Here is a 141800-nt window from a genome sequence, read left to right as displayed (position 1 = left end):
CCAAAGAAGGACACGAAGGTGGCATGGGGGTCTCCGTGGAAGGTGTAGTGGAAAGTGTTCCCTGAGCCACCTGAAGAGCCACCTCCAGTTTTGAGACCTGGAAGAGAAGGGGGAAGATGAGACATTAACACTCCCTGTGGGCGGGTGCCATGCTGGGACCATACTTTCCACACAGGAGCATGGTCTCTGCTGGCTCCAGGCAGCCCTTCCAGCAGTTCCTGGGGGGTGCAGGTCACCCCCCTCCAGCCCAGCCACCTGCAGAGACTGTGGGCCAGGAAGGCACCACCCCAACCCATGACACACAGTCCTGCCCCTACACCCAGCAAGCTCAAAAACCATTCAGGATTTGTCCCCACTACCCCAACTGAGCACTTGCTTGGTTCTCTCCACCCAGTTCATGGCCTTTTCATTTAAAACATTTCCTGACCAGCCCATCTCCATTTTTTCCCATGGGCAGGCTCCCTTCTGCCCAAATAGCTCTGTCTTTTGGGCTGCACCAATGCCTGCAGTCCAGGAGCATCACGTTGTATTGGGTCTGGCTGAGATGGAGTTAATACTCCCCATAGCAGCCCTCATAGAGCTGTGCTCTGCATCAGTAGCTAGAAAGGTGTTGATAACACACCAGTGTTTTGGCTACTGCTGAGCAGTGCTGGCACAGCATCAAGGCTGTCTCCCCAACATTTTTGCCCCCCCTCAATGGCAGGCTGGGGCTGGGCAAGATCTTGGGAGGGGACATAACCAGGACAGCTGACCTAAACTAACCAAACAGATATTCCATACCATATGACGTCAGCTCAGATATAAAAAGCTAATTAAAGGGAGACAGAGGGCGGGGGCATTTTTGTCTTCCGGAGCAACCACCACGCGTACTGAAGCCCTGCTTCCCAGGAAGTGGCCAGACATCGCCTGCTCATGGGAAGTAGAGAATAATACCATTTGTTTTTCTTTGCTTTCGCACGCGACCTTTGCTTTCACTTTATTAAACTGTCCTTATCTTGACCCATGAGCCTTTTGTTATATTTTCTCCCCCCTGTCCAGCTGAGGAGGGGGAGTGATAGAGCGGCTTTGGTGGGCACCTGGCACACAGCCAGGGTCAACCCACTACAGTCCTTTTTGGCGCCCAACATGGGGCACGACAACGGCAGTTTTGCATTAAGCGTGCCTTAGCTAGTTATTAAGTGGCAAGCTCCTGTGCAGGTCACGGAGCTTGTTGGCTGCTTGCTTATCTCTACCTTGCTGAGTTTGGGAACATGGTAATGCAAATAATGGCTGTGTGCTTTGCCTTGGTACTGATGGCTTTTTTGTGCTGCGGGAGCTATCTTGTGAGAATGAAGGAACTCGGGAACATGCTAATACAAATAATATCTATGATGTGCTTTGTCCTGGCACTGATGGCTTTGCTGTATTGTGGGAGCTATCTTGTGGAGGAGATGAGGGAACACATCTCCCTCTCCCTACCGGGCACTGATGTGAATGGTTTTATTATGCAGGCTCCCGAGGTCCTTGTTCACCCTTATGTGAGTTGTTCAATACTAATAATTAATACTGGTGGTATATTATGGGTATTGTGGAATCTGGTCTTATCCTGGTATAAGAGAAGACAAGTTTCAGGTGAGGCAATACTGAAATGTGCCCTCAAGCGACCGGTCCCTGGGTGGCAGGGTATATGGAAGGATTTGGGCAGATTCCTAGGACGGTTATCACCTCCCATAATCTGGGACTTTACACCCGAACAGGCAAGTAACCCTGGCAAACTGACGCGCCACCTGATAGAGGGGTGCCTTGCCTATCCCAATGAAAACCAGCAGCTTCTCGCACTGTACTGGGGCCTGGCCTATGCCTACCGAGCCATAGTTCAACACTCTCAGAGGACCACGGTTGAGGCAGGGACCCAGACTGCATCTGAGGACACCATGCTTGAGATAGGAACCCAAACAACAACAACTACATTAATTGCCCCAGTAGTGAAAAAGAAACAGTGGACAAGGAGATCAACAGGTCCATACCATCGATTAGTGAGGGAAGAAGAAGAAGAGGAAAGGCTTAATCTAGAACCTGGCCCTTCAATAAAGAAATTGGAGGAAGGAGTGAGGGAACTTAAACAGGAAGCGGAAACTACCTGGTCCCTGACGTCCTCAGAACTTCGGGACTTGCGGAAAGACTACAGCCGCCAGCCAGGTGAGCGGATTGCTGCCTGGCTGCTCCGATGCTGGGATAACGGGGCCAACAGTCAGCAACTGGAAGGCAAGGAAGCCCAACAGCTGGGATCCCTCGCTAGAAACCGGGGAATTGAAAGAGGAATTGGAAAAGAGGCAGCAATTTGCAGTCTCTGGAGCCGGCTCCTCTCAAGTGTGAGGGCAAGATATCCATTCAAGGAAGATCTTGTGAATTCCTCAGAAAAGTGGACTACCGCAGATGAAGGCATCCAGTACCTGAGAGAGTTAGCAGTGGTGGAAGTCATCTACAGTGATCTAGATGATGAGGAGGTCTCCAAAGATCCAGAGGATGTCCTGTGCACACGGGCCATGTGGAGAAAGGTGATTCAAGGTGCCCCAGCGTCGTATTCTAACAGCTTGGCAGCAATGTATTGCCCAGATATGGAAACACCAACTGTGGAGAAAGTGTCGTCTTGGCTCCAAAACTTTGAAGAAAATCTCTGTGTCTCCTCATCCCTACAAGACAGTGCCTTGGCTGTTAGGGATGCTCCAAGAAATCAATCCTCTCCTGCCCCGGTCAGAGGGAAAGGGAGCCCAAGGCGTATGCCACATGGTACACTCTGGTTCTTCCTGCATGACCAAGGGGAGGACATGAGGAAGTAGGATGGTGAACAACCTTTAAGCTGGAAGCCCATGTGCGTGAACTGAGAGGGAAGACAGCTGTTAAGAAGGGGTCACCCAAGAAGAAGGCTGTCAGTGTCATTGCTGTAGAGGCCCAAGAAAGCAATCAGCGATCCTCCAGGCATAGAAGAACTGAAACCACCTCCCTTGATTCTGGTGAGGGGACTTCTGGTCTGGCACCACAAGGGTCAGACAGTGAATACTCTGATGAGGAACAGCAATAGAGGGTCCCTGCCTTCGGCCAGGAGGAGGAAAGGGATGACGAGATATACTGGACTGTGATGGCCTGGCACATCAGACCCACAGAAGTATAAGGCTTTGGTAGACACTGGTGCACAGTGTACGCTGGTGCCATCAGGGTACAGGGGCACAGAACCCATCTGGATCTCTGGAGTGACAGGGGGATGCCAAGAATTGACTGTATTGGAGGCTGAGGTGAGCTTGACAGGGGACAAGTGGGAAAAGCACCCCATTGTGACCGGCCCAGAGGCCCCTTGTATCCTTGGCATAGACTACCTCAAGAGAGGGTACTTCAAGGACCCAAAGGGGTACCGATGGGCTTTTGGTGTAGCCACTGTAAACGCAGAGAAGATCAAACAGCTATCTACCCTGCCTGGCCTCTCGGAAGATCCCTTCATTGTGGGATTGCTGCGAGTTGAAGAACAGCAGGTGCCAATCGCTACCAGGACGGTGCACTGGCGGCAATATCGGACAAACCGAGACTCCCTGGCTCCCATCCATGAGCTGATTCATCAACTAGAGAGCCAAGGAGTCATCAGCAAGACTCATTCACCTTTTAATAGTCCCATATGGCCAGTGCAAAAGTCTGATGGAGGGTGGAGGTTAACAGTAGGTTATCGCGGCCTGAACGAAGTGACACCGCCACCGAGTGCTGCTGTACCAGACATGTTAGAGCTCCAATATGAACTGGCATCAAAGGCAGCCACGTGGTATGCTACAATTGATATTGCCAATGCGTTTTTCTCCATTCCTTTGGCAGCAGAGTGCAGGCTACAGTTTGCTTTCACGTGGAGAGGTGTTCAATACACCTGGAATCGACTGCCCCAGGGGTGGAAGCACAGCCCTACCATTTGTCACGGACTAATCCAAACGGCACTGGAACAAGGCGATGCCCCTGAACATTTACAATACATAGATGACATCATCGTGTGGGGCAATGAGGCAGAAGAAGTGTTTGAGAAGGGAAAAAGAATAATTCAGATTCTTCTGAAAGCTGGTTTCGCCATAAAGAAAAGCAAGGTCAAGGAACCTGCACAGGAGATTCAGTTCTTGGGAATAAAATGGCAGGATGGACGCCGTCATGTCCCTATGGATGTGGTTAACAAGATAGCAACTATGTCTCCACCAGCTAACAAGAAAGAAACATAAGCTTTCCTAGGCCTTGTGGGGTTCTGGAGAATGCATATTCCAGGTTATAGTCAGCTTGTGAGCCCTCTCTATCGAGTAACCCGGAAAAAGAACTATTTTGAATGGGGCCCTGAACAACAACAAGCCTTTGAGCATATCAGACAGGAAATAGCTCGTGCAGTAGCTCTTGGGCCTGTCCGGACAGGACCAGATGTACAAAATGTACTCTACACTGCAGCTGGGGAGCATGGTCTCACCTGGAGCCTCTGGCAGAAAACACCAGGAGAAACCCGAGGTCGACCATTAGGGTTTTGGAGCCGGGGGCACCGAGGATCGGAAGCCCACTACACCCCGACTGAAAAAGAAATACTAGCAGCATACGAGGGGGTTCGAGCCGCTTCCGAAGTTGTCGGTATAGAAGCGTATCTCCTCTTGGCACCACAATTGCCTGTGCTACACTGGACATTCAAAGGAAACATCCCCTCTACACATCATGCAACCAGCGCTACATGGAGTAAGTGGATAGCATTGATCACGCAACAGGCTCGACTGGGGAAATCCAACCGCCCAGGAATTCTGGAAGAGATCATGGACTGGCCAGAAGGCAGAGATTTTGGAGCAACGCCTGAGGAGGTGGCTCGTGCCCAAGAGGCACCACCATATAATGAGTTATCAGAAGACGAAAGGCGTTATGCTTTGTTTACTGATGGATCCTGTCGTGTGGTAGGGAACCATCGAAAGTGGAAAGCTGCTGTGTGGAGTCCCACACGACAAGTCGTTGAGGCCACTGAAGGAGAAGGCGAGTCAAGTCAGTTTGCAGAAGTGAAAGCCATCCAACTAGCCCTAGACATTGCTGAACGAGAAAAGTGGCCGGTACTCTACCTCTATACCGACTCCTGGATGGTGGCTAATGCCCTATGGGGGTGGCTACAGCAGTGGAAGAAGACCAATTGGCAACGCAGGGGTAAACCCATCTGGGCAGCAGCATTGTGGCAGGACATTGCTGCCCGTGTAGAACACGTGACTCTAAAGGTACGTCATGTAGATGCTCACATGCCCAAAAGCCGTGCCACTGAAGAACATCGAAATAATGAACAGGTAGACAAGGCTGCCAAAATAGAAGTAGCTCAGGTGGACCTGGACTGGGAGTGTAAGGGTGAGCTATTTGTAGCTCGATGGGCCCATGAGACATCGGGACATCTAGGGAGAGATGCAACCTATAGGTGGGTGTCGTGGTTTAACCCCAGCCAGCAACTAAGCACCATGCAGCCGCTCACTCACTCCCCCCCACCCAGTGGGATGGGGGAGTAAATCGGGAAAAAGAAGCAAAACCCATGGGTTGAGATAAGAACAGTTTAATAGAACAGAAAAGAAGAAACGAATAATGATAATGATGACACTAATAAAATGACAACAGCAATAATGAAAGGATTGGAATGTACAAATGATGCGCAGTGCAATTGCTCACCACCCGCCGACCGGCACCCAGCTAGTCCCCGAGCGGCGATTCCCCGCCCCCACTTCCCAGTTCCTATACTAGATGGGACGTCATATGGTATGGAATACCCTGTTGGCCAGTTTGGGTCAGGTGCCCTGGCTGTGTCCTGTGCTAACTTCTTGTGCCCCTCCAGCTTTCTCACTGGCTGGGCATGAGAAGCTGAAAAATCCTTGACATTAGTCTAAACACTACTAGCAGCAACTGAAAACATGAGTGTTATCAACATTCTTCACATACTGAACTCAAAACATAGCACCGTACCAGCTACTAGGAAGACAGTTAACTCTATCCCAGCTGAAACTAGGACAGTGGGCTTGTGATCAAGGGGTGGACCTGACCATGGAGGCCATCACACAGTTCACTCAGGAGTGTGAAACATGTGCTGCAATCAAACGAGCCACCAGAGTAAAGTCTCCCTGGAACAGGGGGCGCTGGCTGGGTTTTCGATATGGCGAGGCCTGGCAAATTGACTACATTGGACCACTGCCACGAACACGCCAAGGCAAGCGCTACATACTCACGATGGTGGAAGCAACTACTGGTTGGCTAGAAACATACCCTGTAAACCATGTGTATTGGTTTTGTGTGGCAAGGTTTTGGTAGCGGGGGGGGGTGTTACAGGGGTGGCTTCTGTAAGAAGTTGCTGGAAGCTTCCCCTATGTTCGAGAGAGAGAGAGCCAATACCAGCCGGCTCTAAGACGGACCCGCCGCCGGCCAAGGCCGAGCCAATCAGCGATAGTGGTAACGCCTCTGTGATAACATTTTTAAGAAGGAAAAAGTTGGGACAGGCGACACACGGCAGCCGGAGAGAGGACTGAGAACATGTAAGAGAAACAACCCTGCGGACACCAAGGTCAGTGAAGAAGGAGGGGGAGGAGATGCTCCAGGTGCCGGAGCAGAGATTCCCCTGCAGCCCATGGTGAAGACCATGGTGAGGCAGGCTGTCCCCCTGCAGCCCATGGAGGTCCACGGTGGAGCAGATATCCACCTGCAGCCTGTGGAGGACCCCACGCCGGAGCAGGTGGGTTCCCGAAGGAGGCTGTGACCCCGTGGGAAGCCCGCGCTGGAGCAGGCTCCTGGCAGGACCTGCGGATCTGTGGAGAGAGGAGCCCACATTGGAGCAGGTTTTCTGGCAGGACTTGTGACCCCGTGGGAGACCCATGCTGGAGCAGTGTGCTCCTGAAGGACTGCACACTGTGGAAAGGACCCATGCTGGAGCAGTTTGTGAAGAACTGCAGCCCGTGGGAAGGGCCCACGTTGGAGAAGTTTGTGGAGGACTGTCTCCCGTGGGAGGGACCCCACGCTGGAGCAGGGAAGAGTGTGATGAGTCCTCCCCCTGAGGAGGATGAAGCGGCAGAAAACAACGTGTGATGAACTGACCGTAAACCCCATTCCCTGTCCCCCTGTGCCGCTGGGGGGGTTGGTAGAGAATCCGGGAGTGAAGTTGTGCCCGGGAAGAAGGGAGGGGTGGAGGGAAGGTGTTCTGAGATCTGGTTTTATTTCTCATTACCCTACTCTGGTTGATTTGTAATAAATTGAGTTAATTTTCCCCAAGCTGAGTCTGTTTTGCCCGTGACGGTAATTGGTGAGTGATCTCTCCTGTCCTTATCTCGACCCACAAGCTCTTTGTTATATTTTCTCTCCCCTGTCCAGCTGAGGAGGGGGAGTGATAGAACGGCTTTGGTGGGCACCTGGCAACCAGCCAGGGTCAACCCATCACACCATGCCACTGCCCAAAACACCATCTTAGGCCTCGAAAGGCAAATTCTATGGCAACACGGTACCCCAGAAAGAATTGAATCAGACAATGGGACTCATTTCCGAAATAACCTCATAAGCTCCTGGGCAAAGAAACATGGCATTGAGTGGGTGTACCACATCCCCTATCACCCGCAAGCATCTGGAAAAATTGAGAGATATAATGGACTGTTGAAGACTATGTTGAGAGCGCTAGGCAATGGGACATGGAAGCATTGGGATACAAATTTAGCAGAAGCCACTTGGCTAGTTAACACCAGAGGATCTGCTAACCGTCCTGGTCCTGCCCAAACAAAACCCCTACATACTGTGGGAGGAGATAAGGTCCCCGTAGTGCACATGGGGAAGGCAGTGTGGATTTCTCCTCCCATGGGAAAAGGCAAACCCATTCGTGGGATCGTCTTTGCTCAGGGACCTGGGTGTGCTTGGTGGGTAATGCGGAAGGATGGGGAGACCCAGTGTGTGCCTCAAGGATATTTAACCTTGGGGGAAAAGTAATCTCTGATGTGAGTTGTATGTTGTAGGAAGTAATGTAGCAGGAATGACCTGAACTGCAGAGGAGTGAACTTCGCAAGGAACCAGACAAGTGCATCGGTGACCCAAACCAAGCCGGTGTTGGTGCCCAACAATTGAACATACTGCTTCTCCTGTCCTGACCACTCATCTTGATGGATGGGGCCCAAGTCATAACCTGTGTGTGAACATCTGGAGGAGTGGAAGAAGCCCACGGAATATCTATCTCTTAAAGGACAGGGGATAGTAATTAATAAGAATGTATAAATCTGTATGTTGGGTATAAAAGTGGTTTAAGTATGTAGTTTCAGTTGTAAGTGTTGGTAAGAAGGGCTTTCAGTAATGAGAATTAAATACAGTGGCATGGTTAGAAGATATATGTGTATTAAATTATGTGGGACCTGAGCATGACGCAAATGGTATGGAATAAGGGGTGGAGATTGTATTGGGTCTGGATGAGATGGAGTTAATACTCCCCATAGCAGCCCTCATAGAGCTGTGCTCTGCATCAGTAGCTAGAAAGGTGTTGATAACACACCAGTGTTTTGGCTACTGCTGAGCAGTGCTGGCACAGCATCAAGGCCGTCTCCCCAACATTTTTGCCCCCCTCTCAATGGCAGGCTGGGGCAGGGCAAGATCTTGGGAGGGGACATAACCAGGACAGCTGACCTAAACTAACCAAACAGATATTCCATACCGTATGACGTCAGCTCAGATATAAAAGCTAAGTAAAGGGAGACGGAAGGGAGAGGCATTTTTGTCTTCCGGAGCAACCACCACGCGTACTGAAGCCCTGCTTCCCAGGAAGTGGCCAGACATCGCCTGCTCATGGGAAGTAGAGAATAATATCATTTGTTTTTCTTTGCTTTCGCGCGGGACCTTTGCTTTCACTTTATTAAACTGTCCTTATCTCGACCCACAAGCTCTTTGTTATATTTTCTCTCCCCTGTCCAGCTGAGGAGGGGGAGTGATAGAGCGGCTTTGGTGGGCACCTGGCACACAGCCAGGGTCAACCCACCACACACGTCCAGCACATGAGAAAAGGCTTTGAGCTCAGCGAGCGACCATGACTCTTGGTGGTAGAGCAGGTGGAAGTCAGCAGACCTCCAGGTCGGCACACAGTGGAAGGGATACAGCTCTGTGTTTACAGACTGTTATACAGTCAGGTAAGTTCAAGGTTTGGATCTTTTGGCAACCGTTCCTGTGGGAAACTCCCCCGACAGACCTTGGGCAGGGCCTTACATCACTGCAACCCCCCCCCCCCCCCCAAAGTCCCAAGCAGCCAAGGCACATGACAAGTGGCCTCCAAAGAGGTCACACATGCTCTGCAAGGCTATTTTTGACTAGGAGGGCCCAGGAAGGGTTAAGCCAAGCCTAGCTCAAGGACTATTTTCAGGGCACGCCAGTGACAGTGAAGAGCTATTTCTGATGGGCTGTCCCTCGTGCCAGCCCTCTGCAGCAGGAGATAGGAGGGGGACAAGCACAGAATGGGCAAGTTCGGGGATCTTTTCTGATCGATGAAGTTTCTATCCTGGGGTGGGGGACCTTTCACTTCACCTCACCCACCTCAGCATGTGGGACCCAGGAGCCCCTCAAAATGCTGATCCCCAGGCCATATTGCTCCAAAAAAAGGCATCTGACGGGAAATGAAAGGTGTGTGGGGCCATGGACTATGACTGGTCTGGAAGTCACCACCTGGGAGGTGGACAGCAGTCCCTGTCCCATGATGGGCCCGGCCAGCTCAGTGGCATCTCCGTCCCCCCTCTCTCCAGCCACAAAACCTTTTCACTTCTTTCATCCCATTTCTGCCCCGGCTTTCTGCATGTGACCAGCACCAGTTCCCCAAAACACTGATGGGGTTTGGTTTTGCTGGTACTCCCCATCCCACTGCGAGGAGGGGGCTGCTCTTCCTTCCCTCCTTAACTCACTCCTATTTTAGCTGCCTTTGTTGATGGGGATTTCGCCAAATCCCCAGCGAGCCCCCATCCCTAACAGACTGTACAGCCAGGAGGTTTCACCTTTAATCCCATGATGCCAGCCCAAGCAGGGCCCGATTTCAGCAGCACCTCCAGGGAAAGGCTGGTTTCCCGCTTGAGAAAACCTCTTCTCATTTTACACTGCAGCAAATCACATAGCTCAGGTGCATCCATCATAGCCCTGACATAACTAACGGGTGGAGAATTAACCCACCACTAGTTAATTCTGCTGGTGGCTCATTAGGGGATGCACCTGCCTGCTAGCCCCATGAGAAGGGCTGCATCTTCCACCCAGCAGCCTGTTCCTGCCAGACCTCCTGCTCTTTTAAGCACCCAAGCCCTGGGCTGATTAATGCAGATGATATTTGGCACTCTCCTCAAATGGGGTTGCGCTCTTCCATCTTCGACTAATAAGGCCACTTGCGGTGGAGTGGCTCTCCTCCTCCATGCCAACCCTCAGACAACAGCAGCCACTTGATTTCAAAACAAGGACCTATTACTTAAATTGGGAAAAGCTTTGAATCTTGTAGGTCAGCCTGTACCAGGGAGGACAGCGGGACCAGCACCCAAATGCAGGGGGAAATGCAAACAAAAGCAATACTTCTCCACTGGGAAATTTAGGTTAATTAAAAGGTTGCTAATGAATTACCCCAGGTATGACCCAGAAGGTGAGCTCCTTCCACTTCCATCATCTCAGCTGGCTGCCGGGCTTTGGGGCAGAGGGCAGGGAGAGCCCGGCCATCCTGGGAAGCAGGGTGGCAGGTTGGAAAAATGGAGCAGCCCGGGGAAAAGTGGATTGAGAAGCGATTTCTGACATCGGCAGAGCCTTTGCTCTCCCCAATTCTGTGGCTATCAGCCCCATTTTGGGGGAAGGCATGAATCACAAGGACAACTCCAGCCGTGCTGAGGGTGTGAAAGCACTCCCTCACCTATAAAAGCCTATTTGGACCAAGCACCCCTGCCTTCAAGCAGCAGCACTCATCCCCTTACCTTCCTCCCCATACTGGTCATAAACAGCTCGTTTCTTGGGGTCACTCAGGACGTCGTAAGCCTCCGCGATCTCCTTGAACTTCTTCTCAGCATTGGGGTCTTTATTCTTATCAGGGTGATACTTCAGGGCCATTTTCCGGTAGGCTTTCTTGATTTCATCCTCATTGGCACCGGACTGGATGCCCAAAATCTTGTAATAGTCTTTCCCCATGATGGCAATGCTGCTGGGAGCCAAATACTTATTCCTGAAAGCAGAAAGACAGCTCTTTGTAAGGTGAATATTGCACTCAGGCAGATGGGGATCAGACTGGCATGCACTTATCACGGAGCTGCCGCTCCCTGTATCCCACCAGCATCAGAGCCGGCTCAAGTCCACGCTTTCCGCCAGAGGTCAGCGCCCTGGTGCCAGGACGTGCCCCGGCTCTGGCTTTACCTCCCGGAGCCCCACAGTGGGGACAGGGAGAGGGAGAGCCTGAGCTGGGGCATGGCATTATTATATAGACCACGCCACCGCTAATGTCAGGCGAGGACCACGACCCTGTCCCATCCTGTCCACCCTGCTGAGCCGTGCCTAAACGTAGCCGCCAGCCCGTCCCCCCCAGCTCTTCCCCATCCAGGGACCTGGGACTCGAGGTGGGGTGATGACAGCAGGTTTTTGGAGGCTGAAAGCAGCAGCAGGGACCGTGCTGCCACCTTCACCTTATAGGAACTTCAAACATTTTGTTCCTGAAAGCAATTGGCATTCAGCTGGAGATAAGCACCTCCGGCGTGTCAGAGCCATAATTTGTATTTAGCGAAGAGAGAACAAAGCCGAAGCCATTAGACAGAAACATCTTGTGATGGTGGGAGGCATTTTTTTTGTTTGGTTGTTTTTTTTAAAAAAACCCCAACATTTTCTAGTCTGACTTGCACTCCCTGAGAGCCTTCAACTACATCTTGCAGTAAGCCAGAAATATGAAATGGGAGAAGAGGCAGTGAAGCACCGTAGCCTGGCATGAGGCTCAGAGGTTGGCACAAGCGACTGGCTCCCAGGGCTTGTTCTGTCCATCACACAGGGGCAAAGGCCAGGGCCATGCCTATACTAAGGCAGGGAAAATCCCGTGGCTGTAACCCAAGGAAGGAAAAGGGCAGGTGATTAATTCATCCCCCAGGCACGCTGCTGGAGCAGCAAACACCAGCGAGGTTGCAGAAACCCAGAGAGCAGCTAGAGGAGACGGGAGAGTAGCTCCTCCAAGCAGAGGCTGAGCAAGCTCCACACTCCTCCAACAACGTTTCCCACTGCTTCTTGCCCTTTGGTTTTCTGATGGCAAATCCCCATCCCTCTCAAACCTGGCCTGCCATGCCCTGCCTCATGCAGCGCAGCTCGGTGCTTGCTCCTGGCCCTGCTCTTCTCCAGGTGTTGCCCCCAGCAGACCCGCTGCTCTTTGTTAAGTCCTCATGCTCACGTCCTGCTCCTTGCTATGGTCCAGGTTTCATCCTCTCACCCCATCCTTGCTCCAAACACCCCTGGGCAGCCCCAGCTGGTCAAGCCCCTCCAGCAGATGGATTTCTACATCAGGTGTGAGCCTTGGCCCTTTCTTTCACCATCATACAAGTTACCAGATGTTCCTCCCCCCGTCCTTACTCTATCCATAAGCTCCTGGTGGAGATCACAGAGGGACCCCCCCCAACCACAGCAGCTCAGATGAGGGTGGCTGGGCACCCCTGGGGGTGCACATCCACAGTGCTGCACTGAGCCCCTGGCATCCATCCCAAGCATCCAAGGCTTGCCTTGGGTCATACCTTCAGCAATAACCCCTCCAGAGCTGGGTAGCTGCTACAGGGGCTTGGAAATTGGCCCCCTCGATCCAAACCACCAACTTTTGCTCTTTTTTGCCCCGGCTGCAGAGTGGGTACTTTGCTGTAGGTGGGGAGGAGGGCTAAGGCACCCAACACAGAAGGGCTGATGGGCACAGGGACCTCTGAAGGACACAGCAAGGGGAGATGGGGGCACCCACAGACATGAGGCAGCCTGGAGGGGGCACATAAGAGACAGGAGCAGGTCCCTGGGGGCATAAAGAGCATCTGACAGCGTCTCCCGTGGCAGCTCCTGAATGCCAGCATGTTTCCATACCAGCTTCCCAGCAGGAGCCCGCCAGCTCCTGTGCACAGAGCCACCATCGCCACCCAGCCCACACAGGCACTAGGGGATGCTCTACCCCCTGCCCGCCTCCCCATCTGCCCTCCCCATGGGGCTGGGGGGGCTGCAAGAGACCCTGGGGTGAGTGACTGGGGGGGGGCTCTGAGAGGTAACCTGCCGATCCCCCTGCCAAAGGTCACCCCAGCACCTCCCTACCCCGCAGTAGCCTCTGGTATGGGGCAGGGACTCCCCGCAACCAGGACCAGGATTTGGCCCCTGTCTGGATGATGCCAACCCTCCTGCAGCAAGGGCAAGCGAGGCAGCGCTGAAGACAACCCCGTTGCACCCTGACTCAAGAGACACAGAGGTCACAAACCTTCAAATTTTCCCCCCAGGATCACAACGCCCAGCTCCAACCCTGCACAGCCCAATCTGATGGCACCACTGGGACCACCCTGCCCATCCAAAATGCCATGGCGCTTCCCACAAAAGTATGTCCTGCCCCAGCAAAATGCTGTTGCCCCCCTCAAGATCTCCAGTCTTGACCGTCAAGGGGTCTTTGGCTGGGGCGGGGATGCCTGCTGGGGGATGCTCTCCCAGACGGGGAGCCCTTTGTCCAGCTGGGCTCAGGGAAGGGGGAATTTCTCTGCTGAAATGCAGCCCCGTGCCGCAGTTTACCGTGCTGGTGAGGACCAGACGCCCGTGGGTGACCCGGTGGGTTAAGGCACACTCCGGAGGTGACGCTCACGTGTGGTGGTAAAACACGACTCTGTCCCAGAAGAGCCTCCTTCCATCCCTCCCACCTCCTGGGGATCAGCTGCCTTGCTACCACTACCACTCCTCTCCCCCTTCTGCTCAGTCATCCTCTCCTGCCTTCCCATTTAACCCCTTCGGGAGCGGCGGGGAAGGTGTCGCAGGGTGGGTTTCAGGCAGGCGATTTCTGCATTCACCCTCCCAACCGGGATGCCTTAGGACAAGCTGCAGCCACCCAGCTGTGGAGAAAACCACAAGCATCCCCCAGCCAGGGCCAGCCCTGCCAAGATAGCCCAGCCTCCATCCTCTTGCAACCACAAGAATTAAATAAAAAATGAAATCTTTCTTCTGGCCCCACACATGACATCAGTCTGTGCAACCTCTGGATGAGCATGCCAACTGAATAGCGATCATTTGACATAATCCCTCCGCTCAGCAGTCATGTAAGGGAACAAACCCATGCAGGCAGCAGCACTGGGGAGATTTTTTTCCATCTCAGGGTGCAAGGTCACCGTGGGATGCCACACGCTGGAGATGGGCAGCACCGACCAGCACCTCGGGCCATTGCACGTCACTCCTTGGTAATGAGGGCGCAAGGGCGAGAAGCGGAAACCCACTTACCGAAACTTTATGAACACATTCAGAGTTCAAGCCGTCATTTTTAAAGCCTCTAGTTTTATTTTAAACATCACGGTTGTCCGGAGGCGCCAGCAGGTGCTGTGTGCCTGGCCAGGAGGCACTGAAAGGTGGCAGGGGGACAGAGGAGAGGAAGGTGCCGGCTCATTCCGAGGATACCATCGCTGCCGCCGCCAAGCGATGCTCTTGTGGGGAGCCTCCCCTGCTGGCTCCTCCAGCACACTGAAAAGGCAACTCCTCGCCAGCCCAGTGGCTGCAGCTGGCTCCAACCTCCACTCCCAGGACAGCTCCAAAACGGCTTCGGCTGCGGGAAAGCAGGCATCAATGCAGTGTGGGGAGCTGCCATCCTTTGTGCGCTTCCCAGCGGTGCTCAGCCCTCCCCTCCCGCCATGCGCGGGGGGACCCTTCAGTGGAATTTTCCTTCTAATTGGTTTCTTGTCGCTTTCTGGGGTGGCGAGGTACAGCGGGCTCACTAAACCACCGGATTAAGACATTTCTGCCGTCAGCTCCGGCATCCTCCCTGCTGCAGCAAGGCGCCTAGCCCCCAGCTGCCCCGTTACCATCACATCCCCTGCGCAGCCCCCACTGCTGCCAAGTAGCAAGAGTGAGGAACGCCTGGGGTCCCCAGAAATTACTTGCTCACGCCCAGGGTTGGTTGTGCACCTGCAAGGTGAATCGGGGAGGAAGAAAAGTAGGGTGGTAGTGATGTACCAGGCAGAAAAAGTCATGTTAACCAATTTGCACCTCCCTGGCTTTCCCCTTCGGATGTGCGGGGGTCCCTGTGTCCCCCTCCCCAGGTGCCAGCACCTATCCCCCAGAAGAAGGGGTCTGACTGCCACTCTCCCACCCAGCGACTGGAGTTGCCCACCAGCTGCAGGCTCCTAGCTCTCCCCCCGCCACAGCGGGACACCAGGGTGGTGCCTTCTCCCTGCCCAGCAGCACAAAACCTACTTCTGAGAAGTCACCTTTAGGCACACCAAGGAAATCCAGTGCCACCGCGTCCCCCCACGTCCATCACCATAACTCGAGGGCTGCAGAGATCATCCTCTCTGGATGCCCACCACTGAAACAGTACATCACCAGGTGGCTCTTACATCCCACCCTCGGCAAGCAAAATGCCAGGCAGGCGACAGCCCCCAACCCACTGTGTCCCCAGGAGTTGGGGTCTAGTGGCTCGCTGAGTGCCAAGCATCGGGGTCGGCAAGCCGGGGTGGGTGCGTACCTCTCGGTGCGGCTCCACAAAAGCAGGATGGCCGGCATGGCAGCGTGTCCCGGATTTGGTCAGGGAGTCGGAGGGGATCTCTGCCCGTTGGGGCAGGCAGAGCCACCCGTGCCTGTGCCGGCTGGCAGCCACAGGGAACCAGGCAGCAATGTCATGACTACCCACAATGAATCATCCCCTCCCCGGGCCCCCACACGCACCACTTGCCTCCGCCTCCCCCTCCCCACCGACAGCCCCACTGGGGTGCCGACACCTGCGTGGGACGGGGTTAACTCTCCCCTCGCTGCCTCTGCCAGCATGGCCCCCTGCTGCCAGCCTGCCTGGGGATGGAGTCAAGCCCCACTCAATGTCTCCCCATATAGGGTCCCCCACTTCCAGCCCCACTGGGGTGCTTACACTAGTGTGGGGATGGGGTCAAGCCCCCCCATACCCCCCCCGGTACCCCATTTAGGGGCTCAGTGAGAAGCTGTCACCTTCGTGGGGGAGGGGTTCACACACACACCCGCTGTGTCCCGGTTCCAGCCCCACTGGAGTGCTGGCACCTCGATTGGGGACAGGGGTTAACCCCCTCCTTGCTGGCCCCTCCGACCCCATTACTGTTACCTGGGGGTATTACCATTTCCTCACCACCCAGTTCAGCCCCACTGGGATACACTGGTGCCCCCAACGGGGGGAGTGTGTGTTCAACCCCTTCCTGGCCACACCACACAGCTCCAACAGGGCATATTACTCCCTCCAAAGCAGGAGGGGAGAGAGGGGTTAACCCTCACCTCACCACCCTCTCCAGCCCCATAGGGATGTACTACAGCCCCATGGAGGGGGAGGTTTAACCCCTTCCTCCCAGCCCCACTTGGATGCAGTTACTGTTATGGGGCAGGGGGATTAACTCCTTCCTCCCACCCCCTTCATTCCCACGGGGACATGCTGTCACTAGGTAAGGCAGAGTAGTTAACCCTGCCTCCCAGCCCCACCAGGAAACCCTGTCACCCCACGGGGACAGAGGCGCCAACCCCTTTTTCCCTTGCCTTCAGCCCCATAGGGACACCCTGTCACCCTATGGGAGCAACGGGGCTAGCCTCCATTCCCCACCCACAAAAGGGCAGAGGGGCTAACCTCCCCTTCTCAGCCCTACAGCAAAACCCTGTCACCCCATGGGCAGACACCCCCCCAGCCCCATAGGGACACCCCATCACTCCATAAGGCAGAGGTTTAACCCCCACATCGGACATCCTGTTACCCCATGGGTGCAGAGGGGCTAACCTCCCTTCTCAGTCCCATAGGGACACCCTATCACCCCACAGGGCATAGGGACTGACCCTCCCAGCCCCATAGCGACACCCTGTCACCCCATAGGGCAGAGGGACCGATCCCCCCAGCCCCACTGGGACACGCTATCACCGCAGGGGGCGGAGGGGCCGAGCCCCCGTCCCCACCGAGACGCTAGTGCCGACGACAGACTGCGTAGTAGCGGTGCGGGGCAGTGCAGTGGGGTAGAGCCACCTCCAGCACTCACCGCACGCTCGCCGAGCTGAGCCGCCCCCACCCCCAGGGCGCCACGTCAGAGGAGTCCCGCCCCATGGGGCCAGGAGGGTAACCGCAGTCGCGCCACGCTCATTTATTCGCTCCACCCCCCTATCGCTACCGCCCATTGGGAAGTTGGCAACAGATGGAGTCCAGCTATCTCAAAGGGGGAAAAGGATTCTCACTCATGAGTTGGCGGGGCTCATAAAGAGGGCTTTAAACTGGGTTTGAAGGGGGAAGGGGATAAACTTAGGCTTACCAGAGATGAGCCTGGGGGTGGCGTGCCAATGTTGAGGGTGGAATCGCTAGCCCAGCTCAAGTGCATCTATGCCAATGCACGCAGCATGGGCAAGAAACAGGAGGAGCTGGAAGCCATTGTGCAGCAGGATAGCTATGACTTAGTCGCCATCACAGAAACATGGTGGGATGACTCACATGACTGGAGTGCTGCGATGGATGGCTATAAGCTCTTCAGAAGGGATAGGCAAGGAAGGAGAGGTGGTGGGGTGGCTCTCTATGTTAGGGTGTGTTTTGACTGTACAGAGCTCCACGATTATGATGACAAGGTGGAGTGCTTATGGATAAGGATGAGAGGGAAGGCCAACAAGGCAGATATCGTGCTGGGAGTCTGTTATAGACCACCCAACCAGGTTGAAGAGGCAGATGAAATATTCTATAAGCAGCTGGCAGTAGTCTCACAATTGTGTGCCCTTGTTCTCATGGGAGACCTCAATTTTCCAGATGTCTGCTGGAAATACAACACAGCAGAGAGTAAGCAGTCTAGGAGGTTCCTGGAGTGTGTGGAAGATAACTTCCTGACACAGCTGGTAGGTGAGCCTACCAGGGGACGAGCCTCGCTAGACCTATTGTTTGCAAACAGAGAAGGACTGGTGGGAGATGTGGTGGTCAGAGGCCATCTCGGGCTTAGCGACCATGAAATGATAGAATTTTCAATTCTTGGTGAGGTAAGGAAGGGGGTCAGCAAAACCACCACTATGGACTTCCAGAGGGCAAACTTTGGCCTGTTCAGGACACTGGTTGAGGGAGTCCCTTGGGAGACAGTCCTGAAGGGCAAGGGGGTCCAGGAAGGCTGGACATTCTTCAAGAAGGAAATCTTAAAGGCTCAGGACCAGGCTATTCCCATGCGCCGCAAGACGAACCGCCGGGGAAGACAACTGGCCTGGCTGAACAGGGAGCTTTTGCTAGGACTCAAGAAAAAAAGGAGAGTTTACCATCTTTGGAAGAAAGGGCAGGCAACTCAGGAAGAGTACAGGGATCTTGTTAGGTCATGCAGAGAGGAAATTAGAAAGGCAAAAGCTCAGCTAGAACTCAATCTGGCCACTATTGTAAGAGACAACAAAAATGTTTTTACAAATATGTTAACAATAAAAAGAGAGCCAAGGAGAATATCTATCCTTTATTGGATGCAGAGGGGAACATTGCCACCAGAGATGAGGAAAAGGCTGAGGTACTTAATGCCTTCTTTGCCTCAGTCTTTAATAGGGAGACCAGTTATCCTCAGGGTACTCTGCCCCCTGAGCTGGAAGACAGGGATGGAGAGCAGAATATACCCCCCTTAATCCAGGAGGAAATAGTTAATGACCTGCTACACCGCCTGGACACTCACAAGTCTATGGGACCAGATGGGATCCATCCGAGAGTACTGAGGGAGCTGGTGGAGGTGCTTGCCAAGCCACTCTCCATCATTTATCAGCAATCCTGGTCAACAGGGGAGGTCCCAGAGGACTGGAGGCTTGCCAATGTGACTCCCATTTACAAGAAGGGTCGGAGGGAGGATCCGGGGAACTACAGGCCTGTCAGCCTGACCTCGGTACCGGGGAAGATTATGGAGCAGTTTATCTTGAGTGCGCTCACATGGCATGTGCAGGACAACCAGGGGATCAGGCCCAGCTGATACCGAAAAAGCTGGTCGAAGAAACTCTCTAAGACTCAATTTTGGAGTTTTAGAAAGCAGGCATTCTTTATTGCAGCGCTGGATGCACGGGGGATCGCTCCACCTATTGTGCATGCCGTCAGGCCTAATTGTGCAGGTTAAGTACATGTTCTACATACATATTCACTAGATTTCTGAGAAATGTTATACATATTCATTAGTTTTCTGGGAAACGATTAGCATATGCAAATGTCCTTTACGCAGATGCATTGAAGGTCTCTGGTGGTCTTCAGGAGTCCTCTGGTGGTCTTCCATAGTCTTCCTCACTTGTCTGCTACTTGACCCTCCTTAGGTGATTCTGCACAGTGTGGTCCTTTACATGTTTTGGTACATCTTATCTTAAAGAATGCTCGTTAGTCCCTAAAAATGCTTGTTAGTGTTCTTATTATCTAAGTTTTCCTTAGTGATGTAAAACCATATGGCTAGTTTAAGCTAAATTATCTACAAGGATGGGAACAAAGGCAGGAGTTCTTATCTTTTCTGGCCCTATCTATCAAGCAAGGCCTCTGCTTGTGCCTTCTCAGCAAGATCGTAAATTCATCAAACATTTAATTAAGCTTTGTGATTGCTCATGGCTCCCTCTTGCTCATTCTCATTTTCTTGATCTTTCAACTTTTACTATATCACAGCCAGCATGAGTTCATGAAAGGCAGGTCCTGCTTGACCAACCTGATCTCCTTCTATGACCAGGTGACCCACCTAGTGGATGAGGGGAAGACTGGATGTTGTCTACCTGGACTTCAGCAAGGCCTTTGACACTGTCTCTCATGGCATACTGTGAGAGACTGAAAGAGTTAATGTCTCAAACATTGTGGTGGGGCAAGTTCTGCTTAAAGACAAACCCTGCACAGCAAGGAGCCAAGGTGAAAAGCCCATCAGCTCAGACATCAGCAACAGGAGGGGGAGGGCTTGCTGGAGGGTGCGCAGCTCCCTGTTCTGATAAGCTGTTCTGATACAAAGATCAAACAATGGCCATGTCTGCAGGGAAGGAGAAGTTACTCCACAAACGACCCCCAAGCCCAAAGGCTCACAAACTATTCATTAACCTGACGAGTTCAGGTGCCTGCCCGAAGGAGGGACAAGGATGATAAAAGGACAAAAACTGAAGTCCCAGATGCGCAAGCCCACCGGGACTGGACCCCTCAGCTGACTGGACCCCTTGGCTGGCTGAACCAACGCTGGGCCCAGGACCGGTGAAATCTTTCTTTCTTCCTTTCTCTCTCTCTGTCTTCTCTCTTTCCTTTTCCACAATCCCTACACCTCATCCGTTTCAAGATATAAACCGTTGACCAAGTCTGAGACTAAGAGTAGATCCAGCTGCCCCTAGACCCTTCTCTGAGGAGGAGTCTGGAAAGCAAGGGGGTCTGCTCTGAACCTCGTGACTCAACGGGAGGGATCTCCTTATTCCCTGAATTGATGTATATGGTTACACAGTTTACAGAAGTAGTCTTATGCCAATTCCTGTTGTGAGAAACCCTGCCACCTACTACCACGCCTCCCCAGTTCAGTTTGCTTCTGTCATGAATAAAATCTTTAACTGGTCATTTGGTGTCATTTCACCTTAATTTAGCCTGAGGGAATTTCGAATTAAACATGACTCCCTGGTCTGTCCAGTCTGGGTCGTGACACATACTCCTTGAGAAGCTGGAGGCTCATGGCTTAGACAAGTGTACTCTTCGCTGGGTAAAAAACTGGCTGGCTGGATGAGCCCAGAGGGTTGTGGTGAATGGAGTTAAATCCAGTTGGCGGCCGGTCACAAGTGGTGTTCCCCAGGGCTCAGTATTGGGGCCACTTCTTTTTAATATCTTTATTAATGATCTGGATGAGGGGATGTCACGATCCAATGTCAGGGAAGGTTTCGATATGATCCCAAGAGCGAGATTAAGACACAAATGAGGTCAAATGCCATATACCCAAAAGAGCTTTTATTATCAAAAGTAGAAAATAGTAGTGATAGGATAGAATGGAAGAAAAGGCAGAAATCAAGCAAGCAGTCGGGATAGAGTTGCAAGGATAGTCACCACCATGGATCCAGCAGCGTCCCGTTGGTCCTCAGTCTTCAATTCTTTGGTGATGGGTGCACACCACGGCTTGGCTCCATGGTTTTTTATAGGGCATATTTCGATGATGTATGCACATACGTATTGTTCATGCACTGTTCACACGCTGCAGGTTTCATCTATCACACGACCTTCGCGTGATCAACACCAGAAACCAGTATCTTATCTCAAAGACTACAGTTTCCATGAGAATGGTAGCCTCCACATTCTTGCATGCTTGTCGGCTTCAGCCCGTTTCCTCTCCTGGATGCCTCAGTGGCCTGTTAATCGTCCTTATGGATGGAGGAATGTCCTGCTTAGGCCATCTCAGAGACAAAGGGCTCGAGATAAGCAGTTCACAATTCTTGAGATGAATGGCTTGAGATGACAGTCCAGTCTCTCACACCTAACAATCTTTGAGACAAACAGCTCGAGATAACAATTCAGTCTCTCACAGGGGATCGAGTGCACCCTCAGGAAGTTTGGGGATGACACCAAGTTGGGAGGGAGGGTTGATCTGCTCGAGGGTAGGAAGGCTCTACAGAGGGATCTGGACAGGCTGGATCGATGGGCCGAGGCCAATTGAGGTTCAATATGAGGTTCAGCAAGGCCAAGTGCCGGGTCCTGCACTTGGGTCACAGCAATCCCATGCAGCGCTACAGGCTTGGGGAAGAGTGGCTGGAAAGCTGCCTGGCAGAAAAAGACCTGGGGGTGCTGGTTGACAGCCGGCTGAATATGAGCCAGCAGTGAGCCCAGTTGGCCAAGAAGGCCAACGGCATCCTGGCCTGTATCAGAAATAGTGTGGCCAGCAGGACTAGGGAAGTGATTGTTCCCCTGTACTCAGCACTGGTGAGGCCGCACCTCGAGTACTGTGTTCAGTTTTGGGCCCCCACTACAGGAAAGACATTGAGGTGCTGGAGCATGTCCAGAGAAGGGCAACAAAGCTGGTGAGGGGCCTGGAGCACAAGTCTTATGAGGAGTGGCTGAGGGAACTGGGGTTGTTTAGTCTGGAGAAAAGGAGGCTGAGGGGAGACCTTCTCACTCTCTACAACTACCTGAAAGGAGGTTGTAGTGAGGTGGGTGCTGGTCTCTTCTGTCAGGTGGCTGGAGATAGCACAAGAGGAAATGGCCTCAAGTTGCAGCAGGGGAGGTTTAGACTGGATATTAGGAAAAATTTCTTTACTGAAAGGGTTGTCAGGCATTGGAACAGGCTGCCCAGGGACGTGGTTGAGTCACCATCCCTGGAGGTATTAAAAAAAGCGCATAGACAAGGCACTTCAGGACATGGTTTAGTGGGCATGGTTGACAGTTGGACTCGATGATCTTAAAGGTCTTTTCCAACCTAAATGATTCTATGATTCTATGATTCTAAGTTCAAGCCGGTACTGCCCCCTCAGGGTGCTCTCATTGGTTGGGCGCCTGCCCCACTGCACCGAGCTGGCTGTTTATAGTGGCGGGATCACCCAGGGAATCTTCAGGAAGGTTGTGATGTCACTGGGGTGTCGTGCGTCAAGCTCTTCCCCCTCGCGTTCAGGCATTGGGCTAGGACCATGGCCACGGGTGGGCATGCGGCTGCTTCTGCGTGGGGTGGGGGCTTTGTAGGCTCCAGAGGGTTAGGGTGGGCTTGGGGGCACGATGTCCTCCTCCTCCTGCATGGGACAGGGCACGAGGCCTGTGAGAGTATCTCTGTGGGGCTCATGTGGGGCCTGGGGCTGTATGAGGGCCAGGAGCCCCCAGTCCTGGGGCAGCTCTGGGGCTGGGGAGAGTCCTATGCAGAGCCTGGTAGCCTGATGTTGCTCCCTGGTGTGGTGCTGGCTATTCTGGGGGCACCTGGCTGCAGGCAGGACTTGGGTGATGCTGAAGCATGTTTCTTGCAGTTTTGGGGCTGGGAAGCACTTGGCAGGCTTCTGGCCTGTCCCAGGGTAGAAAAATCAGAAGAGAAGCTGGGAGCAGCTGTGCTAGAGGGTGAAGCCCTCCAGGGAGGTAGGGAGGCACTTGAGCTGTCTCCTCCCCTGGTGCAAGGTGTGCTCCTGCAACCTGGCTGTGCTGGTAAGGTTGGAGGACAGTGTGGACTTCCTGAAAGCCCTGCCTCTGCTAAGGCAGTGTCCTGCTTCACATGGGGCTGGCTGGGATGTAGGAAGAGTGACCCCTGTGGAGTCACTGTGTGGGGCAGTCTGAGGGTGTCTGATAGGGTGAGTGTCTGGTCCCCAGGGACAGTGCCATACCCGGATCAAACACCTGATGTGCTGAGGCTCATGGTCTTTCTGCAGCAGAGGCTTCTCTGTCTTGGTGTTGGCTGAGGCACTTTAGGCCTCGAATGGTGCAAGGACTTGCCTTGGGGTATCCTTTTTCATCAAGAAAAAGCTGTTGGTCCCCCTGAAGCCTGGGTCCTTGTGGTGGGTTAACCCTGGCTGGTTGCCAGGTGCCCGCCAAAGCCACTCTATCACTCCCCCCCTCAGCTGGACAGGGGAGAGAAAATATAACAAAAGGCTCGTGGGTTGAGATAAGGACAGGAGAGAGATCATTCACCAATTACCATCACAGGCAAAACAGACTTGACTTGGGGAAAAATTAATTTAATTTATTACAAATCAAATCAGAGTAGGATAATGAGAAATAAAAACTAAATCTTAAAACACCTTCCCTCTACCCCTCCCTTCTTCATGGGCTTAACTTTACTCCCAATTTCTCTACCTCCTCCCCCCAGTGGCACAGGGGGATGGGGAGTTGGGGTTGCAGTCAGTTCATCACACATTGTTTCTGCTGCTCTGTCTTCCTCAGGGGGAAGACTCCGCACACTCTCCAGCATGGGGCCCTTCCCATGGGAGACAGTTCTCCACGAACTTCTCCAACATGAGTCCTTCCCGTGGTCTGCAGTTCTTCATGAGCTGCTCCAGCATAGGTCCCTTCCATGGGATGCAGTCCTTCAGGAGCACACTGCTCCAGCGTGGGTCCCCTGTGGGGTCACAAGTCCTGCCAGCAAACCTGCTCCAGCATGGGCTCCTGTCTCCATGGGTCCGCAGGTCCTGCCAGGATCCTGCTCCAGCGTGGGCTTCCCAAAGGTCACAGCCTCCTTCAGGTGCATCCACCTGCTCTGGTGTGGGGTCCTCCACGGGGCTGAAGGTGGATATCTGCTCCACCGTGGACCTCCATGGGCTGCAGGGGGACAGCCTGCCTCACCATGGTCTTCACCATGGGCTGCAGGGGAATCTCTGCTCCAGCACCTGGAGCACCTCCTCCCTCTCCATCTTCACTGACCTTGGTGTCTGCAGAGGTGGTTCTCTCACATATTTTCACTCCTCTGTCTGGCTAAAATTGCTGTCCCACAGTAACTTTTTCCCCTTCTTAAATATGTTATCACAGAAGTGCTACCACTGTCACTGATTGGCTTGGCCTTGGCCAGCGGTGGGGTCTGTCTTGGAGCCAGCTGGCATTGGCTCTGTTGGACATAGTGGAAGCTTCTAGCAGCTTCTCACAGAAGCCACCCCTGTAGCCCCCCCAGCTACCAAAACTTTGCCATGTAAACCCAATACAGTCCTGTGTGCTGCTTAGGGGCTGTGTTTAAAACCGCTCCTGATCTGTTTGCCTTGGTGTGACCCAGCTCTGCAGTAGTAGTGCCTGCAGCTGTGACCAGCTAGCAGGGAAGCTGCATAGCCGAGATGATAAACACATTCCCAGCATTGTTCCTCTGTAAAGCCCTGTCACGTATCCCCTTCTGAGGGGGAAGTGTGTTTGGGCTTTTGCCATGTAAGTTGCCCCCTTGATCTCTGTGGTGTCCTGGCCAGGGTTAGACCTGGAGTGAGGTGGCTCCTGGCCAGTGGAGCTGTCTGGACCCAGTGTCCTTGCTCTTGTCCTAGGAAACCTGCCCATCTTGAGAAACAAAACTGTCTCTTGCCCCATCAAGGTACAGTGTTGATGCAGAGCAATGATCCCTCTTGGGACAACATCCTGCCTGCAGACCTGTCCTGAAGTCCAAGGGGGGGGAAGCAGCTGGTCCTGTGGATGCTGCAGCTCATGGGTGAAGCTGAGAGGTGATGTGAATGTTTGAGGCTGTTAAATATCACATTTTTCATGATTAGAGGGTGGTTTTGTAACCTCTGTACGCTTCCCCTTATGGAGAAGGTGTTTGAATGAGGCATTTTGGAGTAATTTCTGGGTTTACAGCTTGTCCTTCCCCTGTAGTTTGGTCACAGTGTTGATCTGCCTGTCCTTTCCTGGGCTGGGGTCTTAACCAAAACTGCTCCTCCTTCACAGCTCGTCTGCCAGCACATCTGGCATCCTTTTAAAGACATGCTGGGAAAGTGCAGGGAGGGGTGGCAGGAATAAAGGTACAAAGCAGTTTCCATACAAGGAACAATTACATAAACTGGCTCTCTTCTGTGTGGGGGAAGAGATGACTGAGGGAGGCATGATGGGGAATAATAAAATCATGTGTGGCTGGGGGAGCAGGGGATGATTGCTCGAGCTCCCTTCCTGTAAAGGGTATGTGGGGCGTCATGTGTGGGAAGAGGCAGTGGCACCTCAGGGTGTGAGTTCATTTCTTGAAGCAGTTTGGGATTAACCTGTGGAAATGGTGGCCTTGCGTGGGGGTATGGTGGGAAGATGTGAAAAATTTGTCTGGGATCAAAAGGCAATTAAGCAAATTTCTGAAAAAAAAAAAATCCACCGAGGGTTGGTGAGCCCAGTGATGGTGCTTCTGGTGTGGGAAATCCCCAGGCTACAGGAGCGAGGAGCATGTTGTAGGCTGGAGCTTCAGCTCTTCCCGAGGCCTTGGCCATGGGTCTCTGTCCCAGAGAGGATGGGGAGGTTGGGGACTGCAGCCTGGAGCAGTGGGGCTGCTTTTCTGTTAAAGCATCATTACTTGGTGTTTGAAGGTCAGAGCAGTGGATGAGGCCACTGAGCTCTGCAACTTCCTACCCAAGTGCCGGCTGTGAAGCACGTTCCTAGTGGGTACCATACCGCTGCAAAGGAGACCTTTCCCCAGTTGCTGCTGCCACCGCCTCTGAGCTGGATCTCCCCATGGTTGAGCAGATGGGGCAGGAGTGAGGGCATGATCCTGTGTGCAGGAGAGCACTGGCTCCTCGCTGCGGTGCTCCCCCCATCCTGCTCAGACTGCCCCGCTCAGCGTGGCACAGGGAAGTCTCCAGCAACTGTCACTGGGTATGCTCAGGAGATGCATCTGAGGATGCTGGGCTTGGCAGCAGCGAGGTTTGTACTCTGTTCTCCATGACAAGAGCAGTGTCCATGCATTTGGTGCTCTCTCTCCTTCCTGCCTGTTCCCATCCTTGAAGATGCTGCCTGCCTTTTCCAGCACCCTGAGCTGCAGGATGAGGAAAGGACTGCAAGAAAAAAAATCCGTGCCCAGGGTTTTCTGTTGGATTAATGCCCTGTTCTCTGCCTGCTGCTGTCCTGGCTGTGATCTGAGTTGATGAATCTCTGAGGAGATGCTGATGGGGGTCACCTTCCAGGTCAGGGTTTTAGCTCCTGCTGTCTGTGCAGGCAAGCTCTGTCCTGAGGGCACGGGGACCTTGTTCCTCAGGGCTCATCCAGCCGCTGGCGTGTCCCCTGAGGAAACCACACAACCAGAGTGGCTCTCACCAATTCCCAGTTATCCTGACTTTGTTGGTAGCCCCAGCATGCAGCAGGCTTGGGCCTGCCCAGCTCTGAGCATGGGATAATCCAGATGGGAGGGGTCCCTAGGAGGTCTCTAGTCCTCATGCTCAAAGCAGGGTCAGCCACGAGGTCAGAGCAGGCTGCTTGGTGCTTTATCCAGGCTGGCCTTGAAAACCTCCAAGGACAGTGACAACACTGGAAGAGCTTGTTCCAGCAGCATTTCCCATGTCCTCATGGTGCTGTGTCTCACTAGAGCCTGCCTGGCCTCCTGAGGGCATATGGGAGGAAGGGGATGGAAGGTGCTATTAGTGCTAATGATGGCGGTTGATTTTTTCCTCCCCTGTTGGGGCTGAGGATGCTGGCTGCTGCTCCTCCCTGCTAGTGTGCTGCTGGCAGCAGCTGAGCTGGCTGCTCTGCACCTGCAGGGGTGGCATAATGAGCTGTGTCCTTGTCTCAACCTGCTGCTTCCTCTCCTGTCAGTGTCTGTGCTGCCAGCTGGGTTATTTTTTCTTTTTTTTCTTCCTGTGTCTATTCTTGTGTGGTTCCCAGTTGGTGCTAGCATGTGGCCCTCACTGGAGACCTCCTCCTGGGCAGACCTTTGCAAACCCCCTTGGATGAGCGCACTGGGGCTCTCCTGCTGCCCACATCGGGCATGCGGGGGAGAAGCAAGCAGATCTGCATGGCAGTGGTGTGTGGGAGGACTCGGTCCCCTCCTGCGCTCAGACTCTGCTGGAGAAGCCAAAACCTGAGGGCAAGAGTGAGGGGGGAGGAAAGGGCAGTGTAGGGGATGCAGCAGTGCTTTTTGGGGGAAGCCTATCGTGGGAGCAGTCTCTGCAAACCCCCTGTCCAAGCAGGTGAAAGAGGAAAGGTGGTGTCCCTGACCTGGCTTGCAGATGCTGGAGCACAGCGAGTTGTCCCAGGTTGCCTTGGGAATCAAGTGGCAGGCATGGGACTTGAATCCAGAGTGGCTGGACTCTGGCTGAGATGCTCCCCAGTGAGACAGGGTGATGGTAGCTGAGAGCCGGCAGCGACCTCATGTGTCCCCCTGGAAGGGAGGCCAGCTGTGCTGGGGAGCTCGAATAGCATAGGTTGCCCCTGAGGACCCATCTGCATGTGGAGGACATGCGCTGAAGTTTGGCTTGGCTCTGTTTTAGCTTCCAGCCTTTGCTCTCCTTTCCTCAGCAAAGGAGTCCTGTAGTGCTTGATAGTTTCTCCTAAGGATGGCGCTCTCCAAGTTACATTTTAACCAAGTTATTTCTAGTTTGTGTTTGGGTGCCAAGTGCATTGAGCTCTTCTAGTCTCTCCAGCTATCCTGTCACTTGGGGAATTTTGGCCTTGAAACACATCCTGAGACCCTGCTTTTCAGGGCAGGGGGCATCCCTGGGGTGTTCCCAGCAGGGATGCTGGCCCTGAGGGTTACAGCTGGAGGTGGATAGTGTCCGGGCTGGAGACAAACCCTGCTGCATCTATTGGGAATGTGTCCATTTGATGCTTTTCCTTTTGCAGATCTGCCTAGCATCTAATCCTTAATTTGCTAAATGAGCTGACGATGGCAAGATCTGATAAGTTCATCAGGACACAAAGTGGTACCCAGTTGACTGATGTAGGAAGCTTAACATCTCTGTGATGCTACCAAATCTGTAACCTCTTAAAAAAAAAAAAAAAAAGACCCAGGGGTTGTCTGGCAAGGAGAGTTTTCTGAAAGAACAGGTTGGCTTGCCTTTATTCTGATCTTGCCTCTTCTTCATTGCATCCCAAACCACCTTCCCTGTGACTACCCTGGCCCGATGGCAGGTGGTGCTGAGAGGGATGCAGGCAATGTTATGCTGGGGACAAAAGACTCCACTGGTGCTGCAGTGGTGCCAGGTTGCTTTTATCTCTGCCCATAGCCCATAACTACTAATTCCTCCGATTTTGCTGCTTCCTGAGCATCCTGTCTCCTTGGTCCAGGGGTATCATGGATGGTGGGTGGGTAAAGCCATAAAGATCCCCTGTACAGAAGGAGAAGAGAAGGGAGGGAGATTTCTAAGCACCCCCTCTGGAGCACTGGAGGATGCTGAGATGCCCCAGTCATCTCTTTGCGAGCTGGGATGATGCTTAGGGCTTGGCCAGGAGAACATGCTGTCACGACCTGGGCTGGACAGACGAGGGAGGGGTTGTGGTGAATTTGGAATTCCTTCGGGCTAAATTAAGGTGAAATGACACCAAACAATCAGTTAAACATTTTATTCATGACAGAAGCAAACTGAACTTGGAAGGTGTTAACAATAGGTGGCAGGGTTTCTCTCAACAGGAATTGGCATGAAACTACCTCAGTAAACCATGTAACCCGTGGTAACCATATACATCAATTCAGGGAAGAAGGAGAGCCCTCCCGTTGAGTCACGAGGTTCAGAGCAGACCCCCTTGCTTTCCAGACTCCTTCTCAGAGAAGAACCTAGGGGCGGCTGGATCCACTCCTAGTCCCAGACTTGGTCAATGGCTTTATGTCTAAAGGCATGAGGTGTAGGGATTATGGAAAAGAGGAGGGAGGGAGGAAGAGAGAGAGAAAAAGAAAAGAGAAAGATGTTACCAGTCCTGGGTCCAGCGTTGGTCCAGTCAGCTGAGGGGTCCAGTTCCGGTGGGCTTGCGCACCTGGGGCTTCAGTTTGTGTCCTTTTATCATCTCCTTGCCCCTGCTCATTAGGCTAATTAGGTGTCATGCCTGGTTTGTGCTTTCAGAACCTTCGGGAAATGGGTCGGTGGGCTTGGGGGTCGTTTGGGGAGTAACTTCCCCTTCCCTGCAGACATGACTGTTGTGCACCCTCCGGCATGTCCTCCCTGACCTGTTGCTGATGTCCTGTGCTGATGGGTGCTCAGCGGCTGCTTTTCACCTTGGTTCCTTGTTGGGCAGGGTTTGTTGTTATGCAGGGTTCGTCGTTAAGCAGAACTTGCCCCACCACAATGTTTGAGACATTAACTCTTTCAGTCTCTCACACCACCCCGTGGCTCAAACATTGTCTATATAATCTTCGTGGATTCTCCATAGTCTTCTCCAGGGCTGGTGGTTTAGATGTAAAGAAAGGGGGGAGAGAGAGAGAGATAACATATACAAAGCTTCAAATGGTACAAAACTTCACTTAGCAGACAGAAGAGAGGGAAGAGATGGCACAGGTAATCATACAGTGAGCAATTGCAAGGCCAAGCATTAAGAACAAAAATCCACATAACAACATGAGTCCAATGCTAACAAGCCATTTTCCCCACCCCGTGAGTCCCAAGGATGTTAGGAGAGAAGTCAGCAACCATCCTCCGTTAAGCCAGTCTCTTGGTTGCATCGCTTGAAAAAATTCTCCAGTCTTGTCTGTAACTTCTCTCATCTTCTTTCACGCTTCTAAGAAGGTAGTTCCATTGTGTATGGTGAGACAGCATTCTCCATCGGTGAGATTTAACATCCCATATACTCCATGTTCTTTTAACAACAACATCACAAGATTCAAGGTTTCCTTCTCAGGGAAGAAGATAAATCTTTGAATCGTCAGTGGGAGGTTTTTTTTAGAGCCACGAAAGGTCCACCTGATGCCTTGAACAAAGGCATGAGAAGGAAAAACTTCACTGTATTGCTGTAGTGACGAACTTTTGCTTGCTTGAATAACTTCGAAATTTTGGTAGGTACTAATTAGATAAGAAAAACCTTGAGCTTTGTCAATAGTATGCGCTAAAGGTGCCAACAAACAGGAGGCCTTGGGCCTGATGTGCGTCAACAGACAAGAAGCCTTGATGATAAGCTTTGAGTTCTGCTGAGTTTTTGTAATTAAAACTTGCCAAGGCCAGCTAACTAGGAAAAAGAGATGAACCACACTGCACATGACCAAAGGGTGGACACTATGTAAATGTTAATATGAATATGCATATGACTAGAACAATATAAATTTTGCTTGCTGTAGATAATGGTGTGCATGATAGGTGGAGCGATCCCCCGTGCACCCAGCGCTGCAATAAAGAATGCCTGCTTTCTAAAACTCCAAATTTGAGTCTTAGAGAATTTCTTTGACAGGCTTTTCTGGTAACAATTTGGCGACCCAGATGGGACACTGCCTTTGAACATCGACAGCTCCGTGGGATATCTGGACCTCCAGCCGGCACCGAGGATTTCTCGGGGAGAACCTCTGATCCTGTATTGGCTTTGTGTGGCAAGGTTTTGGTAGCGGGGGGGGGTTACAGGGGTGGCTTCTGTAAGAAGCTGCTGGAAGCTTCCCCTGTGTTCGAGAGAGAGCCAATACCAGCCAGCTCTACGATGGACCTGCCGCCGGCCAAGGCTGAGCCAATCAGCGATAGTGGTAACGCCTCTGTGATAACATTTTTAAGAAGGAAAAAAAGTTGGGACAGACGGAAAATGGCAGCCGGAGAGAGGAGTGAGAACATGTAAGAGAAACAACCCTGCGGACACCAAGGTCAGTGAAGAAGGAGGGGGAGGAGGTGCTCCAGGTGCCGGAGCAGAGATTCCCCTGCAGCCCGTGGTGAAGACCATGGTGAGGCAGGCTGTCCCCCTGCAGCCCATGGAGGTCCACGGTGGAGCAGATATCCACCTGCAGCCCGTGGAGGACCCCACGCCGGAGCAGGTGGGTTCCCGAAGGAGGCTGTGACCCTGTGGGAAGCCCACGCTGGAGCAGGCTCCTGGCAGGACCTGCGGATCTGTGGAGAGAGGAGCCCACATTGGAGCAGGTTTTCTGGCAGGACTTGTGACCCCGTGGGGGACCCACGCTGGAGCAGTGTGCTCCTGAAGGACTGCACACTGTGGAAAGGGACCCATGCTGGAGCAGTTCGTGAAGAACTGCAGCCCGTGGGAAGGACCCACGTTGGAGAAGTTCGTGGAGGACTGTCTCCTGTGGGTGGGACTCCACGCTGGAGCAGGGGAAGAGTGTGCGGAGTCCTCCCCCTGAGGAGGATGAAGCGGCAGAAAACAACGTGTGATGAACTCACCGTAAACCCCATTCCCCATCCCCCTGCGCCGCTGGGGGGGTTGGTAGAGAATCCGGGAGTGAAGTTGTGCCCGGGAAGAAGGGAGGGGTGGAGGGAAGGTGTTCTGAGATCTGGTTTTATTTCTCATTACCCTACTCTGGTTGATTTGTAATAAATTGAGTTAATTTTCCCCAAGCTGAGTCTGTTTTGCCCATGACGGTAATTGGTGAGTGATCTCTCCTGTCCTTATCTCGACCCACAAGCTCTTTGTTATATTTTCTCTCCCCTGTCCAGCTGAGGAGGGGGAGTGATAGAACGGTGTGGCAGTACATCCCGCCCCCCACCATCCTGCCAGCAGGAAACGAAACTTCTCCAGGAAGGGAGAAGGGGAAGGAAACCCTGGAGGCTGCAGGTTGAAATTTGAACTGGCCAATCGAGATGCGCCAGGTACACCGAGGTGACCCTCCTAGCCAATAGAATTAAATGACCACAGGTCAGATTCGACAGGGGTATAAACGGGGTCCCGCCGGAGGACACGTTGGCAGTCCTCCTCAGAGCAGCGGGTCTGCAGTCGGGGACTCCCCCTCGGGCTGGGGCACCGCCCGAGGTAACTCCTCGAGGGAGAGAGCCCTCAGCTTTTAGGTGAGTGATACGCGCGTTTTGAGCCATCACTTTAAATCTTGGGGATTCTTAAGTCGGCCGTGTAGTATTAATTCTCTTTACATCATTGAGCCTGTGGTTTTATAAGATGTTACTGGACTTCTAACTAACTTTTTCTGAAGAATAAATCTGAGTTTTAACACCTGTTGGATTTGGTTAGTCGTGCATCCGTAACAAACGGCTTTGGTGGGCACCTGGCATCCAGCCAGGGTCAACCCACCACAGATCCCCAGACCTGAAGATTTCTAGGCAAGTCCCCTGGAAAGGTGAGAAGGCATTCTTTCTTTTCCCTTGTGGTTAGAGTGATAGCATATGTCCATACATTCTGTATGGTATGTCTAAATATTTTGATGGTTTTAGTATTTTGTAGCAGCTGTGAAAACTGGTTTGCTGCTAGGTGACTGTAAAAGTGAGATTTGGTAAATAATTATTAGAAATCTTATACTAACACTATGATTGAAACAATAGACAAAAGTATAGCCAAGCAATTAACTAGTAGAGGTAGCTCTTCATAAGTTTTGCAGCTCTTGGCTCTTATGACTAGATGTTCCTGTACGCTAGATGAGACCAATGTTGAAACTGACCACGTGTGATTGAAACTGCGTTAAGCTTCAAGATCAAAGAACAAGGACAAGAATAAAGACTTCAAGGACAGCCAACAAGAACTTCAAATGGGTCTGTGGTTGTAAAAGCAGCCCTTCGACTCAAATGGATCCTTCATTGCGCATGATCGGATGTAGGCAGTACTATGATAATCAGTTATAATCATTTTTATGTATATGTATACTAATCTGATTAATATGCAATTAGTTATTCTATATAACCTGTTTGCGCTACAGCTGTGGTATGCACGCTAGGTGGAACTATCCTCCATGCATCCAGCGCTGCAATAAAGAATGCCTGCTTTCTAAAACTCCAAAACAAATCTTAGAGAGTTTCTTCGTCTGGCTTTTCAGTATCAAGAGTCCCCAAGTGTCGGGGGTTAGAGTCCCCTGACTGTCTGGGGTTAGAGTCCCTGGACTGTCTGCCTCGTCAGCGGACTAAAGGCGCCTGTGGGGGTTAGAGTCCCCTGACTATTGGGGTTAGAGTCCCCAACTCTAGAGTCCCTACTGGAGTTAGAATCCCCAACTTAAGCTTGCTTGGGGTTAGAGTCCCTGACTCAAGCCTATGGGGTTAGAGTCCCTGGTCGGTAATTGTGGGGTTAGAGTCCCCCAACCAGTAATACTGTTGTGGTTGTGAATGATATAATTGTGCCTGGTTATTGGAATTTGGTTATTGGAAATACGGATTTGTTTTGTTTGCTTGGATCATTTAATTGTTCTGTTACTCATGTTTAATATGGGTAGGGATCGTCTAAAGGAGTTATTATGAAAAAGTCACCTTTGGGATGTATTTTGGGACATTAGAAGCAGATTGCCGGACCCCCGGGTGGGGTCCCGACAAGGGAAAATTTGATTAAGTATTGTAATCAATGCTGGCCACTGTATAAATTGGATGATGGGGAAAGTGGCCTATGAATGGTATGTTAAATTATAACAGCTTATTACAATTAATGTTATTCTTGAGGAGAGAAGGAAAGTGGGATGAAGTGTTGTATGCGGATATGTTCTTTACTTTGAGGAGACATCCGGAGTGGCAAAAGGAATGCGGTATAAATCTTTTACCTAGTGATCCCCTCGTTGTAGCTTTGGAAAAGGAGAAGGGTGAGTGTTAAATTTCCCTAAGCAGAACTAGCACAACAGGCTAGTTAAAAAAAAAAAGAAAAAAAAAGAAAAAAAAAGATCAAAACTGGGACTAAAACAATGTAGGAGACTGAGCTGTTTGTCTGACAGGGCTCTGAAATTTAATAGAAGCCATTAGGGCATGTGGAGAACTAGGGGTAAATAGGACTAAAAGTGCAAGAATGCAGGCAGAGACCTGATGAGCGTCCCAGTGATTTTGGGGGACTCAGACAAGCTCTGCTAACAAAATTTTAATGATGCACTCACAATTAGTGTCCTTGTGGGTCAAACGGCCCCTGATTTAGAGAAATAATTTGAGTGTTGCTGTGTTTGTATATGATGAGCACAAAGAAAAGCAGAAAACTGAGCAGAAAAAAAAAAAGAAAAAAAGGAGCAAAGCAACAAGAGGCTGATTTATGGGCAGCCCCTTTTGCAAGGAATTTACAAGTGAGATAAGGATTAGGAATGTTAAAAGAAAAAGGAATCAAGTGTGTTTGTGGCTGTGCTGAGAGAAGCGTTTGAAGTAAGCAGTGGGAGAGGACTGATAGGGACCAGAGGAACCTCTCCCCCAGCGGAACCTCTAGTTAAAGCAAAGCTGGGAGATGAGGAAATAGAATTTTTAGTTGACACTGGGGCTATATATTCAGTCTTAAATACACTAGAAGGAAATTTAAAAAACAGAAGCATAAATGTCATTGGTACGACAGGGACTCATGAGACCTGGCCATTTTTCAAATCCCTGAAATTTACACTTGGAAAACAATGGGTTACTCACCAGTTTTTCTATTTTCCAAATTCTCCAAAAACTTTATTCGGTAGAGATTTACTTGAAAAGGTAGAAACCGAAATCAGATTCAAGGATGGGGAAGTTGAAATTTTAATCCCAGAATCTAAATATGTCGAAGCCATAGCCTTGTTGTTACAGGATACAAATCCCAAAAGGGACAAGATACCTCGAGAAACAGAAGATGCAGTGATTCCCATCGTTTGGGCAGGAGAAGTTCCAGGAAGGTCTAAGAGAGCGGAACCAGTAAGAATTGATCTAAAACCAGGATCGTTACCAGTAAGAATTAAACAATACCCTTTAAAATTAGAAGCGAGAACTGGCTTGGTACCAACAGTTCAAAAATTCTTGAAATAAAAGTTGCTAATAGAATGTGAGCCAAAATACAATACACCTATCTTACCAGTAAAGAAAGCTAATGGAAAAGATTACTGTTTAGTCCAGAATCTTAGAGCAATAAATCAGATAGTACAAGATATACATCCAGTAGTTGCAAACCCGTATACATTACTAACTACCCTCACCAGTGAACAAAGCTGGTTTATGGTTTTAGATCTGAAAGATGCCTTTTTCTGCATCCCTTTGGACTCTAAAAGTCAGGAGCTTTTTGCTTTTGAGTGGGAAAATCCTGAAACAGGGCAAAAGACACAATATACTTGGACAGTTCTACCACAAGGCTTCAAGAATAGCCCAACTATTTTTGGAAATCAGCTGGCGAAGGAATTAGAGATTTGGAGGAAAGAAAATGGACAGGGAACTGTATTACAATATGTAAATGACATCTTAATTGCAACAGAAACTCAGGAAATTACTGTGTATGTACCACATATGGTAGCCACGGTTTTAGAACAAAAAGGGGGGCATTGGTTGTCCCCCAGCCGTATGCTGAAATACCAAATAGTACTACTGGAACAAGATGACATCGATCTCAAGACCACTTCAATTGTAAATCCTGCAGTATTCCTCTCCACTGATCGAGTGGAGAGTTCACCAGAACATGATTGCTTACAAACAGTAGAGGAAATATATGCTAGCAGTCTGGATCTTAAAGACATTCCATTGGAAAATCCAGACTGGGGGTTATATACTGACAACAGTAGTTTTGTTCGTGATGGGAAGAGACTGTCAGGATACGTTGTGACAACCTTAGATGGCATAGTAGAGGCACGAGCCTTATCTTCCAAAACATCAGCCCAAAAAGCAGAACTAATAGCCTTAACTCGAGCACTGGAACTGAGTGAAGGGGAAAAGGTTAATATTTGGACAGATTCTAAGTATGCTTTTGGAGTTGTACATGCCCATGGAGCCATCTGGAAAGAGAGAGGACTACTATCAGCGCAAGGAACTGAAATCAAACATGCTGCACAAATACAAGAACTATTAGAGAGTATTCAAAAACCGACGGTGGTAGCAATAATGTATTGCAAAGCCCACCAAACAGGAAACCCCCCCCCCCCCAGAAATAGGTAATCAATTGGCAGATAAAGCTGCCAAAGAGGCTGCAGAAACAGGCATCATGGCATTATTACCAGAAAAAGAAATAACTTTACCAGAAACACCACCTAAATATGATAGTAAAGATGTTAAATTAATAAAAGCCTTACAGGCACAGGAACAAACAGATGGGTGGGCTGTTACACCCACAGGACAAATAGTGATCCCACCCTCACTAATGAGAGAAATTGCTAAACGAGAACATAATAAAGTACATTGGGGAACTGAAAATTTAGTAAAACATCTTCAAAAGATAGTTATAAGGCGAACAATGACAGAAATTATCTGATCCATCATGGGAAATTGTGAATGTTGTTGTAAAAACAACCCAAGTATTAGCAATAAATTGATTTTTGGGGGTACAAAAGGAGGAAATTCCCCAGGAGACTACTGGCAAATTGATTTTACAGAACTACCTAGAAAAGGGGGATATAGATACATCCTTGTTCTAGTTGATACTTTTACTGGATGGCCAGAAGCTTTTCCCTGTCACACCAATAAAGCTAGAGAAGTAACTAAAATCTTGTTAAAAGAACTTATCCCGAGGTTCGGTGTTCCCTTAGGAATGTCCTCAGACAGAGGACCACATTTTGTTGCTGAAGTTAGAAAACAATTGAGTAAAAACTTAGCCATAACATGGGATCTCCATACTCCTTATAGGCCACAGTCAAGTGAAAAAGTAGAAATTAAATTGCACTTAAATTGCAAATTGGAAAAAATATGTCAGGAAACATCAATAACTTGGATACAAGTGCTACCTTTAGCGCTGTTAAGAATTAGAATACAACCTCGTGGTAAAAACAGTTTGAGACCTTACGAGTTACTTTATGGAAGGCCTTACCAGGCCCCACATATACCAGGAACAATTCACATTAAAGGGCAAACGGACTTGAATAATTACTTAATGTCCTTGGGAAAGACTTTACAGGAATTGCAGAAGTACGTGACAACAAGCAGGCCCTTGGAACTGGATACACCAGCCCATCCATTTCAGCCTGGAGACTGGGTCTACATCAAGTCGTGGAATTCGGAGCCGCTGACTGAAAAGTGGAAGGGACCATTCCAGGTACTCCTGACTACTTATACAGCTGTCAAGGTCCGAGGGAAAGGTCCGTGGATTCATTACTCCAGGATTAAGAGGGCTCCAACCTCATGGACAGTTGAACAAGAGTCTCCCCTTAAGCTGAAATTGAAAAAGTTATGACTGATTTTTATGTTTTGTTTGTAACAATTATGGTAGCAATGAGTCAAGTGTGCCAGATATCATCTTGGGATCAGAACTTCCACTTAAACTTAACACAGAATATAACTCGAATACCCTGCAAAAGTGATTGTTGGATTTGTACCCAAATGCCAGCCTCTGGACAAAGCCGAGTCCTACCCTTGATAGGAGTGCCACTGCCAATAAATGTATCATTATTTAACAATCCACAAAATGGTAAGGGACATCCAGACAATGCATGGTGGCCAAGCCTCTCTGGAAAAAGACAAGAAGGAAAGTTACAAGTTACCATGATAAAAGATAATCTAAATTCCACTGTATGCTTATATGGGCCAGGTAATGACTCTCTAAGCTCCTACACCCTTAAGTCTGGGGATGATGGGTGTGATAATTACATTGCTAGACGAAATGACAAAATTTTTGCAGGATGTTTCCCAGGATGTAACAGGACCAGATCATATTGGAGGCCCACACTAAGTCATATAGACACATCAAATCACTTTGGCCTCCAAGTCCCGGAAGAAAGTGGTTGGTATTGGTTATGCGGAATACATGCTTGAAAAGTACTACCTCCCAATTGGCAAGGAGCATGCACATTAGGAGCTGTAGTCCTCAATATAACAATAATTGACAAATTGCATGAACAGAGTGGATGTGTGAAAACTCTTCTCAAACGAACCAGGAGGGTTCATAATCCCCTTATAGATCATTCCACAGGATTCCATAGTTTTGCCAGATGGTTTATCCCTTGGCTTGGAGTTAGCGAATTGGAATAGGCAACAGTAAATACATCAGCTATAATAGAGGACATTGAAAACAGAACTACTGATTCCATACAGGCATTACAAATTGAAATATCTAGTTTGTCTCATGTAGTGATGCAAAATCAAATGGCTCTTGACTTACTACTGGCTTCACAGGGAGGTGTTTGTACAATTGTTAATACGAGCTGCTGTACATATGTAGATCAAAGTGGCAGAATTTCTACTGATCTAGCAGAGATTTGGAAACAAACAAAAATCTTACAGCAGGTTACGAAGGACAATACGTCCTGGGGATTTGAGGAGTTATGGCACAAACTTACCTCATGGCTAACTAATTGAACTTGGTTGAAAAATCTATTCGTTATTGCAATAATTGTGATCTGTGTATGCATCTTAGCCTGTATAATGATTCAATGCTGTGGCTGTTGTAGTCACGAAAATTAAGTTTGGGTATTGAGGCTTTGGATTTGTAGGTCCAAAGTCTCAATAAAAGGGGGGAGTTGATGCCTTGAATAAAGGCATGAGAAGGAAAAACTTCACTGTATTGCTGTAGTGACGAACTTTTGCTTGCTTGAATAACTTCGAAATTTTGGTAGGTACTAATTAGATAAGAAAAACCTTGAGCTTTGTCAATGGTATGCGCTAAAGGCGCCAACAAACAGGAGGCCTTGGGCCTGATGTGCGTCAACAGACAAGAAGTCTTGGGCCTTGATGATAAGCTTCGAGTTCTGCTGAGTTTTTGTAATTAAAACTTGCCAAGGCCAGCTAACTAGGAAAAAGAGATGAACCACACTGCACATGACCAAAGGGTGGACACTATGTAAATGTTAATATGAATATGCATATGACTAGAACAATATAAATTTTGCTTGCTGTAGATAATGGTGTGCATGATAGGTGGAGTGATCCCCTGTGCACCCAGCGCTGCAATAAAGAATGCCTGCTTTCTAAAACTCCAAATTTGAGTCTTAGAGAATTTCTTTGACTGGCTTTTTCAGTAACACCCTGGAAGCATTGTTCCAGGAGCAATTTGGTTTACCAGCTTTTTTTTCCCACAAGATTAGTGATATTTAGATTAATGAGGCCAAATTGAATTCCTTTGCACAAACACCTTGATTGGTGTCTGTGGTGGGTTAACCCTGGCTGGATGCCAGGTGCCCACCAAAGCCGTTCTATCACTCCCCCCACTCAGCTGGACAGGGGAGAAAAAATATAACAAAGGGCTCGTGGGTCGAGATAAGGACAGGGAGAGATCACTCAACCCATTACCGTCACGGGCAAAACAGACTCAGCTTGGGGAAAATTAACTTAATTTTTTGCAAATCAACCAGAGTAGGGTAATGAGAAATAAAACCAAATCTTAAAACACCTTCCCTCCACCCCTCCCTTCTTCCCAGGTACTTCACTCCCGGATTCTCTACCTACCCACCCCCAGCGGCGCAGGGGGATGGGGAATGGGGGTTACGGCCAGTTCATCACACGTTGTCTCTGCCGCTTCATCCTCCTCAGGGGCAGGACTCATCACACTCTTCCCCTGCTCCAGTGTGGGGTCCCTCCCACGGGAGACAGTCCTCCACGACCTTATCCAAAGTGGGTCCTTCCCATGGGCTGCAGTTCTTTACGAACTGCTCCAGCATGGGTCCCTTCCACAGCATGCAGTCCTTCAGGAGCACACTGCTCCAGCATGGGTCCCCCACAGGGTCACAAGTCCTGCCAGAAAACCTGCTCCGTGGGCTCCTCTCTCCACAGATCCGCAGGTCCTGCCAGGAGCCTGCTCCAGCGCGGGCTTCCCAGGGGTCACATCCTCCTTTGGGCACCCACCTGCTCCGGCGTGGGGTCCTCCATGGGGCTGCAGGTGGATATCTGCTCCACTGTGGACCTCCCTGGTCTGCAGGGGGACAGCCTGCCTCACCATGGTCTTCACCACGGGCTGCAGGGGAATCTCTACTCCGGCACCTGGAGCACCTCCTCCCCCTCCTTCTTCACTGACCTTGGTGTCTGCAGGGTTGTTTCTTTCACATGTTCTCACTCCTCTCTCCAGCTGCCATTTCTGTGCCCGCTGCAACATTTTTTTCCTTCTTAAAAATGTTATCACAGAGGCGCTACCACTATCACTGATTGGCTCAGCGTTGGCTGGCGGCAGGTCTGTCTTGGAGCCAGCTGGCATTGGCTCTGTTGGACACAGGGGAAGCTTCTAGCAGCTTCTCACAGAAGCCACCCCTGTAACCCCCCCGTTACCAAAACCTTGCCACGCAAACCCAATACAGTGTCATTCCAGAGGTGCATAAAAACCTTGAATCAAATTCCAAGCTAAATCTGGAGAATCTTTTCCCTGTCCTCCAGTGGAAAGGATGAGGATGAGGATGAGGGAGAAGGCTCCCCAAAGCATCTTTCCCTATAATAACAGACAGAAATTACAAGTAACAATAAACTGTTAACACAAATAACAATTAATATAGTTAGGACTAACACGGGTCACTTGCCGTCTTTCTCCATTTCTCTTTGGTTCTACAAAGTGCAAAATATAAAGCATACATAGATTAAAACGAGGGTATTATCCATCATGTGTGGATTTGGTGGTCTTTTCCATGTGCATCAGTTGCTATGCAGGCACACAATTTCAAAGGGGTTTTAAAGCTCAGAGGCACCTCTCCCACTGTTGGGACGTCCACCAAAACGGGTTGTCCTGAGTAGTATAAGGGTTTTACCGGGTCTTTTGTTTCCCTTTCCCCCAGGAGTAGGGAGGGGGCTTTGGGGCAAAATGTGGTAAGTTTGGGACATCCATTTACTCCCCAGCGACTGTTCACCTTCGCTACCGCATCGGGGAGCCGTGTGGGCCATCTGGAATCGTGGGGCCTAAGCAACCCGTTTGTCCTCTCCACTATCCCATTAGCTTGAGGATAGTAGGGGGGGAGAAATACCCACTGTATTCCTTCACCCCTTGCCCATTCCTGCACCACCCCAGCAGTAAAGTGGCTACCATTGTCTGATTGGATTGACTGGGGTTTAGGCAGATAACTGAACCATAGCTTTAATACTTTCACTGTGTTGTCCCCAGTCGCTCTTGCAACTGCTGCCACTTGGGTAAGTCCCGACACCACTTCCACCCCGACAAGAACATATTGCTTCCCGTCTGACTTCTTGAAGGGTCCTATATAATCAATTTGCCAAGTCTTCCAGAGTCCCTTCCCGTCTCATAGGTGGAGAGGGGGTTCTTGTAAGGGATGTCTTCCTAGCCTGGTCTGGCACTGACTACAAGCAGAAAAGATCGTATTACACAATTCCCGAGTAACAGGCCAACCTCTGCCACCGGCTTCTTTGAAAAGATCTTTAACCCCTGAATGACCACGCTTCACATGTAACCACTCTAACAGGTGTCCCCACTTTTCTTCTTTAGCTCCTGCTGCCATCGTGGCTAAGCGAGTTAGAAAGTCTATCCGATTATTCCAGATGTGTGCTGGGTCATTCCCCCCTTGGTGTGCAGCTACCCATCCCACCAAGAAAGTTCCCTGTTTGGCGATATTCAAAATCTCCTCCCATTTTTCTCTTTGCCACACGGGTACCTGGTTAACCTCCCACTGATTCTGTTCCCAGAAGGGGAGCCACTCAGTGCACCCTTTAAACACCACATACAAATCCATATAAATGACATCAATGGTGGCTAGGATCTGGTGGGCTTGTTCTTGTATTGTTGCGATCAGCTTGGCCACGTTAGGCACCACAGCTGTTAAGGGACCTGTATTAGCATTCAAGTGCCAATAGTCGATTGTTAAACACCATTTTCTGCTTGGTTTGTGGACTGGCCACACTGGAGAATTGTAAGGTGAGTGGGTTGGGACAATTATTCCCTGTTCCCGTAGCTCAGTTATTACAGGGGCAATCCCCTCTCTCGCCCCTAATGGCAAGGCCGAAGGTTTCACATTGACTATTTTTGAAGGTGGGAGTGCAGGTGCCGACTGCAAAAGCCTCATCGAAGCCGCAGGGAGTCCGAACTTCCATTCCCTCCCCTTGGAGTCTACCCACGCTCTCCCTTTCAATAAGTTGAGCCCCAAAATGTTTGTTGGTAGCGGTCCCAATATCATTATAGTTTCTGTCACAGTCTCATCGCCTGGCAACCAGCACTTAACCCGGGCAGTTGCCTGGGGCTGAGAGTTTCCAAAAACATCTGTTACCCAAAATTGTTTCTTGTCAGCAACTATGCCATTACAGTTGGCGACATCTGTTCAGAGCACCTGTATCTACCAAAAATGTGACTGGGGTCTTAAAGGGGCCTAGGGGAAAGGTAATTAACAGGTCCCCTTTATCACTTTTGTGATGGGTTGACCCTGGCTGGTTGCCAGGTGCCCACCAAAGCCGTTCTATCACTCCCCCTCCTCAGCTGGACAGGGGAGAGAAAATATAACAAAGAGCTTGTGGGTCGAGATAAGGACAGGAGAGAGATCACTCACCAATTACCGTCACGGGCAAAACAGACTCAACTTGGGGAAAATTAACTCCATTTATTACCAATCAACCAGAGTAGGGTAATGAGAAATAAAACCAAATCTCAGAACACCTTCCCTCCACCCCTCCCTTCTTCCCGGGCACAACTTCACTCCCGGATTCTCTACCAACCCCCCCAGCAGCGCAGGGGGATGGGGAATGGGGTTTACGGTCAGTTCATCACACGTTGTTTTCTGCCGCTTCATCCTCCTCAGGGGGAGGACTCATCACACTCTTCCCTGCTCCAGCGTGGGGTCCCACCCACGGGAGACAGTCCTCCACAAACTTCTCCAACGTGGGCCCTTCCCACGGGCTGCAGTTCTTCACAAACTGCTCCAGCATGGGTCCTTTCCACGGTGTGCAGTCCTTCAGGAGCACACTGCTCCAGCGTGGGTCCCCCACGGGGTCACAAGTCCTGCCAGAAAACCTGCTCCAATGTGGGCTCCTCTCTCCACAGATCCGCAGGTCCTGCCAGGAGCCTGCTCCAGCGTGGGCTTCCCACGGGGTCACAGCCTCCTTCGGGAACCCACCTGCTCCGGCGTGGAGTCCTCCACGGGCTACAGGTGGATATCTGCTCCACCGTGGACCTCCATGGACTGCAGGGGGACAGCCTGCCTCACCATGGTCTTCACCACGGGCTGCAGGGGAATCTCTGCTCCGGCGCCTGGAGCATCTCCTCCCCCTCCTTCTTCACTGACCTTGGTGTCCGCAGGGTTGTTTCTCTTACATGTTCTCAGTCCTCTCTCCGGCTGCCGTGTGTCGCCTGTCCCAACTTTTTCCTTCTTAAAAATGTTATCACAGAGGCGTTACCACTATCACTGATTGGCTCGGCCTTGGCTGGCGGCGGGTCTATCTTAGAGCCGGCTGGTATTGGCTCTCTCGTGAACACAGGGGAAGCTTCCAGCAACTTCTTACAGAAGCCACCCCTGTAAACCCCCCCACTACCAAAACCTTGCCACACAAAACCAATACATTCCACCCCTCGCCTCTGTGCATCACATTTTTAAGAACTATCATTAAAATCTACATTCATCACACAAAATCTTCACTCACATCAACAAAAAGAATTCCCCACACCGAAATCAAAATAATATCATCACAAAACCGACAAAAAGTGGACAATTTACACACAATCCACCCCTCGTCCCTTCACAACAATTACAACAATAAAATTCCCCACTCGTCATGCAGCTCTTAACTCTCTAGCTGCGTTCAGTCCATGTTTTGCCTGCTACCTCTCTCAATTACTATCCTTATCTCGAATTCCTCACACTGCCCGCATTCTCCACCAAAAAGACTGTGATGGGTTAACCCTGGCTGGTTGCCAGGTGCCCACCAAAGCCGCTCTATCACTCCCCCTCCTCAGCTGGACAGGGGAGAGAAAATATAACAAAGAGCTTGTGGGTCGAGATAAGGACAGTTTAATAAAGTGAAAGCAAAGGTCCCGCGCGAAAGCAAAGAAAAACAAATGATATTATTCTCTACTTCCCATCAGCAGGCGATGTCTGGCCACTTCCTGGGAAGCAGGGCTTCAGTACGCGTGGTGGTTGCTCCGGAAGACAAAAATGCCTTCCCTTCCATCTCCCTTTACTTAGCTTTTTATATCTGAGCTGACGTCATATGGTATGGAATATCTGTTTGGTTAGTTTAGGTCAGCTGTCCTGGTTATGTCCCCTCCCAAGATCTTGCCCTGCCCCAGCCTGCCATTGAGGGGGGGCAAAAATGCTGGAGAGACAGCCTTGATGCTGTGCCAGCACTGCTCAGCAGTAGCCAAAACACTGGTGTGTTATCAACACCTTTCTAGCTACTAATGCAGAGCACAGTTCTATGAGGGCTGCTATGGGGACTATTAACTCCATCTCAGCCAGACCCAATACAACTTTCTGTGAGCCTTCTCAAATGGACCCACTGGCCGTCCCCCGGCTCACTTGGGGACGGCAGAGGGGGTTTCCCGACTCAGGGATGTTCAAATCAATCAATTTAGCCTCCCGAGGAGCAGAAGGGGCCATGTCCCTGGGTTCCCGGGATGGGGAAGAAAGGTCTTTAAAGTTTGAGGGTGATAGGGCCCCTTTTATTTTGTCCCAGCCTTTCACCAGACCTTCCAGGTTAGGAGTGGGCAACCCATCCATCACCTCCCTGGGGATTCCCTTTGAGATACCCTCTGTCCACAGTGCATATCTTTTATTATCAGGAGACTGTGTCAGTCTGCTTGGAGGAGGGGATCGAGAATTGTACAAGGGCTTAGCTTTTATTTCCCCATTCCCTTCCACCCTCCTAAGGACTGCTTTGTCTCTCCCTGAGTGGTGAACCTCATCTGTCTCCCATAATTAATCAACTTCTGTGCTACTTTTCCCCATGTCATCTCTAGGGGGCCTCCCCTTCTTCGGGGTCAGGGTGCTCTCAAGCGATCTTGTAATTGCACCGCATACAATTTCAAAGCATCAGGCAATCCCCTTATAAGAGGATGCAACCTTTCGGGGTCTGCTGTGTATTGCATGGGAGAGGGCTGTTGCAGAACCAGGAATCGATCATGCATCAACTGGAGACATGCAGCTTTTTGTACGCTCTCTAAAATGTGACCCACCATAGGCGTTTTAATTGAGAAGGGGTCTCCCCTCTCCATAGGGTCCAATCCACCTGCCCAATATGCTGCTCTTTGGGTCAGGGACCACGGCTCTCTATTGTCATTTGTAGTTAGCAAAACCCCCGGCCCCCAATATCCCCTTGCCTCATCCTCACTTAGGAGGATACAGTCGCCCCCAGTAAGGGATACTCTCCACACATACTCGGTTTCTGTTTCTCGGGGTCCCCGGGAATATTTTTCCTGAATTTTGGCCAAATCAATGGGGGAATAGGGCACAATGTGGGTGGTAACTTGTTGGGCTCCTCCTTGACCACCATCCATGGTCTTGGTCTTAATCAAGGGTCTCATCATGGCTTCCCCCATCCCAAGAGAAAATATTTCCCTTATCTGTCCTAGGTCTTCAAAAGGGTACGATTTTGATTCCTTTTCCCCGTCAGAGTCTGCACCCACATCTTCTACAGTGATCTGGGAGCGGGTTTCATCTAATTGCTCTCTTAATACCCTTTCCCACTCCAGAGCCTCCATCAAAGCGGTATGTAGTCTCTGGTTAGCCACTCGCTTGGTGGTGACTTGGTCTGAGAGGCTCCTTGTCTCATTTTCCAATTGCTCCTGCAAAGCCTTCACCAAGTCCTGAAGGGATTTAATCATCTCCCCTTCTGCTTGTCGGGCCACACATTTGTCCTGTTGTGCTGCCACCAAAGCGGCTCCTAAAACTGCACAAACCGACGCCTTCCCTTTTTCTTGTTTCAACCTTCGTTCTTTACCCAAAACGAAAATTCTGTCCGCTACAGCTTGCGGATCGTGCCAATTGTTACGGGCCCAAGTCATACCAGGGGGAGAGGGCCAGGCATTGTAGCCCTCTAATCTCTCTAGGAGAGGGGTACAGTCTATGGTCCGACCTCCCAGGAAGGCCATAATGAACACACAATTACAGGGATCAGATGCTTTTTATTAGTCCTCTGAGGACTATCTCTACACTCGGACCTCCCAGGGAGACCGCAATGGAATCAGCTTATTAAGTCCTCTGAGGACTATCTCCCCTTATGTATGACTCCTCTCAGAGAGGGGCCGCAGTATTGACCTGGTCCCAATGATCACTTTAGCAACACCAAGGGAATCCTGCCGACTATGCCAAAAAATGTCAGACAGACATTGGACAGACCAGGGAGGGGTCCTGTTGAGTTCAGAATTCCCTTGGGCTAAATTAAGGTGAAACTTCATGGCAGAAGCAAACTGAACTTGGAAGGTGTTAACAATAGGTGGCAGGGTTTCTCTCAACAGGAATTGGCATGAAACTATCTCAGTAAACCGTGTAACCCGTGGTAACCATATACATCAATTCAGGGAAGAAGGAGAGCCCTCCCGTTGAGTCACGAGGTTCAGAGCAGACCCCCTTGCTTTCCAGACTCCTTCTCAGAGAAGAACCTAGGGGCGGCTAGATCCACTCCTAGTCCCAGACTTGGTCCACGGTTTTATGTCTTAAAGGGATGAGGTGTAGGGATTATGAAAAAGGAAAGAGAAAGAGAGAGCAAGACAGAGAGAGGAAAAGGAAGAGAAAAGGGAAAGATGTCACGAGTCCTGGGTCCAGTGTTGGTCCAGTCAGCCTAGGGGTCCAGTTCCAGTGGGCACATGCACATGGGGCTTCAGTCTCTCACAGTCCCGTATTGGCAGCCGCTCCACGGCCATGTAGCAGTGCATCAAGCTGCCACTTCTCCCTCCAGAAAAGCGAGTGTAGGCCAAGGGCAGGAAATTACCAGCCATCCTGCTGCCTCCCTGCACGTGGCTATTCCTGGAGAGTGCCCAGTGCAGCTTTGTCCATGACAGAGCCTCCAAAAATAATGCTCCTAGAGTGGCAGTGATGCCTTGAATAAAGGCATGAGAAGGAAAAACTTTACTGTATCGCTGTAGTGACGAACTTTTGCTTGCTTGAATAACTTTGAAATTTTGGTATGTACTAATTAGATAAGAAAACCTTGAGCTTTGTCAATGGTATGCGCTAAAGACGCCAACAAACAGGAGGCCTTTGGCCTGATGTGCGTCAACAGACAAGAAGCCTTGGGCCTTGATCATAAGCTTTGAGTTCTGCTGAATTTTTGTAATTAAAACTTGCCAAGGCCAGCTAACTAGGAAAACGAGATGACCCACACTGCGTGTGACCAAAGGGTGGACACTATGTAAATGATAATTTGAATATGCTTAGACAAGTGTACTCTTTGCTAGGTAAAAAACTGGCTGGATGGACGAGCCCAGAGGGTTGTGTTGAATGGAGTTAAATCCAGTTGGTGGCGGGTGTTCCCCAGGGCTCAGTATTGGGGCCAGTTCTGTTTAATATCTTTATTAATGATCTGGATGAGGAGATCGAGTGCACCCTCAGCAAGTTTGGGGATAACACCAAGTTGGGAGGCAGGGTTGATCTGCTTGAGGGTAGGAAGGCTCTACAGAGGGATCTGGACAGGCTGGATCGATGGGCCGAGGCCAATTGTATGAGGTTCAACAAGGCCAAGTGCTGGGTCCTGCACTTGGGTCACAACAACCCCATGCAGTGCTACAGGCTTGGGGAAGAGTGGCTGGAAAGCTGCCTGGCAGAAAAGGACCTGGGGGTGCTGGTTGACAGACAGCTGAATATGAGCCAGCAGTGTGCGCAGGTGGCCAAGAAGGCCAATGGCATCCTGGCCTGTATCAGAAATAGTGTGGCCAGCAGGACTAGGGAAGTGATTGTTCCCCTGTACTCGGCACTGGTGAGGCCGCACCTCGAGTACTGTGTTCAGTTTTGGGCCCCTCACTACAGGAAAGACATTGAGGTGTTGGAACGTGTCCAGAGAAGGGCAACAAAGCTGGTGAGGGGCCTGGAGCACAAGTCTTATGAGGAGTGGCTGAGGGAACTGGGGTTGTTTAGTCTGGAGAAAAGGTGGCTGAGGGTGTTATAAACGCTCGTGACAAATTTGAGGAGCCAATTTGTATTGAATAAAAAATCGAATTTATTAGCAAGTGATAAGAGAGCAAAACAGCGCTGGGCGGCCGGGGAGGTAACGCTCCGCCATAGGCTCGCACCGTCAGGTCTAATTGTGCAGGTTAAGTACAGGTTCTACATACATATTCACTAGATTCCTGAGAAATGTTATACATATTCATTAGTTTTCCGGGAAACTATTAACATATGTAAATGTCCTTTACGCAGGCGCATTGAAGGTCTCTGGTGGTCTTCAGGAGTCCTCTGGTGGTCTTCCATAGTCTTCCTCACTTGTCCGCTATTTGACCCTCCTCAGGTGATTCTGCGCAGTATGGTCCTTTACATGTTTTGATACCTTAGTGTTTGTTAGTGTTCTTATTATCTAAGTTCTCATTAGTGGTATAGCACCATATGGTTAGTTTAAGCTAAATTATCTACAAGGATGGGAACAAAAGACAGGAGTTCTTATCTTTTCTGGCCTTATCTATTCAAGCAAGGCCTCTACTTGTGCCTTCTTAACAAGATCATAAATTCATCGAACACTTAATTAAGTCTTGTGATCGCTCTTGGTTCCTTCTTGTTCATCATTTCTAAGTACCAGTACCAGTCTCTGACAGGTTTAATCCTTGACAAACACCAGTCCTTGGTATGTAAAGTTACAGAGAGACAATCATTAAGCAATAAGCAGTTTGTTCTCTATATCAGTCCCCCCGCTTTTTTTTCTTTAAACCTTTACAACTATAGGATTCCGCTACTTTTGAGAGACCGTGTGAAGTATTTTTCGACTTTTACTTGATGTCTGATTTTATTTCGTTTCCAACTTTTGTAATTCCCTACTGTTATATGGCTTTTGCAAGAACTATATATATACTTTCCTACTTCCCTTAGGCCTACGGTTATACAAGATCAAGCAAAACGGTTAAAGATTACATATGCAGAGAGGGTCACATTTCACCATGCGGCCCTATCGTTGTTCTATATTGACACGAATCAGGTTAATATATTTCACATCTAGTAAGTTATTGCTGTTGTTTTTCCCCCCCTCCTTATCTAGTAAGTTATAGCCATTGCCCTCTTCCCTTTACACATCACTTAAGCAAGCTTTGTTATTTACACCAGGCATATGTTAATTCTCAATGTGTCTCTTCCCCCTCCTTGATTTCATGAACAAAGTTAACCCGTTCATTACAATCCCCCCTTTTCTATTTTATCCTGATTTTTGTTCATTAAATCGATCTAATGCTTCTTTTGCTCGCCCAAGGATAGGAGTAATTTCTCCATCTCCAATCTGTTTATATTGCTTTCGTAGTAGCATTAAATGTGCAGCTTCTAGGCGTTCTTTAACAACAGCGATCAACTTATTAAAAATGCATGGCCCAAAAGTCAAAAATAAGATTAACAAAATAAGAGGTCTTGTAATGGTTGACAATAGGGTGGTTAACCAGGGTGAATAATTAAACATTGGATTCATACCAGTTCTGTTGTACTTCCCAGTCTTTTTTCCGTTTTTCTAACCCCTCTCGTAGCTTGGCCATTGTATTTCTAACTATCCCAGTATGGTCAACATATACACAACACTCCTCCCGTAGGGCTGCACATAACCCCCCCTGCTGCATGAACATTAAGTCCAAGCCCCGTCTGTTTTGTAATACTACTTCTGATAAAGACCTAACAGACTGTTCTAGGGCTGTCATGGCCTCTTCTATCCTAGTCAAATCCTCATCGACCGCTACCCTTAGGGATTGAAATTTTTGATTTTGTTGTATGAGGGAGGTTATTCCTGTACCAGCTCTAGCAGCTCCGATTACCATGAGAGTTGCCACTGTGAGGGCTGTCAAGGGCTCACGTTTCTGTATGTGATGGGCCTGAGTAGTTTGATAGTCATAAACGAAACTTTCGGGATGGTAAATAAGCCTAGGTATCACAGCTACTTGTATACAATATTCAGCTGTCCAATTAAAGACCTTTAGGGATATACAAGGTGTAACCCCAGTTTGGGAGCAAATCCACTTAGTATTATCTGCAGGAATTAACCACTCAGCTGTTATTTCTCCTGATTTGCGAGTTGTGTTACACAGGTGTCGTTTGTCCTTTGGGACATTTCCGATACACCTTCCTTTTCTTGATACTTGAGACATTGTTATCCCTTGTTTACGTCCGGATTCTTTATTCCACATGCACTGAGCTGGATTTGTTCCATTGGACTTTTTAAATCTACTGTCTACCCCAATAGCTTCATAAAAGGGCGGTCGAATGTCGTAACACAACCAACAATGCTCAGTTATATTAGGGTGGGTGGCATTCAGTACCTGATAACTGGCTTGGAGCATATCCCACAATGGGTTGATTTTTGTTGATACGCCCGAGATATTGTTTTCAGCGATGTCTATGTTAGGGAGGATAGTAGCAGTCTGTACAATACTGTTACTATCATCTTCCTCTGCTACGACCGAATTTGGTCCTACACCAGAGGGTTCATTTGGCACCAGCTCTTTCTTTATCATAATTATTCCTCCTGAATCTGTGCCTGGTTTCCAAAGTCTGACTCTCCATGTTCTCCCGGTTAACTAAGCAGGATCTTTCGGGTTGGTTACATTAATATAAATATATGGGCAATTTCCACTCCATGGCCCTGTTTGGCTTCCATCCCAACCATGTGAGGCAGGTGTACATCCATGAGGCCCCTACCCTACAGATAGGAATTTATCTGGTCCTCCCCCAGGAATCCAATCAGAAGCTATAGTTTTGCAACCCCAATAAGCACAATAGTAAGAGTCGGGATGGTTGTAATACCCTTTTCCAGGGTTAGAACTGGGACAAAAGTAAAAGCCTAAGTTATGTAGACATGGGTTCCTGGGTACGATTTGACATAAGGATTGATTAAAGCTTGGGGCCCTGGCAGTAATTACTTGTTGTAGTATCTTTTGATCCTCCCACCTATAGAGCGTCCATTTGTAGGGTTGGTGGGGGTTCCCTTTGCCTTGGGTTGTCCCTATTAGCATTAGTAACAGTCCTATCATCCAAGTGTTTAATCTCAAGTTTGAGAAAAGTGGTGTCCCTTTACCCTTGCGATAGGTATTCCGAGGATGCTGATAATCATTTTGAGTTTTGTCTTCATCCTTGGTGAGAGATGAGAGACTTTGGGGAAGCTCTGAGGACATTTTGTTTGGGAGTAATAAGTCAAGAGGCTCCGTGAGCAGTACGTCTCTGCCCTCTTCTCTGCCTACTCTGTTGCTTAGAGCAGCGAGGTGTATTATCTTCTCGGCAGCAGTCATATTCTTCAGGGGAACCTCCTTTATATTTACTTTGCTTTGACTTATATGCGTCCCAGTTTGTGTCCTTCAGTTCCCCAGCTCCCCCCCCACTCTGACCACTGTTTGTCTGCGGGATTTTTTTTTTTTTTTATTTTTTTTTTTTTTATAATTTTTCTAAGTTGATACTCCCACATGTAATGCTTACTCAATTAATTCCTGTTCATAATTATAACATTCGTGGCAAATGTCACTAGGGGAATACCCATAGGAGTAATGTGTCCACCACTTTTCTCTACAAAGTTTACACCTGTAACATACAAAGATAACATATACAGTGAGGATTTTTTACAAAAGACAGTCTCACTCCTCTACTTTTCTTCGGAACTTGATTTTCAAGCTGTCAGGGTCTCTGGTCGCCTCCCAGTGAGAACTCTGAATTGGTCTTTTGATCCTGTTTGTATGAGTCTATCTTCGTTTTGTAGTTCGGACAGCAGTTTCTGTGGTAAGTAAAACAAGAAAGGGCTCCTCCTACCTAGGAGTGAGAGAGGATTCTTTCTAGGCTCTGATTAATACCATATCATTTGGCTTCACTGAATGTATGGATATATCTAAGGGTGGCCTCTGTACCACCATTCCCTTTTTTCGTAATCGTTCTCTCCTTTTCATTATCTGAACAATATAAGGGTTAATATTATCTTCATCTAAAGTAGGATAATCGGCTGGGCATTCTATATCATAGGGCATGTCATATAACATTTCAAATGGAGAAATTCTAGTATCTGCTCGGGGCTGAGTCTGAATATTTAATAAAGCAATTGGCAAACATTTTACCCAGGACATTTTGGTTTCTATCATTAATTTAGTTAGTTGCTTCTTTATTTCTCTATTCATTCGTTCTACTTTCCCGGAGCTTTGGGGATGCCACGGGGTATGGAACTCTCACTTAGTTTTAAAGGGGGCTAGAGCTTCTTTTACTACTTTGGAAACGAAATGTGGGCCTCTATCTGAATCAATAGTTTCAATATTTCTATATCGTGGTATGATATGCTCTAAAAGTACTTTTACCACTGTATTGGCAGTTGCCCTAGCAGTAGGGAACGCCTCGATATAATGAGTGAGGTGGTCTATCAATATAAGTAAGTGTTTATATCGCCCTACTTTAGGGAGATCAGTAAAATTAATCTGTATTTTGGCGAATGGTCGGTGTGTCAATTCTCGTCTCTCTTGTATTTTTTCTCTAAGATGCTGCTTATTGATTCTCTGGCACGTTAGGCACCCTTGTATGATTTCTTTGGCTATATTATAAACCTCAATACACATGTACTTTATTGTGAAATGATCAACCAGTGCTTGGACACCTCAATGAGTCTTTGAGTGTATACCTTTCATTATTTTCCATGTTAGTGCTTTTGGTAACACCTGTCTCTCATCGGGTAGTTCCCAATTACCCTCTTTTTCCACTACTTTCCATTTCCTTCAATTTATCCATTTCTGGTTTACTAAACTGTGGGCTTAGGATTCTTGTCGGCGTTTCACCTGCCAGTGGGGCGGTGGTCACAGTAAGTAGTGCTGCCGCTTTGGCCTCTTGATCAGTAAGATTATTCCCTTGAATTTCAGGGGTTGTTCCTTTTTGGTGTCTCTTAACATGTACCACAGCTATTCGCTTGGGCCCTCTTATTGCTTGTAGAATTTTTACAATCAGTTCTTCATGAATCAAACCCTTTCCTTGAGAATTAATAAGTCTTCGTTCCTCCCAAATTTTTCCAAAGGTATGTACTACTCCATACGCGTATTTTGAATCCGTGTACACGGTTTCTTTTTTATCCTTTAAAAGTTCCAGTGCCCTAAGTACTGCGTATAATTCACATGCCTGCGCCGACCAACTAGGACTGAGGGGTCCGGATTTCTTTACTTCTAGGCTCCCTCTGTCTACAATTGCATATCTTGACTTCCTTTTTCCTGCTATTACTCGAGATGACCCATCAGCGAATAACTTTTCTCCCTCTCCCAATTCTATTTCTTTCAGATCTAGCCTAATTTTTGTTTGTTCTTCAATGGTCTGAAGGCAATTATGTGTTAAGTCTTCTTCAGGACCCCCATACAAAAATTGTGCCGGATTTTGCAAGTTCGTTGTTCCGATCTCTAATTTAGGGGAATGGATTAGGATCTCCTCATATTTTAAAAGCCTAGCATCGGTGATCCATTTTTCAGCTTTTTGTTGGAGAACCCCTCGAATATTATGAGGGGAGAACACCTTTAATTCACTTCCAAACGTTATCTTATTTGCTTCTTCCACTATCAGAGCTATAGCAACAACTGTCTGTAAACAGGTGGGTCACCCTCTACTGATGGGGTCTAATAATTTGGAAATGTACCTTACAGGTTTTTTTTTCCCTGCCCACTCCTGGGTCAAAACCCCGTATGCTGTTCCCTCCTCAGTGGCCACAAATAAATGAAAGGGTCTCTTCATATCAGGCAGACTCAAGACAGGGGCGTTAACTAGATCGGCCTTGAGACCCTCTAATCTTTCTTCATCCTCTTGAGTCCACTTAAGCAATCTATCCATAGTTAACTTTTGATACAAAAATCGTACTTTCGCACTAAAGTTTTCAATCCACTGCCTGCAATACCCAAATAGCTCCAACAATTGTCTAATCTGTCGTTTACTCTTTGGGGCTTTCAGTGATAAAATCCCATTTACTCGTTCAGGGTCTAACCTCTTAGTCCCCTTGTTTATCCAGTGTCTTAAATATTTTACCTTTTTTTCCACAAACTGTAGTTTTGACCGTGATATCTTCAGGCCTTGAAGGCTCAAGAAATTTAACAACCGTATGCTTTCTTTTCTGACTGTCTCTTGATCCTCTCCTGTTAACAATAAGTCATTCACATACTGTATTAGCACGACCCCATCTTGCAACCGGTATTCCCGTAGAATTCGTTCTAGGGCTTGTCCAAATAAGTTTGGGGATTCCGTGAACCCTTGGGGAAGTACAGTCCACCTTAACTGCTGTTTTCTATGAGTGTCTGGGTCTTTCCACTCAAAGGCAAAATAATCTCTACATTCCTCCTTAAGAGGGCATGACCAGAATGCATCCTTAAGATCTATTACACTATACCATTGGTTTTCAGGCCCCAATTGACTCAACAGGGTGTGTGGGTTTGCCACTACTGGGAACCAGCTGACAGTCCGTTTATTGATTTCTCTTAGGTCATGCACCAGCCGATAGCTACCATCGGATTTTTTTATTGGTAAAATCGGGGTATTAAAAGGGGACATGCAGGGTTCAAGTACCCCCTTTCCCAATAGTCTTTCAATTTCAGGTTTTAGTCCCCTTCTCCCTTCATTAGATAAGGGATATTGTTTAACTCTCACTGGAATCTTTGGGTTTTTAATAACCACTTTAAACGGTTCAATATCCAGTTTTCCAACTGTTTCGGGAGTATACCACACTTCGGGGTTAATTTGTTTCTCGTCCACCTCTGTAAGGGGACAAAGCTTGATTTTCAACTCTTCCTTTTCCACATCCACCCGAATTCCTATTTCTACAATTAAATCCCTACCTAATAAGTTATATTCCGCTTCAGGTACCAACAGCAGCGTTCCGATTCCATATCTGTAACTTGATTCCACCGCCACATCTTTTATAACGGGGACCCTAAAAGGTTTCTCTTTTGCTCCAATTACATTAACTTTATCCTCAGATATTTTACATCTCAGAGGTAATGATTGTACCGTAGACCTTTCGGCCCCGGTATCAACAAGAAAGATCACCTCTTGACGCTGAGGACCCACTTTTAAAGTTATCAAGGGCTCTTTCTTACCGGGGGTCCTCAGCACATAGAGTTCCTGACCCTGCTAATCCTCCCGGAACGCTTTTTCATCCTGAATTTTTTTTCTACATTCTTTCTTCATGTGTCCTTTTTTTCCGCAATAAAAATATTCCACGGTTTTATCTCCTCTCCCCCCGATTCTTTCTTTATCTCCCCCACCAGGCCGACCGGGTCTCCTTATCACATCTTTCTGTCCCTCTCTTACCGCTGCAACCAGCAGCCTAGTCTGTCGCTTTTCCGTTTCTTCTTCTCGCCTCACATACACCTTCTGAGCTTCTCTAAGTAATTCATCCAACCCCCGCTCCTGCCAGTCCTCAATTTTCTCTAACTTCTTCTTAATATCTCTTCACCACTTGGTTACGAACTGGGTTTTCAGCAATGCTTGTCCTACAGGAGTGGCAGGGTTCACTCCAGAATATAGCTGGAAACTTTTCCTTAACCTTTTAAGCCATTCCGTTGGGGTCTCATCTTTCTTTTGCTGTTCACGAAAGGCTTTATTAATATTCTGTCTTCGGGGAACAGATTCCTGTATCTCCTGAATTATAATTGTTCTCAAGTCTGACATATTATTCCTATGAGCCGGATCCTGATTATTCCAGTTTGGTCGATTTAAGGGCTATTTTTGATCCGCCGCCGGACCAGTCTGATGTTGCTGGTCCCACACTCTCATCCCAGCCCTTCTAATCATGTCTCTTTCCTCTACGGTAAATAGTATGCCCAGGATAGACTGTAATTCATCCCACGTGTACAAATTCGGTCCCAAGAATTGATCCAACCTTTCGGCTACCCCCAGGGGATCATCTAACAGATTCTTCATTTCCTTTTTAAATTCCCTTACATCCCCTGTATTAAGGGGGACTGCCACATACCCCGTTCCCGGTCCCCCCTGTCCATCCCCACCAGGCACCAACATTTCCCGAAGAGGAAACAATCTTTCCTTTCCTCGCATTATTCTATTACGTGCAGACCTTCTGGGAGGGGGTGCCGGGGTCGGGGAATCAGGTTCCGAATCTGACCCCCCCTGGGCCTGGGCTATTTCCTGGCCTTGGGGTGGGTCCTGAGGTGGAGGGGCTTGAGGGGCATAGGGAGGGGGTCAAAGGGGGTCCTCATCATTTTTTCGATGTTTATCTGATCTGTTTTCCCTTAAGGTAAAGAGGAATGACGGCTCCCAAGATTGGGGAATCCATAAGGCAGCATATTCACTTTCCTCTTGGCTGGCTGGTGGTCTTTTATTGTTTACCCATATATTTAATTGCTGACACACCCAATCCTCAGAGGACCCGAACACGGGCCAAAGTACATGAGGATTGTTGAGAGGTTTCCCACCCCAAATCTCAATACAATAAGTGATCATTTTTTCCTTAGACTTATCCTTTCTCTTTGGTGAACTGTCCCAGATCTTATCATCAGGCCTAAGGGACTATCAGGGGGTATGTCTGGTAACTTATTTCCTTTCCCCATCCCCATGGGTCCAGAGGGCTTGCTTTTCCTCTGCCCCCATCTTCCGAGGTGCCTTTGTCCACACACACACTCACTTCCCCTCGGTCGTGACTCGCTCCCCTCGCGGTGCTACGAGAACTGCACTACTGGAGGGTCCGCACTCGCGTGATCTCAGAGAGACTTCTCACACACTCGCACCTCGGGATAACCACCCCAACCAAACGGCTCACGCTTTATATACTCACCCGCTCCTGGGTCTTCGCTTGGTCTTCGTGCACAAAATTTAAGGGGTCCTGCAGGTTCTTTTGCTCGGTTATCGTAATTTAAAGGGGTTCATGGGTCCAGGGTGTGGTGACGACACCTCCTCAAGACGGGGCTATCCAAGGATAGGGCGCCTCCCCGCTTGCAAGGGTCCGCACCAAAGAACCTGGATCCGAGTCACGGCACCAAATTTGTTATAAACGCTCGTGACAAATTTGAAGAGCCAATTTGTATTGAATAAAAAATCGAATTTATTAGCAAGTGATAAGAGAACAAAACAGCGCTGGGCGGCCGGGGAGGTAACGCTCCGCCATAGGCCCGCACCGTCAGGTCTAATTGTGCAGGTTAAGTACAGGTTCTACATACATATTCACTAGATTCCTAAGAAATGTTATACATATTCATTAGTTTTCCGAGAAACTATTAACATATATAAATGTCCTTTATGCAGGCGCATTGAAGGTCTCTGGTGGTCTTCAGGAGTCCTCTGGTGGTCTTCCATAGTCTTCCTCACTTGTCCGCTATTTGACCCCTCCTCAGGTGATTCTGCGCAGTATGGTCCTTTACATGTTTTGATACCTTAGTGCTTGTTAGTGTTCTTATTATCTAAGTTCTCATTAGTGGTATAGCACCATATGGTTAGTTTAAGCTAAATTATCTACAAGGATGGGAACAAAAGGCAGGAGTTCTTATCTTTTCTGGCCTTATCTATTCAAGCAAGACCTCTACTTGTGTCTTCTTAACAAGATCGTAAATTCATCGAACACTTAATTAAGTCTTGTGATCGCTCTTGGTTCCTTCTTGTTCATCATTTCTAAGTACCAATACCAGTCTCTGACAGGTTTAATCCTTGACAAACACCAGTCCTTGGTATGTAAAGTTACAGAGAGACAATCATTAAACAATAAGCAGTTTGTTCTCTATATCAGTCCCCCCGCTTTTTTTTCTTTAAACCTTTACAACTATAGGATTCCGCTACTTTTGAGAGACCGTGTGAAGTATTTTTCGACTTTTACTTGATGTCTGATTTTATTTCGTTTCCAACTTTTGTAATTCCCTACTGTTATATGGCTTTTACAAGAACTATATATATACTTTCCTACTTCCCTTAGGCCTACGGTTATACAAGATCAAGCAAAACGGTTAAAGATTACATATGCAGAGAGGGTCACATTTCACCATACGGCCCTATCGTTGTTCTATATTGACACGAATCAGGTTAATATATTTCACATCTAGTAAGTTATTGTTGTTGTTCTTTCCCCCCCTCCTTATCTAGTAAGTTATAGCCATTACCCTCTTCCCTTTACACATCACTTAAGCAAGCTTTGTTATTTACACCAAACATATGTTAATTCTCAATGTGTCTCTTCCCCCTCCTTGATTTCATGAACAAAGTTAACCCGTTCATTACAAGGGGAGACCTTATCACTCTCTACAACTACCTGAAAGGAGGTTGTAGTGAGGTGGGTGCTGGTCTCTTCTGTCAGGTGGCTGGAGATAGGATGAGAGGAAATGGCCTCAAGTTGCGGCAGGGGAGGTTTAGATTGGATATTAGGAAAAATTTCTTTACTGAAAGGGTTGTCAGGCATTGGAACAGGCTGCCCAGGGACGTGGTTGAGTCACCATCCCTGGAGGTATTAAAAAAGCGCATAGACAAGGCACTTCAGGACATGGTTTAGTGGGCATGGTTGACAGTTGGACTTGATGATCTTGGAGGTCTTTTCCAACCTAAATGATTCTATGATTCGAGAAGAGAAAGACAGAAGAGAGATTTCACCAGTCCAGCGTTGGTTCAGTCAGCCGAGGGATCCAGTTCCGGTGGGCTTGCGCACCCGGGGCTTCAGTTTGTGTCCTTTTATCATCCCTGCCCCTCCTTCGGGCGGGCATTAGGCTAATTAGGTGTCATGAGCGGTTTGTGAGCCTTTGGGCTTGGGGGTCGTTTGGGGAGTAACTTCCCCTTCCCTGCATGGTGAGCTGCCCTGCTCAGCATATCAGAACAGCACATCAGAACAGGGAGCTGTGCACCCTCCAGCATGCCCTCCCCTTCCCCTCCTGTTGCTGATGGGGTGCTGATGGGCTGCTTTTCACCTGTGGTTCCTTGCTGGGCAGAGTTCCTTGTTATGCAAAGTTCGTCGTTATGCAGAACTTGCCCCACCACAATGTTTGAGACATTAACTCTTTCAGTCTCTCACACCTCGTTAACTCCTTACAGGGGTTAAGTAGCATCCTTTGTTTTGTTTCTTGCATAATCTCCAACACCGGAGGCAGCTGTGCCTGCGGTTTCTGTGCCACCAGCCGGCTCCGGCACAGCCCAGCAGTGCCATTTCCCAGCCCGGTTGCACAGGTTGCAGGCAGGCTGGTCCCATGGGGCACCGGCACCACGTGGGGGCAAGGGACACCCTGGTGGTCCCACTCGGGCCATGTCCATGGGGTGGGGTACAGCCAGGTGATTCCACCTGGGGTATGCCATGCCCGTGGGGCTGGGACATGCCATGCCCATGGGGCTTGAGGCGGGGGTCTGTGGGGTGGGACACGCTGTGCCGCTGGATCCGAGGGGGCCATGTCTGTGGGGCTGGGACACACCACACCCGTGGGGCCTGGGGGGTGCCCGTGCGGCCGGGACACGCCGCGCCTGTGGGGCTGTGTCCGGGCCCAGCGCTATCCGGGCGGGCCGGTGTCGGGTCAGAAGTTAAAGGTCAGCCTAGCCGCGGGGCAGAGGCGAAGGGTCACGGCGATGACAGCTCCCCGAGCGCTGAGTCAGGTCCCGCCCCTGCCGCCGGTGGCCAATGAGGAGAAGCTTCGCCTGAGACCTCCCCTTCCCCGCTGTCATCACACACCCGCACGTGGAGGGGGCGGGCTGGGGGCGGGATCTCGGCGTCGCGCGTCACCACCTCCCGGCCCACCCATTGGCCGCGCGGCCCCACCGCTCGCCTCGCCCCTTGCCGTGCCCCGCCCAGCACACCAATCAGCGCTGGAGTAGGCGGGCGAGGGGGGGGCGTGTCCCCGCCGGCACACGGAAGGAAAGGCTGGAGCCTCACAGCAGTCAGCGCTGCGGTGGAGGGGGCCTTGGTGAGGAGGCTGGGTCGCCTTCCTGGCGCGGGAGGGGTTAATGCACCCAGTCCTCGCTAGCTCCCCCCTCATCCCTTCTGGTTCCAGAAGGTTCGGGGGCAGCTGTGATGAGGGGGCCCCAAAGCCCAGGGGGCGTGAGAGCTAGGGGAGCCGTGGCCAGGCAGAACAGGGGGGCTGTGGCTGGGTGTACTGGGACTGGCATGGGGGCCTGGGACCGTGGGATGCTGTGGCAAGAGGTGCTGGGGGCGGGCAGCATGCAGTAGGCGGTGGTGTGACTAGAGAACGGCTGGTGGGGCTGTGCTCCCCTTCCCCCCTCTGCTGGGGGGTTTCTGTGCCCGGGAGGGCTGTGGCAAGAAGGTCTGGCAGAGGCAGGTCTGAGGGGAGTTTGGGGGGGGGGGCTGTGAACAGGACTGCTGCCCAGGAGGAGTGCACTGTGGCTGGGGCAGTGCAGGCTGTGTTTGAGGGGTGCCCCCCATCCTGGCTCCCAGCCCCCTGCCAAGGCCCCCCGCAGCTCAGGGAGGCTGTGCTGTCCCCAGTCTCACCCACCGAGGCCATGTCCTTTCCTCCATGACACAGACATGGACAGCCTGTCCACTGCTCTACGAACAGGATGGGGCCTCTTCCTCCTCCAGGGCATCAACTCAAACCCAGCCCTGGCTGGGACTCACAGGTTGTTCTTGTCCCTGCTGGACGGCCCATGCCTGAGGGACCCGTGGCAGTGGGGCTGTGCCGGAGGCCCGGAGCTGCTGTGCTGTGGCCCTGCTGCACAGCCCGCCGAGGTGGGGAGTGGAAGACGCGGCTCATCCAGCACCTGCTTGGCCAGCACCTGCCTCATAGGTAAATCACAGCCTTCAGCGTGGAGCTGCGAAAACAGTGCTGGAGCTGATGTGAATCCCCAGCATCTGTGGCGAGAGGCCTGCTGCCCTCTGGTGACAGCCACCACGGGCAGAAGGACGGTTCGGGGGGACATTTACTCACCCAAAATGAGCTGCTACAGACCTGGTGGGGTTTTCAAGCATTTTGCTGTGGCTGAGGTGCCTGATTTCTACAGAAATCACATGGGCGGCGTGCAGTGTACTCTTGGCAGTCCCAAATGTTACATTTAGAACATGTGAGCAGAGCTGCTGTGCGTTAGGGAAGACAGAGGGGATGGCTGCATGATGGGAGCTGGGGCTGTGGGCTTGCTTGCAACCCACCTGTGAACATGACCTGTCTGGTGACATGTACGAGGGGCATAGATTTATCTCCAGGGTTTCCAGACTTTTTTTTATTTTTTAAGGAAGGAGTGTGGAGTTTGCTGCTGCTGTGGAAAGCGTATGGTAGAGGAATGCCATGTCTTAGGGTATTTTAAAAGTCACTTCCACTCAGTGCCTTTTTGGAAAGCATCACGCAGGCAAAGATCTGGTTATGGCCCTGTCATCCTCTGCCTGAATTCTCTCTGTTAGCCTTAGCAAAGAGGGGAAGTTGGGACCTTGTGGAGAGTGTAGCAGGATCGAACCCTGATGCAAAGGAGAGTCTTGGCGAACTTGGTAATGTATGCAGAAGGTGAACAAGGTCTGGCAGGTGAAACAGGAGAAAACTCCCAATGTGACAGTACTAGAGCTGCTTTTAGCTGGACTCTGCTTTAGAAAGGGATTGAGGACTTGGAGAATTAAGTCATCCCGTAAAACCTCGCCGCTGCCTTATTTCATAGCAGCAATTCACATCATGCAGGTCTTGATGTGAGCTGTGGGGCCTTGTTAGGGACTACATGTCCCAGCATGCAGCTCCCTCTGCACAGCCCAGCTGCTGGTTTGTGCATCTTGGCAGGCTGGGATCTGCAGCCTTCTGGCAGCTCTGCCTGAGCTGAGGGCAGGGCAGCGGTGGGAGCTGGGTGGGCAGGGAGGTATGTACAGGGTTTAGATCAGAGCAGGATGTTGCCACTGCAGTGTCTCTTGCAGAGGAGGCAGCACCTGCCTTCACTTCATCTGCAGCAGCTGCTCCCATGATGTTTTGCTGGGTTCCTGCTGACTCTTGTGGGCCCTGAACATGTCCCTTCCCATGGACCCTGGTGTGGCCAGGAAGTGCAGGGATCACAGAGCCCTCCTGTTGCCCCAGCTGTAGAGCTGGCTGTCCTTGGGAAGCTGGGCATGTGGACTGAGGTCTGGCCTGCAAGTGGGGCAGGGCTGGGGACGTTTCAGCACTGCCACTTGCCTTGTTTCTGTTCCCTGTGTGAGAGGCTTCTTACCCACAGCCAGAAGGAAAGCTGGGGGGCTCACCCTGCACTGACTTTGGGGACCCTGCTGTTTGAGGTGTGGCTCGCTGAAGGGCTCCCCTGCTCTGCTGCCTTTGCAGCAAGCTGAGCAGAGCAGCTCTCAATGCTCTGTTCTTCACATCTGCCCTCTGCAGAAATGGACTTTAGGGAATAACGTATCATTTTAATTTTACTGGTAGGGTTGCTGTTTCACTCCTGGCGGCTTCCTCCAAGGCAGATGAAGCCCCTCTGCTGTGGTACTGAGCTTTCCCAGCCCCTGTTCCCTCAGCAGTTTCAAGTCTTCTGAGCATGCAGAGTAGGAGGAGGAAAGGAAGTTCCCTCCATGAGTTCAATGGACCTCTGAGGGCAGGGAAGCACATCTGCACTGCTGGTCTTCCTCCTTGCTGTCTGCTACCAGCTGCTTGCCCTGGCACGTTTCTGCATGGCTGTGCTGAGTAGCAGAGACACCCAGACCTTCCCCACAGCTTCTGAGCCTGAGGATGGTTCAAGGGTGTAGTTATTGATCCAACTCTTGAAAGTCAATGACTCTCAACTCTTCCCCAGTCCTTTACTTGCCCTTACTGCTCTGGGCCTGCCCACGCTTGTCCCCTTTTAGATTTGGTAAGCACCATTGTGTGCTGTCTGGAAATGCACAGTGCCTGGGGGCTAGGACACTTCCTGAATGCAGAACAAGAAAATGAATCATCGGTAGGTATGCGACCACAGATGTGAAAGGAAAAAGTGAAGCTGTATTTGTTAGAAAAGTGGTATCCTCAGCATACTGTCGATGGAGCTGTAATTAAATTATCAGAGGCTTCCATGGCTGGAGGAATTAATGAGTCAGGCTTGAAGCAGGACAGGTGTGAAGGGCAACATGGGAGAAATCCCAAAGGGAGCCACGACAGATGGCTTGTGGAGAGCGTTGTTGTGGGTTACTTGGCAGTGAGAGTCTTCTGTGGGAGGGTTTTCCCTGATGCCTCTCCACTGCACATCACTCCCAGGGACCCCCTTCCTCCAGTGAGTTGTGTAGGTCCCTGCATCCTGGTAACACCATCATGTGTTTCTGATCCTTCTGCGTGCAGCACCTGGCAGCTCTGGTCCCTGAAGCCTTATTTCTGCCCAGGTCTCTTCTTTTGTTTTTCCATTTTGCTTTTGCTCATGAGCAAGTGAGCCAGGTGACTGTAACCTCCAGAGAACTTGGTCTCACAAAGTTTGAGGTTTGCTTTAAAAATTATTTTCTTTGGGAAGTTTCCTTGCAAATCTTCATCCTCCCTTTGCCTTTGCTCCTCTCTTTCATAGTCTCACTTGCTTGGCCTCGTGAATGCCCAGCTGCCAATTAACATGTTTTACTCCTGTTTCTGTCAGTGTCCTCAGCTGGTTGTGAATCCTGAATGAAGAGCAGCTGAGCTCACATGCTCTGTGTTTCAGAGAGGTTTTTCAGGACTGGCCAGTGGTTTGCAGTCATACTCTCCTGTGTTGTGGCCTGGACAACCCCCCCCCAGCTAAGCAGTGTGATGGTAGAACAATACTTGGATGGGAAGCCTCCAAAGGAGTCCTGTGTGCTGCAAAAAGTACAGGTAGTGATTCAGCTGGAAGTGCTTTTTAGTAACAAATCCATGTCCCAGGCCAGGGCTGATGTCAACCCTGTGATTCTTCTTGGAAGTGAACAAAGATGCAAAGCCCTTTATGCAAGAGCTGAGATGATAATCCAGATCTCCTGGCCTCAGTCCATTTGGGGTAATTGCATTCTTCCTGGGGAGTGTTTTCAACCTGTCCCTGTCAGATGCATCATTGTCACTTTCTGTGCTGTGGCAGTACTTCAGCCATGTTTGAAGTAATTCTTATCACTGCTCAGGCTTAGAGTCTTTTGAGAGCCTTCTCTGAAAGGTAGTGTGGTAGAGCAGGGAATTGGTGGAGGGTTTTAAATATGTGTATATTTACATATACACATGCTACACTTACTGGGCTTGTTCTGCTTGTAAGCTCTCCAAAAACATAGCCCTGGTGACTAGCAGGCACAGCTGGTAGATCTTCCAGGTGGGACCTCTCCTGGGATACCAGTGCAGGTTGACCTGCTAGCTGTGTAGATGAAGGTGACATTAAGCAGAAACATTCTGGGTGCCTTCACAATTGTTTTAAGGACTGGTACACCAGTAAGCTAGTATGGGGTGCCTCCCTGCATCACAATGTAAAGGCTGTGCTTCTGGGGGACTGGTGGCATGGCTGATCATCTGCCTGCAGCACTCTGCATGCTGCTGCGGCTCTGGTCAGAGCTGTCTTGTGCTGCTGGTGGTACCGCAGGGTGGTAGCCTGTGCAGGAGGGCAAGCTAGGGAGCAGGGACTGCCCCTAAGCAGCTTTTGCTGATCGTGCCTGTGGCTGGGGGAATGTCAGACCTGTTTTTGGGGAGGCTGATATTGTCCTGGTTTTCAGGACCTGCTGGGCATGAGGACCTAGCCCCCACACAGTGCAATCTCCAGTAGTCTGTAATTACAGCACTGGGAGCCTGGGGAGGAGTCTTAAACAATGTCTTTGTGAGGGTTTTGGCAGACCTCTTGGAGATTTCTATTAAGTAGTTGTCGTTTTCCCCCTTCGCTGTAGTCTGGGAAACGCTACAGCATTGGATTTGGCTTGGTCTGTTTGGGTTGTTAGGAGCAGTGTCTCCCCAGCAGTGGAGTTTAGCCCTTCTTGCCTTGGCTCTGTGTTCCCGTGGGGTGGTTTAGTGGGTGGCCTGTGGAGACCACAGCCAGAGCCTGTTCTTGCAGCTAAACCATATGCCAGTGTACCCACTCAAGTACTGGCAAAGCCTGTGTGGTGGAGCAATGTATAGCTGCAGTGGGTGGAGAAGAACAAAGCTGAGGGTGCAGAAAGGACTTCCCACTGAAATCTGGGGAAGGGGGACAGTGGCAGCAACCATAGCAGCCCTCTCTGGGGAATCAACTGTGCACCCATCCAGAGTCATGCAGGAAACCAGGGTGATAACTGGAACCCCAGGAGGGAGGGAGGGTGGGCTATAGTCAGAGGAGTGGCCTCAGCACTGATAAAAGACATGGCGGGATCTTTGAGGTGCTGGGGTGCTCGGGGTCCCTCAGTTCTATCCATATGTCACAAACTCGCTTGGCTTGGATGAGCAATTACTACCTGCCCAGTGTTTGGAAGGTCTTGTGTGGGCAGGGTATTTCCCAGCTGAGCTGAACGTGTATCCGTATGCTTGTCTTTCCAGGTAACCCAACACAGCCGGAACAAGCAACCTCAAGACCACATTGCAGGTGCTGACAGCTGAGAGGTGCCTTTTCCATCTGCTTCAGCCCTACACCAAGGTTAGCACCTGTTCAATCATTACTGCTTTCTCATCCTTCACCAGGTCTTTGTGAAGAAGTTGGGGAACCCCATCCTCTCCTCCCCTTGGCCGGTAGGGACAGCTCTGTGGAGTAGGTCTCACCCAGGTGAGATGCTCCCACAGCCCAGGTGTCGCGTCCCAGAGTTGGAGCGACTCAGGTTCGTGGATTTCCTTTGTCAGAATTAAGGTGAAACGACACCAGGGGAGTTCAAACAACAATCAACATTTATTCAACCTAGATAACCTTGCCCAAGTACAAGTGAACTTATCAATATGAACCTTGCAACATGTCGTTAAGCCGCTGTTTGAGAAGAGAAGGGAAGTATAGAAAAATGAAATGGAAAAAGGAACATGAAACTGTGTCAGAAGGAGAGCCCTCCCATTGAGTCACGAGGTTCAGAGCAGACCCCCTTGCTTTCTGGACTCCTTCTCAGAGAGGAGCCCAGGGGCGGCTAGATCCACTCCTAGTCTCAGACTTGGTCAACGGTTTATGTTTAAAAGGATGAGGTGTAGGGACTGTGGAAAAGAGAGAAGGAAAAGAGGGAGGGAGAGAGAGAGAGAAAGAAAGAAAGAGAGAAGGAAAGGGTTTCACCAGTCCTGGGTCCAGCGTTGGTCCAGCCAGCGTAGAGATCCAGTTCCGGAGGGCGCGCGCTGAGAACTCGTTCTCCCTTCTTTTATAGCGTGTTAGTCGATGGTCTCGACATGCGCAGTCCCATTCCCGGGGTTCTCTGGAATCGGTCGGTGAGCTTTGGGGGGGGTTCATCGCAGAGTTGCCTCTCTTTTTCTGCTGGCATGACCGCTTAAGATAGAAGCACAGTCCCATCCTCCGTGGGGCCTCCTCCTCCAGGCGCATATGCTGTGCATCTTCTCCTGGTCACTTAAGATAAGGAATTGCGGCTTTGGAGAAGTGCGGTCCCACCCTCTGGGGGGCCCTCTCCTCCGGCCACATTGTCCTGTTCACAAAACTCCAGCATTTTTACAGAGGCCGTTTTCTCCACCAAAGTTCTTTAACGAATGTTTGAGACATTGACTATAATTTGTCCGACCGTCACACCAGGCTTGCTGGATGTTCCTGCCTCCCACCTTGCTGGCAGTGTGGTGAAGGCAGCCTGGATGTACACAACCAGTGCTGTTAAGACCATTGAACCCTGCATGCAGTCGTCGGGAGCTCAAGGGCAGTGTGTTTTAAGCCCTTGGGAGCTTGCTGCCTGTGCTGCTTGATGCACTCATCCTTCTGTGTACCGGCAGTATTGAACAGGAGTGTTTCCCAGCTGCTGGTCTCTGCTGCTCACTGTCCTTCACCTGAACAGAGCTGAGACTTCACCCAGAGCTTGTGGCAGACATGATCCTGCTTTCTATCAGAACCAGTTGAGTTCTGCCTGCATTTTCTCAGGATTTTGTGGCTCAAGGAGGCCCTTGGCCATGGTGTATGAGGCTTAGAGTGACAGTGAAGTGTTTCAGGAGGACTGGTAGTCTTTATCGCCCCTGTCAAGAAATGCGAAGGTCAGGCCCTCGCTGCTCTGAGTGGAGCAGGCTGAGATGGCTGTGGGTTTCCCATCCCATCCCTGTGCCTGGATGCTTGCTTGCATGCATGCATGCATGCCTGCCTGGGATCCAGCAGCACCCACCCCGCCTGCATGGTGTGCTCTCATGGGGAAGGGAGCCCTCATCAGCACTGTGCCTCTGTGGGGGGCAGACTGAGCCCTTCTTTCACCTCAGAGCTCAGATATGATTTGGCCAGGAGAGGTTACATGGGGAAGCCGCTGCTTAGGATGTGTGGCTGCCCAGGCTGCATGGCTCTTCCTCTGAAGTGTCTGCCAGGGAAGTTTGGGGCCAGTCCAGAGACAGTTAGAGACTGGGCCTCAGGCCATCTCATCCTTCAGCCTGATGCTGAAGTGGTACCCAGAGTGAGGCAGGGGTAAATCTACCTGGGAAGTTGAAAGAAGGAAGAAGTCCTTCACGCATGTCAGCGCTTTGCTATGCATTGCAAACTCCCAACCACATGATGGGGCAGCAGCAGAGCAGCCCCTTTACCTGGCTGAGTTGTGGCAATCACTAATACCTGCTCCATGCTGGGATCTTACATCTCCCTTAGGGATGGAAAAGAGACATATTATGTGGCTAAGACCAGAAAAAAGGTTTGTCCTCTGTTCTGCTGGAGCTGCTTGCAGATCCCAATTCACCAAGCTCACAGCATCCTCTCAGGGCTCCCCTGCCTTTTGACAAGAGGCATTTTAACACAAGGCTCACCATGTTGGATCCACTTTTTTTTTTTTTTTTTTTTTTTTTCCTTGCTGACCAAATAGCTTGATACCTCCAGGGACAGCAAATCTCCTGTATATGTGTAATGCAGCAGCTTTTCCCATTACCTGGTCATAGCATGAACCTCTCTTCTCTGATTTGGATATTGTCTAACCCAGGTGATATCTGTGAGCTTATATTCAGGCTGAGTTAACCATGTGTCATGGTTTAACCCCAGCCAGCAACTAAGCACCACGCAGCCGCTCACTCACTCACTCCCCCCCCCCCACCCAGTGGTATGGGGGAGAAAATCGGGAAAAGAAGTAAAACTTGTGGGTTGAGATAAGAACGGTTTAATAGAACAGAAAAGAAGAAACTAATAATGATAACACTAATAAAATAACAGTAATGATAAAAGGATTGGGATGTACAAATGATGTGCAGTGCAATTGCTCACCACCTGCCGATCGACACCCAGTTAGTCCACGAGTGGTGATCCCCCGCCCCCACTCCCCCCAGTTTCTATACTAGATGGGACGTCCCATGGTATGGAATACCCTGTTGGCCAGTTTGGGTCAGGTGCCCTGGCTGTGTCCTGTGCCAACTTCTTGTGCCCCTCCAGCTTTCTCGCTGGCTGGGCATGAGAAGCTGAAAAATCCTTGACTTTAGTCTAAACACTACTTAGCAACAACTGAAAACATCAGTGTTATCAACATTCTTCTCATACTGAACTCAAAACATAGCACTGTACCAGCTACTAGGAAGACAGTTAACTCTATCCCAGCTGAAACCAGGACACCATGTTAGTTCAGTTTAGTGCAGCTGGCAGTAATCTGGAAACTGGTACAGCTTGCAGACCCTTGGATAGACTTGCCTCTGTCAGGAATGGGATGTGATGCTCTGCTGGCAAACTCAAAGACCTGGCAAAGTGGGGGTTATATCTTCAATGGAAAGTGGTCAGCCTAACATTCTTCAGCCTGCTCTTAGCATGTGTGGGCTGCTATTGCCCCTTGGTCTTACCAGCTGATCTAGGAGTAGGTCTTCTTTCCACTGGAAACCCCAAGGAAATGCTGCTCCCCCTTCAGAGATGGGGCCCTGGGTTCCTTGTGAGTATTGGCACTGGAGTTATGCAAGGAATCCCCTCTTTACCTTACCATCTCTGTTGCAAGTAGGTCGGGCATTCAAAGATCCTGTTCATGGGAGTGTTAGGACAGCTGGATCCTTGTTTGGTTCTCGCTGCTCCCAAGAATGGAGCAGAGGATCATCTGCTGGGGCTAACTTTAGGCCTTCAAACATTGCTGGTATCCCTCTGAGCTCCTATTTGTGTGCAGTCCTGCAGCTCCCTGCTAAGAGTTATGTGGGAGTCCTGTATCCTCGTGCGCAAAGGTTTTGCGGGGGCATAGTGTCCCAGGGATTAGGAAGAACTTTGAATTCCTCACTTACCTGAAGTAAGTCAAATCCTTTCTGTATCGGATGTATGTGTGTTGTGGTTTAACCCCAGCTAGCAACTAAGCGCCACACAGCTGCTCGCTCACTCCCCCCTCAGCAGGATGGGGGGGAAGAGAATCAGAAGGGCAAAAGTGAGAAAACTCATGGGTTGAGATAAAAACAGTTTAATAATTGAGATGATAATAATTTAAAATTGCGATGAAAAGGAAAATAACAGAGAGAGAGACATAAAACCCAAGAAAGACAAGTGATGCAAATGAAAACAATTGCTCACCACCAACCAACCGATGCCCAGCCAGTCCCTGAGCAGTGCCCTCCTGCCAGCCTCCCCCCTAGTTTTATTGCTGAGCATGACATCATATGGTATGGAATGTCCCTTTGGTCAGTTGGGGTCAGCTGTCCCGGCTGTGTCCCCTCCCATCTTCTTGTGCACCCCCAGCCTACTTGCTGGTGGGACAGTGTGAGGAGCAGAAAAGGCCTTGACTCTGTGTAAACGCTGCTCAGCAATAACTAAAACATCCCTGTATTATCAACACTGTTTCCAGCACAAAACCAAAACATAGCCCCATACTAACTACTATGAAGAAAATTACATCTATCCCAGCCAAAACCAGCACACATAGACAGGTTAGCAGAGTCACTCGAGTCCTAGCTTGGCCAGTGGTGGACAAAGAGGGTAATTCTCAAGGTCCTCTCTGCTGTGGCTGCCAACAAAATAAAGCAGTTGTGGCATCAAGTAGCAGGTCTGAGCTTTGCTTTCAATTCATCTTCTGGGAGCCAGCAACAGTTAAAAATATGAGCAGTTTTTTAGGAACTAGAATATTCTCAGGCTTTTTGTCTGGAGCTGGACTGCCGACCTCTCCCCTGGGCTGACAGTGTGGGATCTTAAGGTATTTGCAATGATCTGTCCTGGCCATGTGATGAATCTGGATAGAGAGAACAGAAATCGGTGGCATCAAGCTGCCACCCTGAAAGTTTCTCCTCTTGCTGCTCTGCCTGTTCCCTGTAACGGAAGGGCTGTTTCATGGCTTAGATTTGTTGAGGAAACAGACTTCAGAACTGAAATAGCTTCACAGGAGAAAGAGGGGAGCTATCTCCCTGGCAGCTCAGTAGGAATGATTTATTATAGATTACAGCTCTGTTTAATTCTGTTTCCCTACAGTATCATACTGTTAGAGTAACTGAGCAAAATGCAGTGGTGCTTCTGGTAGGAAGGCTGCTATCAGAGGCCAGCCCTGTAGCAGAGGCTGGAAGCAAGGAGGAGCAGTTTACCAGGAAATGCCTGTGTTCATGTGCTGGTTGCTTCTGGGAAGGAAAAGGTCTCTCACCCTTGAAAGTTTCCTTACTACACAACTCCAAATGTTGCTGATGGAGCTGCACCAGTGTGAGCAGTAGTGAGAATACTGCCCTCCAGAGCCCAGGAAAGGTCTGACCAAAGTGGTGGTCTGGAAAGAAAAGTCAAATTCTGTCTTTAAGTGAACCTCCAAGTGTTTTTTTGTGTGTGTTGTTTTGTTTGGGTTTTTGTTGGTTTTTTTAAATTGGTTTGGGTTGGGCTTTTTTGCTACCAAAAAGAAAAGGTATTGCTTGTACAAATCCTTGTAAGGAAAGAGCAGGGAATTTCCTTTGTAGTGAGCCTGCCTGAAACTCGATACATCTCAGATGTGTGTTAAGAGAGAAATTAAAAGATTGTGCCATAAAGTGATAGAAGATAACGAATTTAATCTACTATTATGTTGTCCTGGGAGATAGAGTTGGGGCAAGGATATTGGCAATAATGTTATACTTTGCATAACAGCAGCAGCAAATACCACCTGAACGTGCTTCCCTGGAGAGAGGTGAAAGGGTCTGTTTTCAGAGAGTCCCCAGGAAGGTGGAGCGAGGCAACCAAGAGACATGAGACTGGGGAAAGATGCCAGGAGATTTGCAGATGAGCAGTGCATGACAGCTGTGCATCTTCCTGCGGCATGAGCTCTGCTTTCCCATTCAGTGACCCAGTTGAACTGGACAATGCTGGGTTCTTAACCTCATTGCAATCTTGAGAAATGCTGTAAAGAAATGATAACTTTAATAACATCAGTGAGATGTCTGAACTAGAGCCTGAATGAACAAATCTTTATCGTTAGTTTCTCTGCCTACAAGGTAGATAGGTGGTGATTTGCTACTATGGCACCAGACCTAGGGATTTTAAAGGATGCTGGTGTGGGGGAGCACTGCTGTGCTCAGCTAGAGCAGGGGCTGTAGGTAGGACCTGGTCCTGGGAAGGCTTAACTGGTGAGCAGGGCCCTAAAGGGCTTTTGGAGGAGTGTGGTGAAAACAGAGAGGCTGAGGGCAGTACCTGGAAACTTATCAGCTCCTAGAGCTGGACCGGAGAATCCAAGTCTCTACTCAAATGCACAAAGCTTTTAAAGTAAAGAATGCAACATTCTGCTCTCAAGGAAAAGTCCAGTCCCCTACCAGCCTTTTGGGAGCCAGGGCACTCTTCTGTTTTATAATGCTGTATCTGGGTCTTTAATTTGGTTCCTATGTGGCATTACCTTTCTTTTCTGGGCCCTGCTAAGTTACATGCATCTGGTGCAGAGCCCTGCATGTCCCCATCCCCTCTGGTGCCAGAGAGCACGTGGATCAGTCCGTGGGGCAGATGTAGCCCAGCAGAGCTGAGTGCAGTCTGTATGGCCGGCAGCAGAGTGGGGCCAGCTTCTGCTTCAAGAGAGGTGGTAACAGAGGAGGCTCGTGATTCAGATAGTTGCTTAGCGCAGGACACCTCTGAAAACCCCAGCGATGGGGAGAGATAAAGACACCATCTCCCCATCACTGAGGTTTTCAGAGGTGGCAGTACTGCCCTTGCCCTACTCCCCACACTCTGTCTGGTGCTGGGGGCTGTTCACCCGCTCCCCTTCCCTGGGGCAGGGACAGCACACCTTCACTCAGTTTCCCTGTGGCCTGGGGAACAGGGAGGGGCGGAGCGGGACCGGTAAGGGGCAGAGGGAAAGTTGCAGCAGCTGGTAGGAAATGCCAGTTTAGGGTGCTGCAAGGTGGTGTTTCAGGGTACAGCAGTACAAGCCTGCTCTGTCTGCTGTGGAGCTGGCATTTTGGGGTGCTGCAGGGCTGGCGTTTTTGGGTGCCGCAAAGCAGCCCTGCTCCATACTGCCTTCTCCTGTGCCAGGGATCCTGCTAGGGCAGGGAGGGCTGGCTGCACCTTCCATCCCCTCTGCATCCCCACGTGCAGGGTGTATGATTACGGACAGTCCCATGGCCCTGCTTCCTCCAACATGTGACTTATGGGCTGCTGCTCGGGATGTGGGTCTGAGCTTATCTCAGACAAGGCAAGAGTCAGGAGTGCTGTTGCTGCGCTCTCGCCTATACGCAGGCTATGGTGGTAACAGTGTGGCATCCCTTGTTGTCTCTGCTTTGCATCTGGGCATGGAGTAATGGCTGTGCCTGGGGGCAGGAGCAGAGGAGTCCTTGAAGGAGTGGTGAGGGGAGTGCCTGTTCCCACCTGCTTCCTTCCTCACCCCTCTTCCTTGTGGCCCTGAATCTGCCTGCGTGGAGCATGTTTTGTAATAAACCTGCTGAACTGAGGACAGGCAGAGTGAGACCAGGAGACTATAAAGAGTTGCAAGCCCTACCCATGCCCACATTGCTGCAGCAGTGTGGGGTACAGGGTCCCCACATAGCTTGGTAGTTGTTTGTACTGAGGATGAAGACGGTCAAAGACATGTCCCCCCCACCTTGTGTGTATCCGATGCCTCCTGCAAGCCACCAGCAGATTGTCAGCACAGCTCTTTTGTAGGTAGAGGGTAGGTCCACCTTCCCATGGATGTTGTAACCTGCCTTGCTTCTATGAAGCACTTTTTATTTGAGGCAGTGCCCCAAGGGTTAAGCCACAGTCATGGGGTAGGGTTTGTAGCAGGAACAAAGAGGGCTTTTAAGGTCTGTGGATAGGAATAGAGAGCCTTTCCCAGTGTGTTGAATTACAAGGGTCATGGAGACCCTTTTGCTGGGAGGCAGCAGCAGTCGAGGTCCCTGTTGAAAGTGAGGCAGAAAGAAAAGAGATTGTGAAAGTCAGTGAGAGCAACTTCAAGGGGAGCTTTAAGACCAGAGTGAAAACTGAAACTGTATCCTGAGGTGAATGTATGTTAACGCAAGGCTGGGAGCCAGGAGGCCAGGACTGTAGGCTTTGTGCAGGCCACCTGCCCTGGGATTTTTGAGTGGTTTGGCTTTGTTTTTTCCCTCCATATCACATTTGCAGCTACCCCAACACACGGTACCTGAATTTGCAGCATCACTGGTGTAGCCAGCACTTGGGCCTCTCTGACCCGCTCTGAGCTGGTGAAGGCTGCAGACAGTAAAAGGCAATGCCTGCAAGGGGGGATCTCTCCAAAATGCAGAAGAGGACACAGTCCTGGGTGCCTGCAGGCACATTTTGCCTTGACAGAAGAGGGAAGTTGGCTTTTCAATGCATGCCCAGGCTAAAACTGGATTTTTCATATGTAGTTAAGCAGGAAAGCCCAAGTCTAGCTGCTTTCCTGGCCCCTCTGCTTATTTGTCTGCTCAGGGTGCTTTGTGGGCGTGGCAGCACACACACACCCACCCCACCCCACCCACACCCCCCAGGAAATGAAACTTCTCCAGGCAGGGAGGAGAGGAAAAAAACCCCAAACCCTAGAGGCTGCAGGTTGAAAATTGAACTGACCAATCAAGATGTGCCAGGTACACTGAAGTGTTATCAGAGTTCTAACTAACTTTTTACTGAAGAATAAATCTGATTTTTAACACCTGTTGGATTTGATTGTGTGAGCCTCCGTAACAGCAGGGCACAGCACCAGAGGGGCCAGCAAAAGGAGCTAGGGAAGGGATGGATGGCAGAAACCTCTGTTTCCCTTCCCACAGCAAGGTGGAAAGAGGACACAGCTAGTTTCCATCCTGAGCTTTGGATGGCATGAGCCAGCCAGCCAGCCCACCCAGGACTTGTACAGAGGGCTGCAGGATGTGCTGAGTCAACAAGAGTATCCCCTTGCCAATGATGGGGGGCTGATCAGGGCTGCCGAGACAATAGGGTTTCCAGCTTGCAGGAAGGGTGAGTGCCAGCTGCGAACCACGTGGTGGGCTTTCCAATTTTAGCAAACTTGGATTTGTGTTACTGACCAGAAAAGGCAGTTTAGTCCTTAAAACTTTCAGGCTGGGTTAGCAGGTACTTGGCCATTCAGCTTCATCCCCTGGCATGGGCTCATCTAAGCTTTTATTTAAAGAAATTCCACATCTGGTCCTTACATTGGATCAGATGACCTTGGATGTGATTTTTGGAACAAAGGGCTGATGCTTCATTGGGCTCTGTCTAGGACATGAAAGCTGGTCCCAGGGAATACTCCATGAGTCCTGGGCACCAGGACTCGCACTGGGTCACTGCAGCCACCACCTAAGTTAGCAGCCTTGGGGCTGCTCTACTTTTTCAAGCACCATGAAGGGAGAACTGTAGGGAACACAGAGACACTGTGAGAAGGAGAACCCAGAAATGGAAGGCTTGGTTCAGGGCTCCCAGAAACTGTAACATCCTCTGTTCACCTTGGTAGATGGCCTGTTCTGAGAGTCATGCTCTGTGTGTCTGCTCTTGTAACCAGGAACCGTTTCAGCAAAAGCGTCAACTTTGTGTATTTCTTGCTGCTTAGCATCCACATTGAGAAAGCCTGAACTTATTCATCTGTTGTTGCCCCAAATCCTCTCTTCTCATCCTGCCTTCTGGCATCACCTTTGCTGGAGAAGTGTTGTCCCACAAACAGGATTCGTTTACCCAGTGTGCAAGCCAATAACACACAGAGTCAAGTTATTTTCAAATTAATTTCATTGATGCACATGAATGGGTGCCTGTCTCAAGACAGCACACCCTTATCTTAAAAATCCTCACATTTATACACTTAACTAATACATATTCATTGTTGTTTTCCTTAATGATTGGTTCTTTCTTCTTCACCCCTCATGTAAATTAGTGCGCAGACTCTGTCTTCTTCCTTCATTGTCTTCTTTTGAGTAGGTGGTATCATTTGAGTAGGTGGTCAATGAGTCGGTGGTTGCAATCTCCCCCTGTAGGAATTATCTTTTGCCTACTTCTTCCCTAATCTTGGCAGTTCCAAGCAGTTCTTCAAGGTTTTTTGACCAGACCATAATCCATTACCTTTTCTGACATAAACATAAAGCCCCATTGTCTAGTAGTTAGTTCCTAAACCCTAAATCATGTCTAGTTATTGTTTCCCTTTTTAAAATATTAACTGATGGGGGTTGTACACAGGACTTTAGCAGCTCCCTGGTTATTTCAATCATATTATACATATTAATTGATAACAGAAGCATGCCACTGATGTAAAGGTGGGTGAATAAACTGGCACCTCTCTGAGGATAGTTCCCAGCTTGCTGACCTGAAACATGCTATTTGAAGGCAGCAAGGTCTTGTCACTGTACTTTGGAGGGATGTTCTGCCACTTTTCTTAGCCACCTGGGCTGCAGAAGGGGAACACAAGGCGGTTGCAAGGGATCCCCTTGGTGTGGGAGAGGTGTCAGAAGCAAGAGCAATTTAGCTGTCTCCTCTCCGCTCTTCCCCCCAGCCTGGCTGGAGGGGGGTGTTGCAGATGGGGTGTTACCCCTCTGTTAGTCACAAATGGGGGGCTGTCAGGAAATCATCACTGTCTGGCTCAAATCAGAGCAGTCCCCAGCTGCTCTAACTGGATGTAGGGCACATCCCTCAGCTTCCCCTTTGCTGGGGGCTACGGCAGGGAGCTGGCCTTGTCTAAGAGCTCATGTAGGTGTCATGGTTCAAGCCCAGCTGGCAACAAAGCACCACGAAGCCGCTTGCTCACTCCTCCCCCCTGGCCCTGGTGGGATGAGGAGGAGAAAATATAAAGAAAAGCTCATGGGTCGAGACAAGGACAGGGAAGGATTGCTTACCAATTATGGTTACGGGCAAAAAACAGACTCAGCTTGGGGAAAAAACAAAATCAATTTAATTTACTACCAATCAAATCAAAACAAGGATAATGGGAAGTAAAACCAAATCTTAAAACACCTTCCCCCACCCCTCCCTCCTTCCCGGGCTCAACTCCACTCCCAATTTTCTCTATCTCCTCCCCCCAGCGGCACAGGGGGACGGGGAATGGGGGTTGCAGTCAGTTCATCACACATTGTCTCTGCCACTCCTTCCTCCTCAGGGGGAGGACTCCTCGCTCTTCCCCTGCTCCGGCATGGAGTCCCTCCCACAGGCTGCAGTCCTTCAGGCACAGGCTGCTCCAGCGTGGGCTTTCCCATGGAGTCACAGCCATCTTCGGGGGCATCCGACTGCTCCAGCGTGGGGTCCTCCACGGGCTGCAGGTGGGCATCTGCTCCACCGTTCACCTCCATGGGCTGCGGGGGACAGCCTGCCGTCTCACCACGGGCTGCAGGGGAATCACCTCCTCCCCTTCCTTCTTCTCTGACCTTGGTGTCTGCATAGGTGTTTCTCACATTCCAATCATCTCCCCCCCCTGCAGGTTTCCCTTCTTAAATATGTTATCCCAGAGGTGCTACCACCATCACTGATTGGGTCAGCCTCAGTCAGAGGCAGGTCCGACTTGGAGCCGGGGAAGCTTCTAGCAGCTTCTCACAGGAGCCACCCCTGTAGCCCCCTCCCCCGCTACCAAAACCCTGCCACACAAACCCAAAACAGTAGGTTATCGCTGCTCTGTCAGGGTCTCCCAGAGCTTGTAGGGAAGCCCATCTTTTCAGTGGTGACAGGCTGATTTAAGCATGTGCATTTAATTGATGGGCTTGTCCTGCTGGTGGCTGCTGAATTTCATTCAGACACTTGCCCAGTGCTGTGACCTCGGTGACACCGTGACTATGGTGTTGGCTCTGCCTTTGACCTTGCTGATGACACGCGGTGAGCACTATGGATCTCCCACCCTGCCTCCCTAGAAGGGACCCCGGGGACTGAAGCATCCTGATGAGAGGAGGGTGATGTGCAGGGGAAGTTGCTGGTACCCACGGGACCCCGTGTGACTCGCATCTTGGTTTTCTTTGCCCTGAGAAGGGAGAAAAGCTCTGTGCATACATGGTGAGGATCAGGAGTGTAAAAATCCAGGGAAAACTAGCAGCTCTGACATACAGTCCTGAGCTTTGGCAGAAAATCATTCTTTGTCCCTGTTAAATATGTGACATCCCAGCCCAAAACATTATCCCTCTCTCCCTGGTCAAAGGATGGTTTAGTCTGGCCTTAATTCCCAGGTGGCAGGGCCTCCTGACCTGGCTGGGACTGTGTGTCCCTGCTGGGGACGTGATGCTCGACCAACTTGTCCTATTGCAGTACCAGCAAGGCTTGTCCTGAGTAACCTGCATGTGACTATAGGCAAAAATGCTGCAGCTGGCCAAGCACTCCTGGGTGGAAAGGACCAGAGCCCCTTGTCAGCATGACACTGACCCATGGGATGTGGAGAGGAAAGGGTGACAGAAGAGCCTGTGTCTGATCCCAGTAATTTTCTCTGGTAGTCAACAGGAAATGGATCCTCCAGCCATGAGGCTGCTGCAGGGAGAGGCACAGGTCCGCACCCGGGTGTGCTGTGCAGACCTGTGTCTTCTGTGCGTGATGGCACTCTTGCACACTCTTTGGCACAGATGGATGTACTCTGGTACACAGAGCCACTTGCCGGCTGGGAGGCTTGCGCCACAGCTGTCGCTGGGCTCCAGCACAGCCACGGTGTGTGATCTTCCTCTTATCACCTCTGTCTGCTCTGGTCCCCTCCAAGAAGGAGGCTGAGTTTAGCCGGAGAGCCCCTGGAAAGGGGTGATGCCAGGGGGAAGGTGAAGGGAAAGGACATGGGGAAAAGCCTGTTTGAGCTTCAGCCCCTAGCATTAGGGGAATTGCTAGTCTGAGAAGCAGCCTGCAGAGGACATGTATACATAGCATCATGTGTGTAGCTTGTCCTGTCCACATTCAGGAACTGGCCAAGCCTGTGGGCCCTGCAAGGGCAGTGGCACTAGCTGCTGCCAAGTGACCATAGCCATTCTTAGAAGAAATCCCTTCCTGGCTTCCAGGAAGCTCTCCACCCTGGAGAGTCAAATTGGGAAGAGGCACAGCTGGGGGTAGCCTGGAGGGGCATGTTTGGCTGTACCCAAAGGCAGGTTAGTTGGGCAGACAGCTCACCTGCAGATATGAGCTGTGGTAGCGCCAGGTAACCCTCCCACAGCCAGCGGTGGGGGTCAGGCTGCCAGAGGGCTGATAAAACAAACAGGTTTGCCTGGAAGGCAGCCTTGGAGCCTGGAGGAAGCCCTCCCCCAGCATCACTCCTTATCTCAGCAGTGCTGGCACACGGCAGTGCTCCCAGCCTGTCTTTCTACCCTGTCTCCCTGCAGTGGACTTGAGCCAGTGGCGTCATCTCTACCCCTCCTGCCACTGGGTGCTTTGGGAGACAAGGGCTTTGCCACAGCCCAGCCAGGCTCCCTGCCCGGTTTGCTGCCTTGCAGAGTTTGTGGCATTGCCCTGATGACTGTGGCCAGGTTGCGCACACACACACTCACACACATACACACACGCGTCCGCTCGTGCATGTACAGGGCTGTGGCAGAAATGGGTGAGTCAGGCAGGAGGAGGGGGTGAATCACAGGGGAATGAGTCAGCAGGAAGCAGAGGGCAGGTGCTCTCCCAGGGCTGGGCTTTAAGGGAGCCCAAGGGCCTGGCAGCCCATGCTGGGTCCTCCAGGTGATGGGGTGAGGGTGCTGGAGGAGAGCTGGGAAAGCTGCAGGGCTTAGCAGGTGGAGGCAGAGCCTGTGGCTTGGGCAGCAGAGCAGTGGGAATGGGCCAGGATCCATCTCGGCCACGTGCCGAACTCATTCTCTGCCTGCATCTCCTCCAGCCATAGGTATGTTGCTGTCCCAGAGGGGACTGGGGCATCCTCTGTGCTGAGGCTTTCTCAGGAGGGACCGAAGACTAGCACCACAAGGGAGAAGTGTGGTGACCAGGTATCCCAGCCTCAGGTGCATGGGGTGGATCCCTGTCCCCAGGAGGCAGTGGGGTGTCCAGCCAGCCCTGGGCAAGCTGAGCAGGTCTCTGTCCTGGTTGGATCCTGCCCAGTAACCTTCCCCTCTGCTCTGAGAGAGCAGGGAGAGGATGGAAAAATGAATGATCCCTGCTGGAGCAGAGAGGGATAAACAGATAGCTCTAGATTGAGGGAACACAGCGTGGGGGAAGAGCTGGGACAGGGATGATGCGCAGATCTGGGGGCACGGTTGGTTGTTGGCTCTGAAATCCCTTGTGTGATCTGGGCTTTGCTGCAGATCCTGGGGGGTGCTTGGGGGGGATCGTGGATGGCTGCTTCCCTCATCCAGGAACCTGCTCTGGGCTGCTGAGTTTCCATCTACCCAGCTGGTCTCTGCTGAGTTTGACTCCTGCTGGTCCTGCTCGTCGCTCCTGAGGACAGGTCCCCTGTGGGCATGATGGAGGTAGGCCTGGTATCGGTGCCACAGCAGTGAATCCAAAGTTCTCTGTATTTAGGGCCAAACTTCTTGGAGCAGGTACTTGGGACTCCTGGCTCAGGATAGCCTAAGTATGTTGCAGTAGGCACCAAAGTAGGTACTTGGTATCGCTACCAACCAGAGCAAGGATCAAATACTTGAATGAAAACAGCCCCCACTCGTCTCAGTGTTGTGGTGAGTCTCTTTTTTTCAACATCCCCAAGGTGTGCAGGTGTGTGCTGGTTTTGGCTGGGATAGAGTTAATTTTCTTCATAGTAGCTAGTATGGGGCTATGTTTTGGATTTGTGCTGAAAACAGTGTTGATAATACAGGGATGTTTTAGTTACCGCTGAGCAGTGCTTACACAGAGTCAAGGCCTTTTCTGCTTCTCACACCACTCCACCAGCAAGTAGGCTGGGGGTGCACAAGAAGTTGGGAGGGGACACAGCCAGGACAGCTGACCCCAACTGACCAAAGGGATATTCCAGACCATATGACATCATGCTCAGTATATAAAGCTGGGGGAAGAAGAAGGAAGGGGGGACATTCGGAGTTATAGCGTTTGTCTTTCCAAGTAACCATTATGCATGATGGAGCCCTGCTTTCCTGGAGATGGATGAACACCTGCCTGTCAATGGGAAGTAGTGAATGAATTCCTTGTTTTGCTTTGCTTGTGCATGTGGCTTTTGCTTTCCCTATTAAACTGTCTTTATCTCAACCCACAAGTTTTCTCACTTTAACCCTTCTGATTGTCTCCCCCATCCCACTGGGTGGGGGGGAGTGAGTGAGCAGCTGCATGGTGCTTAGTTGCTGGCTGGGGTTAAACCGTGACAAGGTGTCTGCTGCTCGGGGCTGGCTGCAGGTACCTCCTGTCCTCCCTGGTGGCACCCTTGGCTGGGCAGGATGGAGACTAATGGGCTCCAGCACTCTCCAGAGATGCCCTGGAGCTCTAGCCCTGCCATGGGGCTGCTGGTGTGCTGCAGCACATCAGGGGCAGAGGCTGAGAGTGGTAGGTTTGTACAGCCTGGGAAAGGGAAGGCAGCAAAGGGGGCTCTCACCGCTGCTGGCAGCTGCCTGATGTGGGTTTGGAGAGAAGCTGGAGCCAGGCTCTCCTGGGAAGTGCCCAGGGACAGGATGAGAGACAACAGCACACAAGGGAAATTCCAATTAGATATTAGGAAAAGTATTTCCTCACAAGGGCAGTTAGACTCTGGAGCAGGGCCCAGAGAAGGGGGGGCAGTCTCCACATTTGGAAACCTCCAGGGGCAAGCCCTGAGCAACCTGCTCAAGGTTGGCCCCACTCTGAGCAGGACTGGACTGAAACCCCCTGAGGTCCCTTCCTACATGTGTTGTTCTGCAGTTCTCAGGGTGCTTGGCAATGCAGCAGCTTATGGCCCGTTGGACTGACCAGCTTGTAGGTGAATGGAGGGTTTGGGGGGTTGCTGTGTCCATCCCATTCTCCTGGCTTGGTTTGTCTCTCATCCGTATGGTATTAGCAGTGCTGGGGGACGGAGGCACTGCCTTAGCATTGCCCAGCTCATTGCTTTGCCCCCACCTATCTTAGCCATCTCTCCAGAGGACCGTGTTATTCCCTCCCTGTGTGAGCACAAAAAGCCCATTGGCAGTAAAGCACAGAGCGATAAACCATCTGCCCTGCTCCGCTGGCAGTGCAGAGCTGTAATCTGTAGGGGGGTGCTCACGTTGTTGGGAGGCTGGGGAGGACACTGTCCCCAAGCCCTCTGGCTGGAAGGGTTCCAGGTTTATCTTCCCTGTAGTGCCTGTCCCAGAGACAGTGGCAATTGTGGGGCAAGTCACCAGTAGCCTTTTTAAAGGCTCCAGCTGCCTGACCACCCCGAGCAGATCGAGGCTGAGATGAGCCCAAAGGACTATTTGGAAAGAATTACTTGCTCCCAGTATTTTCTGTTTCTTTGCTAGCCTTTTATTCTCATGGCTACTCTTTTCATGATCCTGTCCTTCTGCAAGGCTGGCTGCTGGCAGCCTCATCAGCCTTGTCTTCAGAAACAACTTTGCTCTGCGATTTATTGAGTCTCCAAGCTTTGACCCTGGTGCCTGATGCTGCAGAAGCCTGTGTCTGGTGTGTAAGTGCTCAAAGGGTTTTTAGTGTTTGCCCCATCCCATCTGCAAGAGTAACGAACCAGAGCAAAGGGGGCTGCATGTAGCCATGGCTCCTGGGCAGAGCTGACCCGCAGCAGTAGCTACATCTGCCTCCCTGTCCAGCAGAGGCTGGGAGGATGTCTAGGCTCCCCAGATGCTTTTATGTGGGTTTTCAAGGTCTAGGACGTTCCCATGAGCTTGTGTTTGTCCCCAGATCCCTTCTCAAGTTGCTCCTCTCAGCCTTTCCCTTGGGCTCGTTGATGCTGGGCTGCTGTCTCTGTCAGAGCACTGTGCGCTCTACCTTCCCCCAGCAGTCTGCTTGTTACTCAATACCGCTCTGGGCACTGTTGCGTTACTTGAATATCCCTGTTACAACACTTGCACGCATCAAGAGCAGCAGGGTCTGGTGGTCTGAGCCAAGAGGCCCCTGGGGTCTGTTTTCAGTTGCATGGGTAAATCACTGCATGGCCGGGGACAAGCTGGCTCCTGGTAGTTCGTGGAGAGCTCTTGGGTCTCTCGCGGGCTCTGTCTCCCTAGGAAGGCTAGATCTGGGGGGACATCTGTGTCCCCAGCAGCACAGCTGCCACCAGAGTTGAAGGTGTTTTGGACCTGGTTGCCATGGTTAAGCTGGTTTCTGAGATCTCTGAGCTTTGTGTGTTCCCACGGAAGCAGCACAGCAAAACATGGGCTGCAGCAGCAACAGCAAGCAGAGTTTGCACAGGGGCCTTGGTGTCTTGCAAGGACTGATGTGGGGGCTCGTGTCCTGCTCAGGAGGGTTGTCTGGGGATGCAGCTGCGTCTTGAGCCCATCCCTGTTTACTATCGCTTGTGTAAAGGTGGAGGATGCTGATATGCTGGTGCCCCAGTGCTGCGTAGTCCCTGCAGGCTGCACTTGCCAGTTAGCCCCAAGGGCAGGTCCTCTCCAGCCTCCACCTGACATGAAGCACCAGTCAAGCCTTGGCTTCCTTGATGCTACTATCTCTATGCAATGTCTGGGGTCCAGGTGGGTGCCCCCTTCCATCCCGAGGGCATCCTCGGGCGTGTGCGTTGCTCGGAGCCCTGGCAGCCCTGTGGGAGCCCAGCCCCTGTGGAGGGGGTGGCGGATGCACCAGGCAGAGGGCTCTTCTGTCAGCAGGACCCTGCGGGTGGTTTGGGGCATGTGGACCAGGATGTTTGCTGGTTCCATGGGGTGAAATAGGAGCTGGGCTGCTGGGCTGTGCCTCCCACTGCCCTGCATATGGGTATACCTGCAGTCGGACACACCAGTCCTTCCTACCTCCTTGTTTCCCTTCAAAGGGGCTTGCGCGCTCATGTGTTTGCTTCCATTACAGGCAACAGTATGAGTGTTCAGGTGACAGCTATGACACCCTTTTCCTAATGCCAGCAGGGGTGTTTCTCTCTCACCTTCAGTCCCACTGGAAGGAAAGACTTTCCCTTTCCCTGACAAGGCACAGGACATTGAATTCATGGTGGAAATGCTCTTTCTCTCCAGTAGCCCTGGATGTGTCCAGCTCTTTACAATCAAAGATGTACAAAGCCTCACCCTTACAGCCCAAATCCCTGCCCAGCCCATGTCACCACTCTGGCCTGTGCTAGACTTGAGACTTTCTAAATCACAGCCGGAAAGGGGTGAGTGAGTTGGGTGGGTGTGCACAGCCGTGTGTGTGTGTGTGTGTGTGTGTGTGTGTGTGTGGTATCTCCTCCCCCTGTGCCCTTACAGTAAAAGGAAGTGTATCATAAGAGGGGTTGCGGTGGGGACGGGCAGTTCCCACAATGTAAATGCTGCATGCACAATCCTTGCTGCCTTCCCCACCACAGGCACTCTTCCCATGTGTAGCTTTGATGCCTGTGTCCAGAGCTGCTTGGGGTAATGCAGCATCCCCAGGACCTTCTCCGCTGCTCTGCGGTACCCTGGTGACTGTTCAGAGGAGGTAGGGAAAGATGATGTTGCTGTGGCTCTCCCAGATAGGTGTCAGGGACTCATCAGTGGGGTGTGTGCAAGGAGACTCAGGCTGGCAGGGCTGTAGGTGGGTGGCAGTTGGGGATGGGGGGAGACCAGGGTAAGTTATGGTATGAGCTGCAGTGATCAGGAGGCAACAGAGCACAGGTAAAGAGCTGGGGACATTGGGGACATGCACAGGGATGCATGTAAACAGGGCAGGGTCTGATGGTGGAGGAGGATGGGGTTGGGGTGGGAGTGAAAAGGAGCACACTTTAGGGGATGCAGGGCCTGGCTGCCATGTGAAGGATGTAGGGAAGGTGAAGGATTGTGCATCCAGGATCAGGCAGTGTGGAGGGCTACAGGGCATTGGGGTACAGAAGGAGCTGGCTTGGTAAGGAGAGAAGATGGGGCTGTGGCTGGCTGTGGCTGTATGCAGTGGTGGCCGGAGGGAGAAGAGAGGAGACAGCAGAGGTGGGAGCAAAAAGGGTCCTATCACCTGCTGACTGCCGTGCTGTCTTCTCCCCACTTGCAAAACATCAGCCCCCCCAGAGCCCCTTTTCAGGGGCTCATGTTTCTGTACCCTGCTTGTAGTGATGGAGAGTGGGCTGGGCTGTTCACACTGCGTGGTTAGATCACACTTCCCGTGGCGCATGGCCTGGGACAGGGAGCTGACGGGATGGGAGTTAACAGTAAGCAACTGCTTTTCCAGTGGGGTTGAGTTAAACAGATCAGGATAGGGTTCCCCAGGGCCTCTGATGCAGACGCTAACCCCAGGGCATCAGTCCTCTTGGGACATCAGATAAAAAGGACTGTTAATGCTAACATCTATGCATCACTTAGTATGGTGAGGGTCTAGTCCTGCTTGGACCTGGGGGATGCCTCCCTTGGACAAATGTCCTTATTGAACTTGAAACATGGCAGCACGTTGGTGCCCTGGTCATGGCTGGAGACCCCAGGTGTCATGCAAGTGCAGAGCAGAAGTGGTCCCTGCCCCTCTGCCAGGACCCATTTGGCTTCTCGTGGCCATCCTGTGACCGGCTGCACATGCACATGACTTTGTAATCTCCAACGGTGGAAAATTTTCCATCGGTTGCAGTTGGCAGTGAGATCTGGAATGGAGCAGCCGGTCTGTGTGGTCATCCAGTGGCTGAGGTCCCCATCCCTTGGGCCACCGCGCCCCAGAGAGGGATGGGAGGACTGGAAGGGAGCCAGCTGTCACTGTCTCTGCGCCTGGGCGGCCAAGGGCTTGCTTTCCCTGCAGCAAAGCTGTGGGCACTTTCTTTGTTGCCCCAGGGTGACTGCCGCGGCTGTCGTGCTGCTGCAAGGTCAATTCTGTTGGGCTCTGCAAATTCCCCTGGCGGTAAAGCTTGCAGGCGTGGTGCCGGCTGTGCCTTCCCCCCCCCCCCCCCCGGGAGAGGTGGCGCGCGCCAGCTACCCTGAGATGAAAAGACACAGCTTTTTATGAAGCAAGGCCAGCCCGGAGGAATTTTCCCCTCGTGGCCAGCTGTTGTCTTGGGCCTGGCTTGCATCCTCCAGCACTTCCTACCACATGCTGCCTTGGGGAAGGGAGCGGGGGCTGACCCACCCTCTAGACTCCCTGCTCCAGGCGAGTGGGTGCCGCCTTGGGCTCATGGAGTGAGTAGTCACAGTGGAGCCCAGCAGCATCCTACTGCCTCTGCAGGGATCCTCTTGGGCAGTGGAGAGTTTTCCCCACCCCCAGCTGTGCCGCTGCCTCTTTGTTTTCTGGCAGAAGCCTCCATGCCTTCATTGCCGTTGAGGCGCCAAGCAGGAGCCTACATGTGCCGCGTGTGTGTCCCACCGGGAATGTGATGCGGGCTGGCAAGCCTGCCGGGCCAGGCATCTCCCTCGCGGGGCTGTGGAGGCCAGCCAGCAGCTTCGGGAGTCTCCTTTCTGTGGGCTGTTCCTCCAGTCGAGCAGGGCTTTGAGGCTGCTGGTTTCCTCCGCTAAAGCCTTTTTCGCGTTGGCAGCATTTCTGCACCTTGCCACAAGTGGAATAAGTTGGATGGGAAGGGGCCAGTCCTCGGCTCGGCTCTGCTGGGGGCTCGGGCTCTCCGTTGTGGTCCTCCCTCACCGTCGCTCCCACTGAGAAGGCACCTGAGATTAGAGCAGCGCCAGGGGCTGCAGAGCCGGATATAGCGGTGGCTGAGGATTGCTTGTGCTGCCCCTGCCTCTCTGTGTATTTGATCTCTCGACTTCCAGCGGGGACTGAATTCCTGTGCTGGATTCTGGGCTCGGCTCTTGTGAAAGGATCCAATTATTTCAGAGCTTTGAGCATCTCCATTTGCTGCCCGTATTTGCAGTCCCCGGGTCCGTGCTGGCTGGAATTCCAAGTGATTAACGTGGCTGTGACATCCCTCCTAGGGGTGTTATCCACTGTCCCCCACCCCTCCCCTCTTCCTCCTCCGGCAGCAAGCAGACGGGCAGAAACAAAGGTCTGTCCTCAACCTGGGCTGTCCTCCCTGTGAGCAGCTGCTGCATGGGATTTCCCTGCCCTGCCTGCTGCAGGTTTCCTGGGCTCCCAGTTGAACGCTGGAACTGGGCAGCTGTGGGCTGTATTGCCAAGGTTTGAGCCTGCTGGGCTGGGTGGGCAGGGGGTGCTACCAGCTTTAGAGACCTGCCTGATTGTCCTGCCGGTTCTTAAACTGCTTTTCATTCTTTGACTGCTTTCCTGGGGAGAGGGGCAGCCGTGCATGGAGGGGAGGCTGGTGGGGGGGGGGGGGGGGGTTGGACATGGGGGAAAGCTGTACACAGGTGGCCATTGCATAGTAGGATCTGCCTGCAGACCCTGTGAGCCCCCCTTCCCAGCTGTAGGCTATTGTCAGCATTGCTGCCTGCATGCGAGGCACCCGGACAAGGTATGCGGAAGCAATCCATGCCAAGACACAGGACATCAGATGGAGCAGGGTGAAGCCCCTGGGGCCGGGAGCTCTGTTTCAGCTCCCCGAACTCCCAGGAGAGATTTCATTATGTTATCCTGGGTCGGCTGAGCAGAAGGGCTCAGTCACCACATCACGCACCTGCGCGTGGGCCTGGGGAGGCACCACATGCTGGGCAGACCTCAGCCCCTGGGGAGCCGCAGGGCAGCCAGGCACTCGGGAGCCTGCTGCAGCCTGGAGCCCCAGCAAGGCACCCTGCAGGGAGGGCTGCTCTGTCCCTGGGGGCTTCTGCACCCAGTCAGCATCCTCTCCTGCGGGATGGGAGGAAGGGCAACAGCAGTGCCTCCCGGACATGGGTGCTGCAGGGCAGAGGGAGGTGTTGGGTCTGTCTCTGTAGAAGCTGTTTCTGGTGGTTTCTAGGAGCTCGCGCTCCTAACATGGGCACTGCCTCTTGCCCCATCCTTCCCTTCTGGGCTCAGGCTTCCTTCTTGTTATCAGCACAGGGGCCAGCACTGAGTGAGGCTCTGTGGCTGCATAAATCTGGCATGGCAGGAGGCCTCCTGAGGACCCCCAAGAGCAGCACTTGCTCTCGCAGTGGGGCAAGGATGCTCCCTCCCTCTGCATCCTCCCTCCTTCCCTCTCCCTTGCTTCCACCAAGTGTGAGCTTCTTCCTCCACGACCTGCATCCCAGGGGAGTGCCAGAGCCACATCCACACTGGTCATCTTTCCCTTCAGGCACAGTTTGCTCCTGTAGCATCTCTCTAACCGGCTTTTCTCCAGGATTGCCACCTCTCCTAGGGATGGTGCAGAAGTGGTCCCCAGCCTCATGCATCTGTCTCTCTCCTGATGGTGGTACACCTGATCTCTCAGGCTGTGGAGAAACCCTTCTCTGGGTGGCAGCATCGCTGCTGGGGCCACCATCCTTCAGGGGTGTGATGGAAACTTTCTGCCTGCAGGCACTTCTCAAGCTCTGCTCTTAGCCTGTGCCAGGTTGCTTGTGGGTTTGCACTTCCACTGGTTAGATTTCCTTCCTTCTCCTTGGGTTCAGATAGGACTGATGGAGCTGTGACTTATCCTCCAGGCAGTCCGTTTCCAGCAGTTTCTGTTGCTTCTTCTCTTGTCTTGTGCTCTGCTCATACTGAGGATGATTATTGTAATGACGGCCCCTCTCTTTCCTGGCTGTGTGGTTCCTGCTTCACTCCCAGTGAGGCTGCGAAGGTCTCCTTAGCACTTCCCAGGAGAGGGAGCAGGAGGGAGGAAGGCAGCAAAAGCCAGTTTGGGTTTTTTTGTGGTCTAAATGGTGCAAGGACCCCTCTCGGCCCTGCCAGCCGCCAGGCATGGTGCTCTGCCCCAGGCAGCAATGCCCAGACCAAAGTCTCTTGTTCCCCATTTGTGTGTCCCCTTGACTGGCTGGCAGTGCTGCTCTGGGAAGCCGCATAGATCCCCGCTGGACAAGCGTGGCCCCTTTGGGTACAGCTCTTCCTCTCCTCCTTGCAGCAGTGCCATGCTGCCAGCCCTGCCAGGCTCCTCTTTCCAAGGGCTCTGCCTGTCCTGCCCCTTGGCAGATGCCCCTCTGGCTGGCAGAGCTGCCCCTGCACCCATCCTGCTTCCTTTCTGGCTGGTACAGTACAGTTAAAACAGCAACAGATCCTTTTGCAGGCTGCAGCCCAGCATGTGGTACAGCTGCTGCATAGCCCAGCCAGGGACCCTTCCTCACCCGCCATCCTGCTCTGTTGCTGCCAGACTGAGACCACAGTCTGTTAATCCTGGGCCCCCCCTGGATGTGCTAATAGGAATGTAACCAGCAGGTAAGTCAAGTCCCTGACCCCCCCCCATGCCTGGCTGTGTCATCCCTCATCAGGGTCTGGTGGCTTGGTGTCCCTGGGGAATGCAGTGTCTCTGCCCCAGCACCTGGGACATGCTCCCTCCCTGCAGGTCCTTTGGCACTGAGTGTATTGTGGCTGTTGAAGTGTAGTGCCCTTCCTCAGGCCTCGCTGGGCTGGAGGAAGAGAGGAAAGCTGTGCCTGGCATAGCTCTGGACCCAGGTGCTGGGAGACCCTGGAAAAACCACAGGCCCCCTCCTGCCCTCTGACCATCAAGGGGCCCTGGGATCTTGGCAGGAGCAGGGCAGAGAGCAGGAGGAGCTCTTGCTGGGCTTCCCCCCACAAGCAAAGCCCTTTAAGTCCTATCTTAGAACACCAGCACAGGCTGAAACACTGACAAAATCACGATCACTTGGGCTTAGGAGGGGCCGAATCCTTGGCTTGGGCACATGGAGCCCCACGTGCTGTGTCCAGGGGATAGATACCTGTGCTGCTCAGCTGAGCTGGTGAGGACCTGGACCTGGCTCTGTCCCATCCAGGTGGCCAGAAGCAGGGCTCCAGAGGTGCCCGGCTCAGGGGGAGGAGAAGTTAGAGGTGACCAGGTGCTGTGTCCCCATCCCTGCTGTGGGTGCAGGAGTCCCTGGTCCCCATGTTGCTCTCTGGCTCTATAGGGGGACGGTGGACTCCCGCTGGGTGCTGTAAGAGGTTGAGCCCTGCTGTGAGCTGGCTGGGCTCTCAGTGGGGAGGAGCTGCCCTGGGAGGCAGAGCTAAACACAGCCAAGAGAAACCCCAAAGGCTAGGGGAAGGGGGAAGGGAACCTCCCCTGACCACGGTGCCATGCAAGAGCATGAGGAGCAGTGCTGTGCTCCAGCTGCTCCCCGTCCCAGGCTGCCGGGCAACCCTCCAGGAGGATGTACAAGGAGGTCCCAAGGTGTACTTGGAGACACTTTTGGGGTGGGCTGGGGAATCCTGGCATTTCCCAGCACAGTGCTTCGGGCGACAGTATCTGGGTTGGCAAAATGAGGTGCAGCCCCTTGTGCTAGACGTGTGCATTACTGGCTAGTGCTGGCATCACCTGGTGACTGGTGTTGAGGTCTCCGCTGGGATGGATTTGTGGTGTCAGCATGTCAGCCTCTCCCAATGGACCCATTCTCCTGAAAGGCAGCTGCCGCTGGGGAGCGAAGGGCTCAGCCTGCCTGCATGAGGATTCAGGAAGGGCCGTGACTGCAGAGGGATGTGGGAAGGAGAAATAAAGGAAATTGCATATTTGTCCCAGCATGGACACGTGCAGTAAGGATATGTGTCGTGGTTTAACCCCAGCCAGCAACTAAGCACCACGCAGCCGCTCACTCACTCCCCCCCACCCAGTGGGATGGGGGAGAGAATCGGGAAAAGAAGCAAAACCTGTGGGTTGAGATAAGAACACTTTAGTAGAACAGAAAAGAAGAAACTAATAATGATAATGATAACACTAATAAAATGACAACAGCAATAATGAAAGGATTGGAATGTACAAATGATGTGCAGTGCAATTGCTCACCACCCGCCGACCAACACCCAGTTAGTCCCCCGAGCGGTGATTCCCCACCCCCACTTCCCAGTTCCTATACTAGATGGGACGTCACATGGTATGGAATACCCTGTTGGCCAGTTTGGGTCAGGTGCCCTGGCTGTGTCCTGTGCCAACTTCTTGTGCCCCTCCAGCTTTCTCGCTGGCTGGGCATGAGAAGCTGAAAAATCCTTGACTCTAGTCTAAACACTACTTAGCAACAACTGAAAACATCAGTGTTATCAACATTCTTCTCATACTGAACTCAAAACATAGCACCGTACCAGCTACTAGGAAGACAGTTAACTCTATCCCAGCTGAAACTAGGACAATATGGCTTTCTCCTGCTGCACTGTGCTGACTCTTGCTGCTGGTTGCTGATTTTGCTTCCCAGCAGTTGACTGTGCCACACAAGTCATGGTACAAATCTCCTCCAGGGATGGAGGAGGGAAGCAGCAGCCTGGCAGAAGAGCTCTTCACCTTCCAGGCAGGCAGAGCACAGCATGTTACCACCTTGGTGTCTGCCCACAGCTGCTTTTCTACTTGCCTTTGTGTAGACCCCATGCGGGGTCCCAGGAGGAGCTAATCTTTACAAAGAGCTTTTGTTGAGGCTTTGGACCAGAGGTTTGTTATGCTATGGTGTTGATTTGCCCTCCTGTGAGTGCTCCTTGAGAGCTGGCATGTCGCATCTCTGTTCTGGCTGGTTGCTGGTGGTGCCCTTCCCCGGCACTGCCAGCGATGGCTTTTGGGCTGGCCGGTTCTCGAGGACTGGCCATGAGTGCCTGTTAATTACAAATCTTATTGGAAATGAAATGAAAGAACAGCCCATTTCCTGGGGCAGGCAAGGTCAGGCGGTGAGCACAGTGAGTGACCTGCTGAAGCTGGCTTTCCACCTGCAAGATGACAGGATGCAGAACTTGCAGGGTGCCAGAAAGGGGGTGCACTTGGGTGTTTGGTGCCTCTGAGCATCCCTTCAGGGATTTTGTTCAACTATCTGCCTGGCCCTGCTGTTTCCAGATTCAGAGCAGCGCTCATGGTCGGGATGCCCAGCAGGACAGATGGCAGCGTTCCTCTGGACATCCACTGCAGCGAGCCCCCAGCCAAAGGCTGCATGGGGAGGGAGATGGGATGGGCATGGTCCCCAGGGATGGGCAGCGTTTCCTCCTTCACCTGGAGGTTCCTGGGCCAGCAAAGCTCACAGGCTACCCCTGCAACAGATGGGCTGAGGGTGGAGGTGCCCGAGGGCTCCTGCCCACTCTGAAGGTGTTGCACCATGAGCTGCTGCCCGGGCTGACTCTCATTGTCCTCTTCCAGGCATCAAAGCTATGGTGCTGGTGGATTATGACTGCAGGGGAGCTGCGTTGCATCTGCAAATCTCCTTTGTACATCAAGGGCACTTCTGAGCAGGTGAGTGCTGTGCACATGAAAGGACTGCTGTCTTTGAGCTGGGGGAAGCTGGTGGGGGGCCATCATGGCTTAGGGCTGTTGCTGTCAGGCTCCCAGTTTCTGCCTTCCCTGCTGGGCATCTCTTATTGGAAGAAAGCAATTGTAAGCTCTTCTCCTTGTCCACAGGGCCAGAAAGCATCCTGTGCTGTGGGTGAAAGGGGCGGGAGGTGGACATGAGACCAGCAGCTAGCTGGAGGCCCAGAGGTTGCTGATCTGTAGTGTCTTGGAAAGCAAGCCATGAAATGGTCACCAAAAAGCAGCAGGGAATTGTTCGTATGCACAGGTTTTCATACAGGAAGGCACGCAAAGGAGGAGTAAAATATGAGCAAGGTATGAGAGTTCACAGCTTAGCTTAAAGTATTTGTGGTTTAAATGAAAATCAAGGTGATAACACTGCCTGAGATGGCCTAGATGTATGTGGCCTTTGGGTTTGGGAGGGTGGGAGAGGCTAAGCCTCAATGCTGCCTTCTCTGCCCGTGTGACCCTGCAGGCAGGCAGTACCCTCCTGCTCTTCTGGTAAGCATCTGAATCACTCCAGCCCTGCGTCTCCCCCTTTCCTTCCCCTCAGAGCTGCTGTGCAGACTGAAGAGCTGGAGAGGATGGTACAGAGGTTCAGAGGCACACCATGATGGTGGGAGCCGTTCCATGGCAGCCGCACCATTTCTGGGGGGTGCCTGGCTGGCAGGTGTCTTCAGCTAGTTGTGCCAATGACTGCCTCCTGTGGGACTGGGAAGTTAATCCAGAGCGGAGTGGGGTTCTGCTGCAGAGGGGTGAGTGAGGGGGGCAGCCAGGACAGGCTGCAGTGTGGCAGGTTACGCAGAATCACAGAGGGGTTGAGGTTGGCAGGGACTTCTGGAGGTCATCTTGTCCAACCCCTCTGCTCAAGCAGGGCCACCTAGAGCCATTGCCCAGGACCATGTCCAGGTGGTTTTTGAATATCTCCAAGGATGGAGACTCCACAACCTCTCTGGGCAACTTGTTCCAGTGCTTGGTCACCCTCACAGTGGAAAAGTGTTTCCTGATGTTCAGACAGAACCTCCTGTGTTCCAGTTTGTGCCCATTGCCTCTGGTCCTGTCACTGGACACCACTGGAAAGAGCTTGGCTTCATCTTCTTTGCACCATCCCTTCAGGTATTTATATACATCGATAAGTTCCCCCCCCCAGCCTTCAGATCTCCAGGCTGAACAGTCCCAGCTCTCCCAGCCTTTCCTTATAGGAGAGATGCTTCAATCCCTTAATTATCTTAGTGGCCCTTTGCTGCACACTCTCAGGTGTGGCCTCACCAGTGCTGAGTAGAGAGGAAGGAGCACCTCCCTCAACCTGCTGGCAATACTTTGTCTAATGTAGCCCAGGATACCGTTGGCCTTTTTTGTGGCAAGGGCACATTGCTGGCTCATGGTCAACTTGGTGTCCACCAGGACCCCCAGGTCCTTTTCTGCCAAGCCGCTTTCCAGCCAGTCAGCCCCCAGCATGTGCTGGTGCATGGTTATACCTTTCATCACTCCTTTTAAACAAAATCCCCGGGCTCAACCACCCTGACCTGCCACCTTCCCATCCCCATCATGGTGGGGGTCAAAATACCATGTGCATCCTCGCTCTCCAGATGGCCTTGACCCACTTGGAGAACCACTTCCCCTATCGCAATGCCTGCCCCTAAGCCTTTGCTCTGCAGGAGCAGGCATTGCTGTGGGGACAGGCAAAGGGCAGAGCTGCCAGGCATGGGCTGTTTGTCAGGCTCTGGAGCTCCTCAGCCTTCCAGTGGCTTTTCCTGCATCTCCTCAGCTCTCGCAGCCATTTCAGTATTTATCATGCCAGAAAAACTCGTGGCTAGGATTCTCACAGCTCTGAAACTGGGCTGAAAATCAAAAGTGAGGCCCCATGCAGCAAGGAGGTCAGGCCCTCAGGGCAGGTGGGTGATATATGGATGGTACAGGAGCCCATGGTGGGCTCTGCAGCCCCTGATACCATCCAGCTGCTAATTGAGGTGGTGGAGGTCTCTGGTCCAAGCTGGCAGAGCTAACTGTGATGTTAGGTCAGGTTCCTGTCCCCGCCATGGGGCTGGCAGCATAGGGCGACAGCCCTGCCTCATTCAGCGCGTGCTGCCAGGGCAGGTCTTCTTGGTGAGCGCTGGGAGATCTTGTTGCTGTTACCCAAAGGGGTGATTACAGGTCTGAGCCCCTGGGACTGGTCTGACCCACCTGACTCCTGCGCTCCAGAACAGTACTAGCATGTCAAGTCCCTGGCAGAGGGCAGGCCCCTTTCTCCCCACTTGTCCAGACTTGTCCCCAGTAGCCTCCAGACCAGCTGAAGACTCCTCTCCATGCTCAGCCCGGGAAGGAAGTGCTGATCCTGCAGGTAGATGATGCCACAGGGTTCCCTGGAGAGCCACACCAGCCTGGTTCCTCCTCCTGTCAGAGTGGGGCTGTACAGGTATTGTCCCAAAACGGGGTTCTTCACCCGGTGTGCGAAGAGCCGATAACACACAGAGCCGAGATATTTGTTTATTTCATGTTTGCACAGAGATGGGTACCAGGTGGTAACTCCACACAGCTAGCACCCCTCGGTGAACACACGGAGAACATTTATACACCCCGCGCAACAGCGATCAGTACTTTTACAGTTTCGCTCACCCTTGCTCCTATTGGTTCTCGCAAGCCTCGTCTCAGCTTAAAGTCACAGCGTCCTCCTCTTTTATTGCGCATGCGCCTTGAGGAAGGGGCTGCTGTTGGTAGGGGGCTTTCCCTACCCGAGGGCGGGGTTTTTACTATGTTAATTAGGATAGTTCACTCAAAGTTTGACTTTATCAGTAGTAGAGTTTCCCTTGTGCTTATCTGGGTACTCCCTTCTCTCAGGGTCATGCCTCGTTAACTCCTTCCAGGGGTTAAGTAGCATCCTTTGTTTTGTTTCTTGCATAATCTCCAACAAATCCGCCCTTTGGGACTTAGATAAATAATTCATATTTCAAATAAGTCTCACTTAGATCTTTTCATTCTAAAATCTCCATCCTTGGGAGGCTTCAGGATTTTCCAAAACTGCTCATTGGTTCCTTCCCATTGCCATATGTCTTGTTGGAATTTTTCTCTATCCTTTATAGGGAGGCTTTCAGGTTTGAGGAATTTATCTCCCTCTGTCATGAGCATGCATGCCCTGGGTGATTGCATTAGAGCTATTTGCTTCATCATGAGCCAAACCTTAAAATACAATATGATTATAAGCAGTAAACTTAAACATGTTAGTGATAATAAGATCACAACGGGATGTAGCATGAGATTAAGAATGCCTGTTGCCGTGGGTGACCATCCGAGGAGGGCTTCCCACCATCTATGCTCTCCATCTTTATTCACCTGGTCCAAAACAGGATGTATCTCTTCTGTGTCATGGTGTGTGGAGGCTCAGGACATCACACACAGACCAATGTGATCAAGTGAAGCCCCTTTATTGTACAAATAGCTCGGTTTATATATTATTTCTAGTTCCTGCTCATGCGTAAGCCATCTGTTGATTGGTTAGCATGTGCCATCCACGCGCTTAGTTACACTTAATGATTGGTTATATCAACACTGTACACGCGCATAAACATAAGACACAATTGGTTATACTAACTAAAACATGCGAGACTTGTCTCAGTCTAATTGGTCAAGATAAACTGCCGAATTGAGGTTGTTTGTGCCAAGTTCTCTTTATCGTGGAATGCGCACCTGTGTTTTTCTAATTGGTATCTTTCTTTTTTTGTCTTCTTGTTTATTCTGTTCAAGGCCTTCTAAAGGCGTCTGGAATGCTCTTGCGACTGTTAGCTAAATATGTTCCCACAACAATTCCCCCTTTTTCTTTAAAAAGAGCATTAACAGATCTAGTCACCACCATCCGCGAACTCAGCCCAGCAATCGGTAGGTGCCAGCTTTACATGGGCGTCCCCACAGAGGCAACGATGGCCTTGCCGTACACCAGCCCGATGCTCTTCGGAAAGTCCTGGTATTTATACATTTGCAGAGGAACGGATTTCAGCACACGTGGCCAGCGGGTGCCGAAATTTGCCTCGGTTGAAACATGGGGAGCCTATGATGCATGCGCTCGCTGGCCAGGCGCGCTGCATGAGTCATAGCCATCCTGTCTATTGGTTCATGGGCTTTGTGATGCGGTTGCAATGCACAGAGAATCTTGACCTGTTATGTTGGCCAAGGTGACCTACATGTTAGTTTATGGCTGAGGTGGTATTCACATTGTCGCACCATCTAGGGTGTTCCAGATGATGATGGTCGTACAAATTGAGCGGGAGTCCATCGTGGGCCTGTGAACTCAGCCCTTTGCAAAGATCTATGAATACAATTAATTAAAACACAGTAAAAGCAACATTATACCTAATAAAATACACAAGAATAAAAGAAACCCCGATTTTTAACGAAGATACAAACCAACTCCTAAGTCCCCATCCCGCAGCTGAATGCTCTAAGCCGAAATGACAGCTTCCTTAATTGCGTTAAAGCTCTTGCAGCTCCTTCTTGCCTCTGCAGTTCTGTTATCTTGTTTATTAATTGCTCCACTGTCCAAGTTCCTCATGTCCGTTGTTTTTCTGATGGTTCAAAAGTCCTTTCATACTGCAGCTGTCACGTACTCCAGCCCACTCATGCTAACTGTGGCCTACTTATGCTAACTCTAAATAATCAGGCTCAAAGAAATGTTCCCCATTTTCCATGAAATCTCCCACAATTCCCCCCTTTTTGTTTATGAGCAAGCCAAGTTACATGAAATGCTTTTGCAATCATACGTTCAACTATTTTATGATACGTGGTACAATCATTACAACTGCTAATATTACAATTAAAATAACTAAGCCATGCATAAGCAAATCGTTTAACCATCCCGTAATTCCCAAACTTGTTAGCCATCCACTTAACCCTGTGTCAGTTATCGTGAGCCTTTTACTGTGAATCATATTGATATCGGGTGTTAGTAACGTAAGCTGTCTGAGGCTACATGGCCTCCCGTTAAGTTTTGATGGAATTCCTCTCCCATGCTCTATTCCCACAAATTAAAAATATCCCCGCAGGTAAAGCAGCTGGAACAGAAAAAAGAGTGTGATATTCTGGAATAGATATAGTTACACCAAGCTGTAGCATTTCTATATACAGGCAAAAAAGCATTTACATTCTGACCCTTTCGAGTGGTGTTATGGGTGTAATTAAACATCACACAGGCATTCATGATGACTGATCCTAAGAACTCTAACTCTTGAGGTTCTTGTATTACTTGAGGCAGGTGTGCATACAGCAGGAAAAGTAAACATGGTATCTCCTTGCTGTCGAGCTTTTTCTCGACAGCATTGTATCAAACTATGTGTATTTTTTCCCAAATTATTAAGTGAATCGTCACGGATTAGACAGAGGCACAGAGTTAGAGGGATTAGCAGGAGGAGGAGATACAGGTAGTGTAGTAAAGTCAGGTTCTGTTTTAAGTTCTGCAAACCCTGGAGAGGGAGTACCAGACGATTGGGGTGGGGGGGTGGGGGACGGCAGCGGCACGGCAGCGGTCCCGGCCGCGCAGAGGCCGTGGGAGGCAGCGGTGGAGGTAATGAGGGATATAAATCCAGCTCTTTTTCAGAGTCCACCCTGCCTGATGCAAAAGAATTATTATCGGAATCAGAATCCTGCTTGTTAGCGGCCTGCTTACAGACTGCCTCCTCAAAAGCAGTACCAGGTTGTATTGATATGATTTTCTCTGCTGGCTGTAAATGCACCAGCACAGTATAAATAAATTTCCATGTCGACAACAAGGTTTTAGCAAGCATTCGCGAGTCATGTGGAATTAAAGTTGACCCAGAAAATATATGGGACAAAACTGCCTGTGTAAAAGGAGATTTTAAACCATACTGAGCAATTGCAACCTTTGCTTCTTTTATGATTTTCCAATCAAATGGAACCCATTGATTAGGTCCACCCCCAGCCCCAGCAATAACCGGAAACGCTGTGGGAGCTGCTATGATTTCTCCCTCAATTAAGGCATCGCGAATAATTCCTCGCCATCTATTCCGGGGGTCCGTTGTTTCTGGAAAGGTGGGGATCGGTTCCCTGGGAGGTGGAGGAGGCAGAGGTATAGGTGTAGGACAAGGAAGGGGCAGAGGTAAAAAAGGAGGGTTTGAAGGAGGAGGGGGAGGGAAGGGGGGGGGGAAGGGGTGAATCAAAGGATACGGCTGGCGGTTTTTCTCGCTTCACAGCAGGCTCCAGCTGTGCCAGCTTTTCTATTACTGACTGCAACTGCTGTGAAGTGAGCTCCGGCCCCTCTTCGTGCTCTTGAGGCGATCCAGGCATAGACGGAGGCAACGGAGGGTATATGCTAGGTATAATTTGTTCATGTTGAGCGGCGATATCTGGGGGCTGTTTTTTCCTAGGCAGATTTTTACTCGCTTCCTGATTCTGTAGGGTTTCCTTTAAGCATACGGTTAGGGAGGCTTGGGAACTGTCAGATGGCTGATTAATATCGGCAGTCCCAGGGAGTGGAGCAGAAGTCAAGGGCACAGGAGCAGGCGGACAAGCTCCAGGAAAGCCAAAAGTCTCTGTCGCTGCATTATGTTTTTCTCCCTGTGTTTCCCCTTCGCTTGCAGTTGGAGAGAGCAGCAAAAGCAGACGCAGACGCTTTACAATCTGCTTTCATTTCTTGCAGAGTTGTCTTAATTAAGTTCCATAAAGTTGCAAGACCTTTAACTTCTTTAGACCCGTCACTAATTTCATCCATAGGGAGGTTCCGATAGCTTCCCGGGTACTAAGCTCAAAGGCTGTACCCACACTAATTAAAAGGTTTCTGTCCTTGTTCCATTGTAAAAGCCGCTTTAAACAAGCTTCATCATATTTTATGCCTCTCTTAGAGAGAATATTTTGAAGGAGATTTAGGACCGCTTCTTGCTCTTTGTCCAACCCCATCTCCTTCTCCGACTGCTCACCTGATTAGGGCGAGATTCCGTTTTTCTATTCACTTGCGTGCGCTTCCTTGTCTTCCCAGCTCAGCTGAGGCTCGTTTCATCCTGCCGGGGCAGCAGGGATTGTTTCGGCCAGCTTCTCCGCTCCCTCTCTCCGTCAGCTCCTGTCGTAGAATTCAACACTGATCTGAGGGTCCCTGTTCGGGTGCCAATTGCGGAGGCTCAGGACATCACACACAGACCAATGTGATCAAGTGAAGCCCCTTTATTGTACAAATAGCTCGGTTTATATATTATTTCTAGTTCCTGCTCATGCGTAAGCCATCTGTTGATTGGTTAGCATGTGCCGTCCACGCGCTTAGTTACACTTAATGATTGGTTATATCAACACTGTACACGCGCATAAACATAAGACACAATTGGTTATACTAACTAAAACATGCGAGACTTGTCTCAGTCTAATTGGTCAAGATAAACTGCCGAATTGAGGTTCTTTGTGCCAAGTTCTCTTTATCGTGGAATGCGCACTTGTGTTTTTCTAATTGGTATCTTTCTTATTTTTGTCTTCTTGTTTATTCTGTTCAAGGCCTTCTAAAGGCATCTGGAATGCTCTTGCGACCGTTAGCTAAATATGTGTCCACAACAATGGTGAACGGTGATTGAAGTCCTTTGTCCATCGTCTTGGGTATGTTCCAGCAACCGGTGCAGATCATTATGTGGTAAAAGTTTTTTTACCAGCGCAAGATTTATCCCAATGGGAGTAGGCAATAGATAAATCACACCCTATAATGTTAGTAAAGTTACAAACACAAGTATTTGAGTGATTATTTGTCCCAACAGTGATATTATCTACGACTATAAAATTACAAAGCATTCTTATACATCTTATTGTCATTGCGATTTGGTTTGAAAAGATCAGTGTTACTATCAACCAATATTATAACTATAGATAGTTCATTAGCCCATAGAGTTTTTAGAAAGTCTTAGCTTTAGTGGTCCCGTTGGTACAGATGTCCACTGTTCCTCTGGGGGAGCTCCCTTCACTCTCGTATAGTGGATCCAGGAGCTGATCCCTTCTACTTTTACTGCAGCGTATGTGGTCAAGAGCATGAGGTAAGGTCCCTTCCGCTTTTCTTTTAGTGTTTCATCCTTCCAGGTCTGGATGTAAAGCAGATCTCTGGGCTTGAAGTTATGTACCGGAGAGTCCAAAGGAAGCGGAGCCCTCTGTTGAGATGCCTGTGTAAAGAGGATAATACCCGCAAGACAGATAACAAATAATCTTTCAAAATTCCTTCACCTTTAATGTGTATCTGATCACTCTGGCTACCCACCTCATTGACAGGATATGGTTTTCCATATAATATTTCAAAGGGGCTTATCCCTTCCCTCACTCGTGGAGTAATCCTAATTCTCATCAGGGCAATTGGTAGGATATCTACCCATTTAAGCTGGGTTTCTCGGCATAATTTAGAAATTTGTCTTTTAAGGGTCTGATTCATTCTTTCTACCTTCCCACTAGATTGTGGTCTTCAAGGGGTATGCAGGTTCCACTTTGTCCGGAGGAATTTAGATACCCCTTGGACTAACTCTGAAATAAAGTGAGGTCCTTTGTCCGAGGATATACCCTCAGGAACTCCGAACCTGGGGATTATTTCTTTCAATAAAATTTTAATTACTTCCCTAACTCTATTGTTGCGACAAGGGAAAGCCTCAGGCCACCCAGAAAATGTATCCACTAAAGCAAGTAGATACTTATATTGTCCGCATTTTGGTAATTCAGAGAAATCTATTTGCCAGTATTCCCTGGGGGTTATTCCTCTTCTTACTTCACCCTTTGGAGGTTTCCTCTGAATTTTAGGGTTGTTCGCACAGCAAGTTTGACATTTCTTTACTATTATATCTGCATTCGTCTGCATGGCCCTACAGCATATCTCTTGATACTGCTCATCATAGTATCTGATCCCGTGTGTTTCTTTGCGGAGGCTCAGGACATCACACACAGACCAATGTGATCAGGTGAAGCCCGCTTTACTAGAGCATCAGACATCATTTTATACATTGGTTACATCCGTACATGCGTTTCGCTATTTTACTATTGGTTACACACATTATTCACACACTGTCCACGCGTCCAGTTACACTTAATGATTGGTTATATCAACACTGTACACGCGCATAAACATAAGAAACAATTGGTTATACTAACTAAAACATGTGAGACTTGTCTCAGTCTAATTGGTCAAGATAAACTGCCGAATTGAGGTTGTTTGTGCCAAGTTCTCTTTATCGTGGAATGCGCACCTGTGTTTTTCTAATTGGTATCTTTCTTATTTTTGTCTTCTTGTTTATTCTGTTCAAGGCCTTCTAAAGGCATCTGGAATGCTCTTGTGACCGTTAGCTAAATATGTTCCCACAACATTTTTTCATGCAACTTTTTAAGGAGGGCCTCCATCATTTTAGATGTGGTTAATACTTGTTGATTTGGAGTTACCCACCATCCTTCTTCACTTTTTGTGCACTTTAACTTTTCTGCCAACTGATTTTCTTTTTCTGAATATTGTGGAGGTTTCATATCAGGTTTCCTGTTGGATATGAGGGCTCCTATTATCGGTTCATATAAAGCAGCTCTTTTGCAGCCTGGTCAGCCAACCTGTTACCTTGAGTTATTTCCCCTTGTCCCTTTTGATGGGCTCTGCAGTGGATTACTGCCACCTCCTTTGGTTCTAGTACAGCCTGCAGTAAATTTAAAATCTCTTGTCCATATTTTATACTGCTTTCCTGGGAATTCAATAGTCCGTGTTCCTTCCAAATAGCTCCATGAGCGTGGACAACTCCAAAGGCATACCTGGAGTCTGTATATATATTGACTCTTTGATCTTTTCCAATTTAAAGTGTCCTTGTAAGAGCAACTATTTCAGCTTTCTGTGCCGAGGTATTTGGGGTTAAGGGTTTGGCCTCTATTTCTTCTCATAAGGTAACTACTGCATATCCAGCTTTTCTTTCTCCATTCCTTATAAAGCTGCTGCCATCTGTAAATAGTTCCAAATTCGCATTTTTCAATGGCTCATCTCTCAGATCTGGCCCGCTGGCATAGACCTGTTCAATAGTTGTCAAACAGTCATGTTGTAAAGGTTCTTGTGCTGCCATTGGCAATGAGGTGGCAGGGTTTAGAGTTGATACTACACTTAGAGTGACATCTTCTTGATCTATTATCATGGCTTGGTATTTGGCCAGTCGGTTTGGAGAAATCCAATGGTGTCCTTTTTGGTTTAGAATAGCCACCACTGCATGTGGGACTAGTACTGTTACTGATTGTCCCAAGGTGAGCTTCCAGGCTTCCTGGATTAACAGAGAAGTGGCAGCTACAGCTCAGAGACAAGCCGGCCATCCTTTACTCACTTCATCCAATTGTTTCGAAAAATAGGTTACTGGCCTTTTCCAGCTTCCAAGTGTCTGAGTCATTACGCCAGAGGCCACTTGCTGTCTCTCATGTACATATAACTGAAAGGGTTTTGTCAGATCAGGGAGGCCCAAGGCTGGGGCTTCCATAAATTTTCTTTTAATTTCATCAAAATTACTCTGACACTCTGGAGTCCATTCTAAAAATGCTCCCAGGCCCTTTGTGGCCGCATATAAGGGTTTGCTATAAGTCCAAAATTGGGGATCCATATCCAGCAGAATCCAGCCATTCCCAGAAAGTTTAGCAGGCTTACCATAGCTTCTGTATGAACTTGTTCAGTATTAGCTCCAATTAAGATATCATCCACATGCTGTAAAAGAGTAACACCATCATTATTAGTTTGCCATTGTTCTAATTCTTTAGCCAATACTTCACCAAACAAAGTGGGACTATTTTTAAATCCATGGGGAAGAACAGTCCAACACAGTTGTCCTTTCCTTCCAGTAGTCAGATTTTCCCATTCAAATGCAAAGAGTATTTGACTTTGTTCATCCACTGGAATGCAGAAGGCAGCATCTTTTAAGTCTAGCACTGTAAAATAGGCATTGTTCTAGGGTACAGACATTAACAGGGTATAAGGGTTAGACACCGAAGGATGTACGTCTTTGGTTATCTGATTTATAGCCCGGAAATCCTGCACCAGTCGGTATTCCTGGGAGCGAGGCTTCCTCACTGGCAAGATCGGTGTATTATATTCAGATTGACATTCCCTGAGCAGTCCATATTGCATAAAGATATTTATCAGGGGTTCGAGGCCTCTGCGAGCTTCCAGTCTAATAGGATATTGGTGCACCCTCACTGGTTTTGCCCCCTCTTAATTCTATCTTAATCGGACTTACATTTTTTGCTTTACCTGGTTTCTTAGAAGCCCATACCAGGGCAATTACCGCATTTAGTACAGCATTCAGAATATTATCTTCGGATTCTTCTGATGTTTCATTTGTCAGCAAGCAGATCTGGGCTCTCCAGGCTGTTTCCAGCAGGATATGGAGCTGTACAGCATTCTCAGAAAAGGTTACTTGCGCATTTAGTTTGCATAGCAAATCTCATCCCAGCAGAGGTAGGGGGCATTCTGGCATATATAGAAACTCATGAATTAATTTAGTTTACCCAATTGTGCATTCCATTGGTTGTAAAAATGGCCTTAATGTTCTTTTTCCCGTTGCCCCAACAATAGGTATAGTTACTTTACTTAGAGGTCCTTTACAACTGGTGACTACTGAATGAGTGGCCCCACTGTCAATTAAAATCTATGGTCTCGTTCCCCAGCTTAACTGGAACCAGGGGATCAGCTGGGGAGACTTTAATGTTTTCCTCCAGTCCTCTTCATTCATTGTCTGAATCTTCTAACATAATAAGATTAGCATTTCCTGCATGATCTTGTTCCTCTGGCCCCTTTTGGTTTGGGCATTCATTCTTCCAGTGCCCTTTCTGTTAACAGACCACACATTGATTTAGTCTAAAAGGGGGTTGGTTTTGTGGGCCTCTTCCCTGCATTACTCCACCACATCCTCCTCTTCCTCTACCTCTTCCTCTATCTTTTCCTCTGCCATAAAGAATGTATTTAGCAGAGCCTGTATATCTCCCCAATTGGGATTATGTGTTAACATTATAGTTTCTAATACTTGGTATACTCCCTCAGGGTTTCCCCTATAGATCTAACAGATTGTTTCCAATTTAACAGGTCAGAGGTAATGAACAGAACATGTACAAAACCGGCAGTCCTTCTGGCCCCACTGCCTGTCTCAAGGGAGCCTGAACAGCTGGTTGGGTGTGCCCTCTAGTCTGACTGGAAATGGGGTTGAAATTCTCATTGCCAGATTGTGAATTAGAATCGATTGGCAAATGTTTGACACTTGTTTTTGTATGGAGGTGGGGCTGTCGGGACTAACAATTGTACATCCTCCTGCTCTTTTCCCCCTGCAATTTTTCCATTATCACAGCTCTTTCCATTATCACAGCTCTTTCCATTATCACAGCTTATGCAACAATCACTCCCCTTTTTCTCAGAAGCTGCATACATCACTAGGTCAGCTGTTAGCTTACATTTTTTCTGAATATCAAGTTTTCTATACAAAGTCATAAAGGCATCAACATAAGATACTTCATCCCATTTCCCAAGTCGATGACAAAACAATATTAACTGCAGTATAGTATTAAATTGCAAAGACCCATTTTCTGGCCATCGTTCACTCCAATTTATAATTTGGCCACCGTTGATTACAATATCTTTTCATTTTATCTTTTAGTCATTGGATCTCCCCCAAACTTATTCCAGTTTTTCAAAATACACCCCAAAGGGCTACAGGGAGGAATCGTGGATTGGCCTGATCCCATTTTCACCAAATATCCAGATTATTAATTATTTGCCAGCTCTGACCCCCCTGGTCAGTAATTCCTCTTGTGCGCACTCGGCTCTGACCCCACTGGTCCATTAAGGCAACCTTTGCCGAGTATCTACGTGCGACTTTATAACCTTCTGCGGAAGTAATTAAATTAAATTTAATACTCACCAGTCCAGGAATTCACCCCCCTTTCACCCTTGTACAAATATCTCTGTTCGGCGTTGCACCTTTGAGTCACTCGATGCCCCGACTTCGGAGAGAATCTGGAGGAGTCCCTGATCAATAGGTTGGTGCGCGCTGGAGCTCTGTCCAGTCCGGTCTGCTGTTGGGGACGGCAAGACAATCTGGGCAAGGCCTTATGGCTGTCCCATCTGGGTCGCCAAAATGTTGTCCCAAAATGGGGTTCTTCACCTGGTGTGCAAAGAGCCGATAACACACAGAGTCGAGATATTTGTTTATTTCATGTCTGCGCAGAGATGGGTGCTAGCTTTGTGGATAAACAAATATCTCGACTCTGTGTGTTATCGGCTCTTTGCACACCAGGTGAAGAACCCCATTTTGGGACAACACGGGGAGCTGCCTGGGTCCTGGCAGGTCCTTTGCGGCCAAAAGGCTGGACGAGGATGGGGATCCTGGGCTGATCTCCATCCTCCTGCTCTCTCTTTCCAGATGCTGCACTGCAGTGCACCCCATAGTGGAGGGCTCACCCGGACATCCTGAGCGAGGGGGGGGGTCCAGCTCCCACCCCCTGTTCTCGCACTGTGACCTGTGGCACTTTACGGTCCCTCTTCTGCTGCTGCATAGGCTGTTCTGACTCCGGCTCCACTCGAAGTCCAGACAAGTAGGGCTCCATGCGGCACATCCACGCAGAGACATCCCTGCCCCCAGAGCACAGCACAGACCCTAGCCTGTCCCAGCCCAGTGGAGAGGCGCCCTTGGAGCCTTCCTCGCAGCGCTGCACTCACCACAGCATCCTCATGGGCTACAACGAGACAGAGATCAAGGTTTACCAGGTGTCCATCTTCTCCCATCTCTCCAGCTCCTCTGAGAGCACGGAGCAGCAGGCAGGCAGGCAGCCAGCCATCAAGAGGGGTTACCCCGAGCAGCGAACTCCGGAGGGGGGGCGAGATCCCAAACAAACTCACTGGGGTGGCAGGGGAGTGGACAGCAAGCGTGACAGGGGGCCTGGGCAGGCTACCCTGGATGATGACAATACCTTTGAGGACAGTCTGATGGTGGAAGAACTATCCCTGTGCGGCTCTGCCCAGCACTTCTCCCACAGCGGCCTGCGGGTGGTGGAGCATCGGTGTGAGGGCAGCCCTAGCCACAGCCCCAAGGCCAGCAGAGAGGACAAGTCGCAGGATATCTCCTCCTCCTGGCACATTGCTTGCAGTACTTTGCACACAAGAGACAGTTGCCCTGTCCCACCGGGGGATCAGCCCACAGACTACAGGGATAACAGGGAACAGGCAAGTGGCCACAACCTACTTTACCTTGATTTGCACAATATTGCACAAACTCCCCAGTTGGACTCTGGTGGGAAGAGAGAGAAGCCAGGGAGCAGTCTGGCTCACAGCAGCAGGGCTAGTGGAGAAGAGGAATGGCCAGTGGTGGCCAACGGGTGCAAGGAGCCCCCAGCTCCACAGACAGCGCTCAGCCCCGAGCCCAGCAACCTGAGCTCCCTGGAGAAGAAGCCATGGGGGAGCAGCTGGCTCGGTGGCAGCAGCTGCCCAGCTAAAAGGAAGCTGATGCCCGCTGGCAAGGTTGTGGCTGACTCCTGCTCTGAGGATGAGAGCCTGTCCCCACCAGTGAGGAAGAAGAGGGCCCTGCCATGCCATCCAGTGCCCACAGCCTGCCGCAGCACCGATGCTAAGGGGGCACCTTTCTGGAATCACCTGCTTCTCACAGCCAAGGTGAGCGTTGCTCAAGGGGGGAGGCAGGGAATGACCCGGGGACACCCAGAGCTCAGGGCTGTCCTTGTGGGCAAAACATGGTCCTCGTGGGCACATGGTCCATCATGGCACAGCACCCTGTTCTGTCCCAGTGACACAGCACTGGTGTGAGCAGGGCAGCGGTTGACAGCCAGCACTGGGACACAATGTCTGTAGGTTGTCACTGGCTCTTGACACCTTGTAGTCACTGGATCTGCTGCTTGCAACCAGCTCTCTGGCCTGGAGAGCCTCATTCGAACGGGACATTGACCTCTCCGTGACAGCAAGAGTTGGACACGTGGCATGGGGCCACAGTCAGTGTCTGACAGCTTCACGTTAAGCCAGACTTACCGGCAGGCTTGGGAAGAGCGGCTGTCCTCTGCCTGCCTGGGGGAGAAGAAGGCAGAGGGGTGGAATGGCTTGGGTCCCTGGCCGTGATATCCATCAGGGCACTCTGCATGCTGGACAAGGGTTTTGGTGGCAGGGAGCAGGACTGGACATGCTCTAGCCAGGGAGTGGGAGCCCCAGTGCTGTGTGCAGAGATGCCAGTGGCTTTTCTGCAGTTCTGGGGTGCCCGTGGCATGTCCCCAGGGTGCCACAAGCTCTCAGAAATGGGGCAGACTCTGGAGGTTTGCAACCACCCTGGCAGCTCAGGAGCTGCCTGCAATTCCTCCCTACTTACCAGCCCCTCCTGACCAGCTCCCCGCCTTCACTGTGTCCTGCCAGCTGAGGCTGCAGCAGGCTCACGCCAGAGCTGGCACGCTCCTCTCCTTCCCTGGGGCATCCCATGGTGCAGGGACCCTCAGGGACAGACGGTAGAGTTACCCTGGCTTCTTGCTGCTTGGAGCCAGGGTGCACTGTCCATGGGGCACAGCTCCATCCCTGCCCATGTGCCCTTTTTGGTGACTGTCCCCAGCACTGCCCTTGCAGAGTGAAGCCCTCCAGCAGCTTCCTTTGGTTTTCCTGCCCGGTCATGCCAGCCAGCTCCATCATCCTTTTGTGTGGCTTCCAGAAGGGAAAGTGTCCCCCCTGAAAAGGGGTCATCTTTAAAAGGAAGCTGCAGTGTGGCCCTGGCTTTAACCCCCTGCCCTACAGCTGTAGGAGTCTGGCTGTGGGTGGGGGCAGACAGCATGCCCCTCTGCCCAGCAGCATTACCAAGGACTTAGCATGAATCGCCTGGGGATGGGACTTTTCTTCCCTGGGAGGTGCAAGGGGGTGTTGGTGCATGGCTCTGTCTGGGGGTGTCTTGCTCACTGGGGCTGGCCCTGAGACCTGCTTTGCAGGGTGGGAGCTGTGCACTGCACCCTCAGGCTGGGTACCAACACCCCCTTCCCCAGCAGAGCCACTTTGGGAGGGTAAAGACCTGCCCTTGCAGCCAGGTCTCGGTTTTGGCAGCCCCATGTCCCCAGCCCTCACGCTGCCCTGCTGGATGCCCCCGCAGAGGCCACTGATGGCCTGTCCAATCTGCTGGGACCCTCATGGGGCTGTGGGGCAGGGCAAGAGGCAATGGCACCTTGTGATGGGTTGACCCTGGCTGGACGCCAGGTGCCCACCAAAGCCGTTCTATCACTCCCCCCACTCAGCTGGACAGGGGAGAGAAAATATAACAAAGGGTTCGTGGGTCGAGATAAGGACAGGAGAGATCACTCACCAATTACCGTCACGGGCAAAACAGACTCGACTTGGGGAAAATTAACTCCATTTATTACCAATCAACCAGAGTAGGGTAATGAGAAATAAAACCAAATCTCAAAACACCTTCCCTCCACCCCTCCCTTCTTCCCGGGCACAACTTCACTCCTGGATTCTCTACCTACCCCCCACAGCGGCGCAGGGGGACGGGGAATAGGGGTTACGGTCAGTTCATCACACATTATCTCTGCTGCTTCATCCTCTTCAGGGGCAGGACTCATCACACTCTTCCCCTGCTCCAGCGTGGGGTCCCTCCCACGGGAGACAGTCCTCCACGAACTTCTCCAACGTGGGTCCTTCCCACAGGCTGCAGTTCTTCACAAACTGGTCCAGCATGGGTCCCTTCCACGGTGTGCAGTCCTTCAGGAGCACACTGCTCCAGCATGGGTCTCCCACGGGGTCACAAGTCCTGCCAGAAAACCTGCTCCAGTGTGGGCTCCTCTCTCCACAGATCCGCAGGTCCTGCCAGGAGCCTGCTCCAGCGCAGGCTTCCCACGGGGTCACAGCCTCCTTTGGGCACCCACCTGCTCCGGCGTGGGGTCCTCCATGGGGCTGCAGGTGGATATCTGCTCCACCGTGGACCTCCCTGGTCTGCAGGGGGACAGCCTGCCTCATCATGGTCTTCACCATGGGCTGCAGGGGAATCTCTGCTCCAGCACCTGGAGCACCTCCTCCCCCTCCTTCTTCACTGACCTTGGTGTCTGCAGGGTTGTTTCTCTCACATGTTCTCACTCCTCTCTCCAACTGCCGTTTCTTTGCCCGCTGCAACTTTTTTCCCTTCTTAAATATGTTATCACAGAGGCGCTACCACTATCACTGATTGGCTCAGCCTTGGCCGGCAGTGGGTCTGTCTTAGAGCCGGCTGGTATTGGCTCTGTCAGACATAGGGGAAGCTTCCAGCAGCTTCTCACTGAAGCCACCCCTGTAACCCCCCCAGCTACCAAAACCTTGCCACACAAATCCAATACACACCTCCTGGGGGTGTACAGTCCCCAGTTGCTGCCCTAACATGGTTCTCAATTTTGTGCCCCCTCCAGAGCTCTGCGGATTGCACTGCAGTCGGGAGGAGGCTGAAGAGCAGGCTGCACCTCAAATCGTGAGTGTCTCAGCAGCCCTGAGGGCCAGCCATGGGGGCCCAGGGTACCCGGCCACCCCAGCACCCTGCAGCCCCATGGGAGGGTTGGGTTGGGATGAATCCTCTTCCCTTCCCTGCCCCAGGCATCTCTCCTCCACAAGACCCCAGGCTGTGGGGCAGAGGGAGGTTTCTTCTGCCCCTGAGGGGTGGGAAAGTGGGTTTAACCTCTGCCAAAGAAAGGGATGGGTGGACCTGGAGAGGGATCCGCACCCTCAGGGACACAGGCAGCCCAGGGCTGTGTCCTCTCTGGTTTGACACTGATCTTCTCTCCTCTCTCAAAGACGACATCTCTGGAGCAGCCTCCAGAGGGGTACCAGGTCCTCCACAGCACCCTGGGCCACCACCACCATCAGCCATGTTCTGCTGGGCAACTTTGAGGTAATGGAACCCACCTGCCAGGGAGGGAGGTGGGTCCTGCGGGCTCCGGGCTGGGCTGGCGATGGGCGTGAGAGGCTGAGCCTGACGGGAGCCCCAGTGTGGGGCTGGGCTGATTGTCCCCAAGGGCCTGATATGCAGTGGCTGTTTGTGCAGCCACCATACGCCAGTGGAACGGCTCAGCCAGCAGATCTGACGCACTAGGACCCCAGACCCTGCTGAGATTGCCACCGTGGAGCTGAGCAGCTGAGCCGAGGCACTCTTGCTGCTTCTCTGTGTTAGATGGCTGGTTTCAGTCCACCAATTCAGGATGGGCCTGTCTTGGAGCAAGCAGCCAGGGCCACTCACAGGTTGTCTCCAGAGAGCCAGGAGACACACGAGGGCAAGCAGACGTGGTTGCGGTGGAGATGGGGATGATCTCACCTGCAGCTTAGAGGCGAGGGGCAGGACTGGTGTTTGAAGGTCCCTAACACTTCCCTCCTCTCTCAGGAGTCCGTCCTGAAAGGGCGCTTTGCGCCGTCGGGGAGGATCGAGGGGTTCACAGCAGAGATCGGTGCCAGTGGCTCCTACTGCCCCCAGCACGCCACCCTGCCCGTTGATGTCACCTACTTCGACATCTCCGAACATAGCGCGCCCTCGCCTTTCCTGGTACGCAGACGAGGGAGGTCTGGGCCCGTGGGGGAGGTGAGTGGGGGCTGTACCCAGGCACTGCACCCTCTCCAGAGAGTGTGTCTCAAGCAACCACCTACCTGAAGAGACCGCTAGCTGTGCTGGGAGCAATATTTAACCCACAAAGCAAAGAGGGAAAGAAGCAGGAACCCTTGCAGGTGTATAAACAGGCAGGCTGCTGCCCAGCCATCTCATGGCTGCTGCTTCACTGTCACCTCTGTGTTGCTGCTTGTTCATCCTTCTGTCTGAAGGGACTGAGCTGGGCGTCATCTTGCCGCCTTGTGCTAGGTGTTCCTGGTGAGAGGGGATTGTGGCCCTGTGCTGGGTCCCAGCTGAGCTCTCCATGGGCTTTCTCCCTCTCTCACGTGCTTTCTTTTGCCCCAGGGAGTGATTGACTTGGAGGCCTTGGGAAAGAAGGGTTACAGTGTCCCCAAAGCTGGAACCATCCAAGTGGTGAGTCATCCCCTGGCCTCTGGCAGCACCATGGGGAGGGGGCCAGGTGGGCTCTGGTTGCTCCCCAAGGTGGACACATTCCATTACATTGTTTGGCAGGGGCAGCAGCCAGAAAGCTCTGTGCAGAGGGGGTACGTGGCTGCTGAGAAAGCACAGTGGAGGGGAGCACAGGGTCCCTGGGATGCTGGCAGGGAAACAAAGTGATGGGAGATGCAGGGAAGGAAGAGGTTGGTGGGGAGGGATGAGTCTTGGCAGGAGAGCGTGTACGTGCAATGGGGATGGGATGGGAGCATGGGAGTGGAGGTGCATGGAAAGGACTGACCTGTGGGCCTTAAGCTAAGCCCTCTGGGGCTAGTGTGGGGCTTTCTGGGCCCACTGGCGCTGCCCCCAGATGCCCCAGCCCTGCCCTATGGATCCATTCCTGTGCCCTTCCCAGTCTCACCCCCTACCCCTCTACCCCCAGACCTTATTTAACCCCAACAAGACTGTGGTGAAGATGTTCTTGGTGATGTACGACTTCCAGGACATGCCAGCCAACCACATGACCTTCCTACGCCACCGCATCTTCCTGGTGCCCGTGGGGGAGGAGGAAAAGGCCACTGTGGCCCCCAGCAACCCACCGGGCACTGGCCCACCCCGCAGGGTCCTCTGCTACTTGATGCACCTAAGGTAGGGCATGCCTGGAGGGATGAGTGCCTGCCCCAGGGTCACCCCTGGGCTCCTCTCCCATGTGTCCCTGCCTCCCCCAAACCTGCAGGCCTTCCTGCCAGAGTGGGAGGATAGCAGCCTGACCCCCTCACCCTGGGGAGGAGCAGGGACTGGCTGCTTTTTCAGGGAGGTTGGAGCTGCTGCCCTGCCTGAGGGCAGCAGTCTCTGTCCCTCTGAAGGCAACCAGAGCATGGCCACCTTGACCAGGGGCCAAAGTAGGCAAGGGGGTCATGCCCCCCACCAAGGCTGTCCTGCCCTTGCCTGGGAGCCTGAGGTCCCTCTGCCCTGCCCTTGTCTCCACTCAGGTTTCACAGCTCCAAGTCGGGGAAGATCTACCTTCATGACGACATCCGGCTGCTTTTCTCCCGCAAGTCAATCGAGGTCGACTCGGGGATCTCCTATGAACTGAAATCCTTTACGGAGATACCGAGGAACCCCTGCTACTCGCCCCGAGCCTGACCTTCTCCATCCCCCAGGGCCACCAGGGAGCCTCCAGCCCAGCACCTGGGGTAGAGATGAGTAAAGGGCCAGCAAGCAAGCACCACCTTGAAGTATCACCCTCCTTGTGTGCCCCCGTCCTCCTGAGCAGCACAGATGCCATGCCCATGCCTGTGCCCTGTGGCAGGGCTGAGATCACCGAGGGGGCTTCACCAAGAGGGACAGGGGCTGGGGAGCAGCCCCAGTGCTCCAAGGACATGCCCAAGCCTTCTGCCAGCACTGTTCCCAGCTCAGAGATGTGGCTGGAGCTGGGGGGAGTGAAGAATTGGGCTGGGGGCTCTGGGCAAAGCTGCCCACACCAGTCCCAGGGTTGAAAGCAGAACGTGTGGAAGAATTTGTATTTATTAGTATTTATTGTCGCTGGGAGCGCAGAGGAGGCTTGTGCAGAGGATCGGAGGTGCTGTGCTGTTCTTCCCCCCTCCTCTTGGTGCTGGATGAGGCCCCTGGCAGCAGGGCGGCTGTGCTCAGCAGTGTGGGGCTGTCTGGGTTGCGGCAGGGCTGTAGGGGCTGTGAGGGTGACCAGGGACGGGGACACTTTGGGCTGTGGAAGGAGAGGGTGACCCACCTCTTGGCTGGGGTGCAGCTCCCATGCCAGGGCTGTGTTAAAAGCCCCGGGAGAGGCTGAGACTTGCTGGGCACCAGCTCTGTAGGGCCAGCCCCACTTCAGGCAGCTTGGAGAGGCCTGGACTTGCCCTCCCACCCCTTTAGGGCAAGCCAGACCCCAAGAAATCTGTGGCTGGCAGGGAACTGGCTGTTGCCATGGCTCCTGGGGCTAAGAGATGTGGCCGTCCCATGGATGGGGACTTGGGGGTCTCTGCAGGAGCACGGGGACAGCCCTCCCAGCAGGAGCCTCCAGAGCCCATGCGTGCTGTGAATCTGAGAGAAGGTGGAGATTGCCAAAAAATCAGGGCCTTGCACTGTCTGTGTATGTGTGTGGTGAATCCCATCCAGGAGATGGCTTTGGGCAGGGGTCTGCTGGCAGCATGATCAGGTGCTGGAGGATGGGCAGGAGCCCTGGCCTAGTCCCTGGGAAGAGGGGAAGCAGCAGAGGGCATCAAATGGAGGTCAGGCTGGACCTTCAGGCGGGTGTTTGGGGGTGATCTGGAACAGTACCCACCCCTGCTGTAGCCTCAGGAGCCCCAGGTGGGTCAGAGAAGTGAAAGGGGCAGGGGACAAAGGAAAAATGAGCTTGCATGTACCCCATCTGTGTAATCCCCATGACCTGGGGCCTCTGCTAGGCTCATGCAGGGAGGACTGCCAGGCTGCAACCTTGCTGGGGTGGGCATGACCCTGGAACCAGGGGCTCCCTGGGACAGCCATCATTTTAACCAAAGTCCACCCCCTGTTCTCCCCAGAACTCCAGCTGGCAGAGCTGGGGCGTGAGAATGGGACAGGACAGGCCTCTGCCACACTTGGGGGGGGCGAGGCCCTGCTCTCCCCTGCCATGGGGAGGCCGGGAGGCCGAGAGGCTCTGGCCCTGCTGGGCTGGGGTGGGGGGGGGCAGGGTCCCACTCACCACCACCCCCACAGTGGGAGCCTGCTCCCCCCACGGCACCGGGTCCTGGAGTACCTCTTGCCCCATGACATCAGGGTCCCAGGATCCCCCCCGTCCCACAGCACCGGGGCCCGGGGTCCCACTCCCCCCAGGACACTGGGGTTCCCCCTCGCCCCACGGCCTCGGGCCCCACTCGCCGTGGCAGGGAGGCTGGCAGCTGCCCGGCGAGGCTGTACCGGTACTTTTCGTGTTTGTTTTTAATTTAATAAACACCCATTTGGAAACAGAGCCCAGTCTCCGCATCTCGCCGCTCCCGGGGACGGCGGAACCAGGGGCAGCGGCCGCCGCAGCGGGACGGGGTGCCCCGGGGTGCTCGCCCGGAAGAGGCGGGGCATCCCGGGAGGCCTTCCGGGGCGGTGGGGGGAGTGGCGGCGGCGCGATGCTGGTGCGGCCTGGTCTGGCCTCGTCTCGGTCTGCCGCAGGTGGGGCGTGGGGGAGCTGGTGTTGGGACTCTGAGGGAGGGATGGAAGAGGTTCATGGGGGCTCGGCTGGGGGGAGCTGGGTAGGGATAGGGGTATTGGGGTGCACAGAGGAGGCCTGGGAGCAAATGGGTATGGGGGTATTGAGGGGGCTGGGTGGGAGTTTGGTTGGGGAGTAGTGTTGGGGGACAGGGGGCAACCTGGTATGAGAAGTGGTGAGGTGAACTGGGGGGGGGAATGGGTTGGGGGATGTGGGGCTGAGGAGGAAATGAGTGTAGAAGTGGATGTGAGGGGCTGTGGAGGCCTGGGGGGTAGGTTGTGGTGCGGGGAGGGGCATGGGGGTTAGTGAGGAGGCTGTGGGGAGCTGAGCATGGGAGTGAGGGGCTGTGGCTGTGGGGAGGAGGGTGAGAGAGTGCCCAGGGGGAGCAGGTCCTTGGGGGGAGCCAGAAGGCAGCCACAGCTGGGGAGGGACAGGCTGGCAAAGGGGGCCTGGGACCGAGGTGGGGGGTAGAGAGAGGTGGGAGGAAGGAGTCTCACCAGGTTACAGGGGGCTGAGTGGGGCAGAAGAGACCCCACACCACACCTTCCTTTCCCTTACAGCGTCAGGGAGGCTTTATTCATCCCCCATGCGGGGATGTGAGGGAAGGAAAGATGTGGAGAAAGCTCCAACACTGGGGTGAGCCCCCCCCCTACACCTGCAGGGAAGGCCCTGACACTTGCACTGATACTGGGGCCCAGGTCTCATCCCTGTGGGGACAGCCCGTGTCCTCTCACAGTGTGTGCTTGTTCTGGGTATCAGTGATGTTTCCTGCCCTGGTGTATCGGGGCCATGAGCAGCAATCCCAGATGGGAGAGCAGGGCCTGGAGGAGGAGGATTGTCACGTGCAAGGGGCTGGGGCAGGGCTGCCCGGTGCAGTGCACAGGTGTGTTTGTGCTCATGCAGGGATGGCACTGGGCTCTGAGGTGCCAGCAGCTAGTCTCCATTCTGTTCCTTTTCCTTTCTCCAGTGCTTCCAACAGCTGAAGCATTCAGCATGGCTGGCCCCAGCACTGCATTGCTTGAACTCCAGCCTGCCCGTGAATATTAGGGTGCTCTGTGCCACAGCAGGAGGCTTGGGTGGTGGAGTGGATGGGCAAGTTCCACTGAATCCTTGAGCCTGTAAGGAGCTGTTTTTCTTCCCTTCTGGATTCAGCAGGTTCCTAAAGCTGTAGCGAGGTATGTTCTTTGTGCGAGGATTCGGGGGGGTGTGGGGGGTGTGCTTATTCTTCCAGATTGTGATCCTTTTGGCTGCTTGTACACTAATTTCCTTTGGTAGGGTGTTAAAAGCACTGAGAAACCTAAATTTCCTCTGTGTGGGAAGTACGTTTGCTCTGCCTGCAGCATCTACAGTGTGTAGCATACTTGAGCTTTGTTTGCACAGCCCTCTCTAGCCTGGCTGAGCTCTCTGGGGGGGTGAAACCCCAGATTAGAGGGCTCGGCCATCTAATTCCCACCCTTTTCCCAGGGTTTGAACTTCCTCATCCCTCTGCTGGACCAGATTCGTTATGTGCAGAGTCTCAAAGAAATCATCATTAACGTCCCAGAGCAGTCAGCTGTCACCCTAGGTAAGGAACAGCTTCTGCATCCTGCCCTTCTCCTTCCACTGTATCCAGGGTTATGGACCCCTACAAGGTACTGTCCCTGCTGCGCTGACACTCGGCATGAGTCAAACTGGCAGCCTCCTAGCGTCCCTGGCTGTGCCCAGCACAGTCTGTGTGCCGTGTTGCCCAGCTGGCCGCCTTGGCAACCCCTCAGGCACTGCTCACCTGGCTCTGCTGGCTCGCTTCACGACACAACACGTGCTTCAGCCTCTGCCTGGCTTGCTGTGCTCTGCGAGGCAGGTGGGCTGAGTACCCTGTTCCCTCCCTAGGGAATCAGAGGAGGAGGGGAAGGCAGATCTCAGCTCTGGACCCCGCTTTTCTTTGGCAGGGGTGTCTGTGGCAGGTTTCTCGTCTTAGTGCTTAGCGTTTGCTCATCCTGCCTTGTTTGGGGTCCCTCTCAGCACTGCCATCGACTCTGTTTTTTGCTTCTGCTCTCCAGGCCAGCTATGGGGTGGAAGATCCTGAGTATGCAGTGACCCAGCTGGCCCAGACCACCATGAGATCTGAACTTGGCAAACTCTCCCTCTACAGAGTCTTCCGGGTGAGCTGGGGAGGTGGATCATGGAGCTGCCAGCATCTAGCAGCATTTCTCAAAACCCTGGGGGGTCTGCATGGCCAGGCTCATACGCTTAACAGCAAAATGCCCTTTGCTTAGAGGGCTTCTGTTTCAGTTGACCTATTAGTGAATCCTTGAAGATGAGTCTTGTTTTGGTTATTTTTTTTAACAGGAGCCCTGAACGGGGCTAAACATGGAGCAGGGGTTCAGGCCAGCTCCTGAAGCCATCGTCTCATGGCCCTGCCTGCCCTGTCCCACTCCTACTGCCTGTCCAGTCTTAGAACAGAATAGAATATTTCAGTTGGAAGGGACCTACAATGATCATCTGGTCCAACTGCCTGACCAATTCAGGGCTGACCAAAAGTTAAAGCATGTTATTAAGGGCACTGTCCAAATGCCTCTTAAATACTGACAGGCTTGGGGCATCAACCACCTCTCTAGGAAGCCTGTTCCAGTGTTTGACCACCCTCTCTGTAAAGAAATCTTTCCTAATATCTAGTCTGATCCTCCCCTAATGCAGCTTTGAACCATTCCCATTTGTCCTGTCACTGGATACCAGGGAGAAGAGATCAGCACCTCCCTCTCCACTTCCCCTCCTCAGGAAGCTGTAGAGAGCAATGAGGTCGCCCCTCAGCCTCCTTTTCTCCAAACTAGACAAACCCCCAAGTCCTTAGCCACTCCTCATAGGACATGCCTTCCAGCCCTTTCGCCAGCTTTGTTGCCCTCTTCTGGACACATTCAAGGACCTTAACATCCTTCTTAATTTGTGGGGCCCAGAACTGCACACAGTACTCAAGGTGAGGCTGCACCAGCGCTAAAGACAGCGGGATAATCACCTCTTTTGACTGGCTGGTTATGCTTTGTTTGATGCACCCCAGGATGTGGTTTGCCCTCTTGGCTGCCAGGGCACACTGCTGACTCCTATTGAGCCTGCTATCGACCAGCACCCCCAGATCCCTTTCTGCAGGGCTGCTCTCCAGCCACTCCTCTCCCAATCTATACTTGTGCCTGGCGTTACTCTGTCCCAGATGCAGAATCCAGCATTTGTTCTTGTTAAATTTAATCCCATTAATGATTGCCCAATGCTCCAATCTATCTAGATCCCTCTGCAAGGCCTCTTGTTTCTTGAGAGAGTCAACAGCACCTCCCAGTTTGGTATCGTCAGCAAACTTGCTAATGGTGCATTCAACTCCTGCCTCCAGATCATTGATAAAAATATTGAACAGGACTGGCCCTAGAACTGAGCCCTGAGGAATACTGCTGGTCACCAGGCAGATGTAGCGCCATTTACTACAACCCTTTGAGCCCTGCCCTTCAGCCAGTTCTTCACCCAGTGCACTGTGCACCTGCTCATCCCACAGTTGGACAACTTGTCCAGATAGATGCTGTGAGGGATGGAATCAAAAGCCTTACTAAAATCCAGAAAAACTACATCCACCACCTTCCCTTCATCCACTAGGTGGGTGACCTTATCATAGAAGGATATCAAATTAGTTAAACAGGACTTTCTCTTTGTGAACCCGTGTTGACTGTACCTGATGACTGCATTGTTCTTTAAATGCCTTTCAGTAGCACCCAGTATGATCTTCTCCATAATTTTTCCAGGAACTGAGGTTAGACTAACAGGTCTGTAGTTTCCTGGGTCTTCCCTCACATCCTTCTTGTAGATTGGAATAACACTGGCTAGCTTCCAGTCAGCAGGGACCTCCCCAGACTCCCAAGAACTTTGGTAGATGATCGAGTGGGGTCCTGCTGTAACATCCGCTAACTCCTTCAGTACTCTGGGATGAATCCCATCAGGCCCCATGGACTTGTGAACATTCAGCTGATACAGCTGGTCCCTTACAATTTCAGTGTCCACAAATGGAAAGTCACTGTTCCCACACTCGTGGTTCTCTGACTCAGACCTTAGGCTGCCTGGTCCGCTATCAGTATTATTAAAGACTGAGGCAAAAAAAGCATTGAATGCCTCTGCTTTTTCTTCATCCCTATTTGTCAAGTGACCATCTTCAACAAGTATCAGTCCAATGTTTTCTTTAGACCTCCTCTTGCTATTAACATACTTAAAAAAGCCCTTCTTGTTACCTGAAATAACACTGGCCAGTTTTAATTCTAATTGAGCTTTGGCCTTTTGTGTCTTCTCCCTGCATATGCGAACCACAGCGCTCTAATCTTCCTGCGAAGTGTGACCTCACTTCCAGAGATTGTACAATTTCTTTTTCCTCTTGAGCTCCAAGAGGAGTTCCCTGTTCAGCCAAGCTGGTCTTCTGACCTGCTTGCTTGACTTGCGACACAGTGGAATTGCCTGCTCCAACACAGTGTCTTTTCCTGCCACAGCCCTGGAGCATGCAGTTTCCCCTCTCCTCCCCCATGGCTCTTGTTCCCTTCAGGCCTGGGCATCTACACTATGCTGACCAAGCTGCAAGCTGTGAAGACCCATGATGAGATGCTTCCAGCCCGTAAGAACCCCCAGCCTCCCACCATGTAGGTGCTTAAGGCAGAACAGGCCAACGCTAGCTAGTAGAGCCAGAAAGATCCTGGACCCTTGCCTGGGGCCTGCCAGGCTGTGGGCAGTCCTGTCCTGCTGCCCTCCCTGGTCAGACGCTGCTCTTCTTCCTGAAATGAAAGCTTGATGGAAATTTACTAGCCAAAACTTTTTAACAAGCAGCAGCAATGAACTATGTAACAGTGGTATTGTGAATCGTACATGTAAGCACACGGTAATCTTTTAATGGAACTTATCTTTGGGAACGGAATGCAAGGACACTATGAGATAAAGAGGCACAGGATGCCTCAAGACTGCAGAACCGACTGAAACTAGCTCTGTGGTTTTGTCAGCAAGAACACGGGAGTAAAAGCTATAGTTCACCAAGGGGGCATGGTGATGAAGAGGAGTGGATGAAGTAAACGACCACCAGATGTCTCTGAAGCCCACCCAAAGACTATAATGTGCATGTGGGAATGGGTGGTTACCTATGATAATGAGTTCTTGGGGAAATCATGAATATGTTAATCACTTGTATGAATATGTATGTATAAGTTGCATATAAGCTGTATAACTGACCTGGCGCGGCACGCATATTAGGAGGAGCGATCCCCTGTGCGCCCAGCGCTGCAATAAAGAATACCTACTTAATAGTCATCCTGACTATTGAGTCCTGATTTCAGCTTTTCACGGCGTCATTCCCTTGGTCTTTATTTTGTATTTGGATTTAAATAATGTAATAAATGGTACTGGTGCTGCATCACATCCCCTGGCACTCAGGAGCGCAACCTCCTGTGTGCCACTGAGGGGGACCATCCCTCCTAAGCAGGCTTCTGCCGGGAGCTCCTGCTGACCTGCGGGAAGGTGCCATGATCTGCAAGAGGAGCCTGGGGATCCTTCTCCGGGGGGGGGATCCCTGTCCCGCCCGCTGCAGTCATGTGCAACCCTCACCTTGTGCCTCACAACAGTGCCACTGCCTCTGGGGTGCGCAGGTTTCCTATAGCGTGCTCCTTGTAGCGTGCACCACGGGGAGCGGAACGGCTGTGGCAATTAATTAAGGCAACGTCTCGCTTTAGCTGGGGGTGCTGGGGGTCCCCACACCCACCCCGAGGGAGGTGGGGAAGCCGGGCGGCACCCGGCCGCACGGGGGTGCTGCCGCTTCCCGCGCCGCCTCTCTTGGGCAGCCGCCGTGCGTGGCGCTTCCGAGGAGAGGGACGGTGGGGCGAGAGGAGCTGGGGGGGGACAGGGGTGCTGAGGGGGCACAAGGGGCGGGGTGTGTGTCGCAGATGGAGTGACGCACTCCACTCATAAGAGAGAAGTAGCAATATGTTTATTGATATAAAAGCAATTTAACAAAGTTTGATAGTAAATGCAATGGTGGTTTAACAAGATTCGATGGCAAGGTTTGCTTGATTATCTACTGCATAGAGGACAGGGTCAGACAAAACTGTCAGGGAGACCCTCCCGTTGAGTCATGAGGTTCAGAAAGGACCCCCTTGTGTTCTAAACTCCTTCTCAGAGGGGAGTTTAGGTGCAGCTGGATCCAGACTTAGTCCCAGACTTGGTCAACGGTTTATGTCTAAAAGATTATATATGCACAATCAATCCTTTATATCACTTAGTTAGGATTTCAAAGTTTAGCATGCTATTAATCACTTACTGAGTATCTGTTGCAGCAAGGACTCTCTCAACCTCAAGGAGTAACCTCAAGAGGCAGCCCTACTTAAGGGGAGATCCTGGCGTGCAGCCTGCTGCTGTGCAGGAGAGCTCAACGGGCCCTGGGCTGTCCACTATGGAGTAAGATAATTGACTTATAGTCATATTTGCATACTGACTACAGATGTTAGTTTCTTCCAAATTTGGCTTGAGTCGGACATTGACCAGCACTGTGGTTAGGTGGGCGCACTGTTCAAATTAGCCCATGGCTACTGTGTTGTTATCTGTCTCCCCCGAACCCACTTTGAGCTGGATGCAGCCATCACAACCAGACGCATCCATTACAACCGCCACTGGTGGTTATCACTTGAGCAGGGTTACGGGAAATACACATCCGGTTGAGGGGGGGAGCACACTGCCACGGGGGGGGGCGCTGAGGGGCCGCAGGGGTTGAGGGGCTGTGAGGGAAGCTGAGGTGCTGGGGGGCAGGAGGAGAGTCAGGGTGTCAGGCAGTGTCTGTGGGGTACGAGGGATGCTGGGGGTATAAGGGGGACTTGGGTGAAAGGTAGCGGCCCAGGAGCTGGGGGTCAAGGTGCTGCATCATGGCTGGGGGTGCATGAGAGAGGCTGGTGTGCCAGAGAGCAGCTGGGCAGCACTGGGAAGTAGGAGGGGGATCGGGGTGCAGCATGGTGGGGGTACAAGGGGGAGCTGTGCACAGGGCAGTTACCAGGGTATGGGGTGGTAATGGGTAAAGTCAAGTCACAGGGTAGTGGCTGAGGGGGTCTGGGGAGTATCAGGGGACAGGTGGGCGTGAGGGGTGTTGGGGTGCAGGGCAGTGGCCAGGGATGGGTACTGGCGGGGGGGGGTGGTGGTACTTGGCCCAGGTAGAGCCTTAGGGGCCTGAGCTTACCTGTCCTTCCCCCTAGGATGCAGCGGAGGCCAGTGCTGCTCTTCCTAGCCTGGGTCTGCTTTCTCTTTTTTGCTGGTATCAGGCTCTTCATGAGTGGCTTCCTGCTCACCTGGATTGAGCTTGCCAACAGCAGTTCCTGCTCAGACTCACTCACGCGCCACTGTGGGAGAGGCAGAGCCTCCCGCTGGGCTCCTGTTGGGTGCCCCAGCGCTTTTCCAAGTCTGTGCTTGTCGTCATCAATGCCCTCCATTTTGAGTTTGCCTGGTTTAACCCAACCAAGGTCAGCCCACTGCCCTATGAGAACAAGCTGAGTTTCCTGCACCACCTCGCAATCTCCCAGCCCCACCATGCCCGCCTCTACTGCTTCCAAGCCGATCCCCCCACTGCCACCATGCAGTGCATCACATTTTTGCCTTCTCTTTTCTGCATATGAAAACCCACCAGTGTTGTGTTTAAAGTCAGAGTCCAGGACTCATGGCTTCCACTCAGCTCCTGTTTGTCAGCAGCCATCTACTGCCTTGTGTTTTACAGTGGGGTTGTGGGGCCTTTGGCGAGGGTTTGTCTGCTTTGAGCTGCACTTTCCTAAGTGCTGCGGTAGTATGAATGGGTACCAGTCTGCTTTTTGGCCTGTTCAACCAGATCTTTCTGCTGGGGTGATGTGTCAGAGGTCAACAATAACTAATGAGGTTGTGCTGGTGGATTCAGTGGGAGGGGCACTTGTAGGCTTAGAAACAGGGCTGGCCACTCCCTGTATTCAAACTCATTTATAACCAGATGGTGATTTTCATTTTAGGTCGCTTTTGAGTGTGGGTTGGAGAGGAGCCAGTGCTCCAGACCATGACCTGGAAATGCCCAGACTTTTTGCGCTAGTGTGGGTAACGGCATGACTTGGGTGGGCTCCCTGTTCTCATTAATTCCTTTCTTGCTGCCTTGGGAAGGAGAGTGGTTTTCATGGGTGATGACACTTGGGAAGGACTCTTCCTGAATGTACTGGTTTTGGCTGGGATAGAGTTAAATTTCTTCATAGTAGCTAGTATGGGGCTATGTTTTGGATTTGTGCTGCAAACAGTGTTGGCAATACAGGGATGTTTTTGTTACTGCTGAGCAGTGCTTACAGAGTCAAGGCCTTGTCTGCTTCTCACCCCACCCCACCAGCAAGTAGGCTGGGGGTGCACAAGAAGTTGGGAGGGGACACAGCCAGGACAGCTGACCCCAACTGACCAAAGGGATATTCCAGACCATATGACATCATGCTCAGCAATAAAACTAGGGGGGGAGGTTGGCAGGAGGTCGCTGCTCGGGGACTGGCTGGGCATCAGTTGGTTGGTGGTGAGCAATTGTTTTCATTTGCATCACTTGTTTTTCTTGGGGTTTATTTCTCTGTCTGTTATTTTCCTTTTCATTACAATTTATTATTATTATTATTATTATTATATTTTATTTCAATTATTAAACTGTTTTTATCTCAACCCACAAGTTTTCTCACTTTTACTCTTCCGATTCTCTTCCCCTATCCTGCTGAGGGGAGAGTGAGCAAGCGGCTGTGTGGTGCTTAGTTGCCGGCTGGGGTTAAACCTCAACACTGAAGAAGTTTTTCTGCTCGTATTTCTTCCCTTCTTTTAACGTGAAGGATCTTCACACTGTGGACAATGGGATCCTGCAGCATCTCTATGCAACTGGTAAGCAGCTCTTTCCCCAGGGCCTGGATAACCCTTTATGTGATGCAGAGGTCCTATTGCAAGTTTGGGGTAGGGCTGAAGAGTTTTTTTCTGTTATGGAGTGGCACTGGGCAGTCACACACTGCTGCCTGGGGATTACAGTGCTCTAGCTGGATTTCCACAGATAAGCCAGCTTTCAGGGACTGTAAACTGCTTCTGTAAATACCTTTCCTTAATTTGGGAGAGAGTGCAGCTTGATGGAACAAGGCTACAGGTTAGACTTCTACATCTGTCCTAGAAATACACTGCCAGGATGGAGCAGGAGCAGCAACTCTTTCTTCACACTTAACTGTGTGGCTGCCTGGGCAGATGGTAGGAGGGGAAGAAATGGCAGTTTCCAGAGGCAACCAGAAACCTGTGCCTGAATCCCAGGCTAGTGTGTGACAAGGCTACTCTTGTTCTGCAGTGGATAGTGGTGAATGGGACGTGCTGATTGCTCACTACCTGAGCATGGACCACTGTGGGCACAAACATGGACCTGATCATCCTGAAATGGCTAAGAAGCTCACCCAGATGAATGAGATGCTCAGGTGATTAGTGCGGTGGGGGGGGTGCCAGCTGGCCTCTTCCTTCGGCCAGGCTGGTGGGGTGTTCCCAAGGCATTTACAGATGCAGAGGGCAACAGGGAACACTTACTGTTCCTGTTACCATGGAGAATGGCTTTGGCCAGCAGCAGCTGAAACCCCAGCTATGGGGCAGTCTCAGTTGCGTAGATATGTTCATGGGGGAATGGTAGAGAACAGGGTTTGGTTTCAGAGGTAAGGCTGTCTTCAGGTCTTGGAGCCTTGGTTCTCAACCAAACTGTCAGGTGATGGTGCAGCTAGAGTACAGCTGAGCCTCACTCAGTCTCTAAAATGGAGATTGTCACACTGAGGTTTGGCTAATGTTTGAGAAGCACTTGGAGGACCCTGGCTAGGGAATGCTGCATTTACTGTGCTGCAGATCCATGAGTTGTGCCTTTGTGTCAGAGGGCAGAATGGGATTCAGAAATCCTGATCACACAGCCGTGCCTCAGCTCCAAATGCTGTGGCTTTTGACTCTTAGGACTGCTTTAATTTTTGCTGCTGGAAGGTGTGAGTAACTTGCTGTCGTGGTTTAACCCCAGCCAGTAACTAAGCACCACACAGCCGCTCACTCACTCCCCCCCACCCAGTGGGATGGGGGAGTAAATCGGGAAAAACAAGCAAAACCCACGGGTTGAGATAAGAACAGTTTAATAGAACAGAAAAGAAGAAACTAATAATGATAATGATAACACTAATAAAATGACAACAGCAATAATGAAAGGATTGGAATGTACAAATGATGTGCAGTGCAATTGCTCATCACCCGCCGACCGACACCCTGCTAGTCCCCCGAGCGGTGATTCCCCACCCCCACTTCCCAGTTCCTATACTAGATGGGACGTCACATGGTATGGAATACCCTGTTGGCCAGTTTGGGTCAGGTGCCCTGGCTGTGTCCTGTGCCAACTTCTTGTGCCCCTCCAGCTTTCTCGCTGGCTGGGCATGAGAAGCTGAAAAATCCTTGACATTAGTCTAAACACTACTAGCAACAACTGAAAACATCAGTGTTATCAACATTCTTCACATACTGAACTCAAAACATAGCACCGTACCAGCTACTAGGAAGACAGTTAACTCTATCCCAGCTGAAACTAGGACACTTGCCCTGCTGCATCTGAGAGTGCAGTATACATTGTGTCATACTTAATGCATCCTTCAGGGACAAATCCCCTCTTTTTTCCTTAAAAGTAGGAGATTGCTCACACAACATGATGCAATAGACGAATCCCAAATAGAAGCAGCCTGAAATTTGTTCCTGTTGGGAACCTTCCTTCTGAATTGCATTTTGTCGAGATCCCTGAAGGCCTTGAGGGACCAGCTACTGTTCACAGGGGACCTAGGCAAGATTAGTCCACTCTGTCTCAGGGCTCTGAATTTTCAGTTCAGTTTTGAAGCATCCATTGCCCTGGTACCTGGCTCAGTTGTTATAGCTCTGTATCAGCACTTAGTTTTGCTCAGATCCTTTTGTGGGCCTCACCTCTGTGGTGCAGGCAGGCTTGGTAGGGACATGTCCTTTCCCACCTGTGCTACCTAGGCCCCTGCCCAGGTAAGGGTTGACCTTCCTTATCCCGGTGACAGGTCCTTGGTGGATCACCTGGGGAATGACACCCTTCTTCTGGTGGCTGGGGACCATGGCATGACAGAGACCGGAGACCATGGCAGCAACAGTGAGAAGGAAATGAATGCAGCGCTGTTTGTGTACAGCAAAACACCCCTATCTGGCACTGGCCCTCCTGAGGTGAGAAGAAGCTGATCCTTAGCTGCCATTGCCTGAAGTGGTATCCAGGATGAAAACTGCATCCTGGGGTTACAGAGAGTAACTGTTGTTTAGATTGAGAGGGCCTGGGAGTCTTGTCACCTTTCCCAAGAGAACAGTGGAAAGGCTGACACAGGATGCAGGTGACTGAAGTGTTAGGGACCCATGTTCAGGCCCCTCCAGCTGTGAGGGGTGTTTGAGTGGGGCCAGGTGAGCTGTTAGACAGCCAGGGCCAGACCTAAGGACCTGCAGCTCCCAGCAGGCATCCTCGCCTCCACAGGGCACTCAGGGAGGGCTGAGCTGTGCCTCTGCCTTCCCCTGTGTTTTTTCCCCTTCTGGCTTTCCCAGATTCTCCTCTGAACAGGGATGCCTCCCCCGCTGTCCTCTAGCCCGAGTGAAAAGCCACACTGTTGTGTTCTTTCTGAATTTCCAGTTCCTCCCCTGTCTCTCCAGGAGCCTGAGGCCATTCCCCAGGTGAACCTGGTGCCCACTGTGGCCCTGCTGCTGGGTGTGCCCACCCCCTACAGTAACATCGCGGAGGTGATGGCTGAGCTTTTCTCTGGGGATGGCGACACTGTGTCTGCAGCCTTGCAGCAGCTCTCGGTCTATCACATCAACACCAAGCAGGTACGGCCTACGGTAGGCCTCCCCATTGAACTAGAGAGGAGAAGGAATGGCTTTTTAAGCAAATACCTCTTCTGTTTGGTGGAGGTGGGGTGGTGACATGGTGTTATCTTCGTGGGGAGCTTATTTTGAAGTTACCTCCTTGCAGTGTTTGCTCCAGTAAAAGGCAGTATCATTTTCGCAAAAGAGAAATTGGAGATACCTGTTTAGTACTTGGTGGTGAGTGCTGTGGTGTGGAAAATACTGGCCTGGAAGGTGGCATTTGCTTCAGGGTGAGAATTGGTCATAGATGGTCAGAGGTGGATTTGGTTATTGGGGAGGCTGTTTCCTCAAGGCTGAAGATGACTAGGAGCAAGTTTTCTTAATGGAGATTCAAGAATACAAATGGGTGTTTTGATGCTGCTTCAGTTTTGGAGAAGCAGTATTAGCTAAAAAGCTATTCTAGATCAGTGACAGAAGGAAAACAGTAACAAAGGACTAAATAAAAGAAACACCATGTAACAGGTGACAGTAAAGTGGGATAGAGAAGGAACAGTTTACACCAAGCACAACGAAATACAGAACCCCAACAGCTGAATGACAAAATTTGAATGAGAATGACTATACCAGGTGTAAAAGAAGCCCAAGCAATGGAGCAGGCCATGTGCCAGGGCAAGCCAGAGCCTCTATGGAGGACATGAGGGCCATAAGTTGTGGCTCTTGGCATGTGTTTTGGATTTGTGTGATGGGGTTTTTTGGTAGTGGGGGAGGGGCCGCAGGGGAGGCTCCTCTGAGAAGCTGCTAGAAGCTTCCCCGGCTCTTGGGTCAGACCCACCTCTGGCCAAGGCCGACCCAATCAGTGACGGTGGTAGCACCTCTGGGATAACATATTTAAGAAGGGGAACCTGCAGTGAGTGAGGAGATTGGAATGTGAGAGAAACACCTATGCAGATACCGAGGTCAGTGAAGAAGGAGGGGGAGAATGTGCACCAGAGGAGGTGATGCCCCTGCAGCCCGTGGTGAGACGGCAGGCTGTCCCCCTGCAGCCCATGGAGGTGAACACTGGAGTAGATGCCCACCTGCAGCCTAGTGGGATGAGGAGAAAATATAAAGAAAAGCTCATGGGTCTAGACAAGGACTGGGAGGGATCACTCACCACTTATGGTCACAGGCAAAAGACAGGCTCAACTTGGGGAAAAAAACCAAATCAATTTAATTTACTACCAATCAAATCAAAACAAGGATAGTAGGAAGTAAAACCAAATCTTAAAACACCTTCCCTCACCCCTCCCTCCTTCCTGGCTCAACTCCACTCCCAGTTTTCTCTACCTCCTCTCCCCGGCGGCGCAGGGAGACTGGAAATAGGGGTTGGGGTCAGTTCATCTCACATTGTCTCTGCTGCTCCTTCCTCCTCAGGGGGAGGACTCCTCACTCTTCCCCTGCTCCAGCGTGGTGTCCCTCCCATGGGAGACAGTCCTTCACGAACTTCTCCAACATAAGTCCTTCCCACAGGCTGCAGTCCTTCACGAACTTCCCTAGCATCGGTCCCTTCCGCAGGCCAATCTTCAGTCACAGACTGCTCCAGCGCGGGCTTTCCCATGGAGTCACAGCCATCTTCGGGGGCATCTGACTGCTCCGGCATGGGGTCCTCCACAGGCTGCAGGTGGGCATCTGCTCCACTGTTCACCTCCATGGGCTGCAGGGGGACAGCCTGCCGTCTCACCATGGGCTGCAGGGGTATCACCTCCTCTGGCGCACCTCCTCTCCCTCCTTCTTCACTGACCTCGGTATCTGCATAGGTGTTCCCCTCACATTCCAATCTCCTCACTCACTGCAGGTTCCCCTTAAATATGTTATCCCAGAGGTGCTACCACCGTCACTGATTGGGTCGGCCTTGGCCAGAGGCAGGTCCGACCCGAAAGCTGGGGAAGCTTCTAGCAGCTTCTCACAGGAGCCATCCCTGCAGCTCCTCCCCTGCTACCAAAACCCCACCACACAAACCCCAAACACCTTTTTAGACATGGGTGCAATGTTTCCCTTTTTCTAGTCACTGGGGACTTCACCTGACTGCCATGACTTTTCAAATATCATGGAGAGGGGCTTGGCAACTACATCAGCCAATTCCCTCAGGACTCTGGGATGCATCTTGTCAGGTCCCATAGACTTATGTATGTTCAGGTTCCTCAGGTGGTCTTGAACCTGATCTTTTCTTACAGTGGGAGGTCCATCCACTCAAGAGGTGTGGGAAGAGAGGTTGCCAGTGAAGACTGAGGCAAAAAAGTTGTTGAGTACCTCGGCCTTCTCCTCGTCCATTGTTACCAGTTTGCCAGTTGCGTTCATTGGGGGAGTATGCTTTCTTTGACCTTCCTTTTCTGGCTGACATACCTGTAGAAGCCCTTATTATTCTTTGTGTCCCTTGCCAAGTTCAACTCCAGCCGCGCCTTGGCCTTCCTGACCCCATTCCTACACAACCGGGCAGCATCCTTATAGTCTTCCCAGGATACCTGTCCCTGCTTCCACTGCCTGTGCATTTCCTTCTTGCCCTTTAGTTTGACCAGCAGGTCTTGACTCATGCATGCTGGTCTCTTGCCTTCCTTTCCTGATTTCTTACACCTGGGGATTGAGAACTCTTGTGCTCTATGGAAAGCATCCTTAAAAGATCTGCCAGCTCTGTTCTGCTCCCTTGTCCCTGAGGGCAGTTTCCCAGGGGGTTCTATTGACTAACTCCTTGAACAGCTGGAAGTTTTCTTTCCTAAAATTCAGGGTCCTGACTTTACTCTTCGCCTGCGAAGGACTGCGAACTCCACCAGTGCATGATCACTGCAGCCCAGGCTGCCTCCAATCTTGACGTCACCAATTAGCTCACTTGCGTTGGTGACCATCAGGTCCAGTATCGCATCCCCTCTGGTAGGGCTGTCTATTATCTGGCTTAAGAAGTTATCCTCAATGCACTCCTGGGTGCACTCAACTCTCCTGGGTTGCCTAGAGCTCGCTGTGCTACTTTTCCAGCAGATGTTGGGGTGGTTGAAGTCCCCAGAAGGACGAGAGCCTGTGAGCACAATGCCTCCTGCAGCTGGAGTAAGAAGGTGTCCTGGTTTCAGCTGGGATAGTTAATGTTCTTTCTAGTAGCTGGTATAGTGTTATGTTTTGGATTCAGTATGAGAAGAATGTTGATAACACACTGATGTTTTCAGTTGTTGCTAAGTAGTGTTTAGTCTAAAGTCAAGGATTTTTCGGCTTCTCATGCCCTGCCAGCAAGAAGGCTGGAGGGGCACAAGAAGTTGGCACAGGACACAGCCAGGGCAGCTGACCCAAAATGGTCAACAGGGTATTCCATACCATGTGATGTCACATCTAGTATATAAACTGGGGGGAGTGGGGCTGGGGGGATTGCCGCTCGGGGACTAACTGGGCATCTGTCAGCGGGTGGTGAGCAATTGCATTGTGCATCACTTGCATATTCCAATCCTTTTATATTATTATTGTCATTTTATTATTATTATTATTTTCTTCCTTTCTGTTCTATTAAACTGTTCTTATCTCAACCCATGAGTTTTACTTTTTTTTTATTTTCTCCCCCATCCCACTGGGTGGGGGAGGAGTGAGCGAGCGGTTGTGTGGTGCTTAGTTGCTGGCTGGGGTTAAACCACGACAGAAGGCTTCGTCAGTAGGCTCCCCCTGATTGGGCAGCCTGTAGTAAACACCAACCACAACGTTCCCTTTGTTGCCTCGGTCTCTAATTCTTACCCATAAGCTTTCAACCTGCTCGTGGCTATTCTTCAGAGACAGCTCTTCACAATCTATCCATTTCTTGATGTAGATGACAATCCCTCCGCCTCTCCTTCCTCGCCTGTCCCTTCTGAACAGCCTGTAGCCATCGATAGCTGCATTCCAGTCATGGGATTCATCCCACCAAGTTTCAGTAATGGCAACTAGGTCACAGCTTTCTAGCAGCACGGTGGCTTCCAACTCCTCCTGTTTGTTGCCCATGCTGCGTGCATTGGTGTAGAGGCACTTCAGCTGGGCTGTTGGCCGTGTCACTTTCTTAGAGGAACACACCTTAATTCCTTTGAGGTATTTCACTGGTGTTTCCCTGTTGGCTCCTATTACCTCGGGAGCCCCTGGCTCATCTCCGTAAGACTTCAAGTGTGCTCCAGTGTACCCAGCACATCTCAGAGCAACAGGCTGAGGGCCTTCGTTAGCACCCCATCCCTCTAACCTTGATGTGTCGTCCCACGGCTTGTCACGGGCAAGCCTGATATTATCCCCCACCCCCTTCAAGTCTAGTTTAAAGCTCTGCCAATCAGCCCTGCTAGCTCATGAGCAAAGACCCTCTTCCCCCTTTGAGAAAGGTGAATCCTATCCGATGCCAGTAGGCCTGGTGCCGTGTAGACCATCCCATTATTGAAAAACCCAAAATTCTGGAGGTGACACCAGCCACGGAGCCATATATTAATAGACTGGGTCCATCTGTTTCTTCCAATGTCGTTGCCCGCAACTGGAAGGATAGAGGAAAAATTATCTGTGCTCCAGATTCCCTTACCAACCATCCCAAGGCCCTGAAGTCTCTTTTGATTGCCCTTGGACTATGCATTGCGGCTTCATCGCCACCCACATGGAAGAGCAATAATGGGTAATAGTCTGAGGGCCATACCAGGCTAGGAAGTTTCCTAGTGATGTCCTGTTGCGTTAAAGGGTAAAGAAGTTTGGCAGAAAATAAACCCCCTTGTATTCCAGCTTATCCTCAGATGTCAGAGGGGCTGGGGGTGGCTAGGTTTAATTTCTGAGTGATGTCCAATTCAATGATATAAGTCCAGTCACATTCAATATGCTGAACTATCACGATGATGGATGCACTTAATAGCATACTGCACTCTTGGCTTAGCCACATTCAATGCACGAGGATTACCAGACTTAGGGAGTTTGGTTGCATTAACAAACTATCACGACTAGATTAATAAGCAGCGCAGTTTATTAAAGCAACAGTACAGGTTCTTTTGGATTGCCAGTGATAAATACACTGTCTGCAAAGCATGTGCAAATAATAATACAGTTGATTACAAGCACATTAAATTATGAAAGTAAAGAGCTCTAAAGAATTCTAAGTTTCCTGGGAAAGCACTTGGTATAGCCAAGGGTTCAAATCTTACCCAATAGGCATCCCTATGGGGGGAAGAGAGGTTCAGCCTGTCGACTGATCCCAGAAGTCAGTGATGTCCTCCCGACTTGTCTATGATGGTATCTTCCCTAATAGTCCCCCTCTCTTTGGGCCTTTTTATCCTATTTTTCCTATTTAGGTGGAGCTTGAGTGACTCTAGTCATACATAGCTTTACTTTGATTGGTATAAAGTTCTCTCGCTTTGCTTTTAAAGGTATATACTAGAAAAAATTCAGAGCGCATGCTCAGTGGGGGGGGTGGTTGCACCTTGGAGGCAGGTAACTTTTGGGGTGGAGGTGTGTTTTGGTATTATAATGAGTTTATAATGAGCAAAGTTCACCCAAAGAACATGATTTAGCATGTCACTACTCCAGAACTGGGCACTTCTGATATAAATCAGAAGTAAGACAATAGCGTTGACAGAACCCCCATTATTTCACCTCCTTGCTTCAGTGGATTCAACGCAGGGACCTTCCATTCTTGTTCCAGTAGTTCCAGTTCCCCATCCCTGCAGTGATATCACAGAGCCTGGCCGCGGTGTCTCCACTCCGCTCCACCCTCCGTGTTGTTTCTCAGAGTCAGCATACCAAGCTCCCATGGTGTTGCTAACATCTAAGGTTGCAGGTTATGTTGCTTAGGGAATTATTATGGAACAGATTCCTTGCATATCCACTGCATTCCACCCTGGAGGTTTACCTTCCCTTAAGAGGGGGACATATCAATAAGTCACCTCCAGCAATCATTCCACATATCCTTAACCCAGGCCCCAGGGAGGCAGCAGACTTCCCTAAGAGGAGGGTCTGTCCAGCATATTGGACTCTCTGTTCCCCTCATATGATTGCTGATGGGAAGGCAGAAGTGTTCAGCCTCTCTGCTGTGTATTTATAGAGAAACAGAGTGCTTTGTCATTTAAAGATGATAATGTACTTTACTGTCCATTAGTCACTGAGGATATCGATCATCATTTATTAGGAATTAGTGTTATCCAGTCCTGCCTGTTTAAATATATGCACTCAGTTGTCTGAGGAAGTTTCTGGCTTGGTCATATTGGTTTTGAAGAAGCTTTAGCATACCAGGGGGGTCGTGCAGGCCTGGGAGAGAGCTGGTGCATATGTTTGCCATTCGTGGGCAGGGGCAGGCTGATTCTGCCTGCACTCTGAGGCGACTGGAAGCCACATGAAGGTATCAGTGTGTTTCAGGGCTTGAGCAGATCTACGCTCTGCCCTGGTAATGCCCTCATAAGATTTTTTTACGACTTTGAGATCATAGCTGCCTCTGCTCCTGTCCTCTTGAAGTAAGATGCAGAATGAACCCTCCTTAGCCTATGGTACAGTGGGTTAATGTGCCTGTATTCAAGAAGAGGAAGCAGTTTGATTTGATCCACTATAAGCTCTTTAATTTGATGTCTGTCCTCAGACAAACAATGTAAAAGTTGACATTGGGGTCAGATTAATAGCTAGTAATGACTTGAACTTCTGGGGGACATTTGCTTTATTGTTACCAAAGACTCTGCACAAAAGCTTAGTGATGCACAACATTAACAGAGGTGCACCTGCAGGTGAAGAACTGGGTGACAGAGGAGTCAGTGTGGCTGTTGGGATGGATATGTCACTTGAGAAGGATGTCACTTTGGCAGAAGGATTATGTTTCCTGCCAGTCACATCCTTTTTCACGTCCTTCACATTTGGGTGACCAGCCTCAGGTGATGCAGCTGGGGACGGGTCTGTCCTGGCAGGGGTTGGCAGATTGGGGCTGTTTCCATTCAGAAGGGGCTGAGTGAGGAAGATGGCAGTGAATCCCATTCCCAGTGGTCCCAGTGCTGCTGTCTGACCCTGTGTCCCCTCTCCTGTAGGTGGACCGCTTCCTGCACTCCTACTCGCTGGTGGCTCATGACCCGCCAGCAGAGCAGCTCCAGCACCTGCAGGAGCTCTTCTCCAGTGCTGTGGAGGAGCACACGCAGCTCTTGGCTCAGGTGCAAGGGGCGACACTGGTGCCTCTGGAGCTGGAGTTCAGCCTGGGAAGCTTCATCGGTCGCTTCTGGCTCTACCTGCGGGAGGCACAGGCTGTGTGCACCCAGCCCTGGGCCCACTTCCATCCCCTGCGTATGGTGGGGGGCTGCACCCTCATTGCCACTTCCTGCTTGCTCTGCTACATGGCCTCAGAGCTGGCTGCAGCCTCTCAGTGTCGGGAAAATCAGTCTGCTGGGACTGAGGGTAGCAGCCTGTCCTTGCAGACACATTGGCTGTGATATCCTTACCACATCTGTTGTGCTTTCAGGTTCCTATTTGAGTTGCTGGGCTTTGTGATGAGCAGCACGTGCCTCCTGCTGGGGATCTCCCTGGTGATGCGTGTGGACTGTGCCATCAGCACCTTGTTCGGCCAGCTTCAGCTCAGGTAGCGTTGGAGATGCAGGGAACCTGACCTGCTCGTCGGCTGAGGCTGTGGTTGTCTTCCTGCCTCCCTGGGGCTGGGAGGGGTACATGAGCCACCAGCAACGAGCATCTGCTGACAGCAGTCAGGGATTATCCCCAGCTCCATGCCTCAGCGCTGCACAAAAGGACCAGAGCCAGCTGTTCCCTGCTCATTGTGATGGTGTTTCCCAGCAGTTGAGGTTAGAGCTCTTGCTGGGTGTTTGTTGGCAGTGGGAGGAGTCTGCTGCAGGAGGCCAAGAAGCAAGAGTCCTGAAGTGCTCCTCTGGAGAAACACTAACCGGGGGTCTTGCTGCTACTTTCCTGACAACTGTCCCCACTGTGCAGCTGGTCAGCTTCAGTGGCTGGCAAGGTGTCACCTTGCCTGTGCAGAGACAGTGACTCAAAGGAAGAGGCCTGCTGAGGAGGGGAGGGGAGGGAGGGAGGAGAGGGAAGGGAAGGTCCTGTGTCCACTTCTCTTTGCGTGCTCAGTTTTCATGCTGGAATCAAAGTGCACATCGTTATGCATGCAGATGGTTCCTGGGGTCTCGGTGGCAGCTGCTCCGCTGTAAAGTCAGTTGGTTGCTCTGTAGTGAGGCCTTTCCTGCCCTACACTCACTCCCATTTTCCTGGTCTTCCTCAGCCCTGAGAAGGGCAGGGGGGAGCAGGCTGGGCTGCCTTGTACAGCCTGAAGCAGGCTTAGCTTGTTGGGGAGGGTAGCAGGGACAACTGTGTCCATGACCAAGAAACTCTCCACTCATGGTCTTGGCCTGTTGGTGCCCCCGTGGGCTGGCCTGTAGCAGCCAGGGCTCCCAGTCTCTTCCTGAGTGCCTGGTGCCAGATGCTGGCTGTTGATTGGGAACGGTTGAGTTGCAGCACGATGTAGTGACAGAGCATTGACTCATCCCCGTATTGGGTCTGGTCAGGAGGAAAGGGGAGTCTGGAGTAGCTGTCCCAATTGCAAGAGTGGCCTTGGTGTGAGCTCTGGTGCCTGGGAACAGCTGCTTGAAATCCCTGAGTAGGTGACAACTCTTCTGGGAGGTGGCTTAATCCACTGGTGTCTGTGTATGTGCTGGGGGTTATGTAACCTTGAAGGGACCCCAGGCACTGCAGCTGATGGCATCTGTGATCCCATATTTGGTGCTTATCTCCCTCTTGACCTTGGTTTTCTGCATGGGACTTTGTGCTGCAAGTGAGTGTTGTGGTTTCAGCCCAACCGGTAACAAAAAGGACCACGCAGCCACTCGCTCACTCCTCCCGCCCCCCTCCGGTGGGATAGGGAGGAGAATCGGAGGAGAGAAAAGGAAAAAAAAAAAAAAAACGGAACCTCGAGGGTTGAGATAAGGGCAGTTTACTGGGACAACGCAAAAAAAGAGAAGTTACAACAACAACAACGGTACTAATAAAAGAGTATACAAAAAGAGTGATGCACAGTGCAACTGCTCACCACCCGGAACCCGACGCTCTGCCACTTCCCCCACCGAAAGTCGAGAGACCCCCCCAGCCCGCTCCCCATTTATATACTGAGCATGATGTCACATGGTATGGTATAGCTCCTTGGCTAGTTCAGGTCAGCTGCCCCGGCTATGCCCCCCCACCTCCCAGGTTCCTGTAAAAATTAACTCTATCCCAGCTGAACCCAGGACATTATCCACCCCTTATTCTATACCATCTACATCATGCCCAGATCTTACATTTTCCAATCAACCACTACCACTTTCCTTGTCTTATATATATATATATATATGTATATGGACACACACACACACAAATAGTATTCCCTTAGTCGATGGGCTATCCCTCCAATGTGTCCATCAATTTTATTTAGTCCATGACTTTGGGGCTCCATCTGTTGTAACACTTCTTCAGGATAAGAGAGATGGTGTGAGGTGTTGGGTTGTTGTATGCTGCCTCTGGAACTTGCGGCTGGTACATTTGGTGCAACCCATGCCCTTGGTCTGCAGGTCGAAGATGTTGATCTTGAGGAAATCGCTGGGCGCCAGTTCCAGTTCTATCACTGTTGTACTTGGCTCAGTTTCAAAGTCCATTCTTCAGTCATTTGGGTAATTCTTACAGTAATACCCTTGATATGGCATATAGACACTTATAGATACAATGACATACACTGGCAGGTTATTTAGCATTTAAATATCATACAGCCTAATTCACTGGCTATTCTCTCCCAAAACCAAATCTCCCTGAGGTACACATCGAACTTCCCCATCCTTCTGCATCACCCACCAGGTGTACCCAGGTCCTTGAGCAAAAACAATCCCTTGGATGGGTTTGTCTCTGCGTGAGGAAGGACTAACCCAGATTGTCTTTCCTAACATACTCCTCATGCGCACCACAGGGACTTTATCTCCTTCTACAGTATGTGGAACTCTTGGTTGGGCGGGGCCAGCCTGATTGGCAGATCCTCTAGTATTAACTAACCAGGTGGCTTTTGTTAAATGTGTATCCCAATGTTTGAAAGTTCTACCCCCCATTGCTCTCAATGTAGTTTTCAGCAGTCCATTGTATCGTTCGATTTTTCCGGAGGCTGGTGCATGATAGGGGATGTGATACACCCACTCAATGCCATGCTCTTTGGCCCAGGTGTCTATAAGGTTGTTTTGGAAATGAGTCCCGTTGTCTGACTCAATGCTTTCTGGGGTACCGTGTCGCCATATAAGACTTGCTTTTCAAGGCCCAGGATAGGGTTCCAGGCAGTGGCATGGGACACAGGATATGTTTCCAGCCATCCAGTGGTTGCTTCCACCATTGTAAGCACATGGCACTTGCCTTGGCGGGTTCGTGGGAGTGTGATATAGTCAATCTGCCAGGCCTCCCACTGTTTATATTTCAGCCATCGCCCTCCATACCACAGGGGTTTCAGTGGCTTGGCTTGCTTAATTGCAGCACGTTTCACATTCATGGATAACCTGTGCGATAGTGTCCATGGTCAGGTCCACCCCTCGATCACGAGCCCATCTATATGTTGCATCTCTTCCCTGATGGCCAGAGGTATCATGGGCCCACTGAGCCATAAATAGCTCACCCTTATGTTGCCAGTCCAGGTCCATCTGAGACACTTCAATCTTGGCGGCCTGATCTGCCTGCTGGTTGTTTTTATGTTCTTCAGTGGCCCGACTCTTGGGTACATGAGCATCTACGTGACGTACTTTTACCACTAGCTTCTCTAGCCTAACAGCAATATCTTGCCACAGTGCGGCAGCCCAGATGGGTTTACCTCTGTGCTGCCAGTTGCTCTGCTTCCATTGCTGTAACCATAACCACCCCCATAGGGCATTTGCCACCATCCATGAGTCAGTATAGAGATAGAGCACTGGCCACTTCTCTCTTTCAGCAATGTCTAACGCTAGCTGGATGGCTTTCACTTCTGCAAACTGACTCGATTCACCTTCTCCTTCAGCAGTTTCTGCGACTTGTCATACAGGACTCCATACAGCAGCCTTCCACCTCCGATGTTTTCTCACAATGCGACAGGACCCATCAGTGAACAGGGCATATTGCCTCTCATTTTCTGGCAGTTTATTATACAGCGGGGCCTCTTCAGCATGTGCTACCTCCTCCTCTGGCGACATTCCAAAATCTTTGCCTTCTGGCCAGTCCGTGATCGCTTCCAAAATTCCTGGGCAACTGGGGTTTCCTGTGCGAGCCCGTTGTGTGATCAGTGCAATCCACTTACTCCACGTGGCATCAGTTGCATGATGTGTAGAGGAGACTCTCCCTTTGAACATCCAGCCCAGCACTGGCAGTCGGGGTGCTAAGAGGAGCTGTGTTTCAGTACCAACCACTTCTGAGGCAGCTCGAACTCCTTCATATGCTGCCAATATCTCTTTTTCAGTTGGAGTATAGCGGGCCTCGGATCCTCGATATCCTCGACTCCAAAACCCCAGGGGTCGGCCTCGGGTCTCCCCGGGTGCTTTCTGCCAGAGGCTCCAGGTAGGGCCATTCTCCCTGGCTGCGGTACAGAGCACACTTTTAACATCTTGTCCAGCCCAGACTGGTCCAAGGGCTACTGCATGAGCAATTTCCCGTTTAATTTGTGCAAAGGCTTGTCATTGCTCAGGCCCCCATTCAAACTCTTTCTTCTTCTGCGTCACTCGATAGAGAGGGCTTACAATCAGACTGTAATTTGGAATATGCATTCTCCAAAAGCCCACAACACCTAAGAAAGCCTGTGTTTCCTTTTTATTAGTCGGTGGGGACATAGCTGCTATTTTGTTGATCATGTCCATTGGGATCTGATGACGTCCATCTTGCCATTTTATTCCTAAAAACTGGATCTCCTGTGCAGGTCCCTTGACCTTACTTACTTTTATGGCAAAACCAGCCTTCAAAAGGATTTGGATTATTTTCTTCCCTTTCTCAAAGACTTCTTCTGCTGTGTTGCCCCATACGATGTTGTCATCAATGTATTGCAGGTGCTCTGGAGCTTCACCTTTTTCCAGTGCAGCCTGGATCAGTCCATGGCAAATGGTGGGGCTGTGTTTCCACCCCTGGGGCAATCGATTCCAAGTGTACTGGACGCCCCTCCAAGTAAAGGCAAATTGTGGACGACACTCCGCTGCCAGAGGGATTGAGAAAAATGCATTAGCAATGTCAATTGTGGCATACCACTTGGCTGCCTTTGACTCTAGTCCGTATTGAAGTTCTAGCATATCTGGAACTGCAGCACTCAGCGGTGGCGTAACTTCATTCAGGCCACGATAGTCTACTGTTAGTCTCCATTCCCCATTAGACTTTCGCACTGGCCATATGGGACTATTAAAGGGTGAGCGAGTTTTGCTGATCACTCCTTGGCTCTCCAGTTGGCGAATCAACTTGTGGATGGGAATCAGAGAGTCTCGGTTGGTGCGATATTGCCGCCGATGCACCGTCGTGGTAGCAATTGGCACTTGTTGTTCTTCAACCCTCAGCAACCCCACAACCAAAGGGTCTTGAGAGAGACTAGGCAGGGTAGAAAGCTGTTCAGTGCCCTCCATCTCCAAGGCAGCTGTACCAAAAGCCCATCGATACCCCTTTGGGTCCTGAAAATACCCTCTCCTGAGGTAGTCTATGCCAAGGATGCACGGAGCCTCTGGGCCAGTCACAATGGGGTGTTTCTGCCATTCATTCCCAGTTAGGCTTACTTCAGCTTCCAATACAGTTAACTCTTGGGATCCCCCTGTCACACCAGAAATACAAATGGGTTCTGCCCCTTTATAACTTGATGGCATTAGAGTACACTGTGCACCGGTGTCTACTAGAGCCTTATACTCTTGTGGGTCTACCGTGCCAGGCCATCGAATCCACACAGTCCAATAGACCCGGTTATTGCTTTCCTCCACCTGGCTGGAGGCAGGGCCCCTCTAATTCTGGTCAGAGTATCCAGTATTCACTTCTTGTAAAATTGGCTCAGGAGTCCCTTCAAGAGGATCAGAAATAAGATCAGCCCTTCTACTCTGTTTGGAAACTGGAGTGGCATTTTTCCTGGTAGAATCCCCTTTTGTGGTGGTTTTTCCTCGCAGCTCACGTACCCGTGCATTTAGGACCGAGGTAGGTTTTCCATCCCATTTCCTCATGTCCTCTCCATGATCACATAGGTAAAACCATAGGGCACCTCGCGCTGTGTACCTTCTATATTCTCTCTCTTGGGCAGAGGAGCGCTCACTCCTAATAGCTGAGACATTGGTCCTTACAGGTGGGCAATAGGACATATCCTCTTTGAATTGCTGGAAATCCTGGGACAGCTTCTCCACAGCCGAAATGCAGGCTTGTAGGGAGGAGGAGAGATTTTCTTCATATTGACAGAGTTGGCGAGCCACTTCATCCACTGTCGGTGCCTCTTCGTCTTTCCAGGTCATTATTGCCAGTGAGTTGGCATAGGACGATGGTGCGCTCCGTACAAATTTCCGCCACATGGGTCATGTGCATTGGACTTCGTCTGGATCTTTGGGTAATTGTGGGTTGTCCGGGTCATGATGAATTGTCTCTAGCACAGCTAAGTCCCTCAGATATTGGATACGTCTTTCCATGGTTGTCCACTTGCTTGATTGACATATAACATCTTCCTTAAAGGGGTACCTTTCCTTCACACTTGACAGGAGTCGCCTCCAGAGGCTGATGGCTTGTGTTCCTCTTCCAATTGCCTTGTCAATGCCACCTTCCCTGGCAAGCGATCCCAGCTGCTTGGCTTCCCTACCTTCTAATTCCAAGCTATTAGCCCCATTGTCCCAGCATCGGAGGAGCCAGGTGATAATATGCTCACCTATACGGCGGACAAAATCTTTTCGCATATCCTGCAGCTCACTCAAGGATAGGGACCGGGTTATTACCTCTGGTTCTGCCTCTTCCTCCTGTTCCCATGATGACCCTGGTTCGCCTTCATCCTTTGCTAAGAGACCTGATTTTTTTTGTATATTTCTTTTTCTGTACGGGGGCAACTGATAATGGTGCAGGTTGATCCTCTGGTTCAGTTGCAGTATCGTTCGCCGGGTTTTGGATAACCACAGCATCTGTCACCAAGGTTTGGGTAGCAGCAGTGCTCGTCGCTGGGGCTGGAGGGACCACAGTGCCCGTTGCCAAGGTTTGGGTAGCTGCTGTGCTCGTTGCCGCGGCTGGAGGGGCTGCAGTGCCTGTTGCTGAGGTTTGGGTAGCCACAGTTCTCATTGCCAGGGCTGGAGGGGTCGCGGTGCCTGTCACCAAGGTCTGGGTGGCCGCAATGCTCATCGCCGGGGCTGGAGGGGCCGCAGCGCCCATTGCCGGGGTTTGGGTGACCGCAGTGGTCATCGTTTTGTTGTTAGGTCCAGAGACCTTCTCTTCCCCTTGAGGGTGCTGAGTTGTGTCGAACAGGGCTCGATAGGCATGGGCCAGGCCCCAGCATGTTGCGGTGATTTGTATCTCTCTGGAGCTGCCGGGGTGACAGCATACCTTTTCCAAATATTTTACTAGTTCTTCTGGATTCTGCACTTGTTCAGGGGTGAATTTCCAAAACATTGGAGGTGCCCACTTTTCTAGGTACTTGCCCATACTACCCCACACACCCTGCCACTCATAATTATCCAGCCTCGGGGCAGACCTCTGGGTGATCTTCTTAAATAGTTGTTTAACGTTAAACAAGAGCTGAACCACATTCAGGAACATGCTAATTCCCAGCAGTAGGGCTAGGACCGTGCTGGTCTCAACATCCCAAGAGTATTCAAATTTTTCAAAATTCTCAAACACCATTGTAACTGGACTGAAGGAGAAAGGAGAGGGGAAGAAAGGTACCCCACCCATAGACTGGTTTTCCAAGGAGGAAAGGTAAATGGTATAATTATTAATAGTTTCCCACAGATGGCTCCCGCAGTATAAAGGTGACAATGCTGAGTGCAAACACCGGATTAATCCCACAACCGATGACTTTATCATACCATAAACCAGTGTTATACAATACATCAAAGCAAAAACCTTAATCCACCTCCCACGGATGATAAGCAGCAGAAGAGGGACTACATACAGCAAGCGAGGTGATACATAACAGAACTTTAAAAACCAGAGCAACAAATCTAAGAACACATAAATCAACATAATGACCAGTGACTATTAGACCAATATAATGAATGCTTATGACAAATTTGTTTTAACAAGCTCTGGTCAGGTTTGTTGTTATCTCAACCCTTCGTGCCCCAAATGGACTGTCATGGTTTAACCCCAGCCAGCAACTAAGCACCACGCAGCCGCTCACTTACTCCCCCCCACCCAGTGGGATGGGGGAGTAAATCGGGAAAAACAAGCAAAACCCACGGGTTGAGATAAGAACAGTTTAATAGAACAGAAAAGAAGAAACTAATAATGATAACACTAATAAAATGACAGCAGCAATAATGAAAGGATTGGAATGTACAAATGATGAGCAGTGCAATTGCTCACCACCCGCCGACCGACACCCCGCTAGTCCCCGAGCGGCGATTCCCCGCCCCCACTCCCCAGTTCCTATACTAGATGGGACGTCCCATGGTATGGAATACCCCGTTGGCCAGTTTGGGTCAGGTGCCCTGGCTGTGTCCTGTGCCAACTTCTTGTGCCCCTCCAGCTTTCTCGCTGGCTGGGCATGAGAAGCTGAAAAATCCTTGACGTTAGACTAAACACTACTTAGCAGCAACTGAAAACATCAGTGTTATCAACATCCTTCACATACTGAACTCAAAACATAGCACCGTACCAGCTACTAGGAAGACAGTTAACTCTATCCCAGCTGAAACTAGGACAGGAGTGCATAAAGTGCCCCTGGAAGTCTGGGGACCGATTGGTAAAGGATTAAGTGCCTTACTAATAGGACGATCAAGTAGTACTTTGCAAGGTTTAATTGTGCATGTGGGAGTTATTGATGCTGATTATCACGGGCAAATATGTGCAATGGTATCTACTGCAACCCCTCCAGTCACTATAAAAGGAGGCACACAAAT

The 141800-nt window shown here is 50.9% G+C and overlaps 3 protein-coding genes and 1 long non-coding RNA gene across 8 annotated transcripts in view; 3 read left to right on the top strand and 1 right to left on the bottom strand.

Annotated features, from left to right (window-relative positions):
• Nucleotides 1-15818, bottom strand: part of LOC121232407 (dnaJ homolog subfamily B member 5-like) — a 21644-nt gene extending 5826 nt beyond the window's left edge. Inside the window, exons 1-3 of the mRNA XM_041121393.1 lie at nt 15671-15818; nt 10941-11185; nt 1-97 (exon numbers count right to left, since the gene is read on the bottom strand). The exon at nt 1-97 is cut by the window's left edge and continues 502 nt beyond it. Of these exons, the coding sequence (XP_040977327.1) occupies nt 1-97; nt 10941-11185; nt 15671-15708 (380 nt within the window). The 5' untranslated portion in view covers nt 15709-15818. The remainder of the gene's footprint in view (nt 98-10940; nt 11186-15670) is intronic.
• Nucleotides 15819-60194: 44376 nt separating this feature from the next.
• LOC121232874 (protein FAM214B-like) lies at nt 60195-113584 on the top strand. Of its 5 annotated transcripts, none has more exons than XM_041121369.1 (10): nt 60195-60256; nt 65711-65807; nt 91627-91719; nt 105144-106387; nt 109135-109193; nt 109514-109610; nt 110097-110255; nt 110661-110729; nt 111193-111398; nt 111743-113584. In XM_041121369.1, the coding sequence occupies exons 4-10, from the start codon at nt 105326-105328 to the stop codon at nt 111894-111896; spliced, it is 1806 nt and encodes a 601-aa protein (XP_040977303.1). In that variant the 5' UTR covers nt 60195-60256; nt 65711-65807; nt 91627-91719; nt 105144-105325; the 3' UTR covers nt 111897-113584. The 5 variants fall into 5 exon arrangements, with proteins under 5 accessions (XP_040977303.1, XP_040977302.1, XP_040977306.1 ...); XM_041121368.1 differs by having other exon boundaries at nt 60221-60346; XM_041121370.1 differs by lacking the exon at nt 60195-60256 and adding an exon at nt 63569-64066.
• A 225-nt stretch (nt 113585-113809) lies between these two features.
• LOC121232885 lies at nt 113810-116813 on the top strand. The gene is made up of 4 exons (XR_005931741.1): nt 113810-113912; nt 114917-115124; nt 115414-115513; nt 115989-116813. It is a non-coding gene; the product is annotated as an uncharacterized LOC121232885 (long non-coding RNA).
• Nucleotides 116814-122750: 5937 nt separating this feature from the next.
• On the top strand, nt 122751-133642 carry LOC121232850 (GPI ethanolamine phosphate transferase 3-like; the record flags this gene model as incomplete). The annotated part of the gene is made up of 7 exons (XM_041121320.1): nt 122751-122835; nt 123281-123404; nt 125019-125178; nt 125650-125823; nt 132810-133180; nt 133235-133351; nt 133600-133642. Coding segments are annotated over 7 exons (1074 nt in total), but the record flags the coding sequence as incomplete, so codon positions are not given.
• Between the last annotated feature and the right edge of the window lie 8158 nt (nt 133643-141800).

Source organism: Aquila chrysaetos, assembly GCF_900496995.4.
Source record: "Aquila chrysaetos chrysaetos chromosome W unlocalized genomic scaffold, bAquChr1.4 W_unloc_1, whole genome shotgun sequence".
NCBI lineage: Eukaryota > Metazoa > Chordata > Aves > Accipitriformes > Accipitridae > Aquila > Aquila chrysaetos.
Note: the sequence above shows the minus strand (reverse complement) of the source record. Positions and strands in the feature narration are given on the sequence as shown.

Bases quoted from the DNA above. Each gene is read 5' to 3' on its own strand.
- LOC121232874 (XM_041121369.1), top strand. From the start codon at position 105,326: ATGCGGCACATCCACGCAGAGACATCCCTGCCCCCAGAGCACAGCACA. The intron at 109,611-110,096 runs GTAATGGAACCC...CTCCTCTCTCAG, and splicing joins TTCTGCTGGGCAACTTTGAG to GAGTCCGTCCTGAAAGGGCG. The intron at 111,399-111,742 runs GTAGGGCATGCC...GTCTCCACTCAG, and splicing joins TGCTACTTGATGCACCTAAG to GTTTCACAGCTCCAAGTCGG.